This window comes from Thamnophis sirtalis, unplaced genomic scaffold (assembly GCF_051295495.1).
Source record: "Thamnophis sirtalis isolate CommonGarterSnake01/CBP01778 unplaced genomic scaffold, rThaSir2_p1.2 scaffold_4, whole genome shotgun sequence".
Lineage (NCBI taxonomy): Eukaryota > Metazoa > Chordata > Lepidosauria > Squamata > Natricidae > Thamnophis > Thamnophis sirtalis.
In genome coordinates, this window is record NW_028261384.1 from 138218753 (window position 1) to 138362254 (window position 143502).

Sequence of the window (143502 nt, forward strand, 5' to 3'; positions counted from 1 at the left end):
GAGTCACGGGAGCTCACTCCGTTACGCAGCGCTAGGGATTCGAGCCGCGGACCTTTCTGATCGACAAGCTCAGCGTCTTAGCCACTGAGCCACCGCGTCCCTGGGTTCAACTGGTGGATCTAGTTAAATGGCCCGGTGAAGCAAGATGTTCTCGTTTGGGGAACTTTCAACAGGAAAACAGACGAAAACAAGTTTGATTTTATAGGTTTTAAAAGTTTGTATTGGGAGCCGGCCAGAGTTGGTTAGAAGCTTTAGGAATGTTTTAAATAAATATATGAAATATAATCCATAGAAATTCTAGTGCTCCTTCCATTCAACGTTCTTTCTGCAAAAGAGCCAAGGTGGCGCAGTGGTTAAATGCAGCACTGCAGGCTACTGCTAGATCAGCAGTTCAGCGGTTCAAATCTCACCGGCTCAGGGTTGACTCAGCCTTCCATCCTTCCGAGGTGGGTAAAATGAGGACCCAGATTGTTGGGGGCAATATGCTGACTCTCTGTAAACCGCTTAGAGAGGGCTGAAAGCCCTATGAAGCGGTATATAAGTCTACTGCTATTGCTATTGCTATTAATACGAGCAGTTCAACTGGAGTCCTTTGTGCTCTCTAAGCTTGATTGGTTTCCTACAGACATTTTGTGACCCAACTAGGTAACATTATCAGTGCTAGAAGGGAAGGGGGGTTTGCTCTCTGTTTATACGCCAAGTCTCTTGCCCTGTTAAGTGTTGGTGGGTGTTCTTGGTGGCTCCGTGATCAGGCTGTTGCTTACGGCGAATTGGTAGTTCCTCGATTTGGGATTTCGTTTACCATACCCCACACCCTGATGATGTTACCTAGGCGGGTCACGAAACGTCTGCAAGAAAACCAGCAAGTTCAGAGAGCACCAAGGACCCCACAGTCCTCCTCCTCCCACTCCGCAAACCCCACTCCCTCCTAGCACTGATGTTTACCTAAGTGAGTCATGAAATGTCTCCCAAGAAAACAAAGTTGAGAGAGAGAGAACCTCACAATCCTCCTTCCCCCTCTCCTCCACACAACCTGTCTTTTCGAGCACTGATGTTGTTACCTAGTTTGGTAACAAAACATCTGCAGGAAAACCACCAAGCTCAGAGACCACCAAGGGCCCCACAGTTCAACCGTGAGCTACAAATATTCTGCTCGTTCACATCCAGCAAAGTCAAAGGAGGATTTACGGTCACAGACCTTATCTGGCTTGGAGAGCTGCCAGGATGATATCTGCCAAACTTGGCAAGGAGTCTCGGAGAGTCACGAGCCAATGAAGCGAACTAATGGTCTCCTGCAAACTCCACTCCCCTGGCGCTCCTCTTTTATTTCCTCTGTGAGGGGCCTTTCATGTGGCCTTACTCCCAAGTCGACCCACGTTCTTTAAGCTGTTCCTTTTCTCTGGGAACTCTGCTCATGCGCACACTGGGAACAGGCTCCAGCTGTTCATCTGCTTTACTGATGTCTGACTCTGAAGCCAGCTGATAACTGTCAGATGGCTCTGCCCCCCTCTCTGCCTCTGATAGAGAGTCCTCACCCGAGCCTTCCCCAGACTCCAGGACTGGCCCATGTTCCTCCCCAACCTCCTCACTGTCCGAATCTGTTGCCAGCTCCTCTGGCAGCTGGCGAGCCACAACACCCCTTTGGGCAAACATCCAAGAGCCCATTGTACCATGGCAGGATTGAGGCGTTCTTTGCGAGAAGACAGTAAACTATTTTTTTCTGGCTCCCCGTTTTCCGCGCCCCCAAAAGAAGCAGGACAGCAGTTTTAAAACTAACGCCATCTCTTTATTATGCTCTCTTTCCTGTATCATCAGAAGAATAAAAAAAAAACATTTTCCCAAAATAAAATACAAATCAACGGGAAGGACAGTGGCTCCAGAAGAGGGGAGCAGGAGGGGCCGGGAATCAAACTTATCCCCATGTTAAGGGGAGGGAGGGGGGAGAGCCCTACCACTTCGGCTGCCTGCCAGCCACGCCGGACCCCTCTCGGCCCTTCCAGCAGTGGGCAAAGAAACTCACTCCCCCTCGTTCCTCCTCGCCTGCAAAACTCAGGAGCTCGATTTCGGGGAAAGTGCCCCCCACCACCAACTCCTCCCCCCGCCCGAAGGTCAAAAGAAAGGCTGGGGAATAGCTCAGCGGCGCCCCCCTCTGTCCTGTACAGGCGTGCTCCGACTCCGACTCCGGCTGTGGCGGCTTTTGGCTTCGCGCCGTTCGCGGTCTCCTCGGCTGCTGCGTTCGCCCGCTCGACTGGCCCCACCGCCGCTGGTGGCATTGGGACGCTCGCGTTCTCGCTCTCGGCTGTGTTCCCGCCGCTTGTCCCGCTCGGCTTGGCGGTTGCGTTCCCGCTGGCGGGCTTCCTCAGCTTCCAGTTCTTTGCGCCGGCGTTCTCGTTCACGAGCCCGAGCCGCTCGCTCGGCCTGTTTCTGGACACACTGCAAGGAAAGAAGCAGGAGGGGAAGAGCAACTGTTGGAAGGACAGCCAGATACAAGCAGTCTTAATTTACGAGTGCAACTCCAACATTTCAGTTGCTAAGTGAGATGGTTGTTAAGTGAATCATTGCAGGGAGTCTTGATTTGCAACTGTTGATTTAATGAAGCTATAACTAGTGGCCTAGAGGCGGAGCTCTCGCCTCACAATCAGAAGGCTGCGTGTTCGTTCCTAGGTAGAGGCAGATATTTCTCTCTTGGCATGTTGAGAATATGTATCGGCTGAATATAACTCCGCAATGGCAACAGGAAAGGCATCTGGCCACTAAATATTCAGCTCCATTGAGTTGCCCAGATTCCATCCCACAGCGGATTATGGGGTTGTTAAAAGATGATGATTTAATGAAGCTGGGACGGGACTGAAAAAAGGGACTTGTGACCGTTGCATCTCCCGTGGTCACATGATCCAAATTCAGATGCTTGGCAACTGACTCATATTTATGACGGTTGCAGTGTCCTGGAGTCATGTGATCACCTTTTGTCAAGTGAAGTCAATGGGGAAGCCAGATTCACTCAACACCCGGGTTAACAACTGCAGTGATTCATTAACAACAAAAGTCCATAAAATGGAGCAAAACTCACTTAATGCCTGTCTTGCTTAGCCACAGAAATTTTGGGTTCAATTGTGGTTGTAAGTTGAGGAGCAATAGCAATAACAGTTAGACTTATATACCGCTTCATAGGACTTTCAGCCCTCTCTAAGCGGTTTACAGAGTCAGCAGAGTCAACGGAGGACTACCTATAACACAGTTGTTAAGTAAAGGTCACAAAGCGGGATCACATGACCCCCGGAACACTGCAACCGTCATAAATATGAGTCAGTTGCCAAGCTGAATTTTGACCAGGCGACCATAGGGTTGCTGCAATGGTCGCTAGGGGGGAAAAAGGGTCATAAATCACATTTTTCAGGGCTGTTGTAACTTTGAACGATGACTAAACAAATGTGCTGTAAGTCGATGAAAGAGCCACATGCGGCTCCAGAGCCACATGCGGCTCCAGAGCCACATATTTCTCCAAATATCAAAATTAACTTCTCCACCCAAAGTTTCTGGGTCAGGCAAAAAAAAAAAAAAAAAAAAAAGCCCAGTCATCAAATTTGCTTTTTTCTTCCTAGAGACTAGAAATCAGAAAGAATTTAATATTTACGACAGTCGCGGTGTCCTGGAGGCAAAGTCAACGGAGAAGCGGGATTCACTTAACAACTGGGTTCCTCACTGAATCACTGCAGCAACTCGCTTGACCACGACCCCAAGGCAGGTCGGAAAATTGGGCAGAATTCACTTAACGTCCATCTCACTTAGCAACAAAAACTCAGTTGCGATCGTAAGTCGAGGACTGCCTGTAACGTGCATCCTTAGGTGGAGGTACTGAGTGCACCTTCTCATCCTCGGGGCCGAAGAAACCACATCTTGCAACCACCACGTCACCCCCACCAATGCCCATCCTGCCTCACCTGAATGTCCGTGAGGGGTAACCAATAAATGCAGGGGGCTGCCTTGGTTTTTCGGAATAGATCGTCGAGAAGTTTAGCCGGAGGTTCTTCCTGGGCCTTTTCTGTTGGGGAGGAAAGTAAAAATGTTGGTCGTTATCCTGAGTTTTTGCACACACAAAAAAAGGGGGGGGGCTGAAGGAGAAGGCCTGGCATGAACCCCACCCCCACTCCCTTTTCAACCACTACAACTTGGTCACCTCTAAAGAGCAATCCTTGGTCTAAAGCAGGGGTCGTCAATTTGCAGCTCTGGAGCCGCATGTGGCTCTTTCATCCCTCTGCTGCGGCTCCCTGTCACCGGTCAGCCTCACAATTGATAGGGCTTTCGGTTAGGACAGGTAGAGGAAAAAGGATGCTCCACTGGAAGGAGACTCTATGGTGGGGGAACCGGACTTCAGGTCGGCTCCAGAATTGAACAGGGAGCTTCCAGTTAGGACTTTTGTGGCTCTTTTTGAGTGTTTTAAGATTGCCGACTCCTGGTTACACGAGGCCCCCAGTGACGTTATCCCTACATTCACAGCAGAAAACCCACAAAGTGCTTTCCCCAAAAGCAACTGGAGTTTTCTTGGTTCTTCCTGGAAAACATTTTGCTTCTCCTCCAAGAAGCAGCTTTCTGAAGAACAGAGGAATCCTCTGGGAGGAGAAGGGAAACATTTTCAAGGGGGGGGGGGGGTGAGAAGAAAAGCAGCTCTGGGACGATGGCCTGGGTGATGACGAATCTCCATGGACGTTCGTAGCGTCAAACTTAAAAGTTGGACCTCCAACTAGGCGACCATGAATTTTAGGGATGATGGGGGGGCTGCCCGCCCCAAGCTTCCCTCTAGTTCGGAAGAGGCAAATTTATTTAATTTATATTCTGCCTTTATTATTTTTATAAACAACTCAAGGTGGCAAATATATTTAACAAGGTTTCCTCCTCCTGTTTTCCCAACAATAACGCTGTGAGGTGGGACTGGCCCATAGTCACCCAGACGAGTTTTCATGCCTAAGGCAGGACTAGAACTCCCAGTCTCCTGGTAATTAGACCAAAGTCACCCAGCCAAGTTTTCAAGCCTAAAGCGGGACAAGAACTCCCAGTCTCCTCGTGATTGGACCAGTCACCCAGCTGGCTTTCATGGCTAGGGCGGGATTAGAACTCCCCGTCTCCTGGTGATTGGCCCAAGGTAACCTAGTCGGCATTCATGACTAAGGTGAGATTAGAACTCATCTCTCTCTCTCTCCTGTTACCTTTCTTCTCCGCTTTCTTCTCCTTCGATTTGGGCCGCTCCTTGCGGCGTCTCTCTCGGGACCGGGAGCGAGAGCGGGGGCCCTCGCGCACTTTGTCCCGATCCCATTCCCGCTCCGCCAGGGTCCTCTCCCGGCGCTCCATCTCTCGCTCCCGTTCGGCCCACTGCTCCCGCACAGCTGCTTCCCGCTCCCGTGCCTCTGAGCGCCGGGACAGCTCCCGTTCCCCCCGCGTGGTCGGGCCCACCCCGGGGAAGGTAGGCGCTTCGTCCGCCTTGGCCTCGGCGGGACGTTCGGCCAGAAGACCGCGATGGAAATCCAGCTGAGGAAGAGACTCAGGTAAGCAGGTGGAAGCTCTCTTGAGATACAAAATCATACTCGCGAGTAAGGTAAGAAACATTATCTTATGGCGGTAATGTACAGGTAGTTCTCGACTTACGACCAGTAAATGAATCCCATCCCCGCTCCCCCGCCCCGGGATTCTAAAATGTTTGATTGCTAAGCGAGTTCGTTCCTAGGTAGAGGCAGATATTTCTCCCTCTGGGCATGTTGAGAATATATTTCTGCTGAATATAACTCCGCATTGGCAACAGGAAAGGCATCGGGCCACTAAACACTCAGCTCCATTCAGCTGCCCAGATTCCATCCCACAAGGGATTATGGGGTTGTTAAAAGAAGATGATTTAATGAAGCTGTAACGGGAGTGAAAAAAGGGACTTGTGACCGTTACATCTCCCGTGGTCACATGATCCAAATTCAGACGCTTGGCAATTGACTCATATTTATGACGGTTGCAGTGTCCTGGAGTCACGGGATCCCCTTTTGGCAAGTGAAGTCAATGGGAAAGCCAGGGTGCAGTACTGCAGGCCACTTTAGCTGACTGTGATCTGCAGTTCAGCGGTTCAAATCTCACCGGCTCAAGGTCGACTCAGCCTTCCATCCCTTCCGAGGTGGGTGAAATGAGGACCCGGACTGTGGGGGCAAGTTGCTGACTCAATTTGCTAAAAAAAATTGTAAACCGCTTAGAGGGGGCTGAAAGCCCTATGAAGCGGTATATAAGTCTAATAAATAAATAAATAAATAAATAAAACTCACTTAATGACTGTCTTGCTTAGCCACAGAAATTTTGGGCTCAATTGCGGTTGTAAGTTGAGGACTACCTAGAACAGTTGTTAAGTGAATCCGGATTCCCCTGTGATTTTGCTTTTCAGGTGGTCACAAAAGGGGAATCGCGTGACCCCAGGATGCTGCAACCGTCATAAATGCGAGTCTTATAGAAGCGTCTTCTAAAAAACCCCATCGTTTTTGGAGCATATATTCCTGTTTCACTTTCTTGCACCAAACTCCAGTGCACCGGGGGACGGGAATTCCCCCCTCCACCCGTCCCATGTCTTTGTCCCCCGTTTGGGCTCCGTACCTCATTTTGCTCCACGAAATCAGCGGATAAAAACTTGGGGTTAGATTGAGGCCACTTGACCCCGTGGAGGGCGTTTCGTGTCGCGACGGCTTCTTCCACTGTCGAATACTGAAAGGCAAAAATTGGGGGAAGAGATAAAGAGACAGAGATGGGGAGAGAGACAGAACGAGAGGGGAGAGAAAGAAAGAGGAGAGAAAAAGAATAGAGGAGAAAGAGGGGAGAAAGAAAAACAGGGGAGAGAAAGAAAGAGGAAAGAGAGAGGGGGGAGAGAGAAAGGGAGCCGGGGGGGGGGGGAGAGAAGTAAGAGGAGAGGGAGAAAGAAGAGAAAAAGAGAATGAGAGTCAGAGGGGAGAAAAAGGAAGAAAGACAGAGGGGGGGGGAGAGAAAGAGAGGAGGGAGAAAGAGAGCCAAAGGGGAGAAAACGGAAGATAGACAGAAAAAGAGAGGTGACAGAGAGAAAGAAAGAGGAGAGGGGCAGAGAGAGAAAAAAGAAGAGAGATAACAGAGAGAAAAAAAGGGGATCGAAAGACAAGAGGAGAGAAAAAGAATAGAGGAGAAAGAGGGGAGAAAGAAAAACAGGGGAGAGAAAGAGAGGGAAGAGAAAGAAAGAGAGAAAAAGAGGAGGGGGAGAGGAGGGGAAGAGAGAGAAAGGGAGCCCGGCGAGGAGGGGAGAAGAAAGAGGAGAGGGAGAAAGAGGAGAGAGAAAAAGAGAATGAGAGCCAGAGGGGAGAAAGAGGAAGAAAGACAGAGAGAAAGAAAGAGGAGAGAGGCAGAGAGAAAAAAGAGGAAAAGAGAGATAACAGAGAAAAAGAAAGGGGAGAAAGAAAGATAAGAGAAAGAGAGAAAGGAGAGAAAAAGAGTAGAGGAGAAAGAGGGGAGAAAGAAAAATAGGGGAAAGAAAGAGAGGGGGGGAGATGTGTTTCCAGCTATTTCTCCCCACTGCTCCCCAAATCCTGAATTGTCCCTCTTATACTGAACCGAAGAAGCTTCTTGGATCAGAAGCGAAACATTTTCAAGGGAGGGGAAAAAAACCCAGGAAAAGTCCAGCTGCTTTTTGAAAAAGCCCCTTTGGGACAACTGTGACTTGGATGCTAGGAGAATTCCCATAAGCATTCCACTTAAAAAATTCCCCCAAAAGGAAAGCTTGCTCGAAAATTCTCTCTCAATTCCTTTTCAAAAACCCGGATGTCATTTTCGCATCGAACAGCGTCACCAACAAACAGGGACCATCTGAGATCCAAAGCCTGCCTCTGAGCAGAGCGGGAATCGATTACGGAAATGCCAATTTTTCTGGAAAGGAGAATTTCTAGAGGACGAGGACGAGGAAGCCCAAAGACTCACTGTGACGTAGCAGTGTGATTTGATCTTGTCGATCCAAAACGCCTCTTCCACCAGGGTGCCCGTCCGGCCCAGCAGCTCCTTCAGTTGCCCCAGGGTGAAGGGCCTCACCTATACGCGTTGGAAAACATCCGAGGATTAAGAAAGGCTCCCGATAGCAATAGCACTTAGACTTAACCCTGTTTTCCCAAAAATAAACCCTAGCATGATTTTTTTACAGTATAGTTGTAATATAAGCTCTACCCCAAAAATGAGCCCCTTAAGATCATCAGCCAGACCTGGAGTCAGCAACCTGCGGCTCCGGAGCCGCATGTGGATCTTTCTTCCCTCTGCTGCGGCTCCCTATTGCTCAAAATATGCTTGGAATATAAGCCCTATCCCAACAATAAGCTTGTTAAAATCATCAGTCAGACCAGGAATCAGCAACCTGCGGCTCCGGAGCCGCATGTGGATCTTTCATCCCTCTGCTGCGGCTCCCTATTGCTCAAAATATGCTTGGAATATAAGCCCTATCCCAACAATAAGCCTGTTAAAATCATCAGTGAGACCAGGAATCAGCAATCTGCGGCTCCGGAGCCGCATGTGGATCTTTCTTCCCTCTGCTGCAGCTCCCTATTGCTCAAAATATGCTTGGAATATAAGCCCTATCCCAACAATAAGCTTGTTAAAATCATCAGTCAGACCAGGAATCAGCAACCTGCGGCTCCGGAGCCGCATGTGGATCTTTCATCCCTCTGCTGCGGCTCCCTATTGCTCAAAATATGCTTGGAATATAAGCCCTATCCCAACAATAAGCCTGTTAAAATCATCAGTGAGACCAGGAATCAGCAATCTGCGGCTCCGGAGCCACATGTGGCTCTTTCACCCCTCTGCTGCAGCTCCCTACTGCTCAAAATATGTTTGGAATATAAGCCCTATCCCAACAATAAGCCTGTTAAAATCATCAGTCAGACCAGGAATCAGCAACCTGTGGCTCCGGAGCCGCATGTGACTCTTTCACCCCCCTGCTGCAGCTCCCTATTGCTCAAAATATGCTTGGAATATAAGCCCTATCCCAACAATAAGCCTGTTAAAATCATCAGTGAGACCAGGAATCAGCAATCTGCGGCTCCGGAGCCGCATGTGGCTCTTTCACCCCTCTGCTGCAGCTCCCTACTGCTCAAAATATGTTTGGAATATAAGCCCTATTCCAACAATAATCCTGTTAAAATCATCAGTCAGACCAGGAATCAGCAACCTGCGGCTCCGGAGCCGCATGTGGCTCTTTGATCCCTCTGCTGCGGCTCCCTGTTGCTCAAAATATGCCTCACAATCACCAATGTGCGACACCCATGGCAGGCAATTTATTGAGCTTTTCGACTCCCCCAGTAGGCCAACCATGGATAAATCCAAGAAAAGTTTCAGAAGAAAACAGAATGTTTAATTCAACTACATATGCTAGTTTTGCGGCCGCTCAGGAACTACCATATTTTTCAGAGTATAAGACGCACCTTTTTCCCTCAAAAAGGAGGCTGAAAATCTGGGTGTGTCTTATACACTGAACACAGCGTTTTTTGTCTCTTGAAACCCCGCTCCCTTCACCAAAATGGCCGTGCATAGCTTGTAGGAAGCTTTTAAGAGAGCTCCTGGGGGCCGAGGAGGGCAGAAATGAGCGAAAAAGCCCGTTTTTTGTTCAATTTTAACTCCCCCAGCTCCCAGGAGCACTCTATAAGCTTCCTAAAAGCTATCCATGCCCTTTTTTAAAACTCATTTTGGGGGGGCTCATCCACCCAGGAGCACTCTGCAAGCCCCCTAAAGGCTATTCATTCCTTTGGGGGGGGGGGGGGAACGGGCTCGTTTTTGTGAAAAATGGGCTCTTTTGGGAAGGTTTACAGAGTGCAAAACCTTTTTTTTTCATTTCCTCTTCAAAACCTTTGTGTGTCTTACACTCCGGTGCGTCTTATACGCCGAAAAATACGGTAGTCAGGCAATGGAAGGGTTTTGTGGCTCCCGGTGTTTTCTTTTCTGTGGAAAACCGATCTAAATGGCTCTTTTGAGTGTTTAAGGTTGCAGATCCCTGAGCCAGGCAGACGCAATTAATATTGTATTTCTCCTAAAATAAGCCCTAACCAGAAAATAAGCACTAATGCAGTGATGGCGAACCTATGACACGCGTGTCAGTGCTGACACGCGTAGCCATTTCGGGTGACACGCACAGGATTTCATGCGATTCATTCTCGGCTCCTGCACGGCCGCCGAGGATAAAAGAATCTGTGCTGGAGGAACGGGGGGGCGGGACGTGTGATTTCCCCCGCCCACACTCACTTACTGTATCGCCGCCGCCCCTTTCTGAACGCAGGGGCTGCTGGTAAGGCATGCGTGCCGTGCGCACACACGTCATCAGCGCGGCGAGGGAGGACCCGCAGGAGAGGAGTGCGGGAACAGTGCGCGCCTCTCTCCAGTCAGGCCGGCACAGAGAGTCTACTCCTGGGACTGTCGGTTACGACCGCATCACAGCAGGGAACAGCGTTTAAACTATAAATTGCGCAAAATTATGTTTTTGTCGAAGTGACACACAATGCGAGTTATGCTCGATTTTTTGCCGATTTTTGACACACCATGCCAAAAAGGTTGCCCATCACTGCACTAATGCATCTTTTGGAGAAAAAAAATATTAAGACTCGGTTTTATTTTTGGGGAAACACGGTGTATATACTGTTTTGCAGCCCTCTGCAAGCCGTTTTACAGAGTCAGCCTCTTGCCCCCAACAATCTGGGTCCTCAGTTTACCCACCTCAGAAGGATGAAAGGCTGAGTTAACCTGGTGAGATTCAAACTGCCAAATTGCAGGCAGCAGAAGTAGCCTGCAGTACCGCACTCTAACCACTGCACCACCCGATGCCTCCCCCCCCCAAAAACCCCAAATGGTTACAGCGCCCCCCCTCTAATACTCACCAGGTTGCAGATGTGAACGATACAGCTGATCTTGCCCCGTGGTGGGGAGGGGACCTGGGCCGTGCGGACAGGGTCATCGATGGTGATGGAGACTCCGGAACGTTGCTGGCTGATGGACCGCCGGGTGAGGGTGTCGCTCAGTGTGACTGCGGGAACCAAGAGAGACAGAAGTCCATAGGTGAGTCTTACCTATCGGTGTGTGTGTGTGTGTGTGTGTCAATCGCGTCCCCTCTTCTGCCGATCGTCCCCCCAAGATACCTTTTTTGACTTCATGCTCTACTGGGGGAGGCAGAACCACCGTCTCTACAGCGATAACGGGCGCCGACTCTGGCTGTTCTTCCTCGTGGACCTTCTCCTCCTCTTCTTCCTCTTCCTCTTCCTCCCCTTGCCCGTTCTCTTGCCCTTCGACCGGGACCACCTGGGAGGGAAGAATGGGACTGAGTTTCTCTCAGTCTGGAAGGGACCAGGCTGAACATGACAAAATAGCATTGAGCGGTGTTGTTCTAAGCCAGGCATCAGAAATCTTCCAACTCAAAGAAGGAAGGTATTGCCAAAGACACAACATTAGATAAACTTTTGATACAAACAGAAAACAGGCTGATTAAAGTGTTGTATAGATTTTTGTTGGAATACAAGCTACAGAAGAAAGAAACGATGGTCACCTGAGCAAAAAATTTCGGTTAGAATGTGGAATTGGCTAAGTGGGAAAAACTTTGGATACTTAATCAGAAACTAACAATGGCTACGGCGTATAAAGAAAACCTTTATAAGATGTTCTACAGATGGCATCTCCCTCCAGCACGGCTCTCCAAAATGTTTAGAAATCTGGCCCCAAATTGTTGGAAGTGTAAAAAAACACCAGGCACTTTTTATCATACGTGGTGGACGTGCAATGAGGCAAAAAATATTAGGAAATAATTCAATCATGGTTAGAACAAATGGTGGGAGACCAAATCTTGTTTAAACCAGAAATTTTTCTCCTAGGTATAATACCGGAGGGGTTTAAGAAAGATACACTTTATTTAATAATACATGTACTAACTGCGGCGTGCATAACTTATGCACAATATTGGAAAAAAGAAAATACACCATCAGAGCTAGATATAATCAGAAAAGGGTTGGCCTGTGCGGAAGCAGATAGGCTCCCTCTTGAAATTGAAAATAAAGGGGAATCAGAATATTTTGAAGTCTGGAATAGATTTTATGACTGGTATAAGACAAGGTGACGAGACTGGAACAAACTGTATATACTGTGATTGGACAGAAGGATTGATAATGTATTAAGTAGGCTAATTGTCAATAGTTGTGACTAGCTGTATATAATGTGAATGTATAGTCACTCCAACTTCGCGGTACCGCATTGTTTTAAATGTAAAAATAATAAAAATATATTGAAAAAAAAAAGAAATCTTCCAACTCACTATTTCTATTCCGTTCTTTCTAATTATGTTCTACTCTTTTTCTTTTTTCAAGTTTTATTTTTTATTTTTTTGTAAATATCTCAAATCAATGCCACTTGAGTGTCATACATTTTAATATAAATAAAGCTAATAAACTTAACCATAATTATTATATTCAATCAACTTATGTAATTTCTAATAATAACACACATTTATATTAGGTTACAAACCATCATTGTTCAATCATTCCACATTTCCCCGTTATTACTTTCCTTCTGTTTTATAAAAATGCATACATGAATATTCCCCCTTCTCTTATTTCTGTCACTTATTCTAGCTTTGAATCATATCACACTTTATGAAACAACTTTTTCTTTCTTCCCTATCTAACTGCTAATCACGTCACTTACCTAAAAAAAAGAGGAGCAAATCAGAACAACAACAAAAGAAATCATCCATCCATCATCTCTTACCCGCTTCATTGTTCTGCTCGGCTCTATTCTATCCTACTTTACCCTACAGCCTCCAGTGTTGGAGTACTACAACTTCTGGTGGCAAGCTGTTCCACTGATTAATTGTCCTCACTGTCAGAAAATTCCTACTTACCGTATTTTTCGGACTATGACACACTTTTTTGTCTCCCAAAAGGGGGTGAAAATGCCTGTGCATCTTATAGACTGAATATTGCCGAAGCCGCGCCCACCCATTTTTTGGCCTCTGCACGCCCCGTTTTCAGCCCTTTTTTATGCCTTTTGGGGGGGCTTTTTTCAGCCCATTTTTTTTTTTGGCTTTTTTCAGCCTGTTATTTTTGGGGGAAAAAACAGGCCGAAAAAGCCCCGAAAACGGACTGAAAAAAAGCCCCGAAAACAGTCCGAAAAAAGCATTAAAAACAGCAAAAAAGCCTCAGGGCTAAAAAGCCCCCAAAAATGGGCAATCCCCCCAAAATGACTTGAAAAAGGGCCAAAAAAATGCCTCGAAAATGAGTAGAAAAAAGGCTGGAAAACAGCCGAACACCCCCCCCCCCGAAGGGCTGAAAATGCGGTGCACGGAGGCCAAAAACCTTTTTTTCGATCATTTTCCTCTCCTAAATTTAGGTGCGTCTTATAATCTGAAAAATACAGTAATTCTAGGTTGCTTCTCTCCTTGATTAGTTTCTATCCATTGTTTCTTGTCTCGTTTTTGGGTGGTTTGGAGAATAAGCGGACCCGCTCTTCTTTATATACAGTTGATTATCAATTGATTCAATGGCAAATCCATAGAATTAACCTTATATTATATTCTCCTCAGTTATTCTCGTTAGGTATAATTACAGACTGTACAGTTATAGAGACTAATTGGATTCTGAATTTAACAACGGCAGCAAGACTGTTGGTGGCGCAGTACTGGAAGAAGGAAGAATTGCAATACTATTCAAGAATGGACATTAAAAGTAACAAACTTAGCCGAGATGGCGAAAATATCAGCATATCTTAAGGACCATTCAGATGAGAAAAATACAAGCTGGAATGGAGAAGATGGATTGATTACATTCAAAATAAATATGGGACTAAGAAACTCCAGCTAGCTTATGAGTGAATGAGCAAGGAATGTTACAACTTATCTAAAGTTCGCTTTACGAAAGGGGAGTTAACGTACAAGTGAGGGATGATGCCGAGGTGGTGCAGTGGTTAGGGTGTGCAGTACTGCAGGCCACTTCAGCTGACTGTTATCTGCAGTTCAGCGGTTCTAATCTCACCGGCTCAAGGTTGACTCAGCCTTCCATCCTTCCGAGGTGGGTGAAATGAGGACCCAGACTGTGGGGGCGATATGCTGACTCTGTAAACCGCTTAGAGAGGGCTGAAAGCCCTATGAAGCGGTATATAAGTCTAACTACTATTGCTATTGCTATGATGCTAAAGTCTGTTAGTTTATTTTAGAATATGGTTGTTAAACGTTTATACCCTGTATTTGCTCTGGGAGGTAGGGGGAGGGGAGCTGGGCTTGGGGAGAGGGGAAGTATATATTTGTAAAACTTAAAAAAAAAAATTTAATTAAAAAAAAACACCTTATATTCTGTGGAGTTGCTAAAAATGGATTACAGACGTTTCGTTACCAATTTAGGTAACATCATCAGGGTTCCTGGCAAGCTGAGTTTGGTCTATACGCGCAGAGAGGAAACAGTGGATCCCCTCTCTTTCCTGCCCCTGTTGGCAAAGAGAACTTCAGTAGCCAATTTTTTTGGGGGGTGGGGGGGTGGAGTCGTCAGAGGTGGTATTCAGCCGGTTCGGATTGGTTCACCCGAAGCGGCAGTGGAAATCGCGGGTGTCCACACCCATTCACCCCAGCTCAATGCTGTCCCCTATTTAGGCACGTTTTTGAGTGCATGCGTGGAAGTCGGACAGTGAGGAGGTTGGGGAGGAAGACGGGCTAGTCCTAGGGGTTGAGGAACGGTCAGACGAGGGCTCTGCGTTGGAGGCAGAGTGGGGGCCTAGACATCAGCGAGGCAGAGGAACAGCGGGAGCCTGTTCCCAGTGTGTGCATGCGCAGAGCTGCCAGGAAGACAAGAACAACTAAGGAAGCAGGGTCGACTTGGGAGTAAAGCCACACCTTGGAGGGCATTGGCCCCTCCCACAGGAAACAAAAGAAGAGCGAACGGGGAGGGGGCTTTTTCAGGAAACAATTCGTTCCTTTGGTTGTAATACTGTTTGTGACTACAAGAGACTCTGTGCCAAGTGTGGCCTTGCCCTGCCTTGGGAAGCTAGTTATCTGGCAGCTCGCCAAGCGAGATAAGGTTCGTGTGGATAAACATTCCTTGGAAAGACTGTTTGCTAAGCCTTGTGGACTGTGAATGAAAGGAATTCACAGTTGTGCCAAGTCTTGCCTTGCCCTGTGTGAGGAAACTAGTTATCTGGCAGCTCTCCAAGCGAGATAAGGTTCGTGTGGATAAACATTCCTTGGAAAGACTGTTTGCTAAGCCTTGCGGACTGTGAATGAAAGGAATTCACAGTTGTGCCAAGTGTTGCCTTGCTCTGTGTGTGGAAACTAGTTATCTGGCAGCTCTCCAAGCGAGATAAGGTTCGTGTGGATAAATATTCCTCTGAAAGGCTGTTTGCCAAGCCTTGCGGACTGTGAATGAAAGGAATCCACAGTCGTGCCAAGTGTTGCCTTGCCCTGTGTGTGGAAACTAGTTATCTGGCAGCTCGCCAAGCGAGATAAGGTTCGTGTGGATAAACATTCCTCGGAATGACTGTTTGCTAAGCCTTGCGGACTGTGAATGAAAGGAATTCACAGTCGTGCCAAGTGTTGCCTTGCCCTGTGTATGGAAACTAGTTATCTGGCAGCTCGCCAAGCGAGATAAGGTTCGTGTGGATAAATATTCCTCCGAAAGGCTGTTTGCTAAGCCTTGCGGACTGGGAATAAAAGGAATTCACGGTTGTGTAAATAAAAGAGGTTTTACCCGGAACCAAGACTCTGCTTCATGCTTGTTAAGGAAACCTAGGTCAAAAGAACGTTTTAGGATATTTTTAGTTTTCCCCGTGTCTAAATCCGAGCACCGCCTCTGCTCTGCAATTAGTATTTGCCTTAAATGATTATGGGAGATTAGCCGTTCACCACCCCGGAAATCAATGGGTGATGAGAGAGACGTAAAAACAATGGAGTTGAACAAATCGGCCCTCCGGTGAGCGGGCAACTTTGTGGCTTGCCGAGTCTCGCGCCTGAGCGCCGCTTCTGTGCTGGGGACCGATCAGGAGCCCCTACTGCTGTCCCTCCCCAGCACCAACCTGCGTGACGGTACGGCAGATCTTGAGCGCTTTCTCGTGAGCTGGCTCTTCCAAGTGGCGCTCAGCTTCGTCTTCGGAGATGCGGGAGTCGTCGGCATGAAGGTCCACCACAGCTTCCTGACCTCCTAGCGGTGGCTTAATCTCTGGGATCAGGCTCTGGTGGAGGAAGGAAGGAGAAAAGCACATCAGGGTCGGATCTCGGCTGTCCCCGAGTTCGACTTTTGCCCCAGCTAGCCGGTTACCTTGAGGGATTCGGTGGTGATGCTGATCGAAGGTTTCTTCTGGGTCGTGGCGGTGCTGGCGCCCCAGCGCCGTTTGCGGCCCGCCGGCTGGCTTCCTTCGGTGTCACTGTTTGTGGCAACTGGCCCTTTGGTCACGGAGGATGCTGAAAGCGAGCGAGGGAGGAAAGGAGTTAATAACTGGAGCAGTTTCCTCAGGACATGATTGGAGGCAGATTTTCTCTTGAAGTGGCTTGAGTGAGCGAGTCCGTTCACTCCCACCCGCTCTCCCTAAATCCCATGGCCTCTTCACGATCCGGCTATATAGGCAGTCCTCGGCTTACAACCACAATGGGGCCCAACATTTCTGTGGCTAAGCGAGACAATTGAGTTTTGCTTCATTTTACAATCTTTCTTGACACAGTTGGGGGCAGCTTGGCTCTTGAGGTGGCTGGAGTGAGCGAATCAGTTCACATCCACCCTCTTTCCCTAACCCCCATGGCTTCTTCTGCATGATCTGCCAGTACAGTAGTCCTCGACTTACGACAAGGGAGCCCAACGTTTCTGTTAATAAGTGAGACAATTGAGTTTCTTGCCACGGTCGTTAAGCAAATCTGGCTGCCATTGACTTTGCTGCAACAGGGGATCACAGGACCCAGGGATGCTGCGACCGTCATAAATATGAACCGATGGCCAAGCGTTCGAACGTTGATTAATGGGGATGCTGCCATGGCCGTGTGAACAACGGTCGTAAGTCACTCTTTTTCAATGTTGCTGTAAGTTCAAATAGTCACTAAATGAATGGTTATAAGTTGAGGGCTATCTATTGGGTTAAAACAAGAATCTAGGGTTTGGGTTTTAGTTCCTTTAAGATGGGTGGACTTCAATTCCCAGAATTCCCCAGACAGCAAAACATAAAATCCTGGGAGTTGAAGTCCACCCATCTTAAAAGGCCTGAGGTTGAGAAACCCTTTCCTAGTAAAATCACATCTGTCTTCATTACTACAGGCATTAAATGGATTGTGTTTCTGCTACCCCTCTTACTACGTATAGTAATCTGGATGAAGCAATTGGTGCAGAGGATGGTACCGTTGAAAAAATAAAAATATTTTACCAGGCGTATCTTTAAAAATAACACATCCCGTCCCATCAAAGCTGGCTGGGTGACTTTGGGCTGATCACCAGGAGATTGGGAGTTCTAGTCCCACCTTAAGGCAAGAAAGCTGGGTGGGTGGGCCAATCACCAGGAGACTGGGAGTTCTAGCCCCGCCTTAAGGCAAGGAAGCTGGCTGGGTGGGCCAATCACCAGGAGACTGGGAGTTCTAGCCCCACCTTAAGGCAAGGAAGCTGGCTGGGTGGGCCACTCACCAGGAGACTGGGAGTTCTAGTCCCACCTTAAGGCAAGAAAGCTGACTGGGTGGGCCAATCACCAGGAGGCTGGGAGTTCTAGCCCCACCTTAAGGCAAGGAAGCTGGGTGGGTGGGCCAATCACCAGGAGGCTGGGAGTTCTAGCCCCACCTTAAGGCAAGGAAGCTGGCTGGGTGGGCCAATCACCAGGAGACTGGGAGTTCTAGTCCCACTTTAAGGCAAGGAAGCTGGGTGGGTGGGCCAATCACCAGGAGATTGGGAGTTCCAGTTCCACCTTAAGGCAAGAAAGCTGGGTGGGTGGGCCAATCCCCAGGAGATTGGGAGTTCCAGTTCCACCTTAAGGCAAGAAAGCTGGGTGGGTGGGCCAATCCCCAGGAGATTGGGAGTTCCAGTTCCACCTTAAGGCAAGAAAGCTGGGTGGGTGGGCCAATCACCAGGAGATTGGGAGTTCCAGTCCCACCTTAAGGCAAGAAAGCTGGGTGGGTGGGCCAATCCCCAGGAGACTGGGAGTTCTAGCCCCACCTTAAGGCAAGGAAGCTGGGTGGGTGGGCCAATCACTAGGAGATTGGGAGTTCTAGTCCCACCTTAAGGCAAGAAAGCTGGGTGGGTGGGCCAATCACCAGGAGACTGGGAGTTCTAGTCCCGTTTTAGGCAGAAAAGCCGACTGGGTGACTTTGTCCCAGTCTGTCTTTCCCAGTCCAACCTGCCTCAAAGGGTTGTTGTGGTGGGGAAAAAAACAGGGGGAGGAAAGAGTAGGTTTGCCATTTTTTACTTATAAAAGTGGGCTAAAAATCTTAACAAGCAAGCATCTTTCTGGAAAGCTTAGCTGTGACTTCAGCTGGTTGCTAAGAGACTGATGGTTAAGTGAGGACTAACTATATTTCAATGTATTTAATTTATAACCAGTGTATTTAATTTAGTGGATTTAATGTAAATGCATATAAGGGGTATTTAATTGCACCGGCCTCCACTGTGGGAATGTGACTTGAGTCTCCTTCTCTAAAGCCCAGATGGGGCCACCAGTGAAGATTATCCAGTTTTTTAAACGAGTGGGAGTAAAAATTACCCAACAGAGATTGTTTTCAAGGCTACAATCTCTTGCATTCTGCTCCAGAGAGTGACCTTATCTTTCTCTGGGGGAGGCAAGGGAATGCCCACCTTTCCTCCATCTCAGCAGAAGACATGTGCTCTCTCTCCCACTCCTTAAAGCAGTGTTTCTCAACCTTGGCAACTTGAAGATGTCCAGACTTCAACTCCCAGAATTCCCCAGCCGGCTTTAGCTAAAGCTTTAAGACTGATGGACTTCAATTCCCAGAATGCCTCAGCCAGTCTCTGACCATGGCAAGTTTAAGACTTGTGGACTTCAACTCCCAGAATGCCTCAGCCGGCTTTAGCTAAAGCTTTAAGACTGATGGACTTCAATTCCCAGAATGCCTCAGCCAGTCTGACCATGGCAAGTTTAAGACTTGTGGACTTCAACTCCCAGAATGCCTCAGCCAGTCTGCAACCAAGGCAAGGGTGGACATCAACTCCCATTCCCAGAATTCCTCAGCCTCCAACCTTAGCATTTATGGACTTCAACTCCCACAATTCCTCAGCCAGTCTCCGACCATGGCAACTTGTGGACTTCAACTCCCAGAATGCCTCAGCCAATCTCTGAGAATGGCAAGTTAAAGGACTTGTGGACTTCAACTCCCAGAATGCCTCAGTCAGTCTCCAACCATGGCAAGTTTAAGACTTGTGGACTTCAACCCCCACAATCCCTCAGCCAGCCTCTGATCATGGCAACTTGTGGACTTCAACTCCCAGAATGCCTCAGCCAATCTCTGAGAATGGCAAGTTAAAAGACTTGTGGACTTCAACTCCCAGAATGCCTCAGTCAGTCTCCAACCATGGCAAGTTTAAGACTTGTGGACTTCAACACCCACAATCCCTCAGCCAGCCTCCGACCATGGCAACTTGTGGACTTCAACTCCCAGAATGCCTCAGGCAGCAATGCTGAGGTGAGGAATTCTGGGAGTTGAAGTCCACAAGTCTTACATTTGCCTCCGCTTTCAGGAGTGGGAGGTGGGACTCGAGGACCCCCCAACCCTCTTCAGATGTCTCACCAAGTGGTCAAGGGAGGAGGGTTGAGCTCAACGGGCGGACAACCTGCCCCTTTTACTTACAGACGACGGAGATTTTCCTCTTGAAGGCCTTGGGTTGAGTCGAACCCTGTGGAGAAAGGGAAGGAAGAAGGGAAGGGCACAGAGAGCGAGCGAGAGAGAGAGAGAAAGAGAGGGAGGGGGAGAAAGACAAAGAAAGAAAACCCCGTGTAGAGGGGGAAGTCAAGTCAGTATCGGGGATTTGGAAAGCGGCCGTCGCATCTGAGGGACATCAAAGGGAAGGGGGAGAGAAGGCCTAAATAATGGAGGGGCCCAGATGAAGGGATGGGGAGGGGCAAAGGGGGTCTCCTGCTGCCTCGGCAATGAAGTGGAGAAGGTAGAATCCTGCCTCCCCTAACTGACCACCAAATCTGGTCAGTTTATTTGCACGTGGTCCCTGCCGTCTAGGGAGGTCCACAATTGGGAGTGGGAATCCCCGGAAGCGGCCCTCATGAGGACTAGAAACCCTTTTACAACATTCTCTTATTTCAGGGGTCTCCAACCGTGGCAACTCAGCCGGCTTTAGCTAAAGCTTTAAGACTGGTGGACTTCAACTCCCACAATGCCTCAGCTAGCTTTAACTAAAGCTTTAAGACTTGTAGACTTCAACTCCCAGAATGCCTCAGCCGGGTTTAGCTAAAGCTTTAAGACTGGTGGACTTCAACTCCCACAATGCCTCAGCCGGCTTTAGCTAAAGCTTTAAGACTTGTGGACTTCAACTCCCAGAATGCCTCAGCTAGCTTTAGCTAAAGCTTTAAAACTTGTGGACTTCAACTCCCACAATGCCTCAGCCAGCTTTAGCTTTAGTCCGTCCATCCATCTACCGTATCTATCTACCATATCTATCTAATCTACCTATCTATCTATTGTATCTAGCAATTCTTTAGTCTATCCATATATGAAATACTTTTGCCCACTTTCTGGATTTTTAGTTATATCCATCCATCCACTATATCTTTCTATCTCTACATCTAATCTATCATCTATTCTATCGATCAATCTATCTATACCGAATCTACCTACTGTATTTACTTATCTATCCATCCATCGTAGCTATATATTGTATATATCATATCTATCATATCTATCGTATCTATCGTATCTATCTATCTATCTATCTATCTATCTATCTATCTCTATCCATCCATCCATCCATCCATCCATCCATCTACCGTATCTATCTACCATATCTATCTAATCTACCTATCTATCTATTGTATCTAGCAATTCTTTAGTCTATCCATATATGAAATACTTTTGCCCACTTTCTGGATTTTTAGTTATATCCATCCATCGTATCTTTCTATCTCTACATCTATTCTATCATCTATTCTATCAATCAATCAATCAATCAATCAATCCTGTATCTACCTACCGTGTTTACCTATCTATCCATCCATCTATTGTATCTATTGTATCTATTGTATCTATCTATCTATCTATCTATCTATCTATCTATCTATCTCTATCCATCCATCCATCCATCTATCCATCCATCCATCTATCTACCTTATCTATCTACCATATCTATCTAATCTACCTATCTATCTATTGTATCTAGCAATTCTTTAGTATATCTATATATGAAATACTTTTGCCCACTTTCTGGATTTTTAGTTATATCCATCCATCGTATCTTTCTATCTCTACATCTATTCTATCAATCAATCAATCCTGTATCTACCTACCGTGTTTACCTATCTATCCATCCATCTATTGTAGCTATTCATCTATCTATCTATCTATCTATCTATCTATCTATCTATCTATCTATCTACCGTATCTAATCTACCTATCTATCTATTGTATCTAGCAATTCTTTAGTCTATCCATATATGAAATACTTTTGCCCACTTTCTGGATTTTTAGTTATATCCATCCATCGTATCTTTCTATCTCTACATCTATTCTATCATCTATTCTATCGATCAATCAATCAATCCTGTATCTACCTACCATGTTTACCTATCTATCCATCCATCTATTGTAGCTATTCATCTATTCATCTATTCATCTATCTATCTATCTATCTATCTATCTATCTATCTATCTATCTATCTATCTATCTATCTATCTATCTATCTATCTATCTATCTAACTATCTATCTATCTACCTACCTACCTACCTACCTACCTATCTATATCTATCTTATCTACCTATCTATCTATATACATATATAACTAAAAATCCAGAAAGTCGGCAAAATTATTTCAAAAAGAAAAATGGAAAAGAAAAAGTATAGAATAAAGAATTGCTAGCGATGGGTTTCCCCTAATCTTTCAAATACGGTTTATTCATTGTGAAACAAGCAATCAAACGAGGACGTCAGATTATTTTAAAATCCTCAGTGTCCTGACAATGGACATATTAAGTCGACACAGCCCAGCAGGCAAATAATAACCAGGTTAGATGGTCAGGCTTGCCAAATTCATTAAGACAGACTGTCAGCTTGTGGTCAGAGGGGGGGGGGGGGAGAAAAAAGAATGGAGAATAATATAGAAGCAGTTTTGAATTTTAGCCATTTTAACCCTTGGAGTAGGTTCAACACAACGGACAAGTTTAAAACTTGGAACTTTTAATCCCTCTAGTATTTTGCAGAGGTTTTAGCTAGCTGCAACGTTTATTCAGTTATAGGACATTCTTCAAGTAATCCTAATTAAGTAGTTCAGAGGTGTGAACTATGGCCCCTTTAATACTTGTGGACTTCAACTCCCAGAATTCCTGAGCCAGCCTGGGGAAGTATGGCCCTTTCAGGACTTGTGGACTTCAACTCCCAGAATTCCTGAGCCAGTAAGGGGAAGTATGGCCCTTTCAGGACTTGTGGACTTCAACTCCCAGAATTCCTGAGCCAGTAAGGGGAAGTATGGCCCTTTTATGACTTGTGGACTTCAACTCCCAAAATCCCTGAGCCAGCATGGCTGACTCAGGGATTCTGGGAGCTGAAGTCCACAAGTCATAAATGGGCTATGGTTCCCCACCTCTGAGCACAGGTAGTCTTCGAATTACAACAGTTCATTTAGTGACAATTCATTTAGTGACCGAATGGCCCTGAAAAAAGGGACTTAGGACCATTTTTCACACTTACGACTGTTGTAGCATTCCCCCTGGTCACGTTACATTCAGATGCTTGGCAAACTGACTCCCATTTATGACGGTGGCAGTGATCTCCTTTTGCAGCCTTCCACTGAGTGAAACCGCTTAACAGCCGTGTTCCTAACTTAACAACGGCAACCATTCCCTTAAAAACTGGGGCAAAGTCGTAGCACGGGGCAAAACTCACCTCACAAATTTCTCACTCAGCGACGTAAACGTTGGACTCTCTTGTGGTCGTTAAGTGATGACTACCCTGTAGCTGGGCAACAATTTTGTCTGGAATGGGGTAGGGCCTCTTGCTTGAGCAGGGGGGTGGACTAGAAGACCTCTAAGGTCCCTTCCAACTCTTGCCCTCCCTGGATAACAGGTCCAATTCGGCTTTTAAGCGCATGCGCTAAAATAAACCCACCGTGGATAATAAACCGAATCGGGCTTTTGAGCGCATGCGCTAAAATAGGCCCTCCCTGGATAATAAGCCTAATTGAACTTTTGAGCGCATGCACTAAAATAGGTCCTCCCTGGATAATAAGCCGAATCGGGCTTTTGAGCGCATGCGCTAAAATAAGCCCTCCCTTGATAACAGGTCCAATTGGGCTTTTGAGTGCATGCGCTAAAATAAGCACTCCCTGGATAACAAGCCCAATCGAGCTTTTGAGTGCATGCGCTAAAATAAACCCACCCTGGATAATAAGCCGAAAAGGGCTTTTGAGCGCATGCACTAAAATAGGCCATCCCTGGATAACAGGTCCAATTGGGCTTTTAAGCGCATGCGCTAAAATAAACCCACCCTGGATAATAAGCCGAATCGGGCTTTTGAGTGCATGCGCTAAAATAGGCCCTCCATGGATAATAAGCCGAATCGGGCTTTTGAGCGCATGCGCTAAAATAAACCCACCCTGGATAATAAGCCGAATCGGGCTTTTGAGCGCATGCGCTAAAATAGGCCCTCCCTGGATAATAAGCCTAATCGAGCTTTTGAGCGCATGCGCTAAAATAGGTCCTCCCTGGATAATAAGCCGAATCGAGCTTTTGAGCGCATGCGCTAAAATAGGCCCTCCCTGGATAACAGGTCCAATTGGGCTTTTAAGCACATGCGCTAAAATAAACCCACCCTGGATAATAAGCCGAATCGGGCTTTTGAGCGCATGCGCTAAAATAGGCCCTCCCTGGATAATAAGCCTAATCGAGCTTTTTAGCGCATGCGCTAAAATAACCCCTCCCTGGATAACAAGTCCAATTGGGCTTTTGAGCGCATGCGCTAAAATAAACCCTCCCTGGATAATAAGCCCAATTGAGCTTTTGAGCGCATGCGCTAAACTATTTAAAATATTTAACCGCAAACGCAGCCGGTCCCCACCATTTCCTGGTAGGGAGGAGGAGGGGAACATGCCCCATGCTCCCCCACATGCACCTACCATCCCTGTGGAAAAGCCTCGAGGAGGCCGCTCTGGCAAATTCTAGCTACCGCCCCTTCTCTTAGTGGCGGCCGTAAAGAGTGCGGCAGGTCAAGCGATGCTAAGGCTGGCAAGAATGCGCCAGAAACAGAACTTCCGGCCCTCTCTGGATCATCTGATCCACGGACCGATGTTAAGGAGCATCCTACACCTCAAAAATAATAAGATGTCCCCGAAAATATGGCCAAGTGCTTATTTCAAGGGGTGGAAAGAAAATAAGACCCTGTCTTATTTTCGGGGAAACACGGTATTCTTGATGGGATTGCACAATTCCAGATTTTCCCACCATCAAAGAACCGTTTTGCACAAATCCAGGTGGGAAAATGTTCTGGAAAATTCCTTCTGCTCCAGGCCAGATTATTTCTCCCCCTTCCTGGCTCTGCTTTCTGAGAATATTGGGGGTTTTTTTTTGGGGGGGGGGGGAATCAAAGGAAGCATTTTGCAAATCGGGCCAAACTCTTCATAAAAGAGAATTTTTGTAGCTCAGGATTGAAATGAGTTTGACTGATTTCTAGATTAGTCCTCGATTTACGGCCGCAATTGAGCACCAAAATTTCGGTTGTTAGAGACGTGTGTGAAGTGAGTTTTGCCCCGTTTTATGACCTTCCTTGCTACCGTTGTTAAAGGACTCCGGCATGGATTTGATTTATATCGAGGCGGTTTTAAATCACAGGATTGAAATCACTAGTAAAAAAGGCTTGATTTAAATTGTAATTTAAAAAAAAACAAACGGCTGTGAAATTGTGTGAATGCATCAACTGTTATTCTCTTAGCTTGCAGATTCCCGGAAATGAGTTTACCAAAAAATGTAAATCTTGCAGAACATATACAGCCTTCATGCTAGATAATGGAGATCCATTTCATGCTGAATAAATTAAAATTATGAATGTAACTTAAGTAGGAAACTATCTTTAGATAGATTTTTTTTTAACTCCAAAAGCATTTTATTAAAATAAATTTTGATTTTTAAAAAAATCCGATTTCAATTTAAAAATCCGATTTAAAACAAAAAAAATCCATTTTTTTTAAAAAAAATGATTTTTATCCACCCTGAGGGAATTATTGGAGTGGTTTAACTTACTAACACGGTTATGGTGACTCCATTGCACACCAGAACTGCTAGACAAAAGGACAGTTTTTCTGAATGCCATCCGTCTGCTAAACAACTAATCCTCACAACACTGTCAAAATTATCTACTTGACTGTATTGCTATTCTTCTCTTCCTAGTACTTATCTCTTTCCACTGATGCTATATCCATGTTGCTTGTATCTTTAAAATTTATATGGTTTCATTTGTTCCCTAGTATAATTTGATTGCTTGTTAGTAACCTATGACTATCACTATATGTTGTATCTTATGATTCTTGATGAATGTATTCTATTTTATTCTTATTTATGTACACTGAGAGCCTACGCACCAAAGACAAATTCCTTTGTGTCCAATCACACTTGGCCAATAAAGGATTCTATTCTATTCTTATTCTACTTCTGTTCTATTCTATACTATTCTTATTCTACTTCTATTCTATTCCTATTCTACTTCGATTCTACTTGTATTTTCTTCTATTCATTCTATTATTCTATTCTTATTCTATTCCCATTCTATTCTATTCCTAGTCTATTCTACGCTATGCTATTCTTATTCTACTTCTCTTCTCTTCCATTTTAATTCTACTTCTATTCTATTCCTATTCTACTTCTAATCCATTCTAATTCTACTTGTATTTTATTCTAATTCTACTTCTATTCTATTCTACTTCTATTCTATTCTACTCTATTCTTATTCTACTTGTATTTTATTCTATTCTTATTCTATTATTCTATTCTTATTCTATTTCCGTTCTATTCTATTCCTAGTCTATTCTACGCTATGCTATTCTTATTCTACTTCTCTTCCATTTTAATTCTACTTCTATTCTATTCCTATTCTACTTCTAATCCATTCTAATTCTACTTGTATTTTATTCTATTCTAATTCTACTTGTATTTTATTCTAATTCTACTTCTATTCTATTCCTATTCTACTTCTATTCTACTCTATTCTTATTCTACTTGTATTTTATTCTATTCTTATTCTATTATTCTATTCTTATTCTATTTCCGTTCTATTCTATTCCTAGTCTATTCTACGCTATGCTATTCTTATTCTACTTCTCCTCTTCCATTTTAATTCTACTTCTATTCTATTCCTATTCTACTTCTAATCCATTCTTATTCTACTTGTATTTTATTCTATTCTTATTCTACTATTCTATTCTTATTCTACTTCTCTTCTATTCTATTCCATTCTAATTCTACTTCTATTCTATTCCTAGTCTACTTCTATTCTATTCTTCTATTCTTATTCTACTTGTATTTTATTCTATTCTTATTCTACTATTCTATTCTTATTCTACTTCTCTTCTATTCCATTCTAATTCTACTTCTATTCTATTCCTAGTCTACTTCTATTCTATTCTTCTATTCTTATTCTACTTGTATTTTATTCTATTCTTATTCTACTATTCTATTTCTGTTCTATTCTATTCGTATTCTATTCTACTCTATGCTATTCTTATTCTATTCTGATTCTACTTCTGTTCTATTCTATTCATATTCTGTTCTATTTTATCCTATCCTATCCTATCCTGTCCTATTATCATCAAAAACAAATTCCTTGCGAGTCCAATCACACCTATAGAATTCTATATTCTATTCTATTCTGGAAGGTCACAAAGAGGGGAATCACGTGACCTTGGGAACACAGAAACAGTCATAAATATGAAGCGGTTGCCAAGCATCTGGATTTGGATTCCCATGATTGCAGGGGTGCTGTCGAGGTCGTAACTGTGAGAAAAACGGACGCGAGGCACTTTTTCTCATGCCGTCGTAACTTGGAACGGTCCTTAAATGAACAGGCTGATCAGGTTACCTGGGTTGTTCTGACCGAGGCTTCCCGAGAGCATGAAGCAAACTCCCGGTCCAGACATAACCTCCTTTAATTAATTGGCTGTGAATTCTGCTCATTCCCATCCAGCAAAGTCTTTCAAAGGAGGATTTACGGTCACAGACCTTATCTGGCTTGGAGAGCTGCTGCAAAACTCGGCAAGGAGTCTCAGAGAGTCCCGAACCAATGAAGGGAACTAAGGGCCTCCTGCAAACTCCACTCCCCTTTTGCTCCTCTTTGAGTCCCTCTGGGAGGGGCCATTCATCGTCCACCTGTGGCCTTACTCCCAAGTCGACCCCTGTTCTTTAGTTGTTCCCTTCTTGTCTGGCAAATGAGAACCTGGATTGTTGGGGGCGATATGCTGACTCTGTAAACCGCTTAGAGAGGGCTGAAATCCCTATGAAGCGGTATATAAGTCTAACTGCTATTGCTAACTCAGCGCATGCATACCCTGGGAACAGGCTCCAGCTGTTCTTCTGCCTCACTGATGTCTGACTCCGAAGGCAGCTGATAACTGGCATACGGCCCCGGCCCCCTCTCTGCCTCCGACACAGAGCCCTCCCCAGACCCCAGGATTGGCCCATCTCCCTCCCCAACCTCCTCACTGTCCGACTCTGCTCGCAGGACACAACATGGGTAATGAAACGACTGCAAGAAAGCAACCAAGCTAAACTCGGGCAGCGTACACAACGCAACAACAATTTGTTGTCCGTGTGGCTTTTCAAGTCTCTACGTCTCCTGCGACCCCAGTTGGGGGGGGTGTGTGTCACAGCAGCCACCGAGACCCAGACATTTCTCTATAAAATGGTCTTTCGTTTGTTCCAAGTTTTGTGGCCCTTCTTCCTTCTCTGACTCCCTTTTAATTTAAGACAGCCCCCCGCTCCCCCCCCACCCCGAGCAGCCGGTTGGACTAGAAGACCTCTGAAGGTCCCTTCCAACTCCATTCTTCTCCACTTCATGGCCGAGCAGCGGGTTTCCCTGGAAAGGGGGCAGGGAAATGGAAAACCACCCCATGTCAACACAGGGCAAGGATTTGGGGAGGGGGGCGGGAAACACACCTCCTAAGCTGAATGCCCAAAGACTCCCCATCATTTTAAGAAACGAAGAAATCTGAGAGGGGGGGATGACCCCCCCCTCCGTTTTAAACCGTCATGGGACCCATCCACCCGCCCCCACCCCACCCCTCCAATTCTCCCTTTCTCTCTCTTTTTTTTCCTCTATTTAAATTAAGAACACGAAAGAAAACAAGCCAATAAAAAAACAAACCAAAACTTTTAAAAAAGAAAAGGAAAGGAAAAAAAAAGAAAGAAAAGAAAATTAGGACAAGCGCTCCAGGTACCCTCTCACACCTGGGGCAGGGTCTTCGGTTCAGCCAATCACACCTCAGTGTGTTGTGCGCTGTATCTAGGCAACGGCTGGTCCAATCGGAACGAGCCCTCCCTGGCCTGAAAGGTGCGTGCTTGGTTGGGCTGAGTGACAAGAGAGGTGCTGATTGGTTGGCCGGTACAGGTAGGTAGGTAGGAACCTAGCGCTCGATTGGCTGGTGGTTCGGAAGTCAAAGTGTCCCGGAAGAGAGAGGGCGAGACAGAAGTCGCCTCCCGCCCCCACACGAGTGCGGAAGGGGGGGGGGAGCCATCAGGAGGGTTCAAGGCAGTGTCAGTTCTCGGCAAGGCAGACCGTTGGGGACAGCGGGACGTGGCACTGTCCCGTTTCGTGGCGGGGACTCTGTTTTTTAAGTGGAAAGTGTCCGTGAAAACCAAAATTCACAAATTGGGGCAGACATCCCGAGGAAAAACAGCTGAACTGGAATCGAAAGTTCTTTTTGTGGTGGGTTTTTGAGGGGGGAAGAAATAACATAGCGCCTGGATGTCCTTGACGGGGCGGGGAAAAACCTTCGGCGTCTGTGGGACGCTCTGCGCACCAAGTCCTTTGAGGCGACCCTCGGCACCCTGCCCAATAAAGAAGGCCACAAACAAGTCCTTCACAGCACTGGCGGACAAAGTAGGTTTGCGCGAGCGATTTTCGAAAAATGGGTCGAGGTCCTTGGCATATCCGCAGCGTTACGGAGGACCGAGGAATTTCTCCCCAAATTCTGGAGCCTGGTCTCAAGATCGGCAGATGGAAAGTCGATCGGGCGTCGATCCGGTTCCTAAGGATTTAGAGATCAGCGGCCGACAGAACGAGACTTCTCCATTAGCGGATGGAAAAGTCACTCGGGTGCCAAAGCTGCCCCCCAAAGCCAGGGGAAGCCGGCGGGATCGTAAGATAAGCTGGATCGGTGACGAGATTGGAAGAATTTGGAGAGCTCAGGGTGGGAATTCGTCTCGTGTCAACGGAAGCCTTCCTCGGGACGGCGAAGGAGATGTGGCTTCCAACGGTCCCTGGGGAGGTGACGGTACAGGTTGGCGCATTGCGACGTCTTTTGGACACCTCGTTTCCGAAGGCCGGCCGAGTTTTGACCAGGTGACCTTCTGAGATTGGCAGCTTTCACAGATGGCGGAGATGTGAACGAGGAAGCAGGTTGAGGTGCACACCATCAAGTTTTCGGACCCGCAAAGAAAGACTCACGGAGCAGGTGGGACTCCGAGAGGGACATTTCCTTGCGTGGCGACGGACGTTGAGCGGACTTTCCCACCGAACGAAGGCAGAAAACAGTTCCAAGGAAGGCCATCTTCAAAATTTTCTCTTTTTTTGTGTGTGTTTTTGTTTTCTTCCCCGTCCACCTTCACGGACGCCTGGCTCGCGGCCTGCTCAAACGTGTCCACGCTCTCTCTCTCTCCGGTTCGCTCTCTCTCTCTCTCCCACTCTCTCTCTCTCTTTCGCATTCCCAGTAGATGGATGCCTCTTTAAAACGGGGATCAGAACAAACGAGTCCAGAGGAGAACATCAACGGGGGGGAGGGGGGGAGAGGGAGGGTATTGTGCGGGGAAGCTATCTTTTAGGGGGGAGGGGAGAAGCAAGGCCTGTTCCCCGCCCCCCCACCCCTCTTCCTCAGCAGCACGGAAAAGCCAGCATCGGAGTTGTGAGTGGATATACGTACGTGCGGACGCACAAATGTATTCAATTCCCATCCCACAGACCTCCCGGCCCACCTTTCTCCTACCACAGAAACCCACTCGCCCCTGCCTTTACACAACACAGGGGGAAAATAAGGCCAAAATATATCAGCAATGGCCGAAGGGTAAACCAAATCTTTGCAATGGATCTAAGTTTAGTAAACAACCATCACCACACACATTAAAAAAAAAATGAAGCATGCCAAAATGTGCTTGAGAGCAGGAATCCTGATAAAGGGACCGGGCTGAAGGTTTAGTGGGGGTATATATTGGCTTATCAATGCGAGACACACCAAGCTCAGAATGCAGGTTTTGCTTCTAGACTGGGTATGTGTATGTGTGTGTGTGTATATATATATGTGTGTGTGTTTTTTTATTTGTGCTGATAAATAAATAAAGGGAGACTAGTATAGATCTATTTCAAGCTATTTAGCTCTCATCAGCTAGCCATACCCTTACTGGGGTTTGAACCTGGGCTATATTACATACTAGGCAGACATCTTAGCCATTAGGCCACAGGCTCTTATCCGTTATCAGCGAATATATGAATATGTATGTATGTATGTATGTATGTATGTATGTATGTAGTGTCACACACATATACATACATATACATACATACACACACATATACATACATACATACATACATACTATTGGGTATAATTTGGCCCTAAATTGGGACATTGATGCAAGTACTTTGCTAGCCAAGGAAAAATTTAAAAAAGCAAGAAAGGGATATTTTTCTCTCTGCTAGTCATCAGTGCAGTGTTTGTCAACAGTGGGGACTTCAAAACGTGGGGACTTCAACTCCCAAAATTCCCCAGCAGGCATGGCTTTAAAAGGTGGGTGGATTTCAACTCCCAATTCTCCGGCCCAGCTCTCTTTAAGGTGAGTGGACTTCGACTCCCAGAATTCCCCAGGGAGCGTATTTCAAGGTGGGACTTTTAACTTCCTGAATTTCCCCAGGGAGCGTATTTCAAGGTGGGACTTTTCACTCCCAGAATTCCTCAATCCGGCCTGCTTTAAAAGATGGATGGCTTTCGAGTGCCAGAATTCTCCAGCCCAGCTCGCTTTAAGGTAAGGGGACTTCAACTCCCAGAATTCCCCAGGGAGCATATTTCAAGGTGGGACTTTTAACTCCCAGTCTCCGGATACGCTTCAAGGTGCTAGTCGTAACTTATAAAGCCCTTCATGGTATTGGATCTGGGTACTTGAGAGACCGCCTGCTGCCAATTACCTCCCACAGACCCATTAGATCTCACAGGGTTGGCCTCCTCCGGGTGCCATCTACCAGCCAATGCCACCTGGCTATTACCCGGGGGAGGGCCTTCTCTGTGGCAGCTCCAGCCCTCTGGAATGAACTCCCCGCAGGGATTCGGACCCTCACCTCTCTCCAGGCCTTCCGAAAAGCCGTCAAAACCTGGCTTTGCCGGCAGGCCTGGGGGTGATGAGTTCCCTCCCCTCTCGACATGTATGGTTGTGCGACTGTTGTTTACTTTTATTATTTGTATTTTGTTTTTTATGTTCCCCATTTTCCCCCTTGAATTGTTCGCCGCCCTGAGTCCTCCCGGAGAAGGGCGGCATACAAATAATAAAATTATATTCTATTCTAATTCCTCAGCTGGCATCGCTTTAAAGATGGGTGGATTTCCACTTGCTGGCTTGGGGGGGGGAATTCTGGGAGTTCGAAGTCCACTCAAACCTTCAAACAAGCTGGCGGGAGAATTGTGGGAGTTGGAAGTCCACCCGCCTTCAAGTCCCCACGGTTGAAAAACACAACTTATTTCTCATTTCTCAGCCTGATAGGCCTAACGTATTTTTTCCAATTGCAGTGGTTTATTAGGTTAAAATTTAAAGGGGGGGGGGTAAGATTTCCCCCAAGTGGACATTTTTGGGAAGCAGAATTGTACACTCTGACGGCAAAAAAAAGGGGGGGGAATTGTGGTGCATTCACACACCCCTGCCTTAAAAATCTCCTTGCACAAAAGGTGGGGTATCACATCAGAAGTCCCCAGTGCAAAGATTTTGCTGGATGAGGGGTTGTTTAGATCTCACTAGACATTTTGAAACACACACACACACCTCTCGCCCTTTCCTCTCTTCCCATTGCACATACCCCCCCCCCTCTCCAGGGTAGTGCTGACTGGCCCTTCATCTGCCCCCAAAAGCCCCATCCTGCCCAGCCGCTCGTCTGGATGCCCTCTACACTCCCCTGCCTCTCTGCCGAAGGGCGCCTTCCCGACACGCTACCTCTTTCTTCTCCTCGTCTTCGGGGCCCGGGGGTTCTGCGGACGGCTGGTCCTCGGGGCCACCGGGCTCCAGGGCCTCGTTCTCCGGCTGGGGCTCCGACAGCTCCATGGGCATCGTCTGCTTCTCCTCGCTGCGTGAAAAGAGAGGGAGAGGCGATCATTGGGGCAGGGGAACTGGGGGTCGCTAGGGGACAAGGAGAGCCTCAAAAAAAGGGGGTCTCTGCCCCATAGAGCAAGGCCACTGTCCCCCCCAAAATCTCTGCCCCATAGTAGCGCTGACTTCCCCTTCATTTTGCCTTCCTGCCCGGCAACACGCTGCGGCCTTCCCTTCCTTCTCCTTCACTGTAGCCCATCTAAAGGTGACTTCTCCGTCCCCGAGCATCCTTGGAGTACGTTCCCCCCAATTTCAGAGTAACACACAAACACAACGCAAGAGAAAGGCCTTTCTTTCCCAGGTCCGAAGGGCTGTCTTGCAAGCCCAAACAAGGGGAGGAATTAGACTCTGAAAGGGGGGACAGGCACATGGACTGGACCCCCAAATAGTCTAGCCCCTTTCTCCCCCCCCCCCAAACCACCCACCTGAACCTCCTTTCATGTCGCATATTCCATCCCCCGGTCAATTACACCCCAGGCTTCCCATCTCACAGCCCGCCCACCCTCCCGCCAGTCCTATGGAGCCCAGGCTGCCTCGTTCCCCACCCCCCACCCCCACCCCACTGTTGCTCGGTGGCCAGGGAGGGCCAGGAGCAGAAAAGGAGCAGCAGCCAGAGAGGCAGAAAAGAGGGAAGACAAGACAGACAGACACACACACATACACACACATGCGGGATGGAAAAGAGGGAGCGAGGACGGGAGGGGGAAGGAGGAGGAGAAGAAAAAATATCTCTGCAGAGAAAAGGGCAGGCGGTGGGGGGGAAAGGGGGGGGGAGAAGGATGGGTGGCTGAGCCTTGGAGGTGGGGGAGGAAGAGAAGAATCCAGCAGAGGAAGCAGCTGGAAGGCAGGCAGAGGGCAGGACTCCTTGGGGGGGAGGGGGAATAGAGATTGATTAGATAGATAGATAGATAGATAGATAGATAGATAGATAGATAGATAGATAGATAGATAGATAGATAGAGTTGGGGAAGGGAGAGAGATAGAGATGGGGGAAGGGAGTGGTGCAGAGGAGAAAGCAACTGGAAGGCTGGCAGAGAGAGGGGGGGAGAGAGGGGGGGAGAGAGGGAAGAAGGGAAAGCAGGCAGAGGCCTGGACTCCTTGGGGGGGTGGGAGAGATTGATTAGATAGAGATAAGATAGATGGAGGGAGAAAGATAGAGAGATGGGGGAAGGAAGGGGGCCAGAGGAGAAAGCAGCTAGTAGGCAGGCAGAAGCTGGGACTGGGGGGGGGGGAGATAGAGATTGATTAGATAGATAGATAGATAGATAGATAGATAGATAGATAGATAGATAGATAGATAGATAGGCAAATAGAGAGATAGGGAAAGAGAGAGATAGAAAGATGGGGGAAGGGAGGAGGGGGCCAGAGGGGAAAGCAGCTAGTAGGCAGGCAGAAGCTGGGACTCCTGGTGGGGGGGGAGAAATAGAGATTGATTAGATAGATAGATAGATAGATAGATAGATAGATAGATAGATAGATAGATAGGCAAATAGATAGATAGGGAAAGGGAGAGATAGAAAGATGGGGGAAGGGAGGGGGCAGAGGAGAAAGCAGCTAGTAGGCAGGCAGAAGCTGGGACTCCTGGGGGGGAGAAATAGAGATTGATTAGATAGATAGATAGATAGATAGATAGATAGATATAGATAGATAGGCAAATAGATACATAGGGAAAGGGAGATAGAGAGATGGGGGAAGGAAGGAGGGGGCCAGAGGAGAAAGCAGCTGGCAGGCAGAAGGAGGGAAGAGAGAAAGATTGATTAGATAGATAGAGATAGATGAGAGGGGAATAGAGGGATATAGATAAATAGGTGGAGGGGAAGGGAGGGGGGGCAGAGGAGGAAGCAGCTGGAAGACAGGCAGAGGACCCCCGCTGGGAGGGAGGGAGGGGGGAGAGAAAGAGAGGGGGGGGAGGAAAGGAAGGAAAGGGGGAACCACCAGCCAAGCAAAGGTGGGGGGGGAGGGGAAGGAAACCCCCACCGCAGTGAAAGGGGGGACCTCCTGGGAAGAAAGGGGAGGGGGCTGGAGGGAAGAGAGAGAAAATGGAGGGCAGGAGGAAGGAGGGGAGGGGGGAGCCCAGGAGGCGCGAGGCAGAGGGGGGAAGGGGAGGGGGGAGGGGCGGCAGAAAGGAAGCGAATGAATGAATGAATGGAGGAGGAGGAAGAAGGGAGAATGGCGCAGGAGGAAGAGGAGGAGGAGGAGGGGGAATCGGAGGAGGCCGGCCGGGGCCCTCCTCCCGGTCTCACCCTCCCTTGCTCTCGGAGAGCAGCATGGCCGAAGGGGGGGGGAGAATCCGGATCGCCTTCCGGGGTGGCTGGGCGGGCGGGCGAGGGGGGTCCGCGGCGGCTCCGCCTCTCTGGCTCAGCAGTCCCGCGGGCGGCGGCGCAGCGGCGAAGACGGCGGCCAGGGCGACGGCGGGAGCCCCGGCGCAAAAGCGGAGCCGCGGACGGGCGGCGGGGCCATCTTGCCGGCGCCCGATTGCTTTTCCCGGCAGCCCCCGGGAGGAGGAGGGGATAAAGGAGGGGGGGGGGATAAAGGAGGGGGGAGGAGGAAGAGGGGGGGCTGATGAATCCCCCTCCCCAATAGGCTGCAGGAGAGTTTCCCTTGAAAGGCCAGGCATTTGAACCCCCTTCCCCTTCCCAACTGCTCAAGCACACAGGAAGCTCCTTTTTCTTCCAAGCTTCAGATGTCACTTTTAAAGGGGACACACAAACACACACTCCCTCCATCCATCCTCCCTCCATTCATCTATCCATCTTCCCTCCATCCTCCTTCCCTCCCTCCATCTTCCATCCATCCATCCTTCCCTCCATCTTCCCTCCATCCTCCTTCCATCCCTCCATCCTTCCTTCTTCCCCCCTCCATCTTCCATCCTTCCTCCATCTTCCTTCCCTCCCTCCATCTTCCATCCATCCTCAATCCATCCCTCCATCCTTCCTTCTCCCCCCCTCCATCTTCCATCCTTCCTCCATCTTCCTTCCCTCCTTCCCTCCATCCATCTTCCCTCCATCCTCCTTCCCTCCCTCAATCCATCCATCCACCCTCCCTCCCTCCTCCTTCCCTCCATTCACGCATCCATCCACCCTCCCTCCATTCATCCATCCACCCTCCCTCCACTCATCCTCCCTCCATTCATCCATCCATCCACCCTCCCTCCATTCATCGTCCATCCATCCTCCCTCCCTCCCTCGATCCACCATCCATTGTTCAATCGATCCATCCATCCAGTCAGTCAAGCTCACAGCAGGAATCTTCCCTTACTTGGAGGTTGCAAGGTGCATCTCTCTCTTTTAAAAAAAAAAAGAACCAGCCCCCCCATCCAACCGGTCAAGACCTTCAATCTTTCCAATCCATCCATCCTCCCCCCTCCTCCATCCATGCATCCATCCATCCACCTTCCCTCCCTCCTCCACCCATCCAACCTCCTTCCCTCCCTCCATCTTCCTTCCCCCCATCCATCCATCCTTCCCTCCCTCCATCTTCTATCCATCCTCCTTCCCTCCCTCAATCCATCCATCCTCCCTCCCTCCATTCATCTATCCTCCGTCCTCCTTCCAGGATCCACCCTCTACACAGGGCCCATCTGGGGTTGGGGGGGGAGAAGGCCCTTCCTTTTTATGACCCTATGGTAAGTTTCCCTTCACACATATGTGCTAGTCAAGAGCCAAGGTGGCGCAGTGGTTAGAGTGCAGCACTGCAGGCTACTTCAGCTGACTGCAGTTCTGCGGTTCAAATCTCACCGGCTCAGGGTTGACTCAGCCTTCCATCCTTCCGAGGTGGGTAAAATGAGGACCCGGATTGTTGTTGGGGGCAATATGCTGACTCTGTAAACCGCTTAGAGAGGGCTGAAAGCCCTATGAAGCGGTATATAAGTCTAACTGCTATTGCTATTGCTATAGTCGATCCTGACTCTAGGGGGCAGTGCTCATCTCCATTTCAAAGCTGAAGAGCCAGCACTGTCCAAAGACGTTTCCGTGGTCATGTGGCCGGCACGCCTTCGAAGGCACACGGATTGTTGTTCCCTTCCCACCAAAGGTGGTCCCTATTCTTCTATTTTTTTTATGTGCTTTCCAACTGCTAGGTTGGCAGAAGCTGGGGCAAGTCACGGGAGCTCCCTCCATTACGTGGTGCTAGGGATTCGAACCGCGGGCCTTTCTGATCGACAAGCTCAGCGTCTTAGCCACCGAGCCACCACACCCTATAGTATTCCAGAGGATCTCCTCTGTTGGGATCCTCCTGGCCAGACCCCTTCAAAAAAACGACCAAAACTGACTTCATCCCAGTGGAGCAGGCCACGGTCCGGTCAGTTTCTCAGCAATATCAATTCTCGAATCTCATCCTCTTTTCCTGCAGCCGTTCCTGCTTGTGCTTTAGAGAGAGACCGCCCCACGCTTGACATGTTCTGGGCCACAAGAGAGCTCAGCGTTGTCTCCTTCGCTTTTCGGGGTGCCCTGCTACCCCCCCCCCCGCCCCAAAATGGATCGGCCTTCCCAAGTCGGGCCCGCTGGGAGTGGCGCACGAACTGCCCCATCATGGCTCAGGGCCCGCCCCTCCCCGCCGATACTCACGTTTTGCTGCCCGGCGGCTCGATCGGGCGCGGCGGCTCCGAGGCGAGACCCCCGATGTCTAGGACAGACTCCTCCGTCACCGTTGGATTGAGAGGCTCTGGCCTGCCCTGTGGGGGGGGGGAGGGGTTAATTTAGCAGGAAGGGGCCACAGGTCCCGCAGCCCCCCAAATTCGAAGCAGAGGAGCTGGGACACCCCACCCCATCCCCGAGGAGGAGACACCCCCCCCCCCGAAACGCCCGCGTACTCGTTCTGGAAATGTGCTCTCGGCCTGCATGCTGCGTGCTGGTGGTTGTGGTGGTGGGGTGTGGCTGTGTTGCCTCGCAGGCGGGGAGGGGGTCCTTCTCCCTTCTTCCCTGGGGCTGGATGGGATCTCTTGGTGCTGGGCTTTGGCGCTGTGGGGTGGGAAGCAGGCCCCGGGTCGGGAGGGCTCTTTGGTGGGGGGGAAGCTGGTGCTGTCCCGGGAAGCTTCGCGGCTGCGGGACTAGGGGGGAAAAAGAAAGAGAGAGCATTTTTGGGCACTTCTCGGTTCTCCTGAAAAGGCTGGGTGGGTTAAGGTGAAATATAGTTTTTTTTTCTTTCTTTCTTTCTCTCCCTCCCTCACTCTTCCTTCCTTCTTTCTTTCTACTTTAATCCCTTTTCCTTCCTTCCTCCCCTTCATTGCCTGCCTGCCTTCCTCTTCCTTTCTTCTTCCCTTCTTTCTTTTTCTCTTTTCTTTCTTTTCCTCTTTCTTCTTCCCTCTCTCTTCCTTCCTTCCTCCTTTCTCTTCCTTTTTCTACTTTAATTCTGTTTCCTTCCTTCCTCCCCTTCATTACCTGCCTGCCTTCTTCTCCCTTTTCTTTTTCTCTTTTCTTTCTCCCTTCCCCTCACGCTTCCTTCCTTCTTCCTTTCTCTTTCTTTTTCTTTCTACTTTAATCCCTTTTCCTTCCTTCCTCCCCTTCATTGCCTGCCTGCCTTCTTCTCCCTTTCTTCCTCCTTTTTCTTTTCTTTCTTTCTTTCGCTTTCTCCCTCCCTCCCTCTTCCTTCTTCCTTTCTTTTTCTTTCTACTTTAATCCCTTTTCCTTCCTTCCTCCCCTTCATTACCTGCCTGCCTTCCTCTCCTTTTCTTCCTCCCTTTCTTTTTTTCTTTCTTTTGCTCTCTTCCGTCCTTCTTCTTTTCTTTCTACTTTAATCCCTTTTCCTTCCTTCCTCCCCTTCATTGCCTGCCTGCCTTCTTCTCCCTTCCTTCCTCCCTTTCTTTCTTTCTACTAAATTCTCTTTTCCTTCCATCCTCCCCTTCATTGCCTTCCTTCCTTTCCCTTTCTTCCTTTCTTTTTTTTCTTTCTTTCTTTAGCTCTTTTTCTAAATTTCCTTTTCCTTCCATCCTCCCCTTTATTGCCTGCCTGACTTCCTTCCTCTCCCTCCTTTCAACCTTCTTTTTTCTTTCTTTCTTCTTTCTTTCTTTCGCTCTCTTTTTCTACTAAATTCCTTTTTCCTTCCATCCTCCCCTTCATTGCCTGCCTGCCTTTCCTTCACCTTCCTCCCTTTCTCTCGTTCCTCCCTCTCTCTCCTTTTTTCCTCCCCTTCGTTCCTTTCTCCCCTTCCTTCCTTCCTTTTTCATTCATTCATTCAATTCCTATAGAAGAGAATCCAGGTAGTCCTCGCCCTACAAGATTTCATTTAGTGGCCATTCAAAGTTACAACAGCTCTGAAAAAAAAGGGATTTAGGGCCATTTTTCACACGTCACGTGATCACGATCAAAACTCAGACGCTTGACAACCGAACTTGTATTTATGACGGTTCATGTAATCCTGGGGTCATGTGAAACACCTCCTCCCCCTTTTTTTGCAACAAGCGAAGTTGACGGGAAAACCGGATTGGCTTAACAACCCATGTTAGTGCCTTAAGAACTGCAATGATTCCCTTAACAACCATGGCAAGAACAGCCGTAAAATGGGGTATAATTCACTTAAATGTCTGTCAGGCCTGCAATTATATTCCTTTTAGAATTTTGGCCTGCCACATTTTCTCTTATTTCATTATGCTGTTTCTTTAGTATAGTTGATGGGAGGGGGGAATAGACAGGAGTAGGATTGTGGAATGTGTTGTTATCATTCTTTTCTAGAAGCCAAGGTCGTCTTTTGTCTCCGCACTTTTACACCTGACCGGAAGCAGCTGGGTGGAGACGCCAGCGTGGAAGAAGATTGGACCATGTGATGGATTGTGGGTGTGGGGGACAAGATCATGAACTTTTAACTGGGTGGAATTCTGATGTAATTTCCAGAATTGGGATTAACACAGATGTGCTAAGATGTCTGCTTTATTAAATTGAAACTTTAAGGATCATTTTGCCTTGGACTCTGATTTAATTCTACATGATACTTGGAATGCTGACAGTCTCGCTTAGCAATGGAAATTATTTGGGCCTTAATTTGTGGTCAAGGACTAGCAGCATTATGCAGCTCGAGGCAAACGGTGGGAGTCCCTGGTGGTTTCTGAGCTGGGTGATTTACTAGTTTGGTTATGAAACATCTTTAAAAAACAACACCACCAATCTCAGAGAGCTCCAAGAACCCCAATCATCCTCCTCCTCCTCCTCGTTTCCACAGATTCTACTCCCTTACAGCACTGATGATGTCAGCTAGCTGGGTCACGAAACGTCTGTAAGAAAACCGCCCAGCTCAGGGAGCAGCAGGGACCTCACAGAATATCGGATTACTTTGATGGGTTTCCCACTGGATCAGTGGAAAATCTACACAGACGCCCATTTGAGGAAAGAATTAATGTTTTCAAAGAGGAAAAGGTACATTTTAAAATGTTTTCATCTAATTGATAGAAAGCAGGGGTTCCGCTATCTGACCAAAGACCTTTCACACAGAAAGGAAGATAACCTTTCTTTCTTTCATATTGTTGTTCTTGTTGTTATTATTACCGTATATTCAGAGTATAAGACGCAACAAGGTTTTGAAGAGGTAATTTTTTTAAAAAGTAGGTAGGTAGATAGAGGGATAGAGAGGGATAGAAAGAGAAATACAGTAGGTAGGTAGGGAGAGAGAGAGAGTAGTTAGGTAGGTAGGTAGGTAGATAAAGGGAAAGAGAGAGAGAGAAATAGAGAAATACAGTAGGTAGGTAGGAAGAGAGAGTGTAGATAGGTAGGTAGAGGGATAGAGAGAGAGAAATAGAAAAGGAGAGAAAAACAGTAGATAGGGAGGGAGGGAGGGAGAGAGAGAGAGAGTAGGTAGGTAGATAGATGGAGAGAGAGACACACACACACAGACAGAGAGAAATACAGTTGGTAAGTAGGAAGAGAGAGTGTAGATAGGTAGGTAGAGGGATAAAGAGAGAGAAAGAAAAAGATAGAAATACAGTACATAGGGAGGGAGGGAGTAGGGAGGGAGGGAGAGAGAGTGAGGGTAGGTAGGTAGATGGAGAGAGAGAGACACACAGACAGAAATACAGTTGGTAAGTAGGAAGAGAGAGTGTAGATAGGTAGGTAGAGGGATAAAGAGAGAGAAATAGAAAAAGATAGAGAGAAATACAGTAGATAGGTAGGGAGGGAGAGAGTAGGGAGGGAGGGAGGGAGAGTGAGAGTAGGTAGGTAGGTAGGTAGATAAAGGGGGGGGAGAGAGAAATACAGTTGGTAAGTAGGAAGAGAGAGTGTAGATAGGTAGGTAGAGGGATAGAGAGAAATAGAAAAAGACAGAGAGAAATACAGTAGATAGGTAGAGAGAGAGAGAGTAGGGAGAGAGGGGGACTAGGTAGGTAGGTAGATAAAGGGATAGAAAGAGAGAGATAAATACAGTAGGTTGGGAGAGGGATAGAGAGAGAGAAACAGAGAGAGAAATACAGTAGATAGGTAGGGAGACAGAGTAGGTAGGTTGGTAGGGAGAGGGAGGGAGGGAGAGAGAGAGAGAAGATAGGTAGGTAGATGTTTCCAGGTGTATTCATCTATGTGCTGGAGAAGGAAATAGCTGACAATCTGCAGCACCTGACTTTGTTTCTGCTGGCACAGCACTTGATCAACGTCATTCTCGTCAATCAGTTAAAGAGCTTTCCAAAAGGGGAAAAAAAGTTTTTCCACTCTGCAAACCTCCCCAAAAGGCATGAATAGCGGGGGGAGGGGGGAGAGGGCTTGCAGAGTGCTCCTGGGGGGGGGGGGGAGCAAAAACAAGCAAAAAATGTTTTTTGTCAAAAAAAATTGCATGCATAGCTTTATGGAGGCTTATAGAGTGCTGCGGGGTGTGTGTGTGTGTGTGTGGACGTTCCGTTTTTTGCTCATTTCTGCCCTCCCCAGCCCCCAGGAGTTCTCTGAAAGCCTCCATAACAGTATGCATGGCCATTTTGGTGAAGGCTTTGGGAGGCAAAAAATGCTGTATTCGGTGTATAAGACGCACCCAGATTTTCAGCCTCTTTTTTGAGGGAAAAAGGTGCGTCTTATACTCTGAAAAATACGGTATATATAAAAGGCATGTATGTATGTTCCAGAATAACTCTGGAATGCCTTGAGCAATTTCAACCAAATTTGGTACACAGATGGCCTATACTCTGGAAACAAATAGGGGGGGGGGAGACACCCCTGGTGTGTGTGTGTGTGTGTGTGCGTGCGCGTCTGTGTGTTTTCCAGCATAACTCTGGAACGCCTGGGCCGTTAAGAGGAGAGAATCCAGCCTCCTAGAGCAGCAATTGTTAGGTGATGTCAGGTGCTGATGGATTTGGGGCAAAGGGCCAGGATCGTAGACAGGGCGGGAAAGAGGAGCGCATGGGAGGGGAAAGGGAGAGGGCAGGGATGATGGGCATGGGAGCAGAGGGAAGAAAGGCTCCCCTCCATAAGCACTTTGATGTCTATAAATGCCCAGGCAACGCTGGGTTATCAGCGAGTATCCTTTAAAGGCTTCTGCATACTTTCAATAGATCGAGCGATGCCAAGCAATTAAGTGCAGGCGCCTTTTTTAAAAAGCAATTGAACTTTTGAATTTCAAATGACTCTATATAAATTCTGGAGATATTTTACGAAACCCACTGGTTTGAAGACGCTTGCGGACAAAAGACCAGAGGGATAGCATCTCTCAAATTGTATAACAACACACTGGGAAAAAAATGGATTTCTTTTCAAGCATCCTGAAGTTCTTTTAAGCTGCCTCATTTTCCTGTTTTTTTTGGCAAGCTTTGAAATGCATCTTTTTTTAAAGACACAAAACTTGAAAACACTTGACTGACAGCGAGCAGGAAGGCATCAAAAATCCGATGATTTCTTTACATCAAATGTAAAGATACATTATCCCGTGGGGGAAAAAATCAACTTGTTCTGAGCTGGAAATATATATATTCAAATCCCAGTAAGGGTATGGCTAGCTGATGAGAGCTAAATAGCTTGAAATAGATCTATACTAGTCTCCCTTTATTTATTTTATCAGCACAAATAAAAAAAACCATATATATATATATATATATATGTATGTATGTATGTATGTGTGTGTGTGTGTGTGTATATATATATATATATATATATATATATATATATATATATATATATATATATATATATATATATATATACACACACACACACACACATACATACATACATACATACATACATACATACATACACACACACACACACACACACACCATATTTTTTGGAGTATAAGATGCACTGGAGTACAAGACGCACCAAGGTTTTGAAGAGGCAAATTTTAAAAAAAAGTAGGTAGGTAGATAGAGGGATAGAGAGGGAGAGAAAAGAGAGAGAAATACAGTAGGTAGGTAGGGAGAGAGAGAGAGAGAGAGAGTAGTTAGGTAGATAAAGGGATAGAGAGAGAGAAATACAGTAGGTAGGTAGAGGGATAGAAAGAGAGAGAAATACAGTAGGTAGGTAGGAAGAGGGAGAGTAGGTAGGTAAGTATGTAGATAAAGGGATAGAGAGAGAGGGAACTAGAGAGAGAGATAAATACAGTAGGTAGGTATGGAAAGAGAGGGAGGGTGTAAGTAAAAGTAGAGGGATAGAGAGAAATACAGTAGATAGGTAGGGAGAGAGAGAGAGAGAGAGTAGGTAGGTAGGTAGGTAGAGGGATAGAGAGAGAAACAGAGAGAAATACAGTAGATAGGTAGGGAGAGAGTAGGTATGTATGTAGGTAGGTAGAGGGAGAGAGAGAGAAATACAGTAGGTAGGTAGGTAGGGAGAGAGAGAGAAAGAGAGAGAGAGAGAGAGAGAGAAATACAGTAGGTAGATAGAGAGAGAGAGAGTAGGTAGGCAGGTAAATGTTTCCAGGTGTATTTATCCATGTGCTGGAGAAGGAAATAGCTGACAATCTGCAGCACCTAAGATTTTGTTTCTGCTGCCACAGCACTTGAACAATCTAATTCTCATTAAAGAGCCGAGATGGCGCAGCGGGTAGAGTGCAGTACTGTAGGCCACTTCAGCTGACTATTAACTGCAGTTCAGCGGTTCAAATCTCACTGGCTCAAGGTTGACTCAGCCTTCCATCCTTCCGAGGTGGGTGAAATGAGGACCCAGACTCTGGGGGCAATATGCTGACTCTGTAAACCGCTTAGAGGGCTGAAAGCCCTATGAAGCGGTATATAAGTCTAACTGCTATTGCTATTGCTAGCTTTCCGAAAGGGGAAAAACGAAAATGTTTTTGCACTTTGCAAACCTCCCAAAAACGGCCTGTTTTTTGTGAAAATGGGCCCGTGTTTTTTTTTAATATAAAGGCATGAATAACCTTTGGGGGGCTTGCAGAGTGCTTAGAGGGGGGCAAAAACGAGCAAAAAACGGCCCCTTTTTCATCAAAAAAATTGCATGCATAGCCTTAGGGAGGATTATAGAATGCTGCTGGGGGCTGGGGGGGCAAAAACGGCCCATTTTTGACTCATTTCTTCCCTCCCCAGCCCCCAGGAGCTCTCTGAAAGCCTCCATAAGGCTATGCATGGCCATTTTGGCAAAGGGGGCAGGGCTTTGGGAGGCAAAAAAATGGTGTATTCAGTGTATAAGACGTAACCAGATTTTCAGCCTCTTTTTTTGAGGAAAAAAGGTGCATCTTATACTCTGAAAAATACGGTATATATGTTTTCAAAAAAAGAGCTTGGCACTTGAATGGCAAAGTCCCACCAGACTCCTGGCAGCTCTGATTTAAAAGCAAGGGGCTCTCGGTTCAAAATGCGGCCTTGATAGCAAAGAGCGACGCTGATGCAGCTCGTCCTCGACTTACGACTGCAAATGAACAACACCTTTTCTGTCGCTGAGGGTATGTATATAGCTTGTCTAAACAGGTAGTTCAATCCTAGGTAGAGGCAAGCATTTCTCTCTCTGGGCACAATGAGAATCTATCTGCTGAACAAAACTCCGCATTGGCGATAGGAAGGGCATCCGGGCAGTAGACTCACAGCTCCATTCAGCTGCCCCGACTCCACCCCGCAAGGCATTAGGGCATCATTAAAAGGAGCTGATGATGAGATAGGTAGTCCCTAACTTAGGATAATTGAGCCCCAAATTTCTGTCGCTGAGTGAAAGATTTGTTAAGTGAGTTTTGACTTCTCTTGCCATATTTGTTAGGTGAATTCCTGCAGTTAAGTTACCCTGTTTCCCCCAAAACAAACCATCCCGGATAATAAACCCAATTGGGCTTTTGAGCGCATGTGCTAAAATAAGCCCTCCCCTGAAAATAAGCCCTCCCCCCAAAATATAGCAACATGGCAGCAGCCATGAGGTGACCACCCTCTCGGCCTCCTGCATCTCGAAAATAATAAGACCTCCCCGAAAATAAGGCCAAGCGCTTATTGGGGGGGGGGGGTTCCAAAAGAAAATAAGGCTCTTATTTTCAGGGAAACACGATAGGTAGGTAGGTAGGTAGGTAGGTAGGTAGGTAGGTAGGTAGGTAGGTAAACAGATGACAGAGAATGGATGGCTGAATAGGTAGGTAAGTAGGTAGGTAGGTAGGTAGAGAATGGATACATAGGTAAGTAGATATGTAGGTAGGTAGATAAACAGATGAGAGAGGATGGATGGATATAGATCAAATATGTAGGTAGGTAGGTAAGTAGGTAGGTAGGTAGGTAGATAAACAGATGACAGAGGATGGATATAGATCGATAAATATATAGGTAGGTAGGTAGGTAGGTAGGTAGGTAGGTAGGTAGGTAGGTAGGTAGGCAGGCAGGCAGGCAGGCAGGCAGGTAGATAAACAGATGACAGAGGGTGGATGGATGGATGGATGGATGTAGATCAATAAATATATAGTTAGGTAGGTAAATAAACAGATGACAGAGAATGGATGGCTGAATAGGTAGGTAAGTAGGTAAGTAGGTAGGTAGGTAGGTAGGTAGAGAATGGATACATAGGTAAGTAGATAGGTAGGTAGGTAGATAAACAGATGAGAGAGGATGGATGGATGGATGGGTAGGTAGGTAGGTAGATAAATAGAGAATGGATACATAGGTATATGTAGGTAGGTAGATAAACAGATGAGAGAGGATGGATGGATATAGATCAAATATGTAGGTAGGTAGGTAAATAGGTAGGTAGGTAGGTAGGTAGATAAACAGATGACAGAGGATGGATATAGATCGATAAATATATAGGTAGGTAGGCAGGTAGATAAACAGATGACAGAGGGTGGATGGATGGATGTAGATCAATAAATATATAGGCAGGTAGGTAGGTAGGTAGATAAACAGCTAGAGCAGTGTTTTTCAACCACTGTGCCGCGGCACACTAGTGTGCCGTGACATAGTGTAAGGTGTGCAGTGGGAGAATTACTTTATATATAGTCAATATAGGCACAGAGTTAAATTTTTTTAACATTTTCTAATGGTGGTGTGCCTCGTGATTTTTTTCATGAAAAAAGTGTGCCTTTGCACAAAAAAGGTTGAAAAAGACTGAGCTAGAGATTGGATAGATAGGTAAGTAAGTATGTAGGTAGATAAACAGATGACAGAGGGTGGACGGATAGATGGATATAGATCGATAAATATATAGGTAGGTAGGTAGGTAGGTAGGTAGGTAGGTAGGTAGGAAGGTAGGTAGGTAGATAGGTGGGTAGGTAGGTAGGTAGGTGGGTAGGTAGGCAGGCAGGCAGATAGATAAACAAATAGAGAATAGGTAGGTAGGTAGGTAGGTAAACAGATGACAGAGGGTGGATGGATATAGATCAATAAATATATAGGTAGGTAGGCAGGTAGATAAACAGATGACAGAGGATGGATGAATATAGATCGATAAATATATAGGTAGGTAGGCAGGTAGATAAACAGATGACAGAGGGTGGATGGATATAGATCGATAAATATATAGGTAGGTAGGCAGGTAGATAAACAGATGACAGAGGGTGGATGGATGTAGATCGATAAATATATAGGTAGGTAGGTAGGTAGGTAGGTAGGTAAACAGATGACAGAGAATGGATGGATGGATAGATGGATGACAGATAGATATTCTGTTTCCCTGAAAATAAGACCTTCCCGTATAAGAAGCCCAATTGGGCTTTTGAGCGCATGCGCTAAAATAAGCCCTCCCTCAAAATATTGCAACACAGCAGCAGCCATGAGGTGACCATGATCTCCACCTCCTGCACCTCAAAAATAATAAGACCTCCCTGAAAATAAGGCCAAGCGCTTATTTCGGAGGGTGGGGGTGTCAAAAGAAAATAAGACCCTATCTTATTTTCGGGAAAACACGGTAGTAACCCGGTTGTTAAGTGAATCAGGCTTTCCCCATTGATTTCACGAATCGGAAGGCAAAAAAGGGATCATGTGACCCCAGGACTCCGCGACGGTCATAAATACGTACCAGTTGCCAAGTTTTTGATGACTGTGGGGATGCCTCAATGATGTGAAAAAACGAACCCAAATCACTTTTTTCAGTGTCATTGTAACTCCAAATGGTCACTAATTCAACTGTTGTAAAGTCGAGAACGACCTGTAAAACTTCGCGACTTGGTTGTGAAGATGCAACCATTGCCGAGGGTGCGAGGAAACCCCCCATGAAAACCACTTACCTTGCTGCTGCTGCTGTCCCCGCTGCTGGAACGGGAGCGGGACCCCGAACTGCTCCGCCGCTCCGAGCCGGAGCGGGATCGAGATTCCAAAGCTGGCCGCTTCCGAGCCGGCGATTCGGAGGAAGCGGAGCGGGTCCTCCTCGCCCGGGAGCGGGGTGGCGAGCTGCCCGGGGAGCGGGAACGAGAACGGGAGGAGCTGGAGGAAGAGGACGAGGACGAGCGGGAGCTGCCGGCCCGTACGGGCTGATGTGGCGGGAGCGCCAAGGGGGATGGCGAGGCTCCACGGCTGGCGACAGTCGGTGCTTCCTGAGCGGGGGGAGACAGCTGAGAGAGCTGAGGAGGGGCTTCGTCTTCGGCGGGAGCGAGTCCCGCAGGGGCTTCCTTGGTCAGGAGTGGTGGAGGCGGCTCGTCCCCACGGGGATCCTGTTGGGACTGTTGTGCTTCGGTCAGCTGCGGGGGAGATGGAGAGGCGTGCACCAGCGCCGCCGCGGCTGCCGACGCCTCTTCCTCTAGGCGGCGCAGCGCCTGGGTTGCCTCTGCTTCTGGGGTCCCCTTGTTCTGGGGTTCGCCCTCCTTCTGCAAGACAACAGCCGCCGGGGTCTCGCCCTGCTCCATCATCTCTTCCTCTTCCTTCTCCTCTTGGGGAGTTTCGGTCGACCGCGGCTCCTTCGGGTCTTCCTCGGTCTCCATTTTTAAGGCTTCAGGTAACTGGGGTGCAACCTCCTTTGGGGGATCCGGGAGGGAATCCTTTTCCACGGGGGATTCCGCCGGGATTAGAGCCGCCTGCTGCTTTTCTCCGGGGTCTGTTGCCCGGGGCTGAGCCTCCTCGTCTTCTGACCTCTGCAAGTGCGCGAGGACTGGTATGGCGGCTTCGCCACTCGGGCTGTCTGGGGTCTGAGAGCGCGTCTCCGTTTGCTGGGCTTGCAGGACGATGGGCAAGGAAGCTTGCAATATGCCCGTCTCTTGGGGAGCTGGCATGCCCGGCTCCTCCGGCCTCATGGGCGTCTGGCCGACCAGCAAAGGAGGCGCATCTTCCTCTTCCTCCTCTTCTTCTTCTTCCTCCTCCTCCTCCTCTTCTTCCTCTTCCTCTTCTTCTTCCTCCTCTTTGACCGGCACCCGCTGGGCAGCTCTCCGACTCCGAAGGGAAGGCTCCCGCTCTTCGCTCACCAGTGCATGGCCACCTCCCGCGGTCTTCACCGTTCGGGCCTAAAGGAGAAGGGTAGAATAGATACTTTATTGTGGGAGAGAAGGAATATATCCATTGGAAAGTTGAAGGTAATAAGGCATAGGAGTGAGCATGCAGTCCTCACTGAACCAAAATTCCAAACTAACATAATTGCAAAATGTAGCAGACATATTTCTAATGTGCTGATGTCAACTCATGGTGAGGAAAAGGGTGGAGGAGGGGAGAGAGAGCGCATTCCATGCATATCTTCGGCTAGAGTCGGATCTCAGATTACTACAGCAGGCTTGGGAGGGGTGCGCCTCATTGGTGAATGTGATTTATGACACAGATTGAAGGGAGGGAAGGAACAGGGGTAAAGTTCAGCTGTAATTCAAACGAGGCTTAGATCTGACTGCAACAGGGTAGTGCCAAAATGGTGCTCCTAATAAACGATTGGCTTTCTTTTGAAACTTGGCTCGAGGCTCATGAATCAAATTAGGGCATCTTTCGTAAACCCGACAGCTGAATTGTGTGCTGCATTTTCAGCAGCGTCGGACAGTGAGGAGGTTGGGAAGGAACATGTGCCAGTCTGGGGGTTGAGGAAAGCTCAGACGAGGGCTCTGCCCCGGAGGCAGAGAGAGAGTAAGACAGCAGTGAAGCAGAAGAACAGCTGGAGCCTGTTCCCAGTGTACGCATGCTGAGCTCCCAGAAGTCAAGAACAGCTGATCGTCATTAATATTGCAGATTTACACCGCTCCCCCCCCCCGCTGCTCTACTTACCTTTGCAGGTGCGCTCGGTAGCAGGCCCTGCCCGCCCCCGATGTCATTTTTGATGCTCTGCGCATGCGCGGAAGGTCCTGTGCATGCGCGGAGGTGGCACGCGCGCTCACATTTACGAACCAGTAGCGAAGGTAAGTTGATATCACCACTGCCTTGGACCCCATTGCAATGGCTTGACAATGTGAGTTTTCTGTTGTTATTATATCTTTTGCTTCTTTCTTTTATTCCGAATTATTAGAAGCAATAAACCTCTGGTCTTAAAGTAAGATTGTTTGTGGTTTCCCTTTTGTTTGTTTTTTAAATCAGAATTTCTTTATGACAATTGCAAGGGCCCCCAAAGAGCGGTGGGCTAGAGGTGGACCTCTCGCCTCACAACCAGGAGGCTGTGAGTTCGATCCTAGGTAGTGACAGATTTTCTCTCTCTCTCTTGTACTTGAGAGACCGCCTCCTGCCAATTACCTCCTCACGACTGATTAGATCACACAGATTAGGCCTCCTCCGAGTTCCATCTGCCAGCCAGTGCCGACTGGCAACTACGCGGAGGAGAGCCTTTTCAGTAGTAGCTCCGACCCTTTGGAACGACCTCCCCGTGGAGATTCGTACCCTCACCACCCTCCAGACCTTCCGCACAGCCCTTAAGATCTGGCTATCCCGCCAGGCCTGGGGTTAAAGATTGGGATCCGTCCCCACCCGAATGATGAATGAATGTTGCTTCTATTTTTAATTGTGTATTGTCTGTATATGTCATTACGTGTATCCCCTCCCTATAGGTTGTAAGCCGCCCTGAGTCCCCTCAGGGAAAAGGGCGGCCTATAAATAAAAGCAATCTAATCTAATCTAATCTCTCTCTGGGCACAATGAGAATATATCTGCTGAACGAAGCTCCCCATCGGTGACAGGTGATATTCTCTTCTATTCTCTGTTGCGTCGAAAGGACCATTTATGAAGCTTCTTTTACCAGCCAATGATCCCTGCCGCTCCCCCCCCCCCCGCAGCCCAAACTGCCAACATCCAACAGCCGCCCACCCACCCCGCAGAACAGCGGTGCCAATTGTCACTTATTATTCAAAGAGGAATTAAGGGAAAACAGGTGCGTTAACCCCACTGAGCAGAACAAAAGGATAAATAAAAAACTCAATGGCTTCCTGAATATGGCCAGAAAAACATTTATTCAAAAACAGGGAGCCCTCCCCTCCTCTTCCTGCCAATCACCTCGCCCATTGGCCCCTTCCACCTCCCTCTTCCGAGGCAGAGGTGTGGGTCTTTGGACAGGCTCAACCGCCCCGCCCCGCCTGTGCTCCTGCCATTTACCTGCCTGACCCGAGAGAGGTGCTCTTCCGGTTTTCGGGTTTCCTCTTCGTCCGATTCTTCCCTCTTGCGCGAGATGACGCAACTTTTGCCTGGCGGGAAAAAACCAACAACGTTCGTTTAGTTATTTTTATAGATAAAACTAGTCGATAACCCCGGGGTTGCCTGGGTATTTATTTATAAGGGGGAAATATCCAGACCAAACGTAATTTCTAATGATAGATTTTCCTGTGTTGCACAGTAGAAGCCATTTTGCAGCAGTACAGTAGAAACCATTTGAAGGCACAACAGGTTATATCTTAACACCAATACCCCCAAGGGGTGTTAGGGGTGTCTTATCCCCACAGTATTTGTCTCCATAGAGTAAGTTAAGTCTGTGTACCAAGTTTGGTTGAAATTGGTCAAGGCACTCCAGAGTTATGCTGGAACATACTGGGAAAAAAGTCTATAATCACCATTTTCCACACTTAACGGCCGTTGCTGCGTTCCCCATGGCCATGTAATCAAAATTCAACTGTTTGGCAAACCACTTCATCTCTATGACAGTTGCAATGTCCTGGGGTAATTATGATCCAGAAAATCTTTTCCCGTGATCCCCCGCTTTTGCGACCTTCTGACAAGCAAAGTTGATGGGGGAAGCTGGATCCACTTAATGACCAGGTTACTAAATTATCAGCTGCAGCGAGACACTTAAGGCAAGAATGTTCGTCAAATGGGGCGAAACACAATAAGGGCCTCTCACGCCAATTTTGGGTGTAATTGTGGTCTTAAATCAAGAACGGAGGGGACTTTTTTATTATTATTTTTATTTTTAATTTAAAATAAACACAGTCCTTCTTTACATGCTGTAGAAAGTGTATCAGTTGGTTAGAAAAAGACTTTCGTGCATTTCTTCCAGTCAAAAAACCTACTTCATATTGACCCCAGAATTTTAACTCAAATATTTAAACATGTTACCATCATCCTATCTCCATTTTCATTTGACTATAATTGTTTAAGCGTCCTTCATCATATAATATACCAAAGTTTAATACATAACCACATACTGGCCTTTCAATTACTATTTCTAAGATCCTCCACTAACACTAAATCCTTATGTCCTATTCTAGCTAAACATCCATAATATTTAATAACAAAGTTTTCTAATCCTCCTTTCCAAATCACTGTTTAAAATTTATATCCAGTTTCTATATTATATCCATTTCTATATATACATTGTTATTCTTATCTCTCATTTATTTGACTATATCCTGTATCATAACATTTTCGCCCTAATAATTGAAACTTTAGCTGCATCTAAGTTGGTTCCCTTTATTTAATTAACCTTTATGTATAATCCAAAGGGATTGTTAATTTTCCTTACATGGGTACCATTTCATATTCATATCCAATTATACTTATCATAACACTACACATTGTATACATTAATAACATTATCAATTATTTATTGAAACTATATCTATTGTCAATAAATTTCACTAAGTTTAACTAGTTTTAAATTATATTCTTCCATCTATCAACCTGTATCTTTCCAATAGCAAAACAGTCTCATATCTTCTGCCATTTGTGGTGCCAGTCCTCTAATCATCTCCTTGATCAATTTTGTATGGACGCCTCTTAGTAACTCCTTGTTTATAAAATCTCTCATGTAATCTTGATGCCCTTCTTCTGTTTCCTTAATCAGCTTATCTTTGATTGTCAATAGTGTTATCCATGCTATTGCTAATGAGATTTCTCTCTTTATATCCATAGATTCTTTGGTTTTTTTCTTCTTCTGTGTCTTGCCCTATGGGGATAAATTTCCCCTCCCTTTAATTCCTCTTTCAGTATTCCACTCTTTCCACTTTCAGAGATCAGCCAATCACCATAAATATCAGCAAATTTAATCTCTTTATATTCATTTTCCACTTCGATTTTTTGAGTTTTAACCACCACATTATGCATTTGATAAACATCTTCAACTTCTTCATCATCTTTTGCTGTTATGTGCCCTAAGTCTTCCAACTTTTTGATTATCCTCTCATATGTATTTGATAATTTCTGTATTTCTGAAAATATCTTTTGCAAGCTCAAGGTTTCTGTTTGCTTTTGAAATTGTGCCACTCTTTCCAGCTAACAAACACAGCTGCTCTAGCTTGGAAGGTTAAAAAAAATTAAACATAGATTCACAAAAACGTTTGTTTTCACTTTTCTCTGGTTAGAGATATACTTCAAAGGGGCAGGAGGAGGAGGAGAAGCGATGGAGGAGGACTATAGGGTTCTTGGTGCTCTCTGAGCTTGGTGGTTTTCTTGGAGACGTTTCATGACCCAACTAGGTAACATCATCAGTGTTGGAAGGGAGTGGGGCTTGGGAGGAAGAGATGGAGGAGGAAAGATGGAGGAGGATTGTAGGGTCCTTGGTGCTCTCTGAGCTTCCTTGTTTTCTTGCAGGCATTTCATGACCCAGCTAGGTAACATCATCAGTGCTAGCCAAGGACTACATATATTCTATTTTCAAAAAGGCAACACAATAATAACTGCCAAAACAACAACAACACAGGCTTTTTTTGAAGAAGCATTTCTTCAAGATTTTCTGGAGCGTTAATAACCGTCACCCAAATTCTCATGCCTTTTATTTTCCCGGTTTCATTGACTCAGCATAAATGGCTTCTTAGAACAAAATCTTGGAAAACCTTGCCAGTATTTTTCTTTTCCTTTCTTGTGAAAGGACGCGATGCCTTCGGATCAAGCACGGGTGGTTCTCGACTTACAACGATGCATTTTCTCACCGTTCACAGTTGTTTCCTTCAAAATAAGACCTCCCCGGATAATAAGCCCAATCGGGCTTTTGAGCGCATGCGCTAAAATAAGCCCTCCCCAAAAATATTGCAACACAGCAGCGGCCATGAGGTGACCACGCTCCCCAGCTCTTGTTCCTCAAAAATAAGACCACCCCGAAAATAAGGCCAAGCGCTGATTTCGGGGGGGGGGTGTCAAAAGAAAATACCATCTCTCTCTTCTCTACTTCCCCTTCTTCTCTCCTTTTTCCACTCCTTCTCTCTCTCCTACTCTTTTCCTCGCCTCCACTTCCCTCTCTCCTATCCTCTCTCTTCCCCTCCTCTCCTCTCCACCCAGAATAGGGGATACTGGCTCAATAGTAGCAACTGTGAGAGGGATCTTGGAGTCCTAGTGGACAACCATTGAAATAGGAGCCAGCCGTGTGCAGCAGCTGCCAAAAAAGCCAACACAGTTCTAGGCTGCGTCAACAGAGGGATAGAATCAAGATCACGTGAAGGGTTAATACCACTTTACAAGGCCTTGGTAAGGCCACACTTGGAATACGGCATCCAGTTTTGGTCACCACGATGTAGAAAAGATGTGGAGACTCTAGAAAGAGTGCAGAGAAGAGCAACCAAGAGGATTAGGGGACTGGAGACTAAAACATGAAGAATGATTGCAGGAACTGGGGATGCCTAGTTTAATGAAAAGAAGGACTAGGGGAGACATGATAGCAGTCTTCCAATATCTCAGGGGCTGCCCCAAAGAAGAGGGAGTCAAACTATTCTCCAGGGCACCTGAAGGTAGAACAAGAAGAAATGGGTGGAAACTAATCAAGGAGAGAAGCAACTTAGAACTGAGGAGAAATTTCCTGACCGTTAGAACAATTAATCAGTGGAACAGAAGTTGCCTCCAGAAGTTGTAAATGCCCCCAACACTGGAAGTCTTTAAGAAGATGTTGGATAGCCATTTGTCTGGAACGGTATAAGGTTTCCTGCCTAGGCAGGGGGTTGGACTAGAAGACCTCCAAGGTCCCTTCCAACTCTGTGACTCTACATTTCTATTGTTCTGTTATTCTAAAATCCAGAAAGTCCAGCTGCCTCTCGAAAAAGCACCTCTGAGACAAGCGTTACTGTCAATTTTTTATTTTTATTTTATCCGTGGGCACAGTGGCACACATTAAACGTGAAATTCTGTTGTCCACTCTCAAACACGTACACCTACCTAACACATATACAGGTCAATGGACATCACATTTTCATTAAGTAGTTGCTCACAGTTGCCATGGCACCGGGGGGAAAACGGCATTCGCACCATCCCCACGATCGCGGGATCGGAATTCAGATGCTTGGCAACGGGTTCAGAATTACGACCGCCGCCGTGTCCAGAGCTCACGCGATCCCCTTTTGCGGCAGGCAAAGCCAAGGGGGGGTTCGCTTAACCACCAGGTTACGAGCGTCTGAACTTCAGCGATTCGTTTGCAACAACGGCGGCAAAATGGCGCAAAGCTCACTTAACACAGGTCTCACTTAACAACAAAAGGTGGGCTTTGGTTGGGGTTGTAAGCCGGGGATGATCTTTATAGACATGCTACACACACACACACACACACACACACACATACACACACACAGAGCAATGATGGGGAACCTTTTCGGAAACCCAACAACCAGCTGGCCAATGTATGCATGCCTGTTTTTTGGCCATTTTTCGGGCCATTTTCAGGCTGTTTTTCAGGCCGTATTCCGGCATCTGCAAAGACCAGCTGGCCGGCTGCATGTGCGTACCAGAAACCGGAAGAGCAGCTGTTGACAGCGCGCGAACCCACAAAGAGGGCTCGTTGTGACATCTCTGGCACCCGTGCCATAGGTTCACCATCATCGATATAGAGAAACAGGCAGAGACACAGAGAGAGAGAAAGAGACAGGCAGAGAGAGCGTCAGAGAGAGAGTGCGACAGAAAGAGAGCGACAAGCGAGAGAGACAGAGAGATGAGAGAGCGACAGAAAGAGAGAGAGACGAGAGAGAGCGACAGAAAGAGAGAGATAAGAGAGAGTGACAGAAAGGGACAAGAGAGAGAGTGACAGAAAGAGGGACGGGAGAGAGCAACAGAAAGAGACAAGAGAGAGAGCGACAGAAAGAGAGAGACGAGACAGAGCGACAGAAAGAGACAAGAGAGTGACAGAAAGAGAAACAAGAGAGAGCGACAGAAAGAGACAAGAGAGTGACAAGAGAGAGCGACAGAAAGAGAGAGACAAGAGAGAGCGACAAGAAGAGAGAGAGATGAGAGAGAGCGACAGAAAGAGAGACGAGAGAGCGACAGAAACAGAGACAAGAGAGAGCGACAGAAAGAGACAAGAGAGAGAGTGACAGAAAGAGGGACGGGAGAGAGCAACAGAAAGAGAGAGACAAGAGAGAGCGACAGAAAGAAAGAGAGACGAGAGAGAGCGACAGAAAGAGAGAGACAAGAGAGAGCGACAGAGAAAGTCGGACAGACAGAGAAAGAGACATGCACAAACACAGAGATACAGAGAAGAGAGAGACAGCGAGTGACCAAGAGAGAGAAAGAGACACACACAGAGAGAAAGACGGACAGAGAGACAGACAGGCAAAGAGAGAAAGAGACAGAAAGAGTCGAGAGAGAGAGTGACAGAGACGAGACAGACAGACAGACAGAGAAACACGCACACACACACAGCTACACAGAAGAGAAAGAGAGAGAGAGCGACCAAGAGAGAGAAAGAAACAGAGACACAGAGAGAAAGATGGACAGAGAGAGAGAGAGAGAGACAGGGAAAGAGAGAAAGAGACAAGAGGGGGAGAGAGGCAGAGGCAGAGACAGACAGACAGAGGAAGACACACACAGAGAGAGACAAAGACAAGAGACAGCGAGCGATCAAGAGAGAGAAAGAGACAGAGAAAGAGACACACAGAGAGAGAAAAAGACGAGAGAGATATACAGACATATATAGACATCCCTACATATTATATACACCTACATCCATACATATAAATATTATATCACTGCCCATCTTGAACACGTAGAGGGAAAAAGAAGCTGGAACCAACAGAGACTTGGGCGGTCACATACATTTTCTTGATCATCTCTCAGCTTAAGGACGATTCACATCAGCTCTTTGAACGCTAACACAGGATTTGCAACGGAGCGGAGAACGTTATCCTTCCGGCTCGCCAAGCAAGAATTAGTTAGGACCGGTGGTCCTCAGCTTACGGCGACAGTTGAAACTAGCGTGTCTGCTTCGAAGCACGAGCGTTTTTGTCAAGTGAGCCCGTGTCCCATTTAAGAACCTTTTTCGCCACGGCTGTTAAGCAAGCCGCTCTAGTTAAGTGGGCCACACGGTCACTCAAGTGAATTTTGGCGTCTCTCCCCCTCACCCCCATTGGCTTTGCTTGTTGGGAGTTGACCTAGGCTTCCTGAGAAAGCATAAACCACAATCTTAGTCCCCAAAATCCTCTTTTATTTCAACGGCTGTGAATTATGGTTATTCACAGCCCGTAATGATTCATAAAAAGTCTGTGAAGAGCCCGACAGATGTCTGCTCGAATTGCCAAAGTCTTTCAGGGCAATGTTGATAAGCACCCGTCTTTTATCTCCCTTGAAACGCTGCCAGAGACCCCACTGCCAATTAGTTTTGCAAGACCAAACGTAACACAGAGTCAAACGGAGGATCTCAGAGTTGAACCGACCACAATGAACTAATTGCTTTCCTGCAAAGGCTCAAATCTGTTTGCTCCTCTTTTATGTCTTGTGGGAGGGGCCAATCACCTCCAAGCCTTACTTCCAAGTCACCCTGTTTTGTCCTAACTGTTCTTGCCTTCTGGCAGCTCTGCGCATGCGCACACTGGGAACAGGCTCCCGCTGTTGTTCTGCCTCGCTGATGTCAGACTCCAGAGGCAGCCTCCAGTCCCCTAATCCTCTTTGTTGCTCTTCTCTGCACTCTTTCAAGGTTGTTGCCATTTTGACTGGTTTTGAATGGAATGCGGAAGGAATGGTTGTTGAGGACTAGATATAGGTAACGGTGAAGGTATTGTACTATCATCGGGGAGATAGCAATAGCAATAGCAGTTAGACTTATATACCGCTTCATAGGGCTTTCAGCCCTCTCTAAGCGGTTTACAGAGTCAGCATATTGCCCCCAACAACAATCCAGGTCCTCAATTTACCCACTTCGGAAGGATGGAAGGCTGAGTCAACCCTGAGCCGGTGAGATTTGAACAGCCGAACTGCAGAACTGCAGTCAGCTGAAGGAGCCTGCAGTGCTGCATTTAACCACTGCGCCACTCTGGCTCCAGGGTCCAGGCCTCCCTTAGCCACAGAAAGATTCTCAGTGGCTTTCGGTCAATCCCTTCCCTTAGCCCAATCTAACGAAAATGAAAAGAAACAAAAAGAAAGGAAGATGAAAGAGGAGGAAGAGAAAGAAAAGGAAAAGGAAAAGAAAAAAAGAAAAAGAGGAAGAGGGAGGAGGAGGAGGAAGGAGGAGGAGGAGAAAGAGAAGAAAAAGGAGGAGGAGGAGCCGGCTGGGTGACTTTGGGCCAATCACCAGGAGAGTGGGAGTTCTAGTCCCGCCTTGGCACGAAAGGCAGCTGGGTGACTTTGGGCCAATCACCAGGAGAGTGGGAGTTGTAGTCCCACCTTGGCATGAAAGTCAGCTGGGTGACTTGGCATGACAACCGGCTGGGTGACTTTGGGCCAATCACCAGGAGAGTGGGAATTCTAGTCCCGCCTTGGCATGAAAGGCGGCTGGGTGACTTTGGGCCAATCACTAGGAGAGTGGGAATTCTAATCCCGCCTTGGCATGAAAGCCGGCTGGGTGACTTTGGGCCAATCACCAGGAGAGTGGGAGTTCTAGTCCCACCTTGGCATGAAAGCCGGCTGGGTGACTTTGGGCCAATCACCAGGAGAGTGGGAGTTCTAGTCCCACCTTGGCATGAAAGCCGGCTGGGTGACTTTGGGCCAATCACCAGAAGAGTGGGAATTCTAGTTCCGCCTTGGCATGAAAGCTGGCTGGGTGACTTTGGGCCAATCACCAGGAGAGTGGGAGTTCTAATCCCGCCTTGGCATGACAGCCAGTTGGGTGAGTTTGGGCCAATCACCAAGAGAGTGGGCGTTCTAGTCCCGCCTTGGCATCAATACCAGCTGGGTGCCTTCGGGCCAGTCCCTCGCTCCCAGCCCAACCCCCCTCACAGGGTTGTTGTTGTCGGGAGGCAAAGGGAAGGTTGTGTTGGATAGGTTGGCCACCCGGAGTTATTTGAATAAATTCTAGAGACGGGATACAAATCGATCGATGGAATAGAATTGTCAGTTTGTTGCAGGGCAATTTTGGCACGCTCGGCTCCCGAAGAGATTGAGTTTTTTGTCGGACGGAGCGAAGATGCCTTTGGTTCAAAAACCAGCCAAATGATGGCTTAAGAGCAGGAGGGGAGGGGAGGGGAGGAGACAGGGACCAATTCCACTTACTTTCTAAGTCAGCGGCCTCCCGAGCTTCCCGCTCCAGACGCTGCCTCAGCAGCTCCTGCTGCTTTTCCAGGTATTGCTTGATGATGGTGTTCTGGCTCATCTCCTCCCCGATCTGGTTGGGACGTGGAAGACAAAACAGGTTATAATACAATGCAATGCAATGCAATGCAATAGCAGAGTTGGAAGGGACCTTGGAGGTCTTCTAGTCCAACCCCCTGCCTAGGGAGGAAACCCTACACCATTTCAGACAAATGGCTATCCAACATCTTCTTAAAGACTTCCAGAGTTGGGGCATTGACAACTTCTGGAGGCAACTTCTGTTCCACTGATGAATTGTTCTAACTGTCAGGAAATTTCTCCTCAGTTCTAAGTTGCTTCTCTCCTTGATTAGTTTCCACCCATTGCTTCTTGTTCTGCCCTCAGGTGCCCTGGAGAATAGTTTGACTCCCTCTTCTTTGGGGCAACCCCTGAGATATTGGAAGACTGCTATCATGTCTCCCCTAGTCCTTCTATCTATTAAATTAGACCTACCCAGTTCCTGCAACCGTTCTTCCTATGTTTTAGCCTCCAGTCCCCTAATCCTCTTTGTTGCTCTTCTCTGCACTCTTTCTAGAGTCTCCACATCTTTTCTACATCGTGGCGACCAAAACTGAATGCCGTATTCCAAGTGTGGCCTTACCAAGGGATTGTAAAGTGGTATTAGCCCTTCACGTGATCTTGATTCTATCCCTCTGTTGATGCAGCCTAGAACTGTGTTGGCTTTTTTGGCAGCTGCTGCACACGGCTGGCTCCTATTTAAATGCTTGTCCACTAGGACTCCATGCATAGCCTTTAGGAGACTTATTCAGTGCTCCTGGGGGCTGGGAGGGCAAAAATGAGCAAATAACGGTGAGTTTTTCACCAAAAAAAGGGCATGCATAGCCTTTAGGAGGCTTATAAAGTGCTCCTGGGGGCTGGGAGGGCAAAAATGACCCAAAACAACCTGTTTTTTGCTCGTTTTTGCCCTCCCCAATCCCCAGGAACACTTTGGAGGCCTCCCAAACCTTCAGCACGTCCATTTTTGCGAAGGAGGCAGGGTTTCAGGAGGCCAAAAATGCTGTATTCAATGTATAAAACGCACCCAGATTTTCACCTTCTTTTTTGGGGGGGGAGGTGCGCCTTATACTCCGAAAAATACAGTAAATCTTCTATTTAGGACCAGAAGGAGGCTGAACTCTTATGATTAATTTCCATGTCAACTAGGAAAGAAGAAAAAGGGACCCAAAAAATGGAAGTGGGTAGTCCCAGGACTGGATCAACCACAGACGAAGGATGGGCTGGCGCGTCTTACCTGGGAATTGGGTTGGAAGGTGGTGTGGGGGGTTGAATGCTTCTGGAGGTTTTCAAGCATCAGGGCCTACAAAGGAAAGAGGAGATGAGATTAGAGACGACGTCGAGATGCCCTCAACAGATCCATGTTCTGAACTCATCTCCCACTTACAGAATTCCTTACACAATAAGGTTGGAGGTCTTTTACTCTGTTCTGACCCAGAAGCAAGAAGCAGAGTCTTAGTCCCAGCAAAACCTCTTTTATTGACACAACTGTGATTTCCTTTCATTCACAGTCCGCAAGGCTTAGCAAACAGCCTTTCAGAGGAATATTTATCCACACGAACCTTATCTCGCTTGGAGAGCTGCCAGATAACTAGTTTCCACACACAGGGCAAGGCAACACTTGCCACGACTGTGGGTTCCTTTCATTCACAGTCCGCAAGGCTTGGCGAACAGTCTTTCAGAGGAATGTTTATCCACACGAACCTTATCTCGCTTGGAGAGCTGCCAGATAACTAGTTTCCACACACAGGGCAAGGCAACACTTGCCACGACTGTGGGTTCCTTTCATTCACAGTCCGCAAGGCTTGGCGAACAGTCTTTCAGAGGAATGTTTATCCACACGAACCTTATCTCGCTTGGAGAGCTGCCAGATAACTAGTTTCCACACACAGGGCAAGGCAACACTTGGCACGCCTGTGGATTCCTTTCATTCATAGTCCGCAAGGCTTGGCGGACAGTCTTATTTTGGGGGAAACATGGTAGACCCCATCTTCTTTGTGGTATATCCTCAAATATAGTGGAATGCTGCAATGTGAACCCTGTTCTTATTATCCCAACACTGGCCTGCCACCGTTCGACACATGTTTAAGTCTCCAGGCGCTTAATTCTCTACTCGGCAATTTTGTTGGGGAACCTATCCTGAAACTTACCAACCAAAGCCCCCCCTCCCTATTTCTTGACTTACTAGGACAAGGTGGGGTCACTTTAGCTGTGCAGTTATAGTTAGTTATAATTAAACAAATGATTAATAATGATACTAATGCATTTATATATACTAGCTTGACAATATGGAATTTTTTATTTTTTTTACATATTTTATTTTATCAATTTCATATATACATTCACAATTATATGATCTCATAACTGTTATTAATAATATGTATTTATAACAATTTTTCCCCTACAGTTGACAATATACTTGAAGATTGCTTTTTTAACATCCCATAGATCCATCTTATCTTACAACAGTCCTACTTCTTCTTCCCTCCCTCCCTCTTTCCTTCCCTCGTTTCTTCTCTCCTACTCCCCTTCCTTCCCTCCTTCCTTCCCTTTCCCTCCTTCTCTCCTTCCCTCCTTTCTTTTCTCCTTCTCTCCTTTCTTTTCTCCTTCTCTCCTTCCTTTCCTCCTTCCTTCCCCCCTTCCTTCCCCCCTTCCTTTTCTCCTACATTCCCTCCTTTCTTCTCTCCTTCTCTCCTTTCTTCTCTCCTTCCTTCCCTCCTTGCTTCCCTCCCTCCTTCCCTCCCTTGTTATAGTTAAACAAATGATTAATAATGATAATAATGCATTTATATATACTAGCTTGACAATATGGAATTTTATATGTCATAAGTGAAGATCATGGAGATGTGGAAAAGCTTTTTTTAAAAATAAAAGATAAACAATTCTATATAGAATAGAATATAAAGATGTAACATCATTGGATGAGTCCAGGATGATGTAATGAAATGCCATAATGTAAATTTACTTTACCTTTAGTATGTAATAATAGTTACATTCAATGAATGTTTAATAATCATAACAATTGTATACATATATATTAGATTGATGATATGAGCAATGGAATGTGCTGAAATGCATAAGCTGACATATTAAGAGAAATTATTATAATATAATAATGTATATAAATATACTTGATTGATAATACGTGACTTTATATAGAATTTAAGGGATGACTATGGAAAGGATGGACAGTAACCTTGTAACCAATCGAGACACTATATGGAATGGAAGATGTTTTTATGTTAGGTGTTATATTTGTTTATATTTATTTACAATTGAAAGTGAGGACTATGGAAATGATGCACAAAAACTTTGCAACCAAACGACATGTTGTATGTGATTGAAGAAGGTTCTATGTGTTATCTGCCTTTGTCTGTCCAAAAAAGAAAAATATTCTTCTTTTTTTTTTTCAAAAAAAAAGAGAGAGAAGGAAAAGGAACAAGAAATGATATTCAACGATTTTTGGGTTTGCAGAAATACCACCCCAAGAAAACAGACACCTGCAACAGAAAAAGAAAGGAAGAGAGATTAAATGAGAGGAAAAGGAGGGAAGGAAGAGAGAGGTGAGGAGAGGAAGGGAGGAGAGAAGGTAGGAAGGGGTAGAGAGAAGTAGGGCTGAAGGAAGGGAAGAAGGAAGAGAAAGGAGATGAGGAAAGAAGAAAATAGAGAAGGGGGGAAGGAGAGAAAGGAAGAGAGGAGAGGAGATGAGAGGAAAAGGAGGGAAGGAAGAGGAAGAGAGAAAAGGAGAGAGAGAGATAAGGAGAGAGGGTAGGAAGGGGAAGAGAGAAGGGGAGAGGTAAGGGAAGAAGGAAGGGAAGAGGAATGAAGGAAGTAGAGAAGGGAGGGAGGGAGAAAAGAAAGGGAGAAGGTGGTGTCAAAACAGGCGAGGGATGGTAAAGAAAGCAAGCCAAATGGAATATTATTATTCCATAAATGGAATGACAAATGTATAAGAACCATGAATGTAAAAAAAGAATGAATATGTGAATGTATACCTATAATTGTATATACAGAACAAAAAATAAAAAAACTTTATATTTAAATAAAAAAGAAAATTAATGTAGAATGTCTAACTCCTCAGCACCAGAGTGCGTTAATATAAGGCAACTGGCAGTTGGAATAGAGTTCTTTCCAGGTGGGGAAGGGGAGTAGAATGTCTAACTCCTTAGTATCAGAGTGTGTTAATAATAAGGCAACTGGCAGTTGGAATAGAGTTCTTTCCAGGTGGGGAGGGAGAGTAGAATGTTTAACTCCTTAGCATCAGAGTGTGTTAATATAAGGCAACTGGCAGTTGGAACAGAGTTCTTTCCAGATGGGGAGGGGGAGTAGAATGTCTAACTCCTTAGCAACAGTGTGTGTTAATAATAAGGCAACTGGCAGTTTGAATAGAGTTCTTTCCAGGTGGGGAGGGGGAGTAGAATATTTAACTCCTTACCATCAGAGTGTATTAATATAATACTGTATAAGAAATACTAATGATCTGGTGGTCATTTCAAAAAATCCTTTCTTAGCGAGCAGCTAGAAGCCAAGTGGAACATATGTGCCAAGTTTCCAGTTTACATACATACATACATATACACACTACACACACACACACACACACATATAATACTAGAGCCAAGGTGGCGCAGTGGTTAAATGCAGCACTGCAGGCTACTTCAGCTGACTTCAGTTCTGCTGTTCAAATCTCACCGGCTCAAGGTTGACTCAGCCTTCCATCCTTCCGAGGTGGGTAAAATGAGGACCCGGATTGTTGTTGGGGGCAATATGCTGACTCTGTAAACCGCTTAGAGAGGGCTGAAAGCCCTATGAAGCAGTATATAAGTCTAACTGCTATTGCTATTGCTATTCCCAATTTCTACTTTCTAATTCTTTTTTCTAACACAATTAAATAACTACCATTAAAAAAAAAATATTCTATGTCTATCCATCATCTCTTGCCCTTTTTAGAATTTCAACTCTCATTGACTTTTTGGTGAATCTTTCAAAGCAGGGACATATTTAATGGCTTCGCATCCTTGCTTACGCCATCGGCTATTGATACCAGAACAGCAAAGGACACAGGCCAATATCAAACAAACTAGGTTACACACTATATTGTGTGGCTTCAACCAGGCTAAGGGGGCGAAGGGTTAAAAGAGAACTGAAAAGACTCATATTTTTTTTCCAGTCTGAAAGCTGATTAAATAATCCTCAAGCATACATACTTTTATATCCTTAACGTACTTAACTTAAGAGCATTTTTGTGAGGATAAAAGATTGTGGAGCAAAGCTGTAGAAAAATGCAGTAAAATCTGCTTTGGGACATTTTTTTCAACGGCTACGATTTCTGTACCTTGTTCATTTCAAAAGATTTAATACCCTTCCTTGGCTGAAGATCAGCTGCACCGGAGTAGGGAAAAACCACTCTGGAAAAACCAGAGAGAATGCAGGCAATCGGCTTACAATGGTTTCATTTAGTGACTGCTCCAAGTTACAACGGGGCTGAAAGAAGGGATTTATGACCATTTTTCAGAGTTACGAGATGAACTATGTAGATGATATTTCTACAAGATTCCCACCTGCACACCTGAAATTAGAACCAGAAGTTCCGACCAGCATCAGGGATTGCCCACCCGCCCGGGCGCTATCCCGTCCTATATAGTCGAAGTGTATTTGACGCCGCACGCGTGCACACTTATCTTTTCGGTTCTCGGCGAACCGGTTGTTACATTATGTGACACCAATCTGTTCTAAGGCTTCCCAAGATCATGAAGCAAATTCCTTGTCCTGACAAAAACCCCTTTTATTCATTGACTGTGAATTCTGCTCCTTCACATCTAGCAAAGTCTTTCAAAGGAGGATTTACAGTCACCGACCTTATCTGGCTTGGAGAGCTGCCAGGAAGATATCTGCAAAACCCAGCAAGGAGTCTCGGAGAGTCACGAACCAATGAAGGGAACTTCATTGGCCTCCTGCAAACTCCACTCCCCTGGCGCTCCTCTTTTATTCCCTCTGGGAGGGGCCATTCATCGTCCACCTGTGGCCTTGCTCCCAAGTCGACCCCTGTTCTTTAGCTGTTCCCTTCGTCTGGCAACTTTGCGCATGCGCACACTGGGAACAGGCTCCAGCTGTTGTTCTGCCTCACTGATGTCTGACTCCGAAAGCAGCTGATAACTGTCAAGACGGCCCTGGCCCCCTCTCTGCCTCCGACACAGAGCCTTCCCCAGACTCCAGGATTGGCCCATGCTCCTCCCCAATCTCCTCCCTGTCCGAATCTGCTCCCAGCTCTGCTGGCAGGCCACAACACAACCTTTGATTTGCAGTATCGGCCACGAAAGTAGCTAAACGCCCTGGTCCAAAATGATTATTTCTCAGTGGAACACCATACAGGAAATCCTCGACTTACGACCACAGTTGATCCCGCCCCCAAATTTCCATTAATAAGCAAGACAGTCATTGAGCAAGCTTCGTCCCAGTTTACGCCCTCTCTTGCCACCATTATTCATGGAATCGCTGCAGATTTTTTTAAAGCGAATAACACGATTGTTAAGTGAGAAATCTGACTTCCCCATTGCCTTGGCTCACCCGAAGCTTGTAAAAAATAATAATCTCATGACCTTTGGACACGGCAACCGTCATAAATACATGGCGGTTGAATTTTGATTGCATGATTATCGGATGCTGCTTAGATCCAAAGGGTGAAAAATTCTCCAAATGTTTTTGTGGCGTTGTAACGAAGAACGGTCGCTAAACGAACAATTGTAGGTCGAGGACTACCTGTATACAACATCTAATCTCTCTCGCTGAGAGATGTGGTGTTAAGGTAATGGTGATTTAATAGCTGACCAGCTTCTGTAAGGCTCTATAAACCGAGATGAGAATGAGTTAGATAAAGGTTCCGTTCGCACATATGTGCTAGTAATTCCCAACTGTAGGGGGCGCTGCTCATCTCCTTTTCAAAGCCAAAGAGCCAGCGCTGTCCCAAGACATCTCCGTGGTCATGTGGCTGGCATGACTCAACGCCGAAGGCGCACGGAACGCTGTTACCTTCCCACCAAAGGTGGTCCCTATTTTTCTACTTGCATTTTTACAAACTTTCAAACTGCTAGATTAGCAGAAGCTGGGACAAGTAATGGGAGCTCACTCCGTTGCGGGGCACTAGGGATTCGAACTGTCAACCTGTCTGATTGACAAGCTCAGCGTCTTAGCCACTGAGCCACCACGTCCCAGCAGGGTTACTGCCACTTTAAGAAGCTGCCTATATAAGGGAGGCCATGTGAAGGCGGTCTTCTCTGTGTGTGCTTGTGTGTTATAATTGAAGACTGATTGATTGCCTGGTTTTGAGTAGGAGATATCTATATCTATCTATCTATATCTATCTATCTATCTCTATCTATCTATCTAATCTATCTATATCTATCTATCTATCTATCTATCTATCTATCTATCTATCTATCTATCTATCTATCTATATCTATCTTATCTATCTATCTATCTATCTAATCTATCTATATCTATATCTATCTATCTATCTATATCTATCTTATCTATCTATCTCTATCTAATCTATCTATCATCTTTCAATCTATCTATCATCTATCTATCTATCTATCTATCATCTATCTATCTATCTATCATCTATCTATCTATCTATCTATCATCTATCTATCAATCATCTATCTATCTATCTATCTATCTATCTATCTATCTATCTATCTATCTATCTATCTATCTATCATCTATGTGTTTTCTGAGGAAGAAACAGCCGAGATCTCACATTGCTCCTGGAAGCACGAAGCCTGAAGATGACGAATGAGACTTCGTCGAAACATCGCCAAGACACTTCCAATTTTACGCGGGAGAAAACCCGAATAACCAAAAACCTACATATTTATATACATACATACATACATGCACACACACCATATTTTTCAGATGATAAGATGCACCTGACTATAAGATGCAGGAAATTTAGAAGAGGAAAACAAGAATTAAAAAAGGGTTTTGGCCTCTGCACGCCGCATTTTCAGTCCGTTTGGGGGGGTCTTTTTCTGGCTCTTTTCCAGCCTTTTTCTACACATTTTTGAGGCTTTTTTCGGCCTGTTTTTGAGGCTTTTTTCAGTCCACTTTTGAGGCTTTTTTGGTCCATTTTCAAGGGGTTTTTCGGGACGTTTTTGAGGTTTTCAGCTTGTTTTTTTGTAACACCCCCCCCCCAAGCCTCAAAAACGTCCCAAAAATGCCTCAAAAACATTCTGGAAAAATCCTCAAAAACATTCTGGAAAAATCCTCAAAAACGGCCCAGAAAATTCCTCAAAAACGGCCTGGAAAAATCCTCAAAGTGTTGAAAACGGGCTGAAAAAAGGCCCGAAAATGGGGTGTTCAAAAGCCCCCCCCCCAAAAAAATGGCCAGCGAGTGGGCAGAGCTTCAGCAATATTCGGTCTATACGACGCACACATTTTCACCCCTTTTTGGGAGACAAAATGTACATCTTATAGTCCGAAAAATATGGTGTATGCCTTAGATAAACCACTGTTTGATAGGCAAAACCTCTGTATACTGTATTTTACTCCTGGATTGTCTCAAAATAGTAGCCACACTGTGCGCACACTGATAGGTGCGGTTGATTGTTGGTCTCTGACACACCGCGCCTTTTTTTCCCCCGCAACCCGCCAAGCACTTCTAAGGCCTGACCCCTGAATAAACCGTGATTTAAATCAAGCCGGCTTTTCTCCAATCAAAGGCAAGAAGCAGCTCTGTTAAAAACTACTATGAGGTTAAGTTCCACCTTCCTTGATCCACCCGGATTCCTCCGAGCAAACATAGACAGGTAGAGCTCCGACTTACAACATGCGCTTAGTGACAGTTCAAAAGTTACAACGGCACTGGGAAAAAAAGAAAAGGACTCGTGACCCGTTTTCAAACTTACGACATTTGCAACGTCCCCAGGGTCAGGCGATTCAAAATTCCGACGCTTTGGCAAACTGACTTGTATTTATGACGGTTAGAAAGTCCCGAGGTCGCGCAATCTACTTTTTGAGACATTCTGACGAGCAAAATAATAATAATAATAATCCACGGGAAAGCCAGATTGACTTAACAACCGTGTTACTAACTGAACAAGTGCCGGGATTCACTTTAACCATAGTTGGCAAGCAAGGTCGTAAAAAGCAAAGCTCACTCAACAAATGTCTCGCTTAACGACAGAATTGGTGGTCTTACGTCAAGGGTTTATTTCTTAATATTTCTATTTATTTTTCCAAGAGCTCTAGAGGCTAAAGGATGCAGCTTTCTTCCAGGGTTTATTTTATTTTCCAACACTTTTGTGGGGCAGGAATTGCTAAAGAACAGAAATTTATTTGGCCCCTGGGTTCAATCAGAGTCACCTGCCTCCATGCAGACTCTAACCACTCTACCCTGCTGCCTTCAGGGTCCAAATCAGTTTACTTCCCAAACGAATAAAAAGGAATTAAAACAAAATGCAGTTGGGACTTAAATAGGACTTAAATCATATTAGAATTGCATTTTAAGCAGCCTTAGCTAAGATGGGTAACTTTGCCCCAATCACAGGAGGTGGTGAATTCGAGTCCCGCCTTAAGCATGGAAGACAATTGGGCGACTTTGTGCCAATCATCGGGAGACGGGGAGTTCTAGTCCTACTTTAGCCATGAAAGCCAATTGGGTGATCTTGGGCCAGCCTCAATCTCTCAGCAATAGCAATAGCAATAGCAATAGCAGTAGACTTATATACCGCTTCATAGGCCTTTCAGGCCTCTCTAAGCGGTTTACAGAGAGTCAGCATATTGCCCCCAACAATCTGGGTCCTCATTTTACCCACCTCGGAAGGATGGAAGGCTGAGTCAACCCTGAGCCGGTGAGATTTGAACCGCTGACCTGCTGATCTAGCAGTAGCCTGCAGTGCTGCTTTTAACCACTGCGCCACCTTGGCTCCTCAGCCCAATCCACCTACCTCAAAGGGTTGTTGTGGGGAAAACAGGAAGGTATATTGGGTAGATTTGCCACTTTTTTTGCAAAAGCAATCAAAGTGACATACAAATAAATTAAGAAACTTTTGGGGACCCACCTTTCCAAACTCCACCCATCAAAAATAAGCATCAAACACCTCTCAAAAGCCACAGCATGGACCACACCATTTGCAGACTGTCATTATATGGACAGTCCTCAATTTACGTCCCCAACTGATCCCCCAATTTCCACTGTTGAGCAAGACGCTTGTTCCCTGAATTCTGCCCCATTTTTACCACCTTTCTTGGCCCCGTGGTTAAGCGAAGCACTGCCGTTAAGTTAGTCACACGGCGGTGAAACGAATCTGGCTTTCCCGAGGTGGCGCCGTGGTTAAATGCAGCACTGCAGGCTACTTCATCTGACTGCAGTTCTGCAGTTCGGCTGTTCAAATCTCACCGGCTCAGGGTTGACTCAGCCTTCCATCCTTCCGAGGTGGGTAAAATGAGGACCCGGATTGTTGTTGGGGGCAATACGCTGACTCTGTAAACCGCTTAGAGAGGGCTGAAAGCCCTATGAAGTGGTATATAAGTCTAACTGCTATTGCTATCTTGTTCGTCAGAAGGTGGCAAAAGGGATACTGTAACCGTCATAAATGCGAGCCGGTTTCCCAACCGTCTGAATTTTGACCGCATGATCACGGGGATGATCAACGGTGTGAAAAATGGTCGTTAAGTCTGTTTTCTTCCATGCTGTTGCAACTTCAAACGGTCATTAAATGAACGGTTGTAAACCGAGGACTATCTGGACCCCACTTTCTGGCCCTTCCTGCCATGAAGTTCGTTCGTTGCATGGCATGGCCTGGGCTACAAATGCACCTTCTTCTGCACAGCCACGCCAGCTCAATCCATCAGAATAGAGCTGGAAGGGACCCTTGGAGGTCTTCTAGTCCAACCCCCTGCTGAAGCAGGAGATCCTGTACCATTTCAGACAAATGGTTCCCCGATCTCTTCTTAAAAAATCCCAATGATGAAGCACCCAGAACGTCTGGTGGCAGGTTGTTCCACTGGTTCTCGCTGTTAGGAAGCTAATTCCTTAATTCCAGATTGGGTTATCAAGCAATGAAGAGCTGGAAGGGACCTTGGAGGTCTTCTAGTCCAACCCCCTGCTGAATCAGGAGACCCTATGCCATTTCAGACAAGCAACTGTCCTGCGTCCTCTTAAAAGCCTCCAAGTGATGGAGCACAACTTCTAGTGGCAAGCTGTTCCACCGCCCACAACCTTCAAGGCAGGATCTTTACCCTAAAGCTGAATTCATCTATCCCTCTCACCTCATCCTAAAAAAAACCCAAACCCTATACAGGTAACCCTCAAAGTACGACGACGGAGCCAATTTAAGTCGCTAAGCGAGAAATTTGGTTAGGGTGCGTTTTGCTTCCTGGCCACATCCGTTAAGCGAATACACGTCGGTCCTTAAATGGGCACACACGGTCGCGAAGCGAATACGGTTTCCCCGTCGACTTTGCTTTTCCGAAAAGGGGATTCCCGCGACCCTCCCCGCAAACCGTCATAACTGCGAGCCGAGCCTCCGAATGTAAATCCCGCCATCGTGGGAGGCGGGGTGCGTGGAAATACCGCAACGGTTGGTTAAGCGTGAAAAACGCTCCTCCTTTTTTTAAAGTGCTGTTGTCCCTTCAGTCACCAAGGGAGCCGTCGTAAGCGCGAGGACCTCATCATCCCAAAGTGAAAACTTTTTCAATCCGAATTGAAATCCAAATGGAAACCAGAAACTTGGGTTTCCTTGCAGGAACATCTGTTTGGAAACTTATGGGGCTGGAGGGGGGGAGAATCTTAGGAGATGAATGGAGACCCCCCCCCAAAAAAAGTGAGCCTGGGATGAAAGGCAAGTTGCCAAATTGGCAGGAGGGGGGGAAGGATCGGGCCTCCATGGGGCGCCCCCCCCCAATCAGTGGTGGGACCAGGAAATGCCCATTTCCCCCCCCCCTCTCCCAATCAGCAACAGGCTGTTAAAACTTCTGCAAGGATTTCCCCCAAACTCACTTAAAAGGGGATCCCCCCTCCCCTATTTCTATGGGGCAACCCCAAAGTGATGTCAAAGGCTTCTCCCGCCAATAGGAGTCTTCCTGCCCCCCCCCCGCCCCATTTTTCGCCCTAAAGCCGAGGTAGAGGCAATTTCTCCCCCTTCCCCTTGGTGGCAGTAGTGGGTTATTGCCCCGCGCATGCGCGGCGGCACCCCCGGGCCAGGGGCCCGCGTTGCTTAGAAGCCCGGAGCGGGGGAGGAAAAAAAAAAACCCTTGCCCGCCTCGGTTTACGCATGCGCGAAGCCACCCGGGCCCCCGGGCCCCCTTTCCCCCGCCGGGCCCTTTTTTTTTTTTCCTCACCCCACGGAGCCGCTTAATCAAGGCGCTCTTCTGCCCGCTCTTCGGCAGTCCCCGCTCTTCCAAAGCCGCCTTCAGGTCGGCGACCCTCAACGCCTGAAGCGGCCTCCCGTCCAGAGTAACCTCCTCCCCGTCCGCCATCTTGTGTGGCGCCGCTGCCTGCCCTCCCCGGGAGCTTCGGGGGCGTTCGGCAACTTCCGGAGGAGGCCTCGGGCGCTCGGGGTGACCTCTGACCCCTCGCCCCCCGCTCTCCTCGCGCGCGCGCGCGCGCCGTCTCGTTGGACGTCCGGCCGCGCTTCGTCAAAGCGCCGTCTGTTTTCGGAGACTTCCGCTCGGCGTTCGGAAGGAGGAGCAGGAGCAGGAGGGAGGGGCGGAGGAGCAGGAGGAGGGGGGGCCGCTCTAGGTCGGGCGACTCTTTCCGGGCTACTTCGGGCATTTCCGGGTCTTTCGAGGCGGCTTCATTGGAAGTGAGTTCTTGAGAACGACTCGGGAACTTCCGGACATCTTCGGCCTCGGAAGGGGGCGGTGACGGAAAAACGTTCGGCAACTTCCGCCCAGCGCCTAAGTAAAGCCCCTTCGTTTCCGAAGCCTGGCTGGCCCGAGTGCGTCTTCCGAGTCTTTCCGAATGAGTTCTTGAGAAGGAGTCGGAAACTTCCGGACATCTCCGGCTCGGAAGGGGGGGGCGGTGACGGAAAAACGTTCGGCAACTCCCGCTTAGCGCCTAAGTAAAGCGCCTTCGTTTCCGAAGCCTGCCTGGAGTGTTCGGGTCATTCCGGATGAGTTCGGCGACTTCCGTGACCCCGCCCGAGGCTCTTCCTCCTGCCGAAGGCGGAGCGGAGGAAAATGCCTCGAGTTACTTTCGCAGCGATGGGACAAACCCGGATCTGAGCCAAAGCAGGTGAGAAGAAGGCAAATGCTGGCTTGTCAATCAATCAATCAATCAGGAGATGCCTGGCATTGCAAAAGCCGCGCTTGCCTTGCTAGGTTTTGACGTGGTGCGATCCGTTGGCAGGGTGGACTACAAATCCCATCTCGGGGGTTGGGAAGGGCTGCATTCCGACAGTGGGCGAGACCCAGGGTAGGGGAGCGGCCCGTTTTCACCTGCCTGGGGTTGCAAACTGGGTTTGTACAGGACTGGCCAAGATTGTGGGTTTGCACGAGCTCAGTTCTGTTCAAAGTTGGCTTGTTGGGAGGGGGGGTGGGAAGGGGGGGGAGGTCTTTGATACTCACGTGCCTGTCCCGTGGAAAGAAAGCCCCCCCCCCCGTGGCTTTCCAAACCAGGGCAACTTTTAAGGTGGGTGGGTTTCAATTCCCAGCGTTGAAGGAAAGGAAGGAGGGAGGGAGGAGAGAGAGAAAGTTATTAAGGAAGGAAAGAGAGGAAGAACGGAAGGAGAGGGAGAAAGGCGAGAGAGATCACGTTATTAAGGGAGGAAGGAAGAACGGAAGAAGGGAGGCAGGAGAGAAAGAGAAAGTTATTAAGGGAGGAAAGAGAGGAAGGGAGGAAAGAGGAAGGGAGGAGGAACAGAAGGAGAGGGAGAAAGGCGAGAGAGATCACGTTATTAAGGGAGGAAAGGGAGGAAGGAAGAACGGAAGAAGGGAGGCAGGAGAGAAAGAGAAAGTTATTAAGGGAGGAAAGAGAGGGAGGGAGGAAAGAGGAAGGGAGGAAGAACGGAAGGAGAGGGAGAAAGGCGAGAGATCACGTTATTAAGCGAGGAAAGGGAGGAAGGAAGAACGGAAGAAGGGAGGCAGGAGAGAAAGTTATTAAGGGAGGAAAGAGAGGAAGGGAGGAAAGAGAGGGAGGGAGGAGGAACGGAAGGAGAGAGAGGGAGGAGAGAAAACGTTTTTAAGGGAGGAAAGAGAGGAAGAAAGGAAGGAGAGAGAGGGAGGAGAGGGAGAAAGTTATTAAGGAAGGAAAGAGAGGAAGGGAGGAAGAACGGAAGGAGAGGGAGAAAGGTGAGAGAGATCACGTTATAAAGGGAGGAAGGAAGAACGGAAGAAGGGAGGCAGGAGAGAAAGAGAAAGTTATTAAGGGAGGAAAGAGTGGGAGGGAGGAAAGAGGAAGGGAGGAAGAACGGAAGGAGAGGGAGAAAGGCGAGAGAGATCACATTAAGGGAGGAAGGAAGAAGGGAGGCAGGAGAAAGAGAAAGTTATTAAGGGAGGAAAGAGAGGAAGGGAGGAAAGAGGAAGGGAGGAGGAACGGAAAGAGAGAGAGGGAGGAGAGAAAACGTTTTTAAGGGAGGAAAGAAAAAGAGGAAGAAAGGAAGGAGAGAGAGGGAGAAAGTTATTAAGGAAGGAAAGGGAGGAAGGAAGGAAGGAAAAACGGAGGAAGGAGAGAGAGAGAGATAAAGTTATTAAGGGAGGAAAGGAAGGAAAGAGGGAGGGAGGAACGAAAGGAGAGGGAGAGGAGAGAAAGTTATTAAGGGAGGAAAAAAGGGAGGGAGGAAGGAAGAACAGAAGCAGAGGGAGAAAGAGGAAACAATGGTGGAAGGGAGGAAAAAATGGAAGGAAAGGGAGAGGGAGGAGAGGGAGGGAGGAAGAACAGAAGGAGAAAGTTATTAAGGGAGCAAGAGAGAACGGGAGAGGGAGAAAGAGGAAAGAATGACAGAAAGGGAGAAAGAATGGAAGGAAAGGGAGGGAGGAAGAACGGAAGGAAAGGGAGAAAGAAGGAGGGGGAGGGAGGAAGAAAGAAGGGAAGGAAAGGAGGGAAGGAGAGAGAGGGAGGAAAGAACTGAAGGAGGGAGAGGGACGAAGGAAGAACGGAAGGAAGGAAGAACGGAAGGAGATGGGGGAGGAGAAAGAGAAAAGGGCCAAAGGAGAGAGGGACAGAGGAAAGAAGAAAGAATGGGAGGGAAGAAAGAAGAACGGAAGGAGAGAAAGGAAGGAAGGAAGGGGGAGAAGGGAGGGAGGGAGGTAAAGAAAGGAAGGAAGAAAAGAGGAGGGAGGAAGGACTTCTAACCCTTCTTTCCTCCATCTCTCCCTTTCTTTCTTCCTTCATTTCCTTCCTTCCTTCCCTTTCTCCTTCCTTGCTTCTTTCCTCCGTTTCTCCCACCTTTCCTCTAACCCTTCTTTGCTTCATCCTTCCTTTCTTGCCTATCTTTTTTCCTTCCCTCCCTCTTCCCCTTCTTGTCTCCCTCCCTCCCTCCATCCTTCACTCCCTTTCTCCTTCCTACCCCCTTCCTTTCTTCCTTCCGCTGCAGTCTGCCTCTCTGACAGTTGCAAAGTTTTAAAAGCACTTCATGCAAGTCTTTCTCTTCCCACCATCCATGGAAGAGAAGTTTACTTTCGTGGCTTCCAAGTTTGTTTCCTTCCTTCCCCCCTAAAGAAAAATATTGTCTATCCCTTTGGATCTGTAAATTGAGCTTTACACAATATTTATTATAGCCTGCGGTGGTTTTGGGTGGTTTTTTTTAAGAGCAAGAAGGAAGAAATTGTTAGAAACAATCCAGCTATTTTGGCCTGGGGAAAAAAATAAGAGTTGAGACCGCAGGAAAGGGTGGCCTTAGCCCTTTAACACAATTTGCATATTATTTTTAAACCTGCTTTAGTTATTGAGCTATGCTAATTGTATCATGAGGATGCTTGTTAGTGCTTTTCATTGGAAATGCAGAGCTGGCTGGGTCTCCCAAGCTCTCGATGGGGCTTCCTGGATGAAAATAATCTGGGGGGGGAAATCCGGTTGTGCTGATAAAGGGATTTATTTTCAGTACAGATGTTGATGGTGATATTTTGAGTTGTAAAATATATATATTTAGAGTAGATGCACCAAGGACAAATTCCTTGTGTGTCCAGTCACACTTGGCCAATAAAGAATTCTATTCTATTCCTATTCCTATATTTCATTCCATTCCATTCTATTCTAATTCTATTCTAATTCTATTCCATTCTATTCTAATTCCATTCTATTCTAATCCCATTCTATTCCAGTCTAATTCCATTCTATTCCATGCTAATTCCATTCTATTCTATTCCATTCTATTCTTTCATTCCATTCTAATTCTATTCCATTCTATTCTAATTCTATTCCATTCTATTTCCATTCTACTCTAATTCTATTCCATTCTATTCCATTCTATTCTAATTCCATTCTATTCCAGTCTAATTCCATTCCATTCTATTCCATGCTAATTGCATTCTATTCCATTCTATTTCCATTCGATTCTTATTCCAGTCTAATTCCATTCCATTCTATTCCATTCTATTTCCATTCTATTCTAATTCCATTCTATTCTAATCCCATTCTATTCCAGTCTAATTCCATTCCATTCTATTCCATGCTAATTGCATTCTATTCTATTCCATTCTATTTCCATTCGATTCTTATTCCAGTCTAATTCCATTCCATTCTATTTCCATTCTATTCTAATTCCATTCTATTCTAATCCCATTCTATTCTAATCCCATTCTATTCCAGTCTAATTCCATTCCATTCTATTCCATGCTAATTGCATTCTATTCTATTCCATTCTATTTCCATTCGATTCTTATTCCAGTCTAATTCCATTCCATTCTATTTCCATTCTATTCTAATTCCATTCTATTCTAATCCCATTCTATTCTAATCCCATTCTATTCCAGTCTAATTCCATTCCATTCTATTCCATGCTAATTGCATTCTATTCTATTCCATTCTAATCCCATTCTATTCTAATTCTATTCCATTCTATTTCCATTCTATTCTAATTCTATTCCATTCTATTCTAATCCCATTCTATTCCAGTCTAATTCCATTCTATTCTAATTCTATTCCATTCTAATTCCATTCTATTCCAGTCTAATTCCATTCCATTCTATTCCATGCTAATTGCATTCTATTCCATTCTATTCTAATTCTATTCCATTCTATTTCCATTGTATTCTAATTCTATCCCATTCTATTCTAATCCCATTCTATTCCAGTCTAACTCTTCCATTCTATTCCATGCTAATTGCATTCTATTCCATTCTATTTCCATTCGATTCTTATTCCAGTCTAATTCCATTCCATTCTATTCTAATTCCATTCTATTCTAATCCCATTCTATTCCAGTCTAATTCCATTCTATTCCATGTTAATTGCATTCTATTCTATTCCATTCTAATCCCATTCTATTCTAATTCTATTCCATTCTATTTCCATTCTATTCTAATTCTATTCCATTCTATTCTAATCCCATTCTATTCCAGTCTAATTCCATTCTATTCTAATTCTATTCCATTCTAATTCCATTCTATTCTAATCCCATTCTATTCCAGTCTAATTCCATTCCATTCTATTCCATGCTAATTGCATTCTATTCCATTCTAATTCCATTCTATTCTAATTCTATTCCATTCTATTTCCATTCTAATTCTATTCCATTCTATTCTAATCCCATTCTATTCCAGTCTAATTCCATTCCATGCTAATTTTATTCTATTCTAATCCCATTCTATTCCATTACATATTCTATTCCATTCTATTCTATGTTGACTGTGATATTTTTAGTTTTGACTCTGGTCCTATAATACATCCAAGTAGGATAAGATTTTGCCTAGTTTTTTGCTCCCTAATCTAGCTTTTCTGGCATCTGCCCCTTCAGCGTTTCCTCATTCCACTGTCCTCTCCAACTTTATTTTCCAAAGTCATTTAATATATACGATTTTGGGTGCTGCTCGCTCGGAAGGATGAATGAAGAAGGGAAGAAGAGAAATCTGGAAAGGAAGGAATGGGAGAAAAGGAGAGAAGGAAGGAAAGGGGAGGAAGAAATGAAACAGAGGGAGGGAGGAAGAAGGGGGAGCAGGGAAGGGAGTGGGAGAAAGAAAGGAACGGGAGGGAGGAAAGGGTGGAAGAAGAGAAGGAAAGGGAGGAAGAAAAGGGGGAGTGGAAGGAGGAAAGAAGGAAGGAAGGAAAGGGAGTGGGGAGGAAGAAAGGAAGGGGAGGGAGGGAAGAAGGAAAGAAAGGGAGTGGGGTGGAAGAAAGGAAGAGGGATGGAGCGAAGGGTGGAAGAAGAGAAGGAAAGGAAAGGAGGAAGGAAAGAAAGGGAGTGGGGAAGAAGAAAGGAAGGAGGGACGGAAGGGTGGAAGAAGAGAAGGAAAGGGAAAGAAGGGGAGGGAGGGAAGAAGAAAGGGGAGAAGGAAGGAAAGGGAAGGAAGGAGAGAAGGAAGAGAGGGAGAGAAGAAGGTGAGAGAAGGTATGGGAGGGAGGAAGAAAGGGAGAGAAGGAAGGGATGGAGGGTAGAAGGAAGGGAGGGAAAGAAGGAAGAAGGGGAGAAAGGGCAGGCGGGAGGAAGAGAGGAAGGAGACGGGAGGGAGGGAAATGTCGTAAGTCGAGGACTGGCTGAAATCCCCACCCACCCACCCTTGTTTCTCTGTCGTCCCCGTACAGGATGTCCGAGCCGCTGCCTTTATCCTACGTGACGGCCCAAGAGATGCGCTGCCTCCTCCACTGGCTCTCCAGCTGGACTCCGGCCCAACGGGAACGCTTCCTCCGAGACCTGGTGGACAAGGCCGTCCCCTGGAAGCTCCTCCCCCTGCTGGAGAGCCTCTCGGGGCTCCGCGTGGGACCTGAGAAGCCCCCGTCCATTTACGAATGCCAGATGCGCCTCTGGGACCAGTGGTTTCGCAGCTGGTCGGAAACTGAACGCAACGAGTTTGTCCGGCAGATGGAAGAGGAGATGCCGGAGTTAGCCGGGCGGTTTTACCGAGAAGTGGCCGCCACCGCCGGACAAGACTAAAGCGGGCCGTGGCTTTCTTCCTTTCCATCCCCCTTTTTTCCCCCTTCCACTTTGGGTCTTGATTTTTCTGGATGTCTTCAGCCAGCTGAGCCAAAAGGCCTTTCCGTGTTGCAACCCTGAATAATATGAAAATAAAAGATTGTTTAGCAAATAGAATTCTCGATTGATGGACGAGAACGCTCGATTGGCCACGGATAATCGGACGCACATTTGTCTTCGGTGCACAGAAGCTCTCCGTGTACATAAATAAACCCTCCCACGTTCATCAAGAACTCTTAAGATGCCACGCTTAGGGATAGTCTATAAAAATAGTTGTGTGTGTCCCAGCATAACTCTGGAGCAATTTCAACCAAACTTGATACACACATGATTTACTCTCTGGAGAAAAATACTGTGGGGGTAAGGTAAGACACCCCTAAAGCCCCTCGGGGTGTGTGTTCTGTTAAGATACAGCCTGTTGTGCCTTCAAATGGCTTCTACTGTACTGCTTTAAAATGGCTTCTGTACAGCGCAGTGGAGTTGCCATGGTGACGGCTTCAGAGTACACCACCAGGGGGAGCCCTCTGGTAAGGGGGAAATATCCAACATTATAAATTACGTTTGGTCCGGACATTTTCCCCCTATAAATAAATCCCAGGTTATTGGCTAGTATGAAAATAAAAGATTGTTTAGCAAATAGAATTCTTGATTGATGAAATAGAATCCTTGATTGGCCACGGATGATCGGACGCAGAAGGAATTTGTCTTCGGTGCATGGAAACACTCCGAGTACGTAAATAAAACCCCCCACGTTCATCAAGAACTCTTAAGATGCCACGCTTAGGGATAGTCTGTGTAAAAATAGTTGTTTGTGTCCCAGCATAACTCTGGAGCATGATTTACTCTCTGGAGAAAAATACTGTGGGGGTAAGGTAAGACGCCCTTAAAGCCCCTCAGGGTGTGTGTTCTGTTAAGATACAGCCTGTTGTGCCTTCAAATGGCTTCGACTGTACTGCTTTAAAATGGCTTCTGTACAGCGCAGTGGAGTTGCCATGGTAACGGCTTCAGAGTACTCCACCAGGGAGCGGAATATCCAACATTATAAATTACGTTTGGTCCGGACATTTCCCCCCTATAAATAAATCCCTGGGCAACCCCAGGTTATCGACTAGTATGAAAATAAAAGATTGTTTAGCAAATAGAATTCTTGATTGATGGAATAGAATCCTTGATTGGCCACGGATGATCGGACGCACAAGGAATTTGTCTTCGGTGCATGGAAGCGCTCCGAGTACGTAAATAAAAAACCCACATTCATCAAGAATCATAAATGCAAAGACTTAGCAATAGTCATCATCTAACAAAATGAAATTCAAGGGTGAAAAGAGTAAGGTTCTACGTTTAGGCAGGAAAAACGAAATGCACAGGTACAGTATAGGTGGTACCTTGCTCAATAGTAGTAACTGGGAGAGGGATCTTGGAGTCCTAGTGGGCAAGCATTTAAATAGGAGCCAGCCGTGTGCAGCAGCTGCCAAAAAAGCCAACACAGTTCTAGGCTGCGTCAACAGAGGGATAGAATCAAGATCACGTGAAGGTTTGATACCACTTTACAATCCCTTGGTAAGGCCACACTTGGAATACGGCATTCAGTTTTGGTCGCCACGATGTAGAAAAGATGTGGAGACTCTTGAAAGAGTGCAGAGAAGAGCAAGAAAGAGGATTAGGGGACTGGAGGCTAAAACATACGAAGAACGGTTGCAGGAACTGGGTATGTCTAGTTGAATGTAAAGAAGGACTAGGGGAGACATGATAGCAGTCTTCCAATATCTCAGGGGTTTCCCCAAAGAAGAGGGAGTCAAACTATTCTCCAAAGCAGCTGAGGGTAGAACAAGAAGCAATGGGTGGAAACTAATCAAGGAGAGAAGCAACTTAGAACTAATAAATTTCCTAACAGAACAATTCATTGATGGAACAGCTTGCCTCTAGAAGTTGTGAATTCCCCAACACTGGAAGTTTTTAAGAAGACGCTGAATAACCGTTTGTCTGAAGTGGTGTAGGGTTTCCTGCCTAAGCAGGGGGTTGGACTAGAAGACCTCCAAGGCCCCCTTCCATCTCTGTGATTCTATTCTATTCCTAGGATACTAAATAAGCCATCCCAATCCTCCTGGGAAACTAGATCAAACAATGAAAGAGGCAACTCCACTGGGCTGTACAGTAGAATCCATTTTAAAGCCGTTCAGTGGAAGCCATTTTCAGATGCAACAATAAATCTAGTCAAGATGCAAGCAACAAGGTTCTAGTCCTAAATAGAAAAGGAGTTAGGTAATTGGAAGGATGAGAAGAATAGTAATACAGTCTTAAATCAATAGCTTGACAGTGTTGTGGGAATGCGTAGCAGAGTGATGGCATTGAGGATTAAATGTTGGGTCATGCTGAAAATGGAGGAAGGCAGCACTGATTTTTCCTTCCTTCTATTCCTTCTGTTCCTTCCCTCTCCCTGCCCCATTTCCTTCCTCCCTTCTTCCCTCATTGTTTCTTTCCTTCCTTTTCTCTCCCTGTTTTCCTTTCTTCCCTCCCTTCTTCCTTCCTAACTCTGTTTCCTTCCTTTCCTGCCTCCCAATATCTCCATCTCTTCCTTCTTTTCCTCTCTCCTTCCTTCCTTCTTCCGTCCCTGTTTCTTTCCTTGCTTACCTACCTATCTCTCTACCTTCATCTATTTCTTTCTCCCCTCTTTTCTTTCTTCCCTCTGCCCCTCTTTCCTTCCTTCTCCCCTCCCTGTTTCTTTCAATCCTTCCCTCCTTCTCTATCTCCCTCTGCCCCTTTCCTTCCCTCCTTCTTTACTTCCCTCTGCCCCTTTCCTTCCTTCGTCCCTCTCTTTCTTTCCTCCCTCCTTTTCTATCTCCCTCTGCCCCTCTTCCATTTTTCCCTTCCCTCCTTCTTTACTTCCCTCTGCCCCTTTCCTTCCTTCTTTCCTTACCTCCTTCTCTACCGTCCTCTGCCCTTCTTTCCTTCCTTCTTCCTTCCATTTTTTCCTTCCCTCCTTCTCTACCTCCCTCTGCCCCTCTCCATTTCTTCCCTTCCCGCCTTCTCTACCTCCCTCTGCCCCTCTTTCCTTCCTTCTTCCCTCCCTATTTCTTTCCTTCCCTCCTTCTCTACCTCCCTCTGCCCCTCTTTCCTTCCTCTTCCTTCCGTTTCTTTCCTTCCCTCACTCTGTTACCTTCCTTTCTTCCCTTGGTTTCCTTCCTTCTCTCCCATCTATCCTTTCTTAGCTCCGTTCCTTCGTTCTCTCCCTCCCTTTTTCCTTCCTTCACCCCTTCCTCCTTGTTTCCTTCCTTCCTTCCTCCATTGCCTTTTCCTCTTTCCCCCTCCTTTCTTCCTTCTCTCCCTCCTTCCCCCATTCCTGTTTCCTTCCTTTCCTTACCTCTCCCTCTTTCCTTCCTTCATCCCTCCATTTCCTTCCTTCCCTCCTTCATCCTCTCTTCCCCTCCCTTCTTCCCTTCTCCTTTTGTCTTATGATTTTGTAAAGAAGATGCATCAGTTCAAAAAAAGAAAAGTGAAGCCAGACAATACAAGAACAAATTAGCAAGGGATTATAAATGCCACGGGAATTATATTTTTGCAGTGTATCATTAGTCAATTACGAATCGTTGGACATATTATTTTAGAGTTGGGGAAATTGCTGTTAAATTGCTCATAAGATAAGCATGAATACCCAGATCTCGATCAGCCAAGAATAAATCACTAAGTGAGATTTATCAGCACAGGGGAAAATAATTAATCTTTATTATTGAGATTTTGGTTTCAACATCCCGTGAAATTAAACAAAGGGGGAAAAAACCCTCAATCCAGACTGTTTATAGAGCAAACTATTCATTGTTGTTCTAGAACGTTTAATGCAAATAATCCTCGATTTACGACCGCAATTGACCTGAAAACGATGTTGTTAAAGCGAGACAAGAGAATTTTTGCCTCGCGTTAGCACCTTTCTTGGCGCAGTTATTAAGTGGATCGCTGCAGCCGTTAAGTGAGTCCCACGGGGACTCGCGGCTTTCCCTTCCCAAGGTCGCAAAAGGGGAATCGTGCAACCCCCTCCGGGACACTGCGACCGTCATAAATATGAAACGGTTGCCAAGGAGCTGAATTTCGATCTTGTGATGCTGCAACAGCCATAAGTGTGGGAAAAAAATACAAGTCACATTTTTCAATACCGTCGTAAACTGAGGACAACCTGTAATGCGTTTTTTTAGTTTCGAGCGGGATTTCCTCGCCCCCCACCAAAATCAAAATTTAAAAATCAAGTAGTGGGGGCGGAGGCAAGCTATAGACACACACCCGTGCTTTTAAACATTCCAGAAAGGCAACCAAAATTTGCAATAAAGCCAACAGATTTAAGGACAGTGATGGCAAACCTTTTTCACCTGCCGGGGGGGGGGAGGGAAAGCACATGGGTGCCCATCCCCATAATTTCATGCCCCCCCCAAGCCATGCTCCCTCCACATGTGTGCGTGAGCCCACCCCTCAAAGGCTTAGGGGTGAACAAATTGGATAGGATAGGACCAAATTGGATAGTATAGAATAGGATTGGATTGGATAGGATAGAATATAATTGGATAGATTGGATTGGATTGGATAGGATAGATAGGATAGGATAGGATAAAGTTGGCTAGGATGGGATAGGATAAGATAGAATAGAGTTGGATAGAATTGGATAGATAGGATTGGATAGGATAGAATAGAGTTGGATAGGATAGAATTGGGTAGCATGGGATAGGATAGAATTGGATTGGCTAGGATAGAATAGAGTTGGATAGAATTGGATAGATAGGATTGGATAAAATAGATTAGAGTTGGATAGGATGGGATAGGATAGATAGGATAGGATAAAATTGGATAGGATGGGATAGGATAGAATTGGATTGGCTAGGATAGAATAGAGTTGGATAGGATGGGATAGGATAGATAGGATAGAATAGGATAGGATGGGTGGCATGGAATAGAATTGGATAGGAGGATAGAATAGATAGGATAGAATTGGATAAGAGAGGATGGGATGGAATTGGATAGGATAGTATAGGATAAATAGGATAGGATAGAATTGGATAGGATAGGATAGAACTGGATTGGCTAGGATAGAATAGAGTTGGATAGAATTGGATAGATAGGATGGGATAGGATAGATAGATAGGATAGGATAAATAGGATAGGATAGAATTGGATAGGATGGGATGGGTGGCATGGAATAGAATTGGATAGGAGGATAAAATAGAATAGATAGGATAGAATTGGATAAGAGAGGATGGGATGGAATTGGATAGGATAGGTAGGATAGGATAAAATTGGATAGGATGGGATAGGATAGAATTGGATTGGATAGGATAGAATAGAGTTGGATAGAATTGGATAGATAGAATTGGATTGGATAGGATAGGATAGAATAGAGTTGGATAGAATTGGATAGCTAGGATTGGATAGGATAGAATAGAGTTGGATGGGATGGAATTGGATAGGATATAATAAGAGTTGGATAGGATGGGATAGGATAGGATAGATAGGATGGGATGGGTGGCATGGAATAGAATTGGATAGGAAGATAGAATAGATAGGATAGAATTGGATAAGAGGATGGGATGGAATTGGATAGGATAGATAGGATAGGATAAAATTGGATAGGATGGGATAGGATAGAATTGGATTGGATAAGATAGAATAGAGTTGGATAGAATTAGATTGGATTGGATTGGATTGAATAGAGTTGGATAGGATGGGATAGGATAGATAGGATAGGATAGAATTGGCTAGAATGGGATGGAATAGAATTGGATAGATAGGATTGGATTGGACAGGATGGAATAGAATTGGATAGGATAGAATAGATAGCATAGGATAGAATTTGATAGGATGGGATGGAATTGAATTGGATAGGATAGGATAGGATAGATAGGATTGGATAGGATGGAATAGATAGGAGAGGATAGAATTGGATGGGGTAGAATAGAATTGGATAGGATAGATAGGATAGGATAGATAGGATTGGATAGGATAGAATAGAGTAGGATAGGATGGGATAGGATAGATTGGATTGGACAGGATGGAATAGAATAGATATGATAGAGTAGAATTCAATAGGATGGGATGGATGGAATGAAATAGAATTGGATATAATAGATAGGATAGGATAGATAGGATTGGATAGGGTACAATAGATAGGATAGGATAGAATAGGGTGGGATGGGATGGAATAGAATTGGATAGGATAGGCTAGAATAGAATAGGATAGGATAACAGAGTTGGGTTGCGACCTTGGAGGTCTTCAAGTCCAACCTCCTACTCAAAACAGAACACCTTATGCTAGTGATGGCAAACCTGTTTCGCCTCGGGTGCCAAAAGCATGCACAAGCGTGCTATCACATGCCCATCCTTTTAATTTAATGCCCCCCTCCAAGGCGTGCTCACTCCACATGTGAGTGTGACACACACATGGCAAAAAATGGCCCAACCAGCAAACTGGAAGTTTGAGAAGCGACTTCTGTGTTGGCCGTTGGGCCGTTTTTCTCCCTCCGGAGACTTCAGGAGGCTTCCCTGAAACTCCCGGAAGGCAAAAAAACCACCCCAACGTGCAAACCAGAAGACCGATCTGGAACGTCCAGTTTTGCTGGTTGGGGAATTTTTCTCCCTCCGGAGGCTTCAGGGAAGCTTCCGGCGGGCGAAAAACGGCTGAAAATCAGCTGGCCAACGGGCACATGCGCGCTGGAGCTTACAGGGCAGCGCCTCGCATGCCCTCAAACGTAGCTCCGCCTGCCACCTGTGGCATGCCTGCCATAGGTTCGAACGCCCGCACGGTTTTCGGATTGAACTAGGTCAGGGTTGAAAAGGGAGCATGCGTGCACGCAGTACCGAGAGCTGTAAAGAGAGGACTTCGGGCGCACGGGCACACTCGTCCGGGGCCATGACAAGGAAGAGGAGCTGCCCAGGGGGCATACACACCCTGGAAAACGAACTTCCGGTTTCCAGTACAAAGATGCGCGACGACCAATAAGTCTTCCAGTTACTGCTTGCATAGACACCGATCAGTTGGCCGGCGTGACCCGTCAAAACCGCGCCCGACTAAACCGCGCCTGACTAAACCGCGTCGCTGACGTCATCAACAGGGCAACAACAGCGAGCGCAGAGGAAGAAGGACGCTTTAAATAGTGGTTTGAAAGCAAGCCGATTCAACTTAAGGTAAGGGTTAGGTTTAAGGTTAGCTTTAGAGTTAGCTTTAGGGTTAGGTTAAGGGTTAGGGTCAGGGTTAGGTTTAGGGTTAGGTTTAGGGTTAGGTTTAGGGTTAGGTTTAGGGTTAGGTTAAGGGTTAGGTTTAGGGTTAGGTTTAGGGTTAGGGTTAGGGTTAGGGTTAGGTTAAGGGTTAGGTTAAGGGTTAGGTTAAGGGTTAGGGTTAGGGTTAGGGTTAGGGTTAGGTTAAGGGTTAGGTTAAGGGTTAGGGTTAGGGTTAGGTTTAGGGTTAGGTTAAGGGTTAGGGTTAGGGTTAGGTTTAGGGTTAGGTTAAGGGTTAGGGTTAGGGTTAGGGTTAGGGTTAGGTTTAGGGTTAGGTTAAGGGTTAGGTTTAGGGTTAGGTTAAGGGTTAGGGTTAGGTTTAGGGTTAGGTTTAGGGTTAGGTTAAGGGTTAGGTTTAGGGTTAGGTTTAGGGTTAGGGTTAGGGTTAGGGTTAGGTTAAGGGTTAGGTTAAGGGTTAGGGTTAGGGTTAGGGTTAGGTTAAGGGTTAGGTTAAGGGTTAGGGTTAGGGTTAGGTTTAGGGTTAGGTTAAGGGTTAGGGTTAGGTTTAGGGTTAGGTTAAGGGTTAGGTTTAGGGTTAGGGTTAGGGTTAGGTTAAGGGTTAGGTTAAGGGTTAGGTTAAGGGTTAGGGTTAGGGTTAGGTTTAGGGTTAGGTTAAGGGTTAGGGTTAGGTTAAGGATTAGGTTAAGGGTTAGGGTTAGGGTTAGGGTTAGGTTAAGGGTTAGGGTTAGGTTAAGGGTTAGGTTAAGGGTTAGGGTTAGGGTTAGGTTAACGGTTAGGATTAGGTTTAGGGTTAGGTTAAGGGTTAGGGTTAGGTTTAGGGTTAAGTTAACGGTTAGGATTAGGTTTAGGGTTAGGTTAAGGGTTAGGTTTAGGCAGGGGTGGGTTCCTGCCGGTTCGCACCGGTTCTTGTGATCCGGTTCGTCAGTGAACCCGGAAGTAATTAAGTTCCGGGTTCCTAGCTCCTAGCCCCTGTCGCTGGGTGCCTGCAGGGTTTTTCTTTTTAAAAAACGCCTCTCCGGATGATTTTGAAAACCTGCAAGGTTGCTTTGGAAGGGGACATATGGGCAGCATTTTCCCCTGCCCCCCTCCCCGGGAGCCTGCAGTTTTAAAGCAAGCCTTTGCACAGTAAAGAAAAATCTCACGAGCGAGAGAAGTTGTTACTTGCTTTTACTGTGAAGTTGCGGAAGCTTCCAAGGCTGTAGGCAAGCAGAGATGGGGTGGGGGTTTTCAAGATCGTCTGCAGAGAGGCCTTTTTTAAAAAAGAAAATCCTGAAAAGGATTTGGAGACATTTGCAACTGGTCTTTGGTGGGGGGGGGGGATCCCCAAAACCAGCACAGCCCATTCCCCCTCCCAAGAAGACTGTTTTCTTTTTAAAAACCCCTCTGCAGAAGCTTGAATTCCAGAACTCTTCCATGCCCTCCCTCCCCGTTTCATGGCCGCCGAAGCAACAGTGAAGCAGAGGCTGACACTCCTTGTTTAGGTAATTCTGAGGTGGTTGATGGTTCTGTGAGTGCCTGTCCTTTATAATTTTCCACGTTGCCTTGATGGTTTTTATTCCAGTGACTTTGTCTTCCCTGTTCTTAGGCTTAGGAAAAAAAAATTGGTTTCATTGGCAGTCTTTTTTTGGGGGGGGGGGAATTTTTATTTTTTTTGGTGTTTTCCTAGTTTGTGGGTGTGGGTGGGTGTGTAATGTCCCGCAGTTATCTATGCATTAATAATAGCTGTAGCAATAGCAGTAGACTTATATACCGCTTCATAGGGCTTTCAGCCCTCTCTAAGCGGTTTACAGAGAGTCAGCATATTGCCCCCAACAATCTGGGTCCTCATTTTACCCACCTCGGAAGGATGGAAGGCTGAGTCAACCCTGAGCCGGTGAGATTTGAACCGCCGAACTGCTGAACTAGCAGTAGCCTGCAGTGCTGCATTTAACCACTGCGCCACCTTGGCTCTAGTAATAATGATCTAATAATATTAATAATATCTAGTAATTAGTAATATCTAGTAATAACATCGTCTTGGCCACTCCCACCAGGTCACATGGGTGGCAAGCCACTCCCATCCGGTCACATGGGCAGCAAGCCACTCCCACAAAGGAGGCCACGCCCACAGAGTAGGTTCGAACAGTTTTTGAAACCCACCCCTGATTATAAACTTACATACCAACCAACACATTCAATAGCAATAGCAATAGCAGTAGACTTATATACCGCTTCATAGGGCTTTCAGCCCTCTCTAAGCGGTTTACAGAGAGTCAGCATCTTGCCCCCAACAATCTGGGTCCTCATTTTACCCACCTCGGAAGGATGGAAGGCTGAGTCAACCCTGAGCCGGTGAGATTTGAACCGCTGAACTGCTGATCTAGCAGTAGCCTGCAGTGCTGCATTTAACCACTGCGCCACCTTGGCTCTAGTAATAATGATCTAGTAATATTAATAATATCTAGTAATTAGTAATATCTAGTAATAACATCGTCTTGGCCACTCCCACCAGGTCACATGGGTGGCAAGCCACTCCCATCTGGTCACATGGGCAGCAAGCCACTCCCACAAAGGAGGCCACGCCCACAGAGTAGGTTCGAACAATTTTTGAAACCCACCCCTGATATAAACTTACATACCAACCAGGGGTGGGTTTCTCGCCCCGTTCCAACCGGATCGGTTGGAACGAGGCCGGCGGCGTCCTCACGCACGCACGCGGCGTCCTCGCGCACACGCGCGGCGCGCATGCGTACTAGCGTCTGCGCGATGCTCCAGCTGCTCCTGGAGGATCACGCAGGCGTTCTGCGCATGCGTGGAAAGCGCGAAATTCGAAAAAAACAGGTAAGGAGCGGGCGCGGGTGTGCAGGCACACACGGGCGCTGGGGGGGGGGGGCTTCGCCGTTCCCGGAAGTTACTTACTTCCAGGTTCGGCGACCAACCGGATCGCAGGGACCGGTGCGAACCGGTCGAAACCCAGCCCTGATACCAACCAACACATTCACCAAGCAACCAATCACGGAGAGTCCAAGAAGTTCAAATCCCTCCTCTTTCGGAGAAAAACCGAGAAGGATTCTATAAAGCCTTAGTAAGACTGAGTACTTAAGAGTACTGCATCCAGTTTTGGTCAACACACTATAAAAAGGATGTTGAGACTCTGGAGAAAGTGCAGAGAAGAGCAAGCAAGATAATTAAGGGACTGGTGGCTAAAACATACGATGAACGGTTGCAGGAATTGGGCATAGCTAGTCTAGGGAAGAGAAGGACCAGGAGAGACATGATAGTAGTCTTCCAATATTTGAGGGGCTGCCCCAGAGAGGAAAGGGGTCAAGCTATTTTCCAAAGCACCTGAAGGCCAGACAAGGAATCAGGGATGGAAACTGATTGAGGAGAGATTCCACCTGGAAATAAGGAGGAACTTTCTGACAGTGAGGACAACGGGCCCATGGAACAGAAGTTGACCTTGGAAGTTGTGGGGGGGCTTCATCACTTGAGGCTTTCAAGAAGGGACTGGATTGCCATTTGTCAGCAATATTGTAGGGTCTCCTGCTTGAGTGGGGGAAGGTTGGACCAGATGACCTATAAATCATGTTAATCTGATGGAAGAAAATAAGACCTCTCTGGAATTTGGGTAGGATTAGCCTGGCTGAGAGAAGACTATGAGAAGGTAAGGTAGAGTTCGGTTGACCAGCAGGTCACTTCTGGTGGTAAGATTTGCTTAAGAATACAACGCCTTGTTGGGAGATGGTGGCCTCTCTCCTACTGGAGAGAATCTAAACAAAGGTTGGATGGCTTTTTTTTTTGAGGTTATAGTTGATTACTGCACTGGTCAGAGGGTTGTACTACAATTCAATAGCAATAGCAGTAGACTTATATACCGCTTCATAGGGCTTTCAGCCCTCTCTAAGCGGTTTACAGAGAGTCAGCATATTGCCCCCAACAATCTGGGTCCTCATTTTACCCACCTCGGAAGGATGGAAGGCTGAGTCAACCCTGAGCCGGTGGGATTTGAACCGCTGAACTGCTGATCTAGCAGTAGCCTGCAGTGCTGCATTTAACCACTGCGGCACCTTGGCTCTAAGCGGTTTACAGAGTCAGCATATCGCCCCCAACAACAATCTGGGTCCGCATTTCACCCACCTCGGAAGGATGGAAGGCTGAGTCAACCCTGAGCCGGTGGGATTTGAACCGCTGAACTGCTGATCTAGCAGTAGCCTGCAGTGCTGCATTTAATCACTGCGCCACCTTGGCTCATATTCAGTGGTGGGATTCAAATATTTTTACTACCAGTTCTGTGGGTGTGGCTTAGTGGATGTAGTTCGGTGGGCCTGACCAGGTTGTCATGTGACTGGGTGGGCGGGACCAATTTAGCCGTCCATTTTGCCAATTTAGCAGTCCATTAACCAATACACAGTAGCCCCCTTTTCTATTCTTCTTTTCAATACTGCATGAAGGAGCCGAGGTGGCGCAGTGGTTAGAGTGTGCAGTACTGCAGGCCACTTCAGCTGACTGCTATCTGCAGTTCGGCGGTTCAAATCTCACCGGCTCAAGGTTGACTCAGCCTTCCATCCCTTCCGAGGTGGGTGAAATGCGGACCCAGGCTGTGGGGGCGATATGCTGACTCTGTAAACCGCTTAGAGCCAAGGTGCCGCAGTGGTTAAATGCAGCACTGCAGGCTACTGCTAGATCAGCAGGTCAGCGGTTCAAATCTCACCGGCTCAGGGTTGACTCAGCCTTCCATCCTTCCGAGGTGGGTAAAATGAGGACCCAGATTGTTGGGGGCAATATGCTGACTCTCTGTAAACCGCTTAGAGAGGGCTGAAAGCCCTATGAAGCGGTATATAAGTCTACTGCTATTGCTATTGCTATTAGAGAGGGCTGAAAGCCCTATGAAGCGGTATATAAGTCTACTGCTATTGCTATTGCTATTAGAGAGGGCTGAAAGCCCTATGAAGCGGTATATAAGTCTACTGCTATTGCTATTGCTATTAGAGAGGGCTGAAAGCCCTATGAAGCGGTATATAAGTCTACTGCTATTGCTATTGCTATTAGAGAGGGCTGAAAGCCCTATGAAGCGGTATATAAGTCTAACTGCTATGAAGTTTTCCCTCTGGTTTTTTTTTTTTACTAGTGGGGGGAGAAGTTGGCAATGCCTGGGGATTTCTGGGAATTTCTCCTCAGAGGCACCAAAACCACCAAGGTGATATAAGGTCTCCTGCTGGAGCAGGTGGTTGGACTAGATGACCTCCAAGGTCCCTTCCAGCCCTGGATTGCTGTGCTGCTTCAAAGCATCCTCTGAAACGTACCACCCAGAATCCACCACTCCCTCCCTCCCTCTCTCTTTCTTTCTCCCTTGAAGCCCCCCTGCACCTCCTGAAGCCTCCTGGGAGCCAAAAAGGGGCATGGAGGGGAGTTGCACCCCCCCCCCATTTTCGACCTAGGAAGATTCCCTGTACTTATCTGGGAGCCAAAATGGGATGCATGGGGATTCCTGGAAGGGATGGAGCGGGGACGCAGTCAGAAGTGATATTTGACGGTTCTCAGAACCCGGTTAAAATTTCCATTACTGGTTTGCCCAAACCCGGTCCGAACCGGCTGAAAACCACCTCTGTCCTTGATGTTTTTGGAGATCCTGAAAAGAGCCGAGGTGGCGCAGTGGTTAAATGCAGCACTGCAGGCTACTGCTAGATCAGCAGTTCAGCGGTTCAAATCTCACCGGCTCAGGGTTGACTCAGCCTTCCATCCTTCCGAGGTGGGTAAAATGAGGACCCGGATTGTTGGGGGCAATATGCTGACTCTCTGTAAACCGCTTAGAGAGGCCTGAAAGGCCTATGAAGCGGTATATAAGTCTACTGCTATTGCTATATCCCGTACCATTTAGAATCCCACAGATTTAGAAAACAATAGTATCCATATATATATATATATTTATCCAAGTTTTAAAAATATTTCTTTTTATTAATACATTGCTGGCTTTGCTAAAAATCATATATTTAGGAATTAAAGGTAGGAATGTGATCGGACTAACCAGGGTGGTCTATCAACCTTTGGCACAACGGCTTGGCCCCAGTTCTTGAAGCTGGATTACAAATTCACCTCTTTCAAAGGAATTTGCAGTTTCTTTCTTTCCTCCAGGAACCACTGGTTTTTGCATAGATTCTCCCCGCTTCCTCCGTCAAGGAATGCAGGCATGACCATCATAATTCCTTTGGTGGCAACTGCTTCCTTCTCACCTCAGACTTTGATCTCCTCTCTCGGCTTCTCCCTCTGCTTCTCGCCTTGCTACTCGAGCTGGTGCTTCTTGCGGTGTTTCCCGGACTATGGGACTCAGGTCTCCGAGCGCTGTCCTTGCTTCTGGTTCGGCTTCGTCCCCTGAAACTTTGCCGAAAGCTCTGTGTCTTGTGCTTTATCCTGGGAACCATCGGCGGCTTCCCACGGCTGTGCTTCCAAATGGTCAATCCATGCCTCAGGCGCAATTTCCTCTCCAAGATTGTACCAAGGATGGACATTTTCCCCTGGGGTTCCTTGCTGACTAGGAATTGAGCGTGGCGGACTTGTTTCTTGGGCTGACTTCTTTCTGACGTGGGCTGTCTTCCCCTTTGAGTTGTCCTGGGCATTTTGGTGCTCTTGGGTTCCATTAATGGTCTGCTATCCACAAAACGTTCCTTTGTAGATCGGTCTCCTCCCCAGTTGAGAGTCTCCTCTTCTACCTTCTCAAAGGTTGAGTGCTTTCCACCCTCAGGTTCCTCCGTGCCTAGTTCTGTGACGATTTGTTCGCCTTCTCTTCTGTAGTCCTGCCCTGATGTCTGATCAACAGCGCGGGAAGGTTGCACTGCTTCTTGGAAGAACGTACCTTTTGGGGATGAAGACAATGGTCCAGGGGACACTGAGGGCCGTTCACTTCCTGATGTAGTCACCTTCTGCGGGTCTGCATTGCTAGCAGACACTCGTTCCTCCTGAAATAGCGCTCCCTGATCTCCTGTACTGGAAGGAATGGTTTCTTTTTCTCGAAGAGAAGATGATTGAGAGCTAGTGTCTTCTGATGTCACGGAAAAGGATGGTCCTTCTGCCTTCCTTGCTGACATAGATTGAAGGGACGAGTTGTCCTCCGTTACCAGAGAAGAGGAATCTCTCTCTGTCTCCTTTACCATAGCCCAAATTAAACCCGGCCTCTCTTCTTGCTTGCTAATGGATTGTCGTGAGAACCTGGAGCCCTCTCTGGATGAAGGGAGATGGCATAGGCAAGGGCAGTTGTCTATCCTGCAAAGCCTGTTTGTTACCCAGCTGGAACTAGAGCCTTTGGATAACCGAGGTGGCTTCGATCCCGCAGGAGAGCACCTGTCCTCTTCCTTTCTCTGGGAAGGGCTTTGAAGTTGCTTCAGAAGGTCTTTCTTGAGGGACAAGTTGGAAGAGCAAGGAAGAGCTTCTCTCTCTCTGGCTAGCCAATGGGTTCTTCGGCTTGGATATTTCTCGGTAGATAAACTCTCTGTAGATAAACTCTCGCTGATATTGTATTTGCCTCTCCGATAGCCAGAAACTGGAGTCGAGAAAAATGGACCTCTAGCCTCTCGTGTCCTACCGAGAAGGTCCGAAGCCCATCTTTGTTCGTCCCTCAGATATACATCCATTTCAGGTCTCGCCAGTGGCGACTTGCGTTGCTTGCTCGCTTTCCTCCTAGCCATTTTCCCCGGAGCGGTTCTGTCGTGCTGGATTTTCTGATCGAAACAGAACGAGGGCTCCTCGGTATCCAGCCAAGAAACTCGAATCTCCACTGGCGTCTGGCGGGGTTCATAAAATAGCTCCGAGTCATACACGTCGGGCCCTCCTAAGCTAGAGCTGGATTTCAACGGGCCTTCGTCATCTGTTGAGAACCGGTCCTTCGCCTCCTCCCCGGTTTCTTCAGTTTGAGGAATAAATGCCGCCAGTGTGTCTTGCGCCAGCTTTGGGAGCCTCCATCTGTGCTTTATGGTGACCTCTCTGATGTGGCTTTCCAGCTGCTTCTTTGCGTCTGGGTGCAGAAAGCGTAGCTGTTGAGGAGCAACTGTGACTTCCTTCGCTAGCCATGATTTTTTGGCTATTTTCATGGTCACGTCTCCTGCAGATCGTGGCTTCCCCGGTGACTCCGAGGGGGCAAACAACCGTAGGGATTTCTGAATAAGGGCTGGCAAGCCCCAGGCATGTTGGATTTTCTTATGCAGGATGTGGAATTCCAGAAGGTTCTGAGCACCGTCATCAAGGAAGTCTACCTTTCTGCTCCTGAAATGGACCGCGGATGAGGTGACGGGCGCCTGTAGCTTTGCCTCTTTCTTTCTGAGCTGGAATCTTTTCATGGTACTTCTGTCTGTGACCCAGGCTTGGGGTAATGAGATCTGGGGAGGTGTATACACATGAGACTGAGCTGGTGAACGGAGTGTGCCAGGAGGCAGAAATGCTCTCAATGTTGTCTGCGCATGTTTGGGAAGCCCCCATCTATGTACTGCAACTAAATTCCTCAGATGAGCTTCTAAGTGTTGTTTTGTGTCTGGCCTTAGGAACGGCAGAGTCTGGGCAATCATGTGAAATTCTCTGTCCCAGGGACGCTGACGGGCTGTCACTGTGCCTTGTGTGGCTAATGGACGCTTCGTGGAGTCATGGAGACAGGGAGAAAAAGCATCCAGGGATTTCAACACGGTGAAGGGAAGACCCCATGCATGTTGGAGTTTCTTGCGCTGGATATGGAACTCCAAGAGGTTCCAGGCTGTGTCCTCTAAGAAAGGGAGCTTCACTTCTGAATAAAAGGAATGAGTTGTTCTGATACGTCCCTTTGCAGAGGGCATCACCTTTGTCCTACGGTAGACTTTCCTGGGTTTGGAACCCTCCAATGAACCTTCATCACCTCCTTCTTCTTCAGTCTGGGAAACATGTGTAGACTCGAGGAGGGATCTGCACTTCCAGCAGAGGGACGGCTGCTCATGGATGCTTTCATGGTGGGAAGGAGGTCTGGAAGGCACAAGGGATCCCAGGAGCTTCTGAAGTGTTTTCGGCATGCCCCACCTGTGCTCTGCAGTCCTCCTCTTCACGTGAGCTTCCAGATTGTCTTTGGTGCTTTGGCTTAGGAAGGAAAGTTCTGGGACAATCACCGCCACTTCTGTCGTAGTCCATCCATGTGTCTTGACTATGCGCTTCCTAGTGCTCTGGGGAATTTCAGGGGAAAATGGGGCAAAAGCATGCAAGGATCTCAACACCGTGGAGGGCAAGCTCCATGCGCGCTGAATTTTCTTCTGCTGGATGTGGAATTCCAGATAATTCCTGGCCTCATCTGAAAGAAAAGGAAGGCTTAGCTCCGAGAACAACAAGTGTTCCTTGTTAACTTTCCCAGGAGATGTAGACCTTCTCTGGTTCCTTGGCTGGAAATATTCCTTTTTCCTTCTCTTCCTTCTCCTTTCTTGAAAGTCGTCATCTTCATCTTCCTTCTCAGTTCGGGAATCATCGGTAGCCTGAAGGAGCAATTGGCATCGGCGGCAGAATGGAGCTTGTCGATTAAAGTCCTTGGATTGGAAATGGGGTTGGGGAGTTGACCATGTCCCCAGAGTCCGCTGAAGTCTTTTGGGAACAGACCATTTATGCTCTGCAATCTTCTTCTTCATATGCGCTTCCAGAACCTCTTTGGTCTCCCTACTAAGGAAGAACATGGAGGGAACAAACACCTTTATGTCTTCAATCACCCCGAGCTTCTTCTTTCTTGGACTTTGGATCTTGATCGGAAACGGGAAGAAAGCATTCAAGGATCGGAGCACCATAGAAGGCACACCCCAAGCATGCTGGATTTTCTTCTGCTGAATGTGGAATTCCAGGAGATTCCAACTATCCTCTGTAAGGAACATCAACTTTGCCCAAGCTGAACTTTGCACTTGATGGCTAATAGTGCTGGATATCTTTGAGGCTCCTTCCTCAGATATGACTTGCCGTTGTGATGTCCCTCTCTCATAGTGGGAAAAGGTTTTACGCGGCTGGGCAGATCTGCTATGCTGCCCGCGAGGCCGGTGCATTCCAGCTTGGGATTCAGGTCGAGGAGGAGCGATAGCCCTCAGTGAAGCCCGAATTTGTTTGGGGAGCCCCCATTTGTGCTGCATGGTCCAATGCTTCATGTGAGCTTCCAGGCGATCGTTGACCTCTATACTCAAAAAGTGTAGACCCGAGCGAGGGATCGTTACCTGTACCATAGCAAGTGACCTATGAGTTGCTCTTTTCCCTTGGCTCTTAATGGAGAGGCGCCCTCCTAATCTTGTAGTTGCACTGGTGCACGGTGCATGGGGAGCAAAAGCATGGAGAGATTTCATGACCATCGAGGGCAGGCCCCACTCATGTTGGATCCTCTTGTGTCTGATATGGAATTCTAGAGCGTCCCAAACTTCCTTTGGGTAGAACGTTGAAGCCCAGCTCTCTTGGTGAAACTTAGGAGTAACTTTTCCACTTGGAGTTGGACTTCGGCTCTTTACTTGTGTGGAAGGAGACTTGGGCTGTCTTCCTGCGGTCAGTGGTAGTTGCCTGCCACCATGGTCCCCTCTCTGGCTCCTCCATTTTGGGGTTTTTCTGATTGTAGGCAGATGCCGGTCTTTAGTATCTGTAATTTGCTTAGTTCTTGCCGGGTAGACTTGATCACGGGTACCCAATGGGATTCGGTCAATAAGATCTTCAGGCTGGCGGAAATAGGTAGGGGGCAAGAATGTCCTTATTGATTCCTGTACTTGCTTGGGAAGGCCCCATTTGTGTCTAGCGATCCGCCTTTTCGTATGTGCTTCCAAGAGTTCCTTTGTGACCGGATCCAGGAACAACAGCTTTGGTGTCATTGTGAGTCTCCTTTCAGTTTGCAGACTTGAAGGGGCAGCAATGGCCAATCTGGTTGAGGCCCTTTGTAGTTCTGGAGGCAAAGGAGCAAAAGCACGAAGGGACCTTTGAAGGATAGAGGGCAGCCCCCATTCATGCTGGAACTTTTTGTGTTGGATGTGCCTCTCCAAAAGACCTCTGCTTTCGTTTGTGAGGAAGGGGATCTTCTCGTGTTGACGGCCTACAAAACTTGCCTCCGGCAATCTAGTGACGCGTTGTGCTCTTTTGAACTTTGGCCCGCGGACGAGAAAGCTTCTGAATTCTCTTAGTTCTCCTGGAGGGGTGGGACGAAAGCCATGCAGAAATTTCTGCAATTTTTGGGGTAGCCCCCATTGGCTGTGAACGATCATCTTTTTCACGCTAGATGCTAAGTTCTGCTGAACGTGTTGAGGGACAAACAGCAGATCCTGCACCGAAATTCTAATTTCCTGCCTTATTCTCCACGGTGGGTGGGGATCGATGGAGAAGTAGGTTGTAAAGGCCTGCAGAGAGCTTTGGATGATGGAAGGCAAACCCCAGAAATGATGAAGCCTCTTCTTTTGGATGTGATACTCCAACATTTCTCTGGCCTCTTTCTGAAGAAAAGGGGTCTTCAGCTGTTGGATTGCAATGCTTGCCTTTTGAGTCCGGGCTGGGAAAGGTCTAACTGGGACCACTACAGATAAGGTTTCCATATATTTTTGGGTGATGCCCCATAAGATCGTCAAATGTTTATGCCTTACGTTCTGTCCCAACCTATTTATATCATTCGCCGGCATAAAAAGTAAGGACTGAACTCTATGGGTGGGGGATTTCTGCCTAGGCTCAATCAATTTAGGAAGGTGCATTCGTGACATCGTACCGGAGTCTTTGCGGGATTGTCTCACCTGTCTGGGGAGTGCCTCGAGTTCTATCTGAAGGTGTTTTCTTTTGACGTGTTCCTTGAGGAGATCCAATTTCTTCGGAGCATAGTGCGTGGACTCAACCAATTGGCAGCAAGGCCTTTGACTTCCTCCAGCCCCGAGCCTTGCCTCTGTTAAGCTACTTTTCTTGTCACTTGGCGGAAGTTGAGCTTGTCCCAAAGGAGCAGAAGGTTGGAAATATTTCAGCGACGCAACGATCCTCTTCGGTAAACCCCAATGCCGCTGCAGTTTCAATTTCTGTACGTGGAGCTCTAAGTAGTTGCAAGTTGGCTGGGGTAGAAAGGAAAGCTTTTGTGGCAAAGCATGGGCATTGATTGAGGTCCTGTGGGTGGTGGAACCTGGGGGGAAACCTTGCATGAAGACCCTGAGGGAGCTCAGAATGAGTGCTGGAAAGCCCCATTGGTGGTGCAACCTCTTCTTCCTGATATGCAGTTCAATAAACTCTCGTTCTTGTTGTGAGAGAAATGGTATCTGTGTCTCTGAGAATATCCCAGCGGGAACCTGCTTTCTCTGGAAGGGTGAGGCATGGGATCTAGGAATCATTGCATCGACGGCTTCCACATATCTTTTGCCCAGACCCCAGAGGGAACTAAAATAGCAAAGCTGTACTGCCATCTCCAAACTTTTGGCCTCCTGCTTTTGCACGAAGGGTAGGAAGCTCCGTCGGGGCTGCAACGTCTTAGGGCTACGGGAGATCAATTTGGGGAGTGGTTGCCTTGTTACCAATACCTTAAGTTTCCAAGAACCCGTAACAATATCTGGGAAAACCTCAAACTGTATCTCCACATATTTCTTCGATAGATGGAGGCTAATCTTCTCCATATGGTTGGATCCCCTTAAGCAAAGCTTGTGAGGAACATGTGGTAGAATCCCCATCCTCCTCTGTTGACAGCACATGGTGCATAGACCAGTCTTAGTTTGGAAGAGAGGGATGGTCTTGTAGGCGGATACTGTTCTTCTAGTCTGGTGCACCAGCGTTTTGGGCCTCAGGGCCCAAATGTTTACTTCTGGTTGTAGCCTCTTCAGAGATCCGAGGACCCTTTGGGGCAAACCCCAGTGATGATATAGTTTTGTCTTCTGCACGTGAAGTTCAAGATGTTTGCAAACGTCCTGGGAAAGAAACGTCAGCTCCCGAGCTTGGTTACAGACACTGATTTTTGTCCTTGTTAAAGACGATCGTGAAGGTGGCTGGTAGAGGAAGCTCTCGAGTGATTTCTGGATAAGGACTGGAAAGCCCCATTCATGTTGGATTCTCTTCCTTTGCACGTGCAGCTCTAAAGCTTCCACGCTGGATCCTGGAGGGAGGACCCACTGGATTTTAGTGAATTGGAAGGCAGTCCTTTTCTGACTTCTTAGAGGCCGGGACGAAGGTTTGGGCATCAACTGTCCAAGCGCCTTCACATAATGGGTGGGCAGCTCCCACAGGGAAGCAAAATGATTGCGTTGTACGGTCATTTCGATCCTATCCATGGCTTTCCTGCAAGCAAACGGCAACAAGGTTCTGCGGGGAAGTAATGGCTGGGGGCTGGATATGATCTTAGGGAGACGCGTTCTCAAGGAGGAAACCATGTGCCTCCAGGAAGTTCTCACCGTTACAGGAGGAGCCTCCAAATATATTTCCAAATGTTTCTTAGCCACGTGGAGTTGCAGTTTGAGGTGAATCTCAACCTGGAGTCTGGCATGAATCTGTGGAGGTGGTGCAGCGGTCCCAATTTTGGAGAGTCTTCCACCTTGTTCTTGCCGAGGGATGCTGGGCGTCAGGTAGCTGTAACTTGAGTAGAACAACTTCACAGACTCCAGAACTCTTTTAGGGAGCAACCATCGCTGGCTGACGACCCTTTTCTGCACATTTCTCTCCAGTTCTCGTTGGATGGTCTTACTGAGAAACGAGACCTCTGATGGGAAAATGATCACCTCTCTGAGTGGTTTTTTCTGGGGAGGAGCGGAAGGAGTAGCTGGAAGAAGGTACTGGGCAGACCTCCAGATAAGACGCGGAAGAGCCCAAACGTGGTGAAGGGTTTTCTTTCTCACATGCCATTCCAGTGCTTCTCGGGCTTTGGGGTCAACAAACGGAGTGTCCTTTTCAGCGAAATCGAATCCAGCAGGTTTTCTGGATGGGTGGTGGCGAATGAAATCTGACGGTCTGATATTCTGAATCATAAGGGACAGCGACTTACTGAACAAAGTGGGCATTTTCCACTTGTAGACCAGGTCTTTGTGTATAATGTTTAGCTTGATATGACCAAGAGCTTCTTGGTCCACGAAAAGAAGCTTCTGAGATCTTGGCCGTAGAGAACATGTTTGAGGTGGAATGATTTGAGGGAGCTTATGCACTGCCCTTCGGCTAGTCCCTCTCCAAGGTAGATGAGCTGTGGGAACAATAGGACAGAAGTGGCTCTCAAGGACATTCTTGGTCGATTTCCTCTGCAATACTTGGCCCTTTGAACGTTGAACTGGTTTCCTGTGGTAACTGACCATTGCTGTGGAAGGTATCCCCGTCTTAAATTCCCTCGCAAAGGACTTTCCATCTCCTTTGGGCCTCCTGGCCAGCGTGGAAGCAGGTGGGGAAAACATCTGCAGGGATTCGAATACTCGTTTGGGTAATCCCCATTGCCTCTCTATGATTTTGCTCCGGAGATGGGTCTCTAGCTTGTGCTTTACCTCAGAGGTGATGAAAAGGTGTTGGGTAAAGCCAATGAGTGTTTGAACTTCAGACTGGCCATAGGATTTGGTCCTAGGATGAGCCTGTGATGGTGGAGCTGGTAGAAGGAACTCTCTCAGTGACCTCAACACCAGGCGAGGTAATCCCCACTGGTGCTGAAGTCTCTTTTTCAGAACATGGGTCTCCAAGATCTTTCCATCAGTGGATATCTTCAAGGCAGGCATCGTAAGGCCAAATTCAATCCGGGAATGTACCACAGTGAAGGACGTCGGTTGAGACGGAGGACTAGGGACCAACTTGCTCAGGGATTTCATATAGAGTGTTGGAAGCCCCCACAGGAAGTGGATGCATTTACTCTTAACGTTCATCTCCACAGCATCTGCTTTCTTCCGGAGGCTTAACCCCAGCTTGTCCCTCGGCTGATGATGAATCTGACCAAGTGGGATGAGTTTAGGCAGAAGCCAAAGTCTTTGACTTGCTGTACTTGTTCTCTGAGAAATCCGCACGACGGAATGAAAAGTCTCCAGCTTCATTTCCAGGGACTTCTTCGCAAGGTGCACTTGTAGTTTCTCTCGGAGAGCCGGCGTGGTTTTCAAGCTCAAGACCTCTGCTGGAGCTGATTGCTTTGTGGTGGGTTTTCCTGTCCTTCTTGCACTTTTCATTTGACCTACCTCCTTGTGCTTATGTCGCCGGCCTGCTGAAGGAAACTTCTCCGGCCTTGATGACGGAGAGTCAGGTTTAATGCGCTTGAGGGCATCTCGCGCTCTCTGGGGTAGCCGCCAACGTCTTTGCTGAACCATTTTCTTCAAGTGCCTCTCTAGCTCTTTCCTGACACCTGCGGCTACGAAGGGAAGGATCTGAGGCCTTGGGGCCACCGCAACTTTCCTCGTGCGCTTCCGCGTAGGAGAGTATGGAGCAGAAGGTGTGAACTTTTTGAGGGACCTCAGGAGAGCGAAAGGCAACCCGATGAGATGCTGGACTCTTTTTGTCACCATGTGGGATTCTAAGCTTGCCAGCGTGGTTTTGTCGATAAAAGAAATGGGCACGCTGCTGAATCCAGATGAGTCTCTCTTGCTGGGCTCAGCCGGCCCCGGCGGCACTGAGGGGGCCTTTCTACTGGACCTTTTCTTGAGTTGTCTCCCTGTGGCAGCCACCTGAGGCGAATCTTGGTAGCTTTCCTGACGTACTTTGGAACGGTACTTTTTCTTCGCCTGCTTGCTTGACAGGTGGACCTTCGAGCTGCTGGAGGAGACCTCAGAGAAGCTGAAGGAGGAATTTGAGCGACTGCTAGAAGTGCTGTGCGTGAACGACGTGGACCTGGAGGATTCTTCCTTCCGGTCGACAGAAAGGTTGCTATCTTCCTTCCAGGTATAGGGAACGGGGTGTGGCATGGAAGCTGCTCCGTCTTCACCATCCTTTAGCAACAACAGTGAGCTTGATAAAGCAGGCGTCTCCTGGTCAGGAAGAGTACGGTCAAATAAAGGCGCCGGTTCGCTGGCGCTCCGCAGAACGGATTCAGGGCCTCTAACTAGAAAGCCACAAGGCTGGGCAGGGTATTTTGTGCGAGACACAGGAGGCTCCTGGCTCCTGGAGTCTCTCGGTCTTTCCTGATTTGTCCCCCAGCTGTAGAGAAACGCCACGGCTTCCTGAGCAGCGAGCTCACACACCTTACAGTCTGCATCCCCGCACAACAATCGACGGACAGAACTTCCAGGCGTGTCTGCACGAACGCCTCTTTGGGTTGGGGCAAATCCTTGCTGCTTGACACCTGCAAGGAGAAAGAAGAGCCGATAAAGCAGAACGGATACTTATTATGATTCGAACACCTCGCCATTTGCTATTTCTTTACTGATTCTATTCTATTCTATTCTATTCTATTTATTAAATTATATTTATTATCATTCGAACACCTCGTCATTTGCTATTTCTTTACTGATTCTATTCTATTCTATTCTATTCTATTTATTAAATTATATTTATTATCATTCGAACACCTCGTCATTTGCTATTTCTTTACTGATTCTATTCTATTCTATTCTATTTATTAAATTATATTTATTATCATTCGAACACCTCGTCATTTGCTATTTCTTTACTGATTCTATTCTATTCTATTCTATTCTATTTATTAAATTATATTTATTATCATTCGAACACCTCGTCATTTGCTATTTCTTTACTGATTCTATTCTATTCTATTCTATTTATTAAATTATATTTATTATCATTCGAACACCTCGTCATTTGCTATTTCTTTACTGATTCTATTCTATTCTATTCTATTTATTAAATTATATTTATTATCATTCGAACACCTCGTCATTTGCTATTTCTTTACTGATTCTATTCTATTCTATTCTATTCTATTTATTAAATTATATTTATTATCATTCGAACACCTCGTCATTTGCTATTTCTTTACTGATTCTATTCTATTCTATTCTATTTATTAAATTATATTTATTATCATTCGAACACCTCGTCATTTGCTATTTCTTTACTGATTCTATTCTATTCTATTCTATTCTATTTATTAAATTATATTTATTATCATTCGAATACCTCGTCATTTGCTATTTCTTTACTGATTCTATTCTATTCTATTCTATTTATTAAATTATATTTATTATCATTCGAATACCTCGTCATTTGCTATTTCTTTACTGATTCTATTCTATTCTATTCTATTCTATTTATTAAATTATATTTATTATCATTCGAATACCTCGTCATTTGCTATTTCTTTACTGATTCTATTCTATTCTATTCTATTCTATTTATTAAATTATATTTATTATCATTCGAACACCTCGTCATTTGCTATTTCTTTACTGATTCTATTCTATTCTATTCTATTCTATTTATTAAATTATATTTATTATCATTCGAACACCTCGTCATTTGCTATTTCTTTACTGATTCTATTCTATTCTATTTATTAAATTATATTTATTATCATTCGAACACCTCGTCATTTGCTATTTCTTTACTGATTCTATTCTATTCTATTCTATTCTATTTATTAAATTATATTTATTATCATTCGAATACCTCGTCATTTGCTATTTCTTTACTGATTCTATTCTATTCTATTCTATTCTATTCTATTTATTAAATTATATTTATTATCATTCGAATACCTCGTCATTTGCTATTTCTTTACTGATTCTATTCTATTCTATTCTATTCTATTCTATTTATTAAATTATATTTATTATCATTCGAATACCTCGTCATTTGCTATTTCTTTACTGATTCTATTCTATTCTATTCTATTCTATTTATTAAATTATATTTATTATCATTCGAACACCTCGTCATTTGCTATTTCTTTACTGATTCTATTCTATTCTATTCTATTCTATTTATTAAATTATATTTATTATCATTCGAATACCTCGTCATTTGCTATTTCTTTACTGATTCTATTCTATTCTATTCTATTCTATTCTATTTATTAAATTATATTTATTATCATTCGAATACCTCGTCATTTGCTATTTCTTTACTGATTCTATTCTATTCTATTCTATTCTATTTATTAAATTATATTTATTATCATTCGAATACCTCGTCATTTGCTATTTCTTTACTGATTCTATTCTATTCTATTCTATTCTATTTATTAAATTATATTTATTATCATTCGAATACCTCGTCATTTGCTATTTCTTTACTGATTCTATTCTATTCTATTCTATTCTATTTATTAAATTATATTTATTATCATTCGAATACCTCGTCATTTGCTATTTCTTTACTGATTCTATTCTATTCTATTCTATTCTATTTATTAAATTATATTTATTATCATTCGAACACCTCGTCATTTGCTATTTCTTTACTGATTCTATTCTATTCTATTCTATTTATTAAATTATATTTATTATCATTCGAACACCTCGTCATTTGCTATTTCTTTACTGATTCTATTCTATTCTATTCTATTCTATTTATTAAATTATATTTATTATCATTCGAACACCTCGTCATTTGCTATTTCTTTACTGATTCTATTCTATTCTATTCTATTTATTAAATTATATTTATTATCATTCGAACACCTCGTCATTTGCTATTTCTTTACTGATTCTATTCTATTCTATTCTATTCTATTTATTAAATTATATTTATTATCATTCGAATACCTCGTCATTTGCTATTTCTTTACTGATTCTATTCTATTCTATTCTATTCTATTTATTAAATTATATTTATTATCATTCGAATACCTCGTCATTTGCTATTTCTTTACTGATTCTATTCTATTCTATTCTATTCTATTTATTAAATTATATTTATTATCATTCGAATACCTCGTCATTTGCTATTTCTTTACTGATTCTATTCTATTCTATTCTATTCTATTTATTAAATTATATTTATTATCATTCGAATACCTCGTCATTTGCTATTTCTTTACTGATTCTATTCTATTCTATTCTATTCTATTTATTAAATTATATTTATTATCATTCGAACACCTCGTCATTTGCTATTTCTTTACTGATTCTATTCTATTCTATTCTATTTATTAAATTATATTTATTATCATTCGAACACCTCGTCATTTGCTATTTCTTTACTGATTCTATTCTATTCTATTCTATTCTATTTATTAAATTATATTTATTATCATTCGAACACCTCGTCATTTGCTATTTCTTTACTGATTCTATTCTATTCTATTCTATTCTATTCATTAAATTATATTTATTATCATTCGAATACCTCGTCATTTGCTATTTCTTTACTTATTCTATTCTATTCTATTTATTAAATTATATTTATTATCATTCGAATACCTCGTCATTTGCTATTTCTTTACTGATTCTATTCTATTCTATTCTATTCTATTTATTAAATTATATTTATTATCATTCGAATACCTCGTCATTTGCTATTTCTTTACTGATTCTATTCTATTCTATTCTATTCTATTTATTAAATTATATTTATTATCATTCGAATACCTCGTCATTTGCTATTTCTTTACTGATTCTATTCTATTCTATTCTATTCTATTCTATTTATTAAATTATATTTATTATCATTCGAATACCTCGTCATTTGCTATTTCTTTACTGATTCTATTCTATTCTATTCTATTCTATTTATTAAATTATATTTATTATCATTCGAACACCTCGTCATTTGCTATTTCTTTACTGATTCTATTCTATTCTATTCTATTTATTAAATTATATTTATTATCATTCGAACACCTCGTCATTTGCTATTTCTTTACTGATTCTATTCTATTCTATTCTATTCTATTCTATTTATTAAATTATATTTATTATCATTCGAACACCTCGTCATTTGCTATTTCTTTACTGATTCTATTCTATTCTATTCTATTTATTAAATTATATTTATTATCATTCGAACACCTCGTCATTTGCTATTTCTTTACTGATTCTATTCTATTCTATTCTATTCTATTTATTAAATTATATTTATTATCATTCGAATACCTCGTCATTTGCTATTTCTTTACTGATTCTATTCTATTCTATTCTATTCTATTTATTAAATTATATTTATTATCATTCGAATACCTCGTCATTTGCTATTTCTTTACTGATTCTATTCTATTCTATTCTATTCTATTTATTAAATTATATTTATTATCATTCGAATACCTCGTCATTTGCTATTTCTTTACTGATTCTATTCTATTCTATTCTATTCTATTTATTAAATTATATTTATTATCATTCGAATACCTCGTCATTTGCTATTTCTTTACTGATTCTATTCTATTCTATTCTATTCTATTTATTAAATTATATTTATTATCATTCGAACACCTCGTCATTTGCTATTTCTTTACTGATTCTATTCTATTCTATTCTATTTATTAAATTATATTTATTATCATTCGAACACCTCGTCATTTGCTATTTCTTTACTGATTCTATTCTATTCTATTCTATTTATTAAATTATATTTATTATCATTCGAACACCTCGTCATTTGCTATTTCTTTACTGATTCTATTCTATTCTATTCTATTCTATTCATTAAATTATATTTATTATCATTCGAATACCTCGTCATTTGCTATTTCTTTACTTATTCTATTCTATTCTATTTATTAAATTATATTTATTATCATTCGAATACCTCGTCATTTGCTATTTCTTTACTGATTCTATTCTATTCTATTCTATTCTATTTATTAAATTATATTTATTATCATTCGAATACCTCGTCATTTGCTATTTCTTTACTGATTCTATTCTATTCTATTCTATTTATTAAATTATATTTATTATCATTCGAATACCTCGTCATTTGCTATTTCTTTACTGATTCTATTCTATTCTATTCTATTCTATTCTATTCTATTCTATTTATTAAATTATATTTATTATCATTCGAATACCTCGTCATTTGCTATTTCTTTACTGATTCTATTCTATTCTATTCTATTCTATTTATTAAATTATAGGCCGCCCAATCCCAAAGGACTCCGGGCCGCTTACAGAAATAAAATTTTAAGAAAAAAGTTAAAAAGCAGACAGAAGAAAGCAGATTAAAAGAAACACATCATGCACCCAGTCTAAGCAGGGCTGGACCTAGGTCAAGAGGTCAACAGCCCCAGGCCTGCTGGAATAGCCAGGTTTTGATAGCTTTTCGGAAGGCCATGAGAGTGGGTAGGGTCCGGATCTCTGGGGTTGTAGCGGTTAGACTTATATACCGCCTCATAGGGCATTCTAAGCGGTTTACAGCATCAGCATATTGCCCCCAACAACAATCCGGGTCCTCATTTTACCCACCTCGGAAGGATGGAAGGATGAGTCAACCCTGAGCCGGTGAGATTTGAACAGCCAAACTGCAGAACTGCAGTCAGCTGAAGTAGCCTGCAGTGCTGCATTTAACCACTGCGCCACCTCGGATTCATAAAGGGGGGCGTGGTGGCTCATGGGGTAAGGTTGGCAGCTGAGGTTGGCAGCTCGACGGTTCGGTTCCCATGAGCGAACAAACTGCAGAAAGGACAAGAAAGGAGCCCTCCCCCAATTGCCTACCAGCCTTCAGGTGTCCTACAGGTAAAGATAACAACGCTCCCAAAAAATTCCTTTCACACAGGGAGCCAGCCACCTTGGTGATCCCTGGTTAACATGTGCCATGTGCTAAATAAATAAAATAAATACTGATTTTTCATCAAAACCTTACCAGCTAGAGAGGCCTCTATACATTGTAGAATTCCCCAGCAAAAGCAGACATCAAAAGCCACCCAGAATTGCTTGACAAAGAAAAAAAATCAGGGAGCAAAGATGACAACAAAGAGCAACAAAGATGATTAGAGGACTGCAGGCGAAAACGTTTGAAGAACGATAGCAGGAATTGGGTATGTCTAGTTTAATGAAAAGACTGGCCAGGGGTGACATGATAGCAATGCAAATCAAGTACTACTTTTATAGATAAACAGGGAAAGTCAGAGAGACAGAGACAGAGAGGGAGAGATACAGAGAGATACAGAGAGAGAGAGAGAGAATGAGAGAGAGATACAGAGAGAGATAGAGACAAAGAGGCAGAGAGAGAGAGAGAGAGATACAGAGACACAGAGAGACAGAAAGGGAGAAACAGAGGCAGACACAGAGAGAGAGACAGACAGAGAGGGAGAGATACAGAGAGAGAGAGAATGAGAGAGAGATACAGAGAGAGATAGAGACAAAGAGGCAGAGAGAGAGAGAGAGAGAGATACAGAGAGACACAGAGAGACAGAAAGGGAGAAACAGAGAGGCAGACACAGAGAGAGAGAGACAGAGAGGGAGAGATACAGAGAGAGAGAGAGAATGAGAGAGAGATACAGAGAGACACAGAGAGACAGAAAGGGAGAAACAGAGAGGCAGAGAGAGAGAGAATGAGAGAGAGATACAGAGAGAGATAGAGACAAAGAGGCAGAGAGAGAGAGACAGAGAGGGAGAGATACAGAGAGATACAGAGAGAGAGAGAGAATGAGAGAGAGATACAGAGAGAGATAGAGACAAAGAGGCAGAGAGAGAGAGAGAGATACAGAGACACAGAGAGACAGAAAGGGAGAAACAGAGAGGCAGAGAGAGAGAGACAGAGACAGAGAGGGAGAGATACAGAGAGAGAGAGAATGAGAGAGAGATACAGAGAGAGATAGAGACAAAGAGGCAGAGAGAGAGAGAGAGATACAGAGAGACACAGAGAGACAGAAAGGGAGAAACAGGCAGAGAGAGAGAGAGAGAGGGAGAGATTCAGAGAGATACAGAGAGAGAATGAGAGAGAGATAGAGACAGAGGCAGAGAGAGAGAGAGAAAGAGAGATACAGAGAGACACAGATAGAGAGACAGAAAGGGAGAAACAGAGAGGCAGAGAGACAAAGACAGAGAGGGAGAGATACATACTATAGATAGATAGATAGATAGATAGATAGATAGATAGATAGATAGATAGATAGAGAAAGAGAGAAAGAGAAAGAGAGAGAGACAAAGCAGAAATACAGAGAGAGACAGAGAGAGAGAGAGAGAGACAAAGAGGGAGAGATACAGAGATATAGAGAGAGACAGACACACACACACACAAAGAGAGAAAGAGAGAGGCAAAGAGAGAGACAAAGAGGCAGAAATACAGAGAGAGAGAGAGAGAGAGAGAGAATGTATCCTGATATCGACTGTATCTCACCTCCACCAGCCTCTGTGCAGGGGTGGGCTTCAAAAATTTCAGAAAGGGGTTTTCTGCCGGGGTGGGCATGGCCTAGCCTAGTTGGCCTCCTTCACCACCACAGGGGGTGGGGCATTTTTGTCCTCACTGGGCTCTGGATGCTTTTCTCGAGCCTCCAGGAGGGCAAAAACGGCATCCCCAGGCTCTGGAGGGCCTCTGAATGCAGGAAACAGGTCCATTTCTGGCCTTCCCAAACTTCCGGTAGGCCCATTTTTCACCCTCCCTGAGCCTCGGCTTGTGCCCTGCATTTACCTGCATCCAAAACAGGCTGCATGGGGACTCCTGGGAGGGGAGGGGCAGGGTGGGCAGGACCATCCAGGAGTGGGATTTGGGGGGGGGGGTCTCCAAACTGCACAGAATCTTAGCTAGAGATTCTCCTGAACTCCTATGAACCCCCAGCAGCCCTTCCCTGCCTCTGTGGGTACCAACCAACTGGTCTGTCTACCTGAATTCCAGCAAACCTTCTTTCTAAGTGTTACAGTAGCTTCCAGTCCTCTAAAACAAGGATGATTAGGGGACTGGAGGCTAAAACATATAAAGGACAGTAGATGGAATTGGGTATAACTATAACACAATACACTAGCAGAGTTGGAAGGGACCTTGGAGGTCTTCTAGTCCAACCCCCTGCCTAGGCAGGAAACCCTACACCGTTTCAGACAAATGGCTATCCAGCATCTTCTTAAAGACTTCCAGTGTTGGGGCATTCCCAACTTCTGGAGGAAACTTCTGTCTCACTAATTAATTGTTCTAACTGTCAGGAAATTTCTCCTCACTTCTAAGTTGCTTCTCTCCTTGATTAGTTTCCACCCATTGCTTCTTGTTCTACACTCGGGAGGCCTGGAGAATAGCTTGACTCCTTCTTCTTTGTGGCAACCCCGGAGATATTGGAAGACAGCTATCATGTCTCCCCTAGTCCATCTTTTCATTAAACTAGACATACCCAGTTCCTGCAACCGTTCTTCGTATGTTTTAGCCTCCAGTCCCCTAATCCTCTTTGTTGCTCTTCTCTGCACTCTTTCCAGAGTCTCCACAGCTTTTCTACATCGTGGCGACCAAAACTGAATGCAGTATTCCAAGTGTGGCCTTACAAAGGCATGATAAAGTGGTATTAACCCTTCACGTGATGTTGATTCTTTCCCTCTATTTATGCAGCCTAGAACTGTGTTGGCTTTTTTGGCAGCTGCTGCACACGGCTGGCTCCTATTTAAATGGTTGTCCACTAGGATCCTTCTCACAGTTACTACAATTGAGTAAGGTACCACTTATACTGTACCTGTGTGCATTTCGTTTTTTCTTGCCTAAATGTAGGACCTGACTCTTTTCATCATTGAATTTCATTTTATTAGATAGTGCCCAATGTTCAGGTTTGTCAAGATCCTTCTGTATCTAGTTTAATTAGTTTAATGAGAAGTTTAATGAGAAGGAGGACCAAGGGTGACATATTAGCCACGGAGCCATCGCATTCCCTAGCAACAATATTTAGACTTATATAATTCCCCATAAAGGGACACGGTGGCTCAGTGACTAAGACAATGAGCTTGTTGATCAGAAAGGTCAGCAGTTTGATGGTTCGAATCCCTAGTGCTACGTAATGGAGTGAGCTCCCATTACTCATCCCAGCTTCTGCCAACCTCTCAGTTCAAAAGCATGTCAAAATGCAAGTAGAAAAATAGGAACCACCTTTGGTGAAAAGGTAACGGCGTTCCATGCTCCTTCAGCATTTAGTCATGCCGGCCACATGACCATGGAGATGTCTTCGGACAGCACTGGCTCTTTGGCTTTGAAACGGAGATGAGCACTGCCCCCTAGAGTCGGGAATGACCAGCACATATGTGCAAGGGGAATCTTTACTTCCCCATAGTGCTTTATAGCACCCTCTGGGTAGTTGACAATGTCAGCGTATTGCCCCCAACAATCTGGGTCCTGATTTTACTTGATTGTGGAAGGATGGAAGACTGAGTTAACCTTTTTTTTAAAAAAATATACTTTTTTATTTTCCATTTTCATAACATATAATCACATGTATACTATGACATAGCCAATGTCCTATTGTATTAAGTAGTAATTACATCAGTTCCTCTTGCCATCAACGCCCAGAAAGATAAAAACCCATTATTAGCTCTTCTGCTCTCCATACACCTCTTTCTTCTGCCTCTCTCCTACCTCCTTTCTTCCCTCCATCATCCTTTCCTACTCTACTTCCCCTTCCTTTCTCCTTCTCCTCTCTCTTCATTCCACTCCTCCTTATCCTCCTTATCTTCCCCCCTTACCCTCTCTCCTATCCAGTGACGTGCGGTGAGGTTTATGGCTGGTGAGGCAGCAATTTTTTTTAGACTTGTGGACTTCAACTCCCAGAATTCCACAGCCAGGCATGCTCAGTTCCGATTTAAAGCGACAGCATTTGCTTTTCTCCTTTGCAAAATAAGTCCTATCCCTCTCTTCCTATCTTTCTTCTCTCCTTTCCCACTCTTCCTCTCATTCACTTGGTGTATTTCAGCTTCTGAGCAAACTCCATTCTATGTTGATGGTATTTATGCTTCCATATCAATGTATTTAACATATCTTAGTTTTAAAGAAAAAATAAGAGAAGACAGTATACATGCGCAATCATATTACATTAAAATCTAACACCCCTTGTCAAGCCTAATATTCATCCCTCCCTCCCACTCTCCCCCCAAGCCCCCCAGCCTTCCCTCCCCTGACTTCCCAGAACCCATACACGGTATAAATCTTTAACAAAAACAGTCTAGAATATATTGGAAAAAAGAATAGAAAATTGATCACATCTTTACATTGAACTTAGCTCCTCCTTGCTAGGCTAACTTTAAACAATTTATATCATTCCTGATCTTAATCATAAGCTTAAGACTGAGTTAATTTTAAGGATAAACTCAAAGTAGACCCACAACCTCTTCTACCCAATCCCTAAGAGCACCAATCTCCCAAAAGAGATGCTAAAGGCTGAAAGGGGAAAGAAGGATCAAAGAATCAAGCAAAATGGTTACCTTTTCTCCATTGTATATACTTCTGCTGCCTCTCGGCCATTCTGTAGTGCATCAGCTATGGAGATCAATGTAGACAAAGATGTGAAGTTGTTAAGAAAGTAACGAACAGCATAATAGAAATATTGAGTTATAAGGTGAGGTGGCCTCTTAGTATACATGGTGACAGTGCGAGGTGAGTCTTTTTTTTTTAATTTTAATTTTATTTTATACACATAAGCACATCAACAGAAACAAACACATAACTTAAAAACAACATAGGAACAATAAGTTCCATCATATATCATACCGCAGTTCCGAATCGGTTTCTTCGCTGTTAGTATTTTCCCTACTATACATTTCTATCTTGCGTTCATAATCGCCTTGTTCGTTATCCATTTTTATGTACAATTCTTTATTTATTTATGCTTAGCTACTTAAGACCAACTATTATTTACCTATATTATGCTTTATATTTTTACTGTCATTTATTCTCTTACATGCAGTTATAGATATACATTCACATAGTTATTCTTTTTCTTTGCCATTCTTATATTATTATTATTCCATTTAAGAGGTTATAAGGTATAGTTTGTAATGCTTTGTTTACCATCCTTCGCACCTGCTGTGACACCACCTTGTTTTCTCTTTCTTTTCTTTTCTCCCTCCCTTCCTTCTCTACTTCCTTCCTTCCTCCTCTCCATCCCCTTCTTCCTTCCCTTACCTCTCCCCTACTCCTACCCTTTTTCTTCTCTTTCCTACCCTCTCTCCTTCTCTTTCTTTCTCTTCCTCCCTCCTCTTCTTCTTTTCGCGAGGTGAGTCTTATCCTGATGTGCTTACATTCTGTTACCTGATACAAACATGTATGCCAATATATTTGCTCCACATCAAAAATAGAATGGAAGGGAAGGGAAGGGAAGAGAAGAGCAAAGCAGAGAGAAGAGCAGAGAAGAGCAGAGCAGAGCAGAGCAGAGAAGAGAATCAAGAGAGTTGGAAGGGACCTTGGAGGTCTTTTAGTCCAACCCCTCTGCTTAGGCAGGAAACCCTGTTCCAACTGAAATTTCTCCTCAATTCTAAGTAGCTTTTCTCCTTGATAGGTTTCCACCCATTGCTTCTTGTCCTACCCACAGGTGCTTTGGAGAATAATTTGCCTCCCTTCTTCTTTGTGGCAGCTCCTGAGATATTGGAAGACTGCTATCATGTCTCCCCCAAATCCTTCTTTTCATTAAATTTGACATCCCCAGTTCCTGCAATCGTTCTTCATATGTTTTAGCCTCCAGTCCATTAATCCTCTTTGTTGCTCTTCTCTGTACTCTTTCTAGAGTCTCAGCATCTTTTTGACATCATGGCGACCAAAACTGGATGCCGTATTCCAAGTGTCGCCTTACCAAGGCCTTGTAAAGTGATATTAACACTTCACGTGATCTTGATTCTATCCCTCTGTTGATGCAGCCTAGAACTGTGTTGGCTTTTTTGGCAGCTGCTGCACACGGCTGGCTCCTATTTAAATGGTTGTCCACTAGGACTTCAAGATCCCTCTCTCAGTTACTACTATTGAGCAAGGTACCACCTATACTGTACCTATCTGTGGTGGGATTCATTTTTTTTTACTACCAGTGGCTTGGTGGGTGTGGCATAGCTTGGTGGGTGTGGCTTGGTGGGCATGGCAGGGGAAAGATACCGTAAAATCCCCATTTCTCCTGATCATCTGGAACTTGGGAGTCAGAGAATAGATGGGGGTGGGGGCCAGTCAGAGGTGGTATTTGCCGGTTCTCCGAACTGCTCAACATTTCTGCTACCAGTTCTCCAGAACTGGTCACAACCTGTTGAATACCACCTCTGGTACCTGTGCATTTTGTTTTTTCTTGCCTAAATGTAGAACTTTACTTTTTCCACCACTGAATTTCATTTGGTTAGATAGCGCCCCATGTTCAAGTCTGTCAAGATCCTTCTGTATCTTGGGCCTATCTTCTGGATACACCGTTGTTCTCAATTTTCTTTTTAAATTGTGTGTCACTGGGCCTACTTGTCAGAGGGTTTCCCATAGGATGCCATGTATTCAAAGTGTTTTCACCTGGAGCATTGGCTCAGGAGCTACAAAACTTCACCCAACTGGAAAGAACGAATCACTCTGAATTCACAAGTTACGTGAATTCTTCTCTCCTGTTTCCAGCTAAGCCGATTTATTTTTCCCCGCTGACTTTACAGGCCCATTAAAAACCATACTATAATATTGTGTAATAGAATAGTTACCTTTCTGACTGCAGGTGTAAATTGAGGGGGCATTTCGGCGAAGCCAGAGGGGCAGAAACAAGGACTCCAGATCCTGTTGCAAATCTCATCCAGGACAAAAAAGGTGAAGTAGAGAATCCAGGTGAACAAAACCCCAAACAAACAACTATACAAAGTCAACTCCATCATGACCAAAGAAATTGGAGGACGCCAACTGCAATGTCCTCGAAACAAATGGTTGCTTGTGCTTTCAAGCAGGGTCCTAGGAATTTCCTAGATTGCATCACAAAGGGACAGAATTGTGGCCTCTACCTTATGCGTACAGACAGAAGTCAAAAAAAGGAATCCTCACCAGCTTCTGTTCTCGTGGCATTCACTAGTTAATACTCTCTGGAAGAGACCATGAGGATGCTCCATCATCCAGGTCATTTGGTTGTCCCAAAGGTGCTTTTTTCTTCAAGAGGCAACTGGACTTTCTGTCAGACCTGGAAGCCATCCCACTTTGGACAGCCTTCGTTTTTCACTCAATAAAGCCCTAGTAAGACCACACTTAAGAGTACTGTATCCAGTTTTGCTCATCGCACTATAAAAAAGATGTTGAGACTCTAGAAAAAGTGCAGAGAAGAGCAACCAGGATGATTAGGGGAGTGGAAACTAAAACATATGAGGAACGGTTGCAGGAACTGGGCCTGGCTAGTCTAGTGAGGAGAAGGACCAAGGTGAGGGGGGCATGTTAGCAGTCTTCCAATATTTGAGGGGCTGCCAAAGAGAGGAAGGGGTCAAGCTATTTTCCAAGGCACCTGAAGACCAGAGAAGGATGAATGGATGGAAACTGGCCAAGGAGAGATTCCACCTAGAAATAAGGCAGAACCTTCTGACGGTGAGAACAATCAACCCATGGAGGATTAGATGGAGAATGGGCGAGAGATAGTCAAAACGACTTTCTTTTCCCAGAGAGTCAAGGACACCTTGCCCTGCAGCTGCGCTGCTATGACTGGGAGGCATCTCCAGTTTTGGAGGGTGCCTGATTGGGCCATGGGATGGACCTGTGGGTCCTGGGCAGGAACCTGAACTTTCATTTGGGTGGGGAGAACCTGGAAACTTTCAGATTTGGGTTTTCCCAAATGTGCCAATAGGACATCTCTAATAAAGTGGAACTTTTAGGAAACTTCAAGCCTAGGAGTCATCTTTTATTGGAGGTGTTACTTGGAACCCTGGCACTTTCTGGTTTATCTGTGAAGTCATTTTGCTTCTCATCCAAGAAGATTTTTCAGCTCTGACTGGATCCTTCCATTCCCCACCATCCAGTCAGAGCTGAAGAAGCTTTTTGGGTGACAAGCGAAACATCTTCAAAGAAATACCAGAAAGTCCCGTTGCCTCTTGAGAAAAGCACCTCTTGGGTCATATAATTTTCATCACTTTGGAAGAGAGTTGCAAATTAAAAACAAAATCCCAAGGGATGTTGAAAACTCTGCTCACTAACAAACCAGACTTGAATGAATAAGAAGAATAAAACTAGATTGAGGGGGAAGGAAGATTCGAGAAAAAATATTTAGGCCCACAAAACTTTTGCTAGACCAATTCGTGACTCCAGCTCATCTCTCTGGAACCCACACTGCATTTCAGACATAAATACAATCAAGAGCCAAGGTGGCGCAGTGGTTAGGGTGCAGTACTGCAGGCTACTTCAGCTGACTGTGATCTGAAGTTCAGCGGTTCAAATCTCACCGGCTCAAGGTTGACTCAGCCTTCTATCCTTCCGAGGTGGGTGAAATGAGGACCCGGACTGTGGGGGGCAAGTTGCTGACTCAATTTGCTAACAAATTTGTAAACCGCTTAGAGAGGGCTGAAAGCCCTATTAAGTGGTATAGAAGTCAAATAAATAAATAAACAAACAAACAAACAAACAAACAAACAAACAAACAAACAAACAAGAGATATTTCATGAGAAGAGTCCTCTGCTCCTCCGCTCCTCCACTCGCAACAGAATCCCTTATGCCACCAGACTTGAAATTTTCGGCTTAGACAATTTAGAACTTTGCCATCTTCTATCCAACCTAAGCGTATCACATAAAATTATCTGCTACAATGTCCTACCTGTCGATGAATACTTCAGTTTCAACCACAACAACACACAAGCACACAAGAGATACAAACTTAAGGCAAAACACTCGAAACTCGATTGCAGAAAAAATATGACTTCAGCAACGGAGTGGTCAACGCCTGGAATGCTCTACTTGATTCTGTGGTTTCTTCCCCAAACCTCCAAAATTTTAATCTTAGCCTGTCTACAGTCGACCTCACCCCATTCCTAAGAGGTCTTTAAGGGGCGTGCATAAGAGCACCAGTGTGCCTACCGTCCCTCTCCTAATATTCCCTATTCGTGTCCATTTCATGTATTCATAATTATGTCTATACTTATATCTCTAATTTAATTCATGCTTGATGAAATTAAAAAAAAAACCTGACCTCTATAAAGGAAGCATTTGAGTCTCTGTTCGGGTTAGGTTAAGGGTTAGGTTTAGGGTTAGGTTAAGGGTTAGGTTTAGGGTTAGGTTAAGGGTTAGGATTAGGTTTAGGGTTAGGTTAAGGGTTAGGGTTAGGGTTAGGGTTAGGGTTAGGGTTAGGGTTAGGGTTAGGGTTAGGGTTAGGGTTAGGGTTAGGGTTAGGGTTAGGGTTAGGTTAAGGGTTAGGGCTAGGTTAAGGGTTAGGTTAAGGGTTAGGGCTAGGTTAAGGGTTAGGTTTAGGGTTAGGTTAAGGGTTAGGGTTAGGATTAGGTTTAGGGTTAGGTTAAGGGTTAGGGTTAGGGTTAGGTTAAGGGTTAGGGCTAGGTTAAGGGTTAGGTTTAGGGTTAGGTTAAGGGTTAGGGTTAGGATTAGGTTTAGGGTTAGGTTTAGGGTTAGGTTAAGGGTTAGGTTTAGGGTTAGGTTAAGGGTTAGGGTTAGGTTAAGGGTTAGGTTTAGGGTTAGGTTAAGGGTTAGGTTTAGGGTTAGGTTAAGGGTTAGGGTTAGGGTTAGGGTTAGGTTAAGGGTTAGGTTTAGGGTTAGGTTAAGGGTTAGGGTTAGGTTAAGGGTTAGGTTTAGGGTTAGGTTAAGGGTTAGGGTTAGGATTAGGATTAGGTTTAGGGGGGTTAGGTTTAGGTTTAGGGGTTAATTTTAGGTTTAGGGTTTACAGCATGCTTCTGTCTCCGCGCTGTTGTCGCCCTGTTGATGACGTTAGCGACGCAGTTTAGTCAGGCGTGGTTTAGCCGAGCGCGGTTTTGTCGGTGAACTGTTGGCCGGCACACCGGAAAACGGAAGATCCACTGTCTTCTGTTTTCCAGCATTGCTACACCCACAAAGGCCAGCTTATTGTCTTGTGCGCAGCGTGCCAGAAACCCGGAAGAGGGATGCGCGACATTGCGCGGGCCAGGCAACATGGCTCCATGTGCCCACTTTGGGTACGCATGCCACCGGTTCGCGCTCACGGAACTAGGTGAGCTGACCAATGGAAAGGCCCAAGCCCCAAGGGATTGTGGAGAAGGGCCTCCGTCCATCGTTTTGCCCTTTTGCAAAACGTTCCCAAGAAACCAGGTGCCCAAAAAGTTGAGTTTTAACCCGTTCTTTAACTTCCTGGCCTTCGATCTTTGGACGGGGATGGGAAATCCGTAAACTGATCGTCGGCAAAGGAGAACATCAGGAGATTTTTTGGTTTTTAACAGAAAAGGAGTTTCGCTTGACGTTGCATTTTCCCGATCCCGAGTTATGAGGTTGGGCAATGGTTTTTTTTTTTTTTTCCAAGCTTGGAAAACTTTAAAAGCGTGCTGGCTGGGGAAATTCGGTTCCATCACAAAACCGCGGTAGACAAAAGCGCGCTCGACGAAAGCGCGTACGTGACGTCATCACAGCGCGACGAAAACATCGCGCTGTGAGCGGTAAATTTAAAATTAAAGCGAAAACCTTACCCTAACCCCCCCAAACCTAACCCTAACCCTAACCCCCCCAAACCTAACCCTTAACCTAACCCTAAACCTAACCCTTAACCTAACCCTAAACCTAACCCTAACGCTTAACGTAACCCTAAACCTAACCCTAACCCTTAACCTAACCCTAACCTAACCCTAAACCTAACCCTAACCTAACCCTAACCCTAACCCTAAACCTAACCCTAAACCTAACCCTTAACCTAAACCTAACCCTAAACCTAACCCTTAACCTAACGCTAAACCTAACGCTAACCCTTAACCTAACCCTAAACCTAACCCTTAACCTAAACCTAAACCTAACCCTAAACCTAAACCTAAACCTAACCCTTAACCTAACCCTAACCCTAACCCTAACCTAACCCTAAACCTAACCCTAAACCTAACCCTTAACCTAACGCTAAACCTAACGCTAACCCTTAACCTAACACTAAACCTAACCCTAACGCTTAACGTAACCCTAAACCTAACCCTTAACCTAACGCTAAACCTAACGCTAACCCTTAACCTAACGCTAAACCTAACCCTAACGCTTAACGTAACCCTAAACCTAACCCTAACCCTTAACCTAACCCTAAACCTAACCCTTACCTTTATGTGAATCGGCTTGCTTTAATTTTATTTTAATTTCAATGTAATTTATTTTTAATTTTTTTCGTCGCGCTGCTGATGACGTCAGGTACGCGCTTTCGTCGAGCGCGGTTTTGTCTACCGCGGTTTTGACGGGTCACGGGGAAATTCAATCCATCCATCAGAATGTAGCCTGGAAGGGACCTCGGAGGTCTTCTAGTCCAACCCCCTGCTCAAGCAGGAGAGACTATGCCAAAGCAGGACAAGAAGCAATGGATGGAAACTAATCAAGGAGAGAAGGAACCTAGAACTAAGGAGAAATGTCCTGACGGTTAGAACAATGAATCAACGGAACAACTTGCCACCAGAAGTTGTGAATGCTCCAACACTAGAAGTATTAAAGAAGAGGCTGGATAATTGTCTGAAATGGTGCAGGGTTTCCTGCCTAAGCAGGGGGTAGGACTAGAAGACCTCCAAGGTCCCTTCCCACTCTCTTATTCAAACAGGGATGTGTGCATTGGCTATGGGTTAAATTCAGCTCTTGTGGGTAATTCCACTCCTGACCACTAGAGGCCCTACTGAGTCTTTAACCCAGTGGTGTTTTTTTTAAGCTTGGCAGCTGTAAGATGCATGGACTTCCACTCCCAGAATGCTTCAGCCAAGTATGCTGGCTGGAGAATTCTGGGAGTTGAAGTCCACACATCTTAAAGCAGCCATGTTTGTAAAAATACTGCTCTAGTAGATAATCTCACCGGCCAATACAGAGCACGGTAACACAGATCAGCTTTTGCAAACTTAACATATCTCTTTTGGGACTACAGCTCCCATGGCTGTGGATTATGGGAATTTTAGCCCAAGGGTAAACATATGGAGGTTAAACTTTCTTTGAAAGAGGATCTAATTAATGAGACACATCAAGCCAATGCAGGATTTATTGGCCTTTGGCATATATTGAGTGAATCGTGGTTTAACATGGGTTAATCATGGTTTAATATGTTGGGTGAATCATGGTTTGACATGTTGGGTGAATCATTGTTTAATATGCTGTGTGAATCATGGTTTAATATTCTGTGTGAATCACAGTTTAACATGAGTTAATCGTGGTTTAATATGTTGAGTGAATCATGGTTTAATATGTTGGGTTAATCCTTGTTTAATATGTTGGGTGAATCATGATTTAATATGCTGTGTGAATCACAGTTTAATATGCTGTGTGAATCACAGTTTAATATGCTGTGTGAATCACAGTTTAATATGCTGTGTGAATCATGGTTTAATATGTTGGGTGAATCATGGTTTAACATGTTGGGTGAATCATTGTTTAATATGCTGTGTGACTCGGTTTAATATGTTGTGTGAATCATTGTTTAATATTCTGTGTGAATCACAGTTTAACATGGGTTAATCATGGTTTAATATGTTGAGTGAATCATTGTTTAATATGTTGGGTGAATTATGATTTAATATGTGTGAATCACAGTTTAATATGCTGTGTGAATCACAGTTTAATATGCTGTGTGAATCATTGTTTAATATGCTGTGTGAATCACAGTTTAATATGCTGTGTGAATCATGGTTTAATATGTTGAGTGAATCATGGTTTAACATGTTGAGTGAATCATGGTTTAATATGCTGTGTGACTTGGTTTAATATGCTGTGTGAATCATGGTTTAATATTCTGTGTGAATCACAGTTTAACATGGGTTAATCGTGGTTTAATATGTTGGGTGAATCATAGTTTAATATGTTGGGTTAATCATTGTTTAATATGTTGGGTGAATCATGATTTAATATGTTGGATTAATCATTGTTTAATATGCTGTGTGAATCACAGTTTAATATGCTGTGTGAATCATGGTTTAATATGTTGGGTGAATCATGGTTTAATGCAAACCCAACCAACTGGGGTTTATTTGATACATGATGGTTAAAGAATAACTCAACCCAGCCCAACCCAACCACTGACTCAAGTTATTATCTATGTTTTGTAGTACTTTGATCAACAGGGTTTGTGAAATACTAGACTGCTTTCCTATGGGCACAGAGGTCAGAAAAATCAAGATGGCCACCACAAATGCAATCCAAGCCTTGTCCTTTTTTTTTTGGACATCCACTGTGGCAAATCTATTTCGGCAGGGAAAGTCTTAAAGCGGGGGGTTCCCCAACCTGGCAATTTTGAGACTTGTGAACTACAATTCCCAGAATTCCTCGCTGGCTGGGGAATTCTGGGACTTGAAGTCCACGCGGCTTAAAATTTCAAGCTGTGTGGACTTCGATTCCCAGAATTCCTTGCTGGCTGGGCGATTCTGGGAGTTGAAGTCCACAAGTCTTAAAATTTTCAGGCGTGTGGACTTTGATTCCCAGAATTCCTCGCTGGTTGGGGAATTCTGGGAGTTCACAAGTCTTAAAATTGCCAAGCCGGGAGACCCTTGCCTTAAAGCATGAGGGAGATGGCTGCATTCAAACAAAATGTTGTCTGTGTGTATGTGTGCATTGAACCTGGGCTGTATTACATATCAGGCAATTGATAATGGCTTAGTGGCTAATACAACTGCCTGATATGTAATACGGCCCAGGTTCAATTCCCGGTAATGGTATGGCTAGCTGATAAGAGCTAAATAGCTTGGAATAGATCTATACTAGTCTCCCTTTATTTATTTATCAGCACAAATTGAATTGAATTGAATTTATTGTCTTTATATGCCGCCCTTTCCCCCCGAAGGGGACTCAGGGCGGCTCACAATTCAAATCAGGGAAGAGGGGTACAGACAAAAAATGAAAGACAAAACATAGCAATACATAATTTAAAAACACACAACAGTCATACCATTCCAGACGGGGGCAACAGCTCTTTAGCCCCAGGCCTGTCGGAACAGCCAGGTTTTAAGGGCTTTGCGGAAGGCCTGGAGGGTGGTGAGGGTTCGAATCTCCACGGGGAGTTCGTTCCAGAGGGTCGGAGCAGCCACAGAGAAGGCTCTCCTCCGGGTAGTCGCCAGTCGACACTGGCCGGCGGATGGGATTCGGAGGAGGCCTAATCTGTGGGATCTAATCGGTCTAGTGGAGGTGATTGGCAGCAGGCGGTCTCTCAAGTACCCAGGTCCAATACCATGAAGGGCTTTATAAGTGACGACTAGCGCCTTGAAGCGTATCCGGAGACCAATAGGCAGCCAGGATAGGTGGGTGAACCGAGGTGCACCCACGATCGCTCGCGCGGCTGCATTCTGGACAAGCTGAAGTCTCCGAATGCTCTTCAAGGGCTGCCCCATGTAGAGCACGTTGCAGTAGTCCAGTCTAGAGGTCACAAGGGCACGAGTGACTGTTGTGAGGGCCTCCCGGTTCAGGTAGGGACGCAACTGGTGCACCAGGCGAACCTGGGCAAATGCCCCCCTGGTCACAGCCGACAAGTGGTGTTCGAAAGTCAGCTGTGGGTCCAGGAGGACTCCCAAGTTGCGAACCCTGTCTGAGGGGCGCAACACACACACACACACACACACACACACAAAAATCGATGCCCATTTTGCTGCTCCCTTTCAGAATAAGCCTCTTGATCCAGAGTCCAGATAGAGGCCAGTGCCCAGCTGCTGCGACATCACCCGTGTCATAAGATAATGAATTCTGCAGATTGTGTAATTTCTGCCACCAAGAGTCATCTTTCCCCGGTAGCATCACGAGTTACCTGATACCACTTCCTTATAAACATGAAGAAGAAGAAGAAAATAAGAAATGAAAGCCGTGAGTTCAGAATAAAAAAAAAACCGGAACGGAGCAAAATCTTGTTTATGCCAACGCCTGTCCCCATATTTTTTCCTGCCCCTGGAAATGATCTTTGCTTCCACGTGCCGTCCCTTCCCAACACCCTGGCGAACACTCGCCGTCGGCGGTTTGCCCGTCTCCGAAAGCAACCTGGTTCGTTTTAACCCTGGTTTGTTTTTTTTCCAGAGGCGCTTCCCACGTTGCGCAAATGTGAAAAGGAGTTCGGTTCATCGAGGGTTGTGCATACAGATGGACAGAATCGGAAGGGGCCTTGGAGGTCATCTAGTCTAACCCCCTCGCCCAAGCAGGGGACCCTACACCATTTCTGACAACTTGCAGTCCCGTCTCTTCTTGAAAGCCTCCTGGGATGAAGCTCCCACAACCTCCGAAGGCAACTTCTGTTCCATGCGTGGCTTGTTCCCACAGTCAGAAAATTTCTCCGTATTTCCAGGTTGAATCTCTCCTTGATCATTTTCCATCCATTATTCCTTGTCTGGCCTTTAAGTGCCTTGGACCCCCTCCTCTCTGGTGCAGCCCCTCAAATATTGGAAGACTGCTGTCCTGTCTCCCCTGGTTCTTTTCACTAGACTAGCCAGGCCCAGTTCCTGCGACCGTTCGTCGTATGTTTGAGCCTCCAGTCCCCTCATCATCCTGGTTGCTCTTCTCTGCCCTCTTTCTAGAATCTCAAACTCTTTTTTTATAGTGTGGTGACCAAAACTGGGTGCAATATTCCAGGTGTAATCTTACTAAGGCTTTATTGTATTCGTAGAATACAATAGCAGAGTTGGAAGGGACTTTGGAGGTCTTCTAGTCCAACCCCCTGCCAAGGCAAGAAACCCTACACCACTTCAGACAAATGGTTATCCAACAGCTTCTGAAAGACTTCCAGTGTTGGGGCATTCACAACTTCTGGAGGCAACTTCTGTCCCACTGATTAATTGTTCTCACTGTCAGGAAATTCCTCCTTGGTTCTAAGTTGCTTCTCTCCTGGATTAGTTTCCACCCATTGCTTCTTGTCTCAGGTGCCCTGGAGAATAGCTTGACTCCCTCTTCTTGGTGGCAACCTCTGAGATATTGGAAGATTGCTATCATGTCTCCCCTTGTCCTTCTTTTCATCAAATTAGACATACCCAGTTCCTGCAATCGTTCTTCCTATGTTTTAGCCTCCAGTCCCCTAATCCTTTTTGTTGCTCTTCTCTGCACTCTTTCTAGAGTTTCAAACTCTTTTTTTTTAATTGTAAAATGTGTTTTTATTTTCCATTTTCATACAGTCACATATATACTGTGCATAACCGGGGCCATACAACATTAAACAATAAACACAGCAATTCCTCTTATCAACAATACCCCCCAAAATAGAAACCCAATGTACCTCTTCAACCCTCCATACACCTCTTTCTTTCGCCCCCCCCTCCAACTTTCCATCTTCCCTCCATCATTCCCCTCTATCCTACTTCCCTTCCCCCTCTACCACTCCTCTCTCCCGGTACACTCCCTCCCTTCCTTCTCACCCTCCCTCCAATCCTCTCTCCCGCCCTCTCTCCCCCTCTTTCTTCTATCCCTCTACTCCTCCCTTTGGTGTATTTCTACTATATGTCAATATAGTAGAGCCAAGAGCCGAGGTGGCGCAGTGGTTAGGGTGCAGTACTGAAGGCCACTACAGCTGACTGTTATCTGCAGTTCAGCGGTTCTAATCTCACCGTTAACTCAGGTTAACTCAGCCTTCCATCCTTCCGAGGTGGGTGAAATGAGGACCCGGATTGTTGGGGGCGATATGCTGATTCTGTAAACCGCTTAGAGAGGGCTGAAAGCCCTATGAAGCGGTATATAAGTCTAACTGCTATTTCTATTGCTATTGCTATAATATGTTCAGCTTGTCCTATTTTTACAGTGAAATTAAAGAGAAACAGTATACATGTGAAATTGCATTACATTGAAATCTAACACATACTATATATCCCCCCTCCTCCCCTAACACCCCACCTCCCTTCCCCCCCCCGACTTCCCAGAGCCCGTACACGGTATAGATTTTTAACAAACACAGTCTAAAATATATTAAGACAAAAGAAATTTAAAAAAAAAGAAGTTAATAACATCTCTACATTGAACTCAGCTTCTTCCTGTTGCACTAACTTTGGACAGTTTAGATTATTCCTGATCTTAAGCATAAGCTATCTGGAATTTCTTAGTCAAACTCTTTTTTTATAGGGTGGTGACCAAAAACTGGATGCAGGATTCTAGGCGTGGTCTTACTAAGGCTTTACACAGTGGAATTAGTACTTGCCGTCCTCTGTTTCTGGGTGGCCCTGCAGCGTGACCCGTCAAAACCGCGTTCCACAAAAGCGCGCTCGACGAAAGCGCGTACGTGACATCACCACAGCGCGGTGAAAAAAATTAAAAATTGAAATAAAAATAAAATTAAAGCAAGGCGATTCACATAAAGGTAAGGGTTAGGTTTAGGGTTAGGGTTAGGTTAAGGGTTAGGGTTAGGGTTAGGGTTAGGGTTAGGGTTAGGGTTAGGGTTAGGGTTAGGGTTAGGGTTAGGGTTAGAGCGTTAGGGTTACGTTTAGCATTAGGTTAAGGGTTAGCCTTAGGTTTAGCGTTAGGTTAAGGGTTAGGTTTAGGGTTAGGTTTAGGGTTAGGTTAAGGGTTAGGTTTAGGGTTAGGTTAAGGGTTAGGTTTAGGGTTAGGTTTAGGGTTAGGTTAAGGGTTAGGGTTAGGGTTAGGGTTAGGGTTAGGTTTGGGGGGGTTAGGGTAAGGTTTTCGCTTTAATTTTACATTTATCGATCACAGTGCGATGTTTTCGTCGCGCTGTGATGACGTCATGTACGCGCTTTCGTCGAGCGCGCTTTTGTGGTGGAACCGCCCTGCAGACCCGTCATAAACAGATTCATTCCATAAGCCAATTGTATACAGCTATTACATAGCCATTCGTTTAATGACGGTTCAAACTTACAGCAGCCCTGAAAAAGGGGAGTACGCGTGTCTGTTGTCCACACGTGCGAGAAAGGAAAATGTGTACAAGTTGTTCTGCATCTTTTCCCCAACACGGCTCTCTAAAATGTTGAAAAAAATTATGCTCCAAATTGTTGGAAGTGCAAAAAAACAACACCAGGAATACTTGAGCCAAGGTGGCGCAGTGGTTAAATGCAGCACTGCAGGCTACTGCTAGATCAGCAGTTCAGCGGTTCAAATCTCACCGGCTCAGGGTTGACTCAGCCTTCCATCCTTCCGAGGTGGGTAAAATGAGGACCCAGATTGTTGGGGGCAATATGCTGACTCTCTGTAAACCGCTTAGAGAGGCCTGAAAGCCCTATGAAGCGGTATATAAGTCTACTGCTACTGCTATTTTCCCATATGTGTTGGACATGCAAAGAGGCAAAAAGATATTGGAGAATGCTACAATTATGGCTGGAAGAAATGGTGGGAGAGCAAATTGTGTTCAAACCAGAAATGTTCTTCCTAGACATCATTCCAGGGGGGCATAAAAAGGATGCGCTTTATTTAGCCGTACACGTATTGACGGCGACACGAATCACCTATGCGCAATCTTGGAAAAAAAAGAAAATATCCCATCAGACATAGCTAGAAAAATAATAGCCTGCTCTCCCTAGAATTAGGAAAAAAAATAATACGATGATGTTTGGAACAGATTTTATTATTGGTATAAGACGCGGCGAGAAGGCTGGGACAAATTGCAAATAATGGGATGGGATAGAAGGATGGATAATGTACTAAGTAGTGTTGGAAGAAGTTTTTCTCCTGGGTTCAATCCCAAGTGGGGGGAAAAGACACTGGAAACATGGAGGCGGCTTGGGAAGATGGTTTAACGCTGGACGGGGCCACGTGGCTCGAGCTCCTGAACAGCAAAGGGGGAAAATCACACGCTTACAGATGTTGGGGGGAAGAAGAAAGAGAGAGAAGAAGGGGCTTGCTGGATTTTTTTATACGCTCTATTCAGCCCCACCTTCTCTGTTTCCTGTTCCTGTGTAAGAAATGTATTCTGATTGGTTTGCCAGACTCCCATGGGGACATGCAGGGGCAACTCTTTAGGCTGCGTTTTTTGAGTCCAGGTTTGGTTGAGTTCCCAGATTGCCATGTGGGGAGTTTCTGTGGAAAGCTAATCCTACCTTTGTTATGTAAAGTAGGCCGGTTCATTTACAAAGGGGGGAGGGCGAGCTGCAGGGAGCTACTTTGTCTTTAAAAACACGTTTCTCCCTTTTCACCTCCAGGGAAATATAATATTCTGCCTTCTTCATATTTCCCAGGATACTTCAGTTTTTCTAGCAGAGGGTTGGGTTTTAACTTCCTACCGTAGATTGACAGCTAATGGATGAGGTTATGGATATATGCTGCTGTGTCTGTATTGTTATAACGGCTTCTAACGCGCGGTAATATTTTCAAGCCAAAAACAATAAAAATATAGTTTAAAAAAGAAAAAAGAAACAGATTAATTCCATAAGCCAATTGTACGCAGCTATTTATACAGCCATTCGTTCAAATTGACAGTGTGGATTAACTTAACGACTGCAGTGATTCGCTTAACGGCGGCGGGAAGAAAGGTCGTAAAACGGGGCCAAAACTGACCGAACTGCTGTCTCGTTCAGCCAAGGGAAATTTTGGACTCAGTTTGTGGTCGTAAGTCGAGGGGTTGAATTCAGCCAGTGTGCATTTTCTAAGTCTTGGTGTTCTCCGAGCTGTCGTCTTTCTTTGCAGACGTCTCGTGACCCTAATTAAGTATAACATCAACAGTGTTGGGAAGGAGTAAGTCCCTCATTTGAACCCTGAGCTACAAATCTTCTCCTTGATTTTCTAATTTAGAACCAGTGCCATTTGAGCACACCAATGGTGGAATGAGTGTTAAAATTGCTGCTAAGTGGAAAAATGACTTTTAGCTTCACCTTAAGTAAACTTTGTTTTTGGAACAACAGAGTGGGAAGGGACCTTGGAGGTCTTCTAGTCCAACCCCCTGCTTAGGCAGGAAACCCTACACCACTTCAGACAAACGGTTATCCAGCGTCTTCTTAAAAAACTTCCAGTGTTGGGGCATTCACAACTTCTGGAGGGAAGTCGTTCACCCCTGATTCCCCTTCGGGGGGAAAAGAGCGGCATATAAATTTAATAAATTGAATTGAATTGAATTGATTCATTGTTCTCACTGTCAGGAAATTTCTCCTTAATTCTAAGTTCCTTCTCTCCTTGATTAGTTTCCACCCATTGCTTCTTGTCCTGCCCTCAGGGGCTTTGGAGAATAGCTTGGCTCCCTCTACGTTACAACCGGTTCCGTCGAACCGGTACGAACCGGTGGGAACTCATCTCTGGAACTCTGACATCTAGATTTTGGGGGGTATCCCCCCCCTCCGCATCGAACCCTGACCAATGAAAACCAACAGGTGATATTGAGCCAAGGTGGCGCAGTGGTTAAACGCAGCACTGCAGGCTACTTCAACTGACTGCAGTTCTGCAGTTCGGCGGTTCAAATCTCACCGGCTCAGGGTTGACTCAGCCTTCCATCCTTCCGAGGTGGGTAAAATGAGGACCCTGATTGTTGGGGGCAATGTGCTGACTCTGTAAACCGCTTAGAGAGGGCTGAAAGCCCTATGAAGCGGTATCTAAGTCTAACTGCTATTGCTATTGCTATTGCCTGTCTCGGGGGGTGACGGAGGACCATGGCTTCTGCAAAATCGCTCTGACACAGAACTCGGTCAGGGGACTTCCGACTCGTGAGTTCTCTTCTGAGGAAACACTGCTTCTCCTTCACTGAGCGTGCATGGGAAAAAAATAACAATTTGTTTTTAGGGTGCCCGGTTCTTTGAGGGGCGCTATCCTGACCGTCCACCCCCCCCCCTCTCTCTTGGCTGGATTGTGGTGGACAGCATCATCCGCGAAGCTCCTGGAAGCTCTCCAGATCAGCAGAAGGGGGGGGGGGCGGTGTTGCGCAAATGTGCCCGTTGCAGGACGCCCGAGAAGGTGGTGTGAGGAACGGGAAAAGGTGTACCTTCGCGGTCGAGAAAGAGAGAAGTACCGCAACGATGACAAGGGAGGAGGGGAAAAAAAAATATCAAGCGGTGTGATGGGTGAGTGAGTTCGGAGCTCCGGGGGGGGGGGGGGGAGAGGAGGCTCTTCTGCGCCAGGATCTCACCGGCGGGAAGAAAACCGACCCTTTTCACAATCCCGGGCTGGACTTTGTCCGTACTTCGAAACGGGATGCCCGGTTTTCAAAAGTGGACTCCGGGGGGTGAGGGGGAGAGGACGGGTTGGTGGAGTTTGCAAAGGGACAAACTGTGGTTTGTGGTAGGCTTCGTTCTCCTTCCGGATGGTGTAACAGTTGGTTTCACAAGACGATGCAATCGGAGTAGAGGCTTACCTGGAAGTTAGCTGGTTTCTACCTCTGCCTTGGAGGAGAAGAAGAAGAGAGAAGTTCCAGGCAAGGGGACCTTGGCCAGAGAAGGGGCAGAACCCCAAAAGCTGAGGACCTCAGTTTGGAGTGGAATATTCTCTTTTAAGGTTGCGTCTGTTGTGCTCATGAGGTCTCAGGGAGCCCAGGAAAGGTTGACCGTCTTCCCCTTGCCTCACCACAACACCTCCATCCTTAAGTAGTTCTCCGGAGATTGTCACATCAACCGCTGCCTTGCACAAACTCTTGTGTGTGCGGGGGGTGTGTTGTGTGTGTTGAAGGGTCATGGAGAAAGGGACTGGGAATCCTTCAAGTTAGAACTTTGGAATTGGAATTGGAAAGTTTATTTATAGGCCGCCCTTTTCCCTGGGGGGACTCAGGGCGGCTTACAACTCATAGGGAAAGGGGATACAAACAATGAAACATAAACACAATACATAATTAAAAATAGAACACAACATTCATTCATTCGGGTGGGGACGGATTACAATCTAACCCCAGGCCTGACGGGATAGCCAGATCTTGAGGGCTGTGCGGAAGGTCTGGAGGGTGGTGAGGGTACGGATCTCCACGGGGAGATCGTTCCAAAGGGTCGGAGCTACTACCGAGAAGGCTCTCCTCCGCGTAGTCGCCAGTCGACACTGACTGGCAGATGCTACTTGACCTTCTCTTCGATGGTTGCCTGGACGTCTCTTAGGGATTGTCCACCCTTTGAATGATGAATGATGAAACGGTCGTTTTTTTTCTAAAACAAGGGGGCCAAACGCAGACCTGAAAGATGGCGCTGGACTTCTGATCGAGGCTTCCCGAGTGCCTGAAGCAAACTCCTGATCCCGACAAAAAACCCTTTGATTAATTGGCTGTGAATTCTGCTCCTTCCCATCCAGCAAAGTCTTTCGAGGGAGGATTTACGGTCACCGACCTCATCTGGCTTGAAGAACTGCCAGGCCGAGATCTGCAAAACTGAGCAAGGAGTCTCAGAGAGTCTTGAACCAATGAAGGGAACTAATGGTCTCCTGCAAACTCCACTCCCCTTTCGCTCCTCTTTTATTAGCAATAGCAGTTAGACTTATATACCGCTTCATAGGGCTTTCAGCCCTCTCTAGACGGTTTACAGAGTCAGCATATTGCCCCCAACAACAATCCGGGTCCTCATTTTACCCACCTCGGAAGGATGGAAGGATGAGTCAACCTTGAGCCAGTGAGATTTGAACAGCCGAACTGCAGGACTGCAATCAGCTGAAGTAGCCTGCAGTGCTGCATTTAACCACTGCGCCACCTCGGCTCTTATTCCCTCTGGGAGGGGCCATTCATCGTCCACCTGTGGCCTTACTCCCGAGTCGACCCCCGTTCTTTAGCTGTTCCCTTCCTCTGGCAGCTTTGCCCATGCGCACACTGGGAACAGGCTCCAGCTGTTCTTCTGCCTCACTGATGTCTGACTCTGAAGGCAGCTGATAACTGGCATACGGCCTTGGCCCCCTCTCTGCCTCCGACACAGAGCCCTCATCAGGGCCTTTCCCAGACTCCAGGACTGGCCCATGGTTCTCCCCAACCTCCTCACTCTCCGAATCTGCTGGCCACTGGTGGGCCACAACAGCTGGATCTTGGTAGAGCAACATGTGAAGAACCTCATCCTGACATTGGATGGCACCTATTCTACCAACAAGTACAGTACAGGTGGCACCTTGCTCAATAGTAGCAACTGTGAGAGGGATCTTGGAGTCCTAGTGGACCACCATTTAAATAGGAGCCAGCCGTGTGCAGCAGCTGCCAAAAAAGCCAACACAGTTCTGGGCTGCATAAACAGAGGGATAGAATGAAGATCACGTGAAGGGTTAATACCACTTTACAAGGCCTTGATAAGGCCACACTTGGAATACGGCATTCAGTTTTGGTCTCCACGATGTAGAAAAGATGTGGAGACTCTAGAAAGAGTGCAGAGAAGAGCAACAAAGAGGATTAGGGGACTGGAGGCTAAAACATAGGAAGAACGGTTGCAGGAACTGGGGATGTCTAGTTGAATGAAAAGAAGGACTAGGGGAGACAGGATAGCAGTCTTCCAATATCTCAGGGGTTGCCACAAAGAAGAGGGAGTCAAACTATTCTCCAAGGCACCTGAGGGTAGAACAAGAAGCAATGGGTGGAAACTAATCAAGGAGAGAAGCAACTTAGAACTGAGGAGAAATTTCCTGACAGTGAGAACAATTAATCAGTGGAACAGAAGTTGCCTCCAGAAGTTGTGAATGCTCCAACACTGGAAGTTTTTAAGAAGAGATTGGATATCCCTTTTGCCTGAGGTGAGATAGGTGTTTCCTGCTTGAGCAGGGGGTTGGGCTACAGGACCTCCAAGGTCCCTTCCAACTCTATTCTTCTGTTATGGGAATGCCCTTCCCTCGTTATGGCTGATAGCTATCCATGGATTTCTTCTTTTCTATGTTTTGGCCTGCTCTTTCTCGGGGAAAATAAGAGAGAGAGACACTTTTGTTTGACCTGGTGGAAACCCTCGGTTCAGTTTCTGGAGGAAGGGCTGGAAAGAATTGTGTGTCTGAAAATTTGGAATGAAGCCGACCAATCACAAAACCGGTGACTTTTAATCCCAGACCCCATCTGTTGTGTGAATGTGGATAGAGATTCTCAGCCATTCGGGAGACGGCATCGCACGCACACTTTAAACCCAAGAATACACTACGTCCGAATCTTGTCCTTCCAAGGAGAACACATCCAGACACATATTGAGCAACTCAACACAGTGAGAGAACTAAGGAGAAATTTCCTGACGGTCAGAACAATTAATCAGTGGAACGACTTGCTTCTAGAAGTTGTGTGAATGCCCCAACCCTGGAAGTTTTGGGTTTTTATTTTTATTTTTTTAGAGAGAAGAGATTAGACAATCATTGGTCAGGGATGGTATAGGGGCAAGGGGTTAGAATAGAAGACCACCCAGGTCCCTTCCCACCAGGGGTGGGTTCCTACCAGTTCGCACCAGTTCGGTAGAACCGGTTTGTTAAATCTACCAAACCGGTTAGAAGAGGTTCCACCAGGGGACCCGGAAAGCAGGCCACACCTACAGAAGAGGTTCCAAAAAATTTTGAAACCCACCACTCACAGAGAGAGAGAGAGAGAGAAAGAGAGAGAGAGAGAGAGAGAGAGAGAGAGAGAGAGAGACTCACACAGAGAGAGAAAGAGGAAGGAAGGAAGGAAGGAAGGAAGGAAGGAAGGAAGGAAGGAAGGAAGAAAGAGCCAAGGTGGCGCAGTGGTTAAAATGCAGCACTGCAGGCTACTGCTAGATCAGCAGGTCAGCGGTTCAAATCTCACCGGCTCAGGGTTGACTCAGCCTTCCATCCTTCCGAGGTGGGTAAAATGAGGACCCAGATTGTTGGGGGCAATATGCTGACTCTCTGTAAACCGCTTAGAGAGGCCTGGAAGGCCTATGAAGCGGTATATAAGTCTACTGCTATTGCTATATTGCTATTAGAAAGAAAGAAAGAAAGAAAGAAAGAAAGAAAGAGAGAGAGTGAGAGAGTGAGAGAGAGATGAAAGAAAAAAAGGAAAAAGGGACAGAGAGACAAAAGGAAGGAAAGAGAGAGGGGGAGGAGAGAAAGAAAGAGAAAAAAAGAAAACACATAGCCGGCAAGCCACTCCCACCAGGTCACATGGCCAGCAAGCCACTCCCACAAAGGAGGCCACACCCACAGAGTAGGTTCAAAAATTTTTTGAAACTCACCACTCACACAGAGAGAGAGAGAGAGAGAAAGAGAGAGACTCACACAGAGAGAGAAAGAGAAAGGAAGAAAGAAAGAAAGAAAGAAAGAAAGAAAGAAAGAAAGAAAGAAAGTGAGAGAGTGAGAGAGAGATGAAAGAAAAAAAGGAAAAAGGGACAGAGAGACAAAAGGAAGGAAAGAGAGAGGGGGGAGGAGAGAAAGAAAGAGAAAAAAAGAAAACACATAGCCGGCAAGCCACTCCCACCAGGTCACATGGGCGGCAAGCCACTCCCACAAAGGAGGCCACACCCACACAGTCGGTTCGAAAATTTTTTGAAACCCACCACTGCTTCCCACTCTTCTTTTATCCTGAAACATGCGCAGATCTATACTTTGGGGAAACAAAACAACTACCTCACAGACACATGGGCCAACACAGGATAACAAACCCCCTCAGGAATCTGCATTTGAAAGACAAGGCCACTTTTTGGAAGAAAAACAAAGTCCACAGTCTGGACAGAGAAGACGGCTGGTTTGAAAGAGGGGTCAAAGAGGCCATCTATCTTAGCATTCAACGGCCCTCCCTCAACGGACGGGGAGGAGGATTAAGGCACCACCACCTATCTCCAGTTTACAAGACAAATGTTTCAGCAGTTCCAAGAACGTTCCGGCCCTCATTTGCACAATTCAGTTGACCCCGGGGGCACCCAGATAAGCCCCCCCACCCCAAGTGGCATCAACAGCTCTCAGAGAGAATGCTAAACATCCAGGTAGAAGATAGAATAGAGTTGGAAGCAGTGGGGAGCTGCTGCTGATTCGCGCCCGTCTCTCCGAACCAGTAGCTCCGAGCACTGGCTGGCCACGCCCGCCCACCCTATCTGGTCCTAGATCAGAAGTGGTGTTCAGCCGGTTCTGACCAGTTCTGGAGAACCGGTAGCGGAAATTTCGAGTCGTTCATAGAACCGGTAAATACCACCTCTGGCTGGCCCCGCCCCCATCTATTCTCTGCTTCCCGAGTCCCAGAATAGATGGGGGCGGGGCCAGACAGAGGTGGTATTTACCGGTTCTATGAACGACTCGAAATTTCCGCTACTGGTTCTCCAGAACTGGTCAGAACCAGCTGAACATCACCTCTGATCTAGGACCAGATAGGGTGGGTGGGCGTGGCCAGCCAATGGGGATTTTGCAGTAACCTTCCCTTGGAGTGGGCAGGGCATGGAGATTTGACAGTATCCTTCTCCTGGAGTGTGGAGGGAATGGGGATTTTGCAGTATCCTTCCGCTGCCACGCCCACCAGGCCACACTTACCAAGCCACGCCCACAGAACCCAGCAGTAAACGTTTTTTAATCCCAGCACTCTCCTAGATATCTCACTTTCTGGCTCGCTTGCCCCACCCCGCAGCCCAGCTGATTGGCATGCCTCCCCCATTCTACTAACTGCGCAGGCGCTCACATTTTCGGCAAACCGGTGGTTAAAGTATCTGCAGCCCCCCTCCGGTTGGAAGGGACCTTGGAGGTCTTCTAGTCCAACCCCCTGCCTAGGCAGGAAACCCTATACCATTTCAGACAAATGATTGTCCAGTCTCTTCTTTAAAACTTCCAGTGTTGGGGCATTCACAAATTCTGGAGGCAACTTCTGTTCCCCTGATTAATTGTTCTCACTCTCAGGAAATTTCTCCTCAGTTCTAAGTTGCTTCTCTCCTTGATTAGTTTCCACCCATTGCTTCTTGTTCTACCCTCAGGTGCTTTGGAGAATAGTTTGACTCCCTCTTCTTTGTGGCAGCCCCTCAAATATTGCTCTGTCACCCCTAGTCTCTCTCTTCATTAGATTAAAGATTGAATTGAATTTATTTATTTGAATTTATTTCATTTATATGCCGCCCTTTTCCCCGAAGGGGACTCAGATACCCAGTTCCTGCAACCGTTCTTCATCGGTTTTAGCTCCACATCTTTTTTATATTGTGGTGACCAAAACTGAGTGTGATAGAGGTGTAAAAAAAAAGGTTTAGGGGTGAATAAAGGCCATAGAATAACAGACTAATAGAATGGGGGTGAATAAAACTAATGGAATAACAGAGTTGCAAGGGACCTTGGAGGTCTTCTAGTCCAACCCCCTATTCAAACTAAATGCCTTACGTTACGCCATTTCAGACAAAGAGTTCTCCAATGTCTCCTTTAAAATCTCCAGTGGTGGATGACCCTCAACTTCTGGATTAATTGTTCTTTCATGAAATCTCTCCTTAGTTCAAGGTGGCTTCTCTCCTTGTTTAGTTTCCATCCATTGTTCCTTGTCTTGATTTTTTTTTTAGGTGCTTTGGAGAATAGATTGACCTCCTTATCCTTGTGGAAGCCCCTCAAATATTGGAAGACTGCTATCATGCCTCCCCTGGTCCTTCTCTTCACTAGTCTACCGTTCTTCATCTGTTATAGCCTCCTAATCAGAGGTGGGTTCCTATCAGTTCGCACCAGTTCGGTAGAACCAGTTCGTCAAATCTACCGAACTGGTTAGAAGAGGTTCCACCAGAAAGCAGGCCACACCTACAGAAGAGGTTCCCAAAAATTTTTGAAACCCAGCACTGAGACACACACACACACACACACACACACAGAGAGAGACAGGCAGGCAGGCAGATGAAAGGAAAAAGAGACAGAGTGACAAAAGGAAGGAGAGAGAGAGAGAGAGAGAGAGAGAGAGAGGCAGGCAGGCAGACTCACACAGAGAGAGAAAGAGAAAGAAAGGAAGAAAGAAATACAAAAAGAAAGAAAGAAAAAGTGAGAGAGATGAAAGAAAAAAAGGGAAAAGGGACAGAGAGACAAGAGGAAGGAGAGAGAGAGAGAGAGACAGGCAGGCAGACTCACACAGAGAGAGAAAGAGAAAGAAAGGAAGAAAGAAAGAAAAAAAGAAAAAAGAAAGAAAAAGTGAGAGAGAGATGAAAGAAAAAAAGGGAAAAGGGACAGAGAGACAAAAGGAAGGAGAGAGAGAGAGAGAGAGAGACAGGCAGGCAGGCAGGCAGACTCACACAGAGAGAGAAAGAGAAAGAAAGGAAGAAAGAAATAAAAAAAGAAAGAAAGAAAAAGTGAGAGAGAGATGAAAGAAAAAAAGGAAAAAGAGGCAGAGAGACAAAAGGAAGGAGAGAGAGAGAGAGAGAGAGAGAACACATGGCCAGCAAGCCACTCCCACCAGGTCACATGGCCGGCAAGACACTCCCACCAAGGAGGCCACACCCACAGAATAGGTTCCCAAAAATTTTGAAACCCAGCACTGAGACACACACACACACACACACACACACACACACACAGAGGCAGGCAGGCAGGCAGGCAGACTCACACAGAGAGAGAAAGAAAAAGAAAGGAAGAAAGAAAGAAAGAAAGAAAAAGTGAGAGAGATGAAAGAAAAAAAGGAAAAAGAGACAGAGAGACAAAAGGAAGGAGAGAGAGAGAGAGAGAGAAAAAAAACACATGGCCAGCAAGCCACTCCCACCAGATCACATGGCCGGCAAGACACTCCCACCAAGGAGGCCACACCCACAGAGTAGGTTCGAATATTTTTTGAAACCCACCACTGCTCCTAATCCTCTTGGTTGCTCTTCTCTGCACTCTTTCCAGAGTCTCCACATCTTTTTTGCATTGTGGCGACCACAGCTGGATGCAGAATTCCACCTCTGGTCTTACTAAGACTTTGTAAAGTTGTCCAAGAACTTCATATTATCTTCACTCTATCCCTCTGTTGATACTGCCAAGGATTGCATTGGGTTTTTTTTTAACTGCAAGGTATATAAATCCTCCCATCCACCTCTCCCACCCTCCGGCTAGAACTGATGATGCTTCTGGGGTGAGAAGCAAAACACCTTCAAGGAAAAACAAAGTCCAATCCAGTTGCCTTTTTTTGAGATCTGTTGTGTGGCTCCTGAATTGGAGGTGGGCAGTTGTTTAGGATCAAGCTGTGTTTGGAGTTCTCGGAGGATGATAACAATACTTCTTCCCTCCTTATCTTTCTTTCTTTCTTTCTTTCTTTCTTTCTTTCTTTCTTTCTTTCTTTCTTTCTTTCTTTCTTTCTTTCTTTCTTTCTTTCTTTCTTCCCCTTTCTTTTTCCAAACAAGAATCACTCCAATCCTGGAAGTGTGCTTGTGTGTCTACGTTTTCTTTGCCCACTTGTAGGACTTGGTCCCTTGCAGAAAGAAAATCCAGAATGGAAAGGAGAGAAGAAGATTGAATCTCTTTAGGATGGGTGTTTCTCTCCATCGGTTGTTAAATTGTGGCTGGCCCTGCCCCTTCCTGCTCTACCCCTTCCGGGAGTCCCCACACACCCCGTTTTGGCTCCCAAATAAGTGCAGGGAGGCCCACTAGGCCCAAGACAGGAGGCGTGGAGGGGATGCGATGCAGCCCCCCCCCCCGCAGCCCATTTTTGCTTCCAGGGGGATGCAAGGAAGCTGAGTGCTGCCTATCACATCCCCTGGCCATGCCCACCATGGATGTGTGGACTTCAACTCCCAGAATCCCCCAGCCTGTCCGCACATCTGAACGTTGCCAAAGTTGAGAAACCTAGAGCCTAGCTATTCAGGAGGAACATCTTAGGAGTGTGAGCTATCAGCTAAGGCAGGGGACTCCAACCGTAGCAATTTTAAGACTTGTGGACTTCAACTCCCAGAATTCGTCAGCCAGTCATGCTGACTGGGGAATTCTGGGAGTTGAAGTCCATGCATCTTAAAGTTACTAACTCTCAGGTATCAGGAGGAACTTCCTAAGGATATCAGCCATCAGCTAAGGCAGGGGACTCCAACCTTGGCAACTTTAAGACTTGTGGACTTCAACTCCCAGAATTCGTCAGCCAGTCATGCTGACTGGGGAATTCTGGGAGTTGAAGTCCATGCATCTTTAAAGTTACTAACACTCAGGTATCAGGAAGAACTTCCTAAGGATATGAGCCATCAGCTAAGGCAGGGGACTCCAACCTTGGCAACTTTAAGACTTGTGGACTTCAACTCCCGGAATTCCCCAGCCACTCATGTTGACTGGGGAATTCTGGGAGTTGAAGTCCATGCATCTTAAAGTTACTAACACTCAGGTATCAGGAGGAACTTCCTAAGGCTATGAGCCATCAGCTAAGGCAGGGGACTCCAACCTTGGCAATTTTCCGACTTGTGGACTTCAACTCCCAGAATTCCCCAGCCACTCATGCTGACTGGGGAATTCTGGGAGTTGATGTCCATCAAGTTGTCAAAGTTGGTAGGCCTGGGGCACAGATATCACCAGAGCACCGTTGCCTCCTCCTCCTCCTGACACTCGAACCCTCACAAACACACACGCACACAATTTCCACACGGCCACTGTTGCCTTCCACATCCTTTGCAAGTCTCCGTCGTACGCCGATCCAGAGTGGAGCAAGGCAACCGAGGCTTAAAAAGAGGTGAGGGGGTTTGCCACCCAACCCACCCACCCACTCATCCACAAGGGGGACCCCCACATCTTCCTCACATCCAGATTTCGATCCTTGGCTTCCAAGATTCTAGAACGTGACCGGCAGGATCTCCCCGGGTGCGTTAAAATTCACTGCCGTAAAATGTTTTGTCGGTGGCGCTTACCACCGGCAAGATTAGCAAGGGCGTTTAAAAACTTGCCCGCCCAATGCTAGAATTGTAACCAGGCACCTACCGTCACATGTGGTGGACTTGGGTGAAAGCAAAGAATTACTGAATAGAAATATATATATATGGTTAGAAAAAAAAATGCTGAAGCTCCATATTGATTATAAGCCAGAAATATTCCTCTAGCAGAAAAATATAATCAAGGCAGTGGTGAGATTCAGCCGGTTCGGGCCGGGTTGGGTTAAATTGTGGCTGGCCCTGCCCCTTCCTGCTCTACCCCTTCCGGGAGTCCCCACGCACCCCATTTTGGCTCCCAAGTAAGTGCAGGGAGGCCCACTAGGCCCAAGACAGGAGGTGTGGAGGGGATGCGATGCAGCCCCCCCTCCCGCCGCCCATTTTTGCCCCCAGGGGGATGCAAGGAGGCCGTGTGCTGCCTATCACATCCCCTGGCCATGCCCACCATGGGCCACACCCCACCCAGCTGGTCATTAGGGCTGAGAACCGGTTGTTAAATAATTTGAATCCCACCACTGAATAAAGGGAATGTGTATTTAATATTCCATGTCTTGACAGCAGCAAGAATTGTATTTGTACAGTATTGGAAAAATGAGGAAGCTCCGAGAGAAGTAATTAAAAAAAAAAAAGTTAGATTGCGCAGAAATGGATAGACTGATCTTCAAAGATAAAAGAGAAGGAAGATACGGCCTATTTTCAAATGTGGGGTTTGTTTTATAACCGGTTGCATAATAGATGTAGAAATGATGAGCTGGGAAAATATTATTGCTGTTGTTGTTGTTGTTATTGTTATTATGTGGTTAATCTTTGGTGAGATTCACAGCCTTTGGGGCTGGTTGGTAGCTCAACAGCTCGAGTCCTAACCAAGGACCTAGGAACTGTTAAGGTAACGTCGGGAGGATATAAGCTGTTCCAAGTAGGGCGGTTTTTTGTAGAATCAGAATGTTCAAGTCTGATAAATTTATAATTTCCAAATAGCGAGGTAGCTCTTTAGGTATTGCTCCAAGGGCTCCAATTACAATCGGGACAACACACGATTTCTTTTTCCACAGTCGCTCAACTTCAATTTGCAAATCCCGGTATTATTAGTATTATTATATTATTATTATCGATACTATTATTGTTATTATATGTTATATTAGTGTGTAAGCAATTGACCTGGACATTACACTAGTCACAAAACACATACAGTATGTATGTTGATTGAAAAATGTATAAATCTATCTATGTATAAATGTGTGTGTCTGTCTTTGTGTCCCAGCATAACTCTGGAACGCCTTGAGCAATTTCAACCCAACTTGGTACACAGATGACTTACCCTCTGGAAAAAAAAACAACTGTGGGGTAAGACACCCCTAACACGCCTCAGGGTGTGTGTCCTCTTAAGATACAGCCTGATGTGCCTTAAAACGGCTTCTACCGTACTGCCTTAAAATGGATTCTACTGTGCAGCACAGTGGAGTTGCCATGGTAACGGCTTCACAGTACTCCACAAGTGGGGGTCCCTCTGGTAAGGGGGAAAATCCAACATTATAAATCATTTTCCCCCTATAAATTAATACCCGGACAATACCGGGTTACCGGCTAGTAAACTATCTAAAAAAATTCACCACCAGAGATGGTTAAAGCCAAGCCAAAAAAGAAAAATATTTTATTTACACCGTGCAAAAGCTTTGCTCTCCTAGATTCCAGTCGCCTCCCTCTTAGCACCTCAGGTACCAACCCCCAGTGGGCTTCAGCTGCAACCCCCGAGACCCTTGATCAAGCCCGCGGCTTCGGGCACTTGGCGGAAAATATCCCGAAGGGTCTCGGTTTCCTGCATCAGTTGTTCCACCCGGGTGCGCAGCCGCTCGTTCTCCCCCAGGAGTTCCACCATGCGCTGCTGCGTCTCCATCACCCGCCGCTTGGCCTTGTCGCGGCTCTTGCGCACCGCGATGTTGTTGCGTTCGCGGCGCAGGCGGTACTCCAGGCTGTCCTTGTTCACCGATTTCTTTCCTTTGGGGTTGCCACAAGGAGGGGACGGGCTGCAGGCCGGACCCTGCGGGCGGGGGAGAATAAGAGATTAGAGAAGCGTGGGTTGAACCCCGCCCGAAGGCAGGAAGAACAAGAAGCAAGGGATGGAAACTCGTCAAGGAGAGAAGCAACCGAGAAACGAATTTTCCCGAGAGTTTGAACAATTAATCTGTGGAACGGCTCGCCACCAGACACGAAGGCAGGAAGAACAAGAAGCAAGGGATGGAAACTCATCAAGGAGGGAAGCAAGCGAGAACTAAGGAGGAATTCCCGGAGAGTTTGAACAATTAATCTGTGGAACGGCTCGCCAGCAGAAATTGTGGGTGTGCTCCATCACTGGAGGTATATAAGAAGAGATTGGACAAGCACTGCCCTGAAATGGTACAGGGTCTCCTGCCGGAGCAGAGAGTTGGACTAGAAGACCTCCAAGGTCCCTTCCAACTCTGTTATTCGGGTAGAGGAAGTCGGGGGGGGGGGCTGTGAAGGAATGTACCGTCGATCCAACCACAAGAGACAGGAAAGGAACATTAAGGAGAGGCGTGCAGGAAAGATTCCTCGTCCCGAGAAAGAAGAAGAGGTGAGAAGGAGACTCAAGAGAACCCTACCTTGATTTTATTTAGTATACAGTGGCACCACGTAAAAATTTGGGAGGCTTTCAAATTCTTGCTTCTCTGTAATCCTAGGCTAAAGAGCCCTTCCCAAAATTGTAGCCATGCCTGTTTGTTGAGCTAGTCTATCACGGAAGGGCTGTCATCAATCAGATTCAAGGCCGGAATATTTTCTCACATCATATCTCAAAGTCCCTCTTAATGGGCACTCCCTTTCTCTCCCCCAAAGTCAGGTCTATTTCCTCCCTCCCTCCCTCCTTCTCCCTCTCGTTCCCTCTCTGTCTCTCTCTCCCCCCTACCCTCTTTCTCCCTCCCTCCTTCCTTCCCTCTCTGTCTTTTTCTTTCTCTCTCTCCTTCTCTTTCCATCTCTCCCTCCTCTCTCTCTCTTTGTCTCCCTTCTTCTCTCTGTCTCTCTCCCTCCCCTCTCTCTTTCTTCCTCCTGCCTCCTCCTTCCTTCTCTGTCTCTCTCCCCTCCTCTCCCCCTCCTCCCTCCCCCTTCGTCCCTGCCTCTTTCCTTCCCTCTCTGTTTCTTTTCTCTCTCTCCCTCCTTCTCTCTCCCTCCCTCTTTCTTTCTTCCTCATTCTCTCTGTCTCCCTCCCTCCCTCTCTCCCTCTCTCTCTGTCTCTCTTTCTCTCTCTCTCCATCTCTACTTCCTTCTCTCTCTCCATCATTCTCACTCCCTCCCCTCTATCTCTCTTTCTTGTTCTCCCTCACTTTCTCCCTCCCCTTCTCTCCCTCGCTCTTTCCGTCTCTGCCTCTATTTCTCTTCCTCCCTCTCTCTCCCACCCCCTCCCTCCCTTCATCTCTCCCTCCCTCCTTCTCTCTCTGACTGTCCCTCCGTCCGCCCCTCTCTCACACATCAAAGACCCTCTTTTTAAAAGGATTCAAAACTCACACCTACCACACACCAAACCACACCAAAACTGTAGCACGGTTTCTAAAATAAGAATACACCGGACGGGAGCAGCATAGAAACCGGATTAAAGGAAAGTAAATAATAAAATAGATTTGGGATTGAAAGCCACAGCAAGAGATATTCAAGCTCCCTCCGAAATGCAGAAGCGGGTGATTTTTGTCCATGCTTGTGACCTGGCCTTTGCATTAAAAATTAATAAAATAAAATAAAAATTGGTAATTAAAATAATTAATAAAAAACAAACAAACATTTTAAAGGACCATCATTTTTCTACGTTTCTATGTTTCTTTCCCATCCACTCCTTACAGCCCTGGTTCCCAGCCCCTAGCAGATTTCCTCCCCATCTCCCCGGGACTTCAGTTATTTAAAAAAAAAAAAAAAAGGCTTTTGATAAGGAAAGCTTGGCTTCCTCCAGAAATTTGGAGATGAGAAGTTGACTCCGCAAACACTCTGTTAAAGGCAAAGTTTCTAGCTTGCCGATCGTCCCTGTCCTAATATTGCCTTGTATTCAAAATCCATTCCATGTATTCACAGTCATGTTTATATTTATATCGGTGACCTAATTCATGCTTGATGAAATAAAAGAAATGAAATAAAAATGAATAAAAATAAAACAAAATCCTTTCTTTAGAAAAAAAAAACAAGCCGGAGGGAAAAATGCTTTTGTTATTATTTTTTTAAAAGATGGATTTCAGATTTGATCCGGAGAGGCCCCAAATTTGCCAAGGCTGATTCTGTGTGTGAAAGACGCTTGAATTGTGTCATTCCAAAAAACCATTGCGTTGTCAGTCAAGCCACGGGGAGATTCATTTCAGGATTACATACACACCCTCCCCGGAAATATTATTAATCCTGGATGTCTCCAAGTTGAAGAGAAAAACTAAGAGGGTGGGAAGGATGAGAAGACAGGATGAAGAATTCTAGGGCTCAAAGGGACCCCAGAGGTCTTCTAGTCCAACACCCTGCTGAAGGCAGGAGCTCTTATGCCATCCAGGTCGAATGGCTGTCCACTCTATTTTTCAAAACCACAAGAGGTGAAACGAGAGAGAAAGAAAGGAATAGAAACAGAACCACAGAGTTGGAAGGGACCTTGGAGGTCTTCCAGTCCAACCCCCTGCTTAGGCAGGAAACCCTACATCACTTCGGACAAATGGCTCTCCAACCTCTTCTTAAGAACTTCCAGTGTTGGAGCATTTTCAACTTCTAGAGGCAAGTTGTCCCACTGATTAATTGTTCTAACTGTCAGGAAATTCCTCCTCAGTTCTAAGTTGCTTCTCTCCTTGATTAGTTTCCACCCATTGCTTCTTGTTCTACCTTCAGGTGCCTTGGAGAATAGCTTGACTCACTCTTCTTTGGGGCAACCCCTGAGATATTGGAAAACTGCTATCATGTCTCCCCTAGTCCTTCTTTCTATTAAACTAGACATACCCAGTTCCTGCAAGCGTTCTTCCTATGTTTTAGTCTCCAGTCCCCTAATCCTCTTTGTTGCTCTTCTCTGCAATCTTTCGAGAGTCTCCACACTTTTTCTACATCGTGGTGACCAAAACTGAATGCCGTATTCCAAGTGTGGTCTTACCAAGGCATTATAAAGTGGTATTAACCCTTCACGTGATCTTGATCCTATCCCTCTGTTGATGCAGCCTAGAACCGTGTTGGCTTTTTAAAGAAGAGACTGGACAAGCATTTTTCTGAAATGGTCTAGGGTTTCCTTCCTGAGCAAGCGGTTGGACTAGAAGACCTCCAAGGTCCCCCAGTCTATTATTTCCAATTATTCCAAGATATTCCAACTTTATTAAACTACTATCAAAAAGAGCCGGCATTTTCTTCCTCTGACAGTTTCGGAAAATTATATTTAGCTCAGGCCAGCATGAAACTCTCCTCTGGTTTGAATGCCGCGATTTTCACAGCTGTGGGTTCGGACTTCTGGATTCCTACGGGAACTTCCGTAGGAATGAAGTTTCGAGTTTCCTTCCATTGTCCTGGTTTTTTTGCGAGCGACGGTTTCTCCGCTCGGCCTTTTGGCTCAAAAACAACGCCCCGCACACAACCTCCCCATAAATATTTTCATAAGATTTCTTTAGATCTTCGGCGAATGAATGGTTTGGAATGGTTTTCCTGAATCGGTTTTCCTTGTAAGAAGTCCCTCGCCTTGAAGTGGTTCCCTAGTTGGTTTCCCTCCCCGCCTTCCATCCGTCTAAAATCACATCCGAAACGGCATCCTTCTGGGTGTTTGATCTCCACAATCGTTGCGTTTAGAACCGGGCCACGAAATATTTTACGCTTGCCCCGGTTTATTTATCTTCAAAGCTGTGCCAGCCTTGTGAGCCTCTCCCGGAGCTCATTCCCAGGTTCCCCAAATGGGAAATTGTAACCACAGCTGAAGTAATAATTAATCCAGCAATTAAAAAAGGGGGGGGGGAGGAATTGTGTTGGAAAATAATCCCATAATTGATCAACGTTTTCCTGCTGAAGGACCGATTCCGCCTTTACAAACTTCAAACAGTGTGTAGCTAAGTTTTGGTGGATATACAAAGAAGGG

The 143502-nt window shown here is 45.8% G+C and overlaps 3 protein-coding genes across 3 annotated transcripts in view; 1 reads left to right on the top strand and 2 right to left on the bottom strand.

Annotated features, from left to right (window-relative positions):
* Positions 1 to 1764: 1764 nt before the first annotated feature.
* Positions 1765 to 71361, bottom strand: ACIN1 (apoptotic chromatin condensation inducer 1). The gene is made up of 18 exons (XM_087714221.1): positions 71182 to 71361; positions 60074 to 60139; positions 58744 to 58855; positions 50512 to 50600; positions 47256 to 48461; positions 37528 to 37764; positions 37283 to 37389; positions 32565 to 32694; positions 19805 to 19850; positions 16293 to 16435; positions 16051 to 16206; positions 11148 to 11307; positions 10890 to 11035; positions 7960 to 8067; positions 6619 to 6726; positions 5205 to 5523; positions 3942 to 4042; positions 1765 to 2433 (listed from the first exon to the last, which is right to left on the bottom strand). Exons 1-18 carry the CDS (start codon positions 71317 to 71319, stop codon positions 2134 to 2136), a joined length of 3672 nt encoding a protein of 1223 aa, XP_087570347.1. The 5' UTR covers positions 71320 to 71361; the 3' UTR covers positions 1765 to 2133.
* A 329-nt stretch (positions 71362 to 71690) lies between these two features.
* Positions 71691 to 78026, top strand: CUNH14orf119 (chromosome unknown C14orf119 homolog). The gene is made up of 2 exons (XM_014055066.2): positions 71691 to 72076; positions 77522 to 78026. Exons 1-2 carry the CDS (start codon positions 71955 to 71957, stop codon positions 77868 to 77870), a joined length of 471 nt encoding a protein of 156 aa, XP_013910541.2. The 5' UTR covers positions 71691 to 71954; the 3' UTR covers positions 77871 to 78026.
* Positions 78027 to 139140: 61114 nt separating this feature from the next.
* The window catches only part of CEBPE (CCAAT enhancer binding protein epsilon), a 6360-nt gene continuing 1998 nt past the window's right edge, over positions 139141 to 143502 (bottom strand). The window contains exon 2 of the mRNA XM_087712110.1: positions 139141 to 139464. Coding sequence (XP_087568236.1) covers positions 139162 to 139464 — 303 coding nt within the window. The 3' untranslated portion in view covers positions 139141 to 139161. The remainder of the gene's footprint in view (positions 139465 to 143502) is intronic.

Excerpts from the sequence above, each read along its gene's own strand:
- ACIN1 (XM_087714221.1), bottom strand. The coding sequence starts at position 71,319 with ATGGCGGACGGGGAGGAGGTTACTCTGGACGGGAGGCCGCTTCAGGCG. Across the intron at positions 37,765-47,255 it reads GGGACAGCAGCAGCAGCAAG|TCCCGCAGCCGCGAAGCTTC; the intron begins GTAAGTGGTTTT and ends TTTCCCCCCTAG. Across the intron at positions 11,036-11,147 it reads AGAGCATGAAGTCAAAAAAG|TCACACTGAGCGACACCCTC; the intron begins GTATCTTGGGGG and ends TGGTTCCCGCAG.
- CUNH14orf119 (XM_014055066.2), top strand. The coding sequence starts at position 71,955 with ATGAGTTCGGCGACTTCCGTGACCCCGCCCGAGGCTCTTCCTCCTGCC. Across the intron at positions 72,077-77,521 it reads CCGGATCTGAGCCAAAGCAG|GATGTCCGAGCCGCTGCCTT; the intron begins GTGAGAAGAAGG and ends GTCCCCGTACAG.